This window comes from Phodopus roborovskii, unplaced genomic scaffold (genome assembly GCF_943737965.1).
Source record: "Phodopus roborovskii unplaced genomic scaffold, PHOROB, whole genome shotgun sequence".
NCBI lineage: Eukaryota > Metazoa > Chordata > Mammalia > Rodentia > Cricetidae > Phodopus > Phodopus roborovskii.
The window spans coordinates 22,097,228-22,235,185 of NW_026126459.1; the positions used below are offsets into that span (position 1 = coordinate 22,097,228).

A 137,958-nucleotide genomic window follows, 5' to 3' on the forward strand; every position below is an offset into this window, starting at 1 on the left:
GAGGGGGTCCCTCTCACTGCTTTAAGCAAGAGCTCTTTGGAGCCCTGAGAAGATGAAAGACTTTTTGGAGGCCAGGCGTCTCTTACCAGGGAATCTAGGGCTCCAGGGCCAGCCTCAAGATCCCCCAACCATCCAAGGGTGAGGCTGTTTGTACACGTCTTGGGAATTCCCCTGCAGATGGCAGCAGCTGCCTATTAACCCTGTAGTCCCCAAAGCACTACCCTACCCTGGACTGAGCCCCCTGGATCTTTACTCCTGGGGGAGGAAACTCCAGTTGAGCACGGGGAGAGACAGCAGAGCCTCCCAGACCTTTCCATCTAGACCAGGCCAGCAGTGACCTGTTCTCTGCCCCTCCAGCCATTCCTCACCTGTTCAGGTGAGGGACACCTGGGGCCCCCACAGCACAGAGGAGGGGGCTGCTCCCCAGCTTCAAAGCCACCAGGGTCTTTGTTCCCAGCTTTGGCTCCTGGGAACCCCAGCAATTAGGGGAGCAGGTTTAACCCTTAAACGGTTGGGGGCGTCACCCCACCCCCGCTGAGACTCTGGGGACACCAGCCTGGGCTTGTCTGGGTGGAGAGGGAGGGGAGAGAAAATAGGGGGTAGAGGGGGTGTTTGAAGCTTCTTGGGTTGGGGGCATCTCTTGTTCACAGGTGCATCCCAGATCGAGTTGGGTGGAGGCAGAAAAGGGAGGCCCTAGGGTAGGGGAGAAGGGACCCAGCTGCCTAGCCAGCGATGCAGGTGGAAGGCAGGCAGGCAGAGGCCCAGACGGGTGACCAGACCCAGCTGAGCGCCGCTCCTGGGGAAATTCCCGGCGAGGCCCCTCCCGCAGCCGCGAACCGGTCCCTTCCCGCCTCCGCGCGCGCCTCGGCCTGCCCCCAACCCCTGGGCAGCAGCACAGCAAGCCACCCGGTCATGCTCACCGCGCTTGAGGATGGCGCTGTGGTGCGGCAGCCTGCCCCCGCCCTCCAGGGCCGAGCAGTTCCAACGCTGGTCTCGCAGCTGGTGCTGACACTCGTGAACCGCGATGTGCAGCCCTTGGAGCGCGGACGCCGTCACGTCGGGGCTGCGTAGGCACAGGCCCAGCTGCCGCTTACTCAGGCCCGACAGGGTCAAGCACACGGTGTTGGCCGTCAGCGGAGGCTCCCCGGGAAGTTTCAGGCCCAGGATCTCATTGCTTAGAGCCCTGAGAACAAGGCAAGAGGCGTCTTGGGGGTCTGTGGTCTAGTCGCACGCCCTCCTGCTACCCTCTAGCCCAGGTTGGTGCCTTTTCCCCCAACTGGAAAAAATGCTCACCGAGTGAATAAAGCCAAGAACAGGAGACCCGCGAGGCCCAAGGGCGGAGGCCGAGACCCGGGCTCCTCCAGCATGTCGAAGCCCGGAGGCTCCGGTGGGCGAATCAGTCAGCGCCTGCAGGACAAGGGATTTGTGATGAAGAATAGAATGGCTCCCTGGAACCGAGGGATGTGCTATTCCGGTTCCCTAAGCCACCACTGTGGCCCCACTGACTTTTCTCACCCCTCCCCAGTGTCTGGGTTCTGGAACCCTTCAAAGAAAAGGATCCAAGCAGCTCAGGGCCCTCCGGAGCAGCCCTGGAGTCCAACCCAGACAGACACAGCTGGGACACTCACATGCGGACTTGAGACAGTTCCTCTCAGACCCTCGATCCCTCCTCACCAACTGTTCCCTCCTCGAGGGCCCCACGACTATTTTACCCGCCCTTACAGGGTGAGAGGGAGGGACCAGAAGGGGGTTCCCCACCACCTGGAGGGGTGTCGCCTCCTCACGCTGCCAACACCAAGCAAGCTAGGTTAGAAGGGTCTGAGACCAGGCGCTCTGACCCACACTGTGACCTCCACGCCCAACAGGGGAAAAGGTTCAGGTGCAGCAAAGGCGACTAGGGAAGCGAGGTACTCTCCCCAGGTACCCCGCAAACGCGGGGGGGGGCTCTAGTTAAGTCCACTTCTCTATCCACTCCCCTTACCCAACTACACATTCCCACTGCTGAGCACCACCCGTCTGGTCCCCACGGGTCCCACCCCAATCCTCACCCCTTTGCTGGTGCCCCTAGCCCTCTAAGTCCGAAGGCACCCCTTTATTCTGTCGGTACCTTTAGCGTTACCTCTTGCTTTCTTGGCGTGCCTGTGCTCTTGAGGATGGACGCCTGTCTGTCTGTCTATCTGCCCGCGTGCCTGTCTAGTCTCTTCCCACCCTGCTCTCTCCCGCCCCATTACCTCCAGCGGTTCAGGTGCAGAATCCACAACACTCCCGGGTGGGTCACTTGGGCTCGGCTCGCGCTGGCTTAAACTGTGGGGAGACTGGGTCGGGTTCGGCCCCCTCGGCAGAGCAGCATTCTTCCAGCACTGGGCCACTCCTCTTTGCCGCTTCTCCAGCGTCGCCGCGGCCGCCGGGAGGAAGGGAGGGTAGAAGGGAGGGAGTGATCGAGACAGCCAGCGAGCGAACCCGCGACAAAGCACCGGGGGCTTTGGCTCGGCTCGACCTAACTCACGGGTGGTTCTGCTGGAACTGACGGAGCTGCGGCCCCTCCCAGAGCCCGGGGCATCCCCACCCCACCCGCACCCCACCCCCTGCCTTGACCAGGGGAACGTAGTCGCTTCCCCCCCTCCAAAACGTGTATACACACACACACACACACACACACACACACACACACACACACACACACACCCTTTTCTCTGAAGCCCGAGATCACGATTAGCCCCACTTCAGGGGAAAGTGGCCGGAGCTCCTCTCACCTGCTCTGGGGTCGCCAACACTGTCTGGAGAGTGCAGTGACCCTGACTAAGGTGCCAGGACCTGGCCCCGGTGGCAATATCTTTCATCGTTTTTCTTTGCCTCAGTTTGCCCACCGAGAGTAGGTGACTAGAAAGCCCCTTTAACACTCTGAGGACAGAGCCGGACGACCTTCGGGTTTCTGACAGTCTCTCGTAGAGCCCACGAGCCTGTGCGCATCAGGGCACTGTGAGCCCGCAAGCGAGCAACCACTGTACCGCTTGGCTCCCGCCCACCTTAGAGCCACAGGCCTGCCCCTTGGGAGGGGTCAGCTTTGGCCTCAGACTTTGGCCTCCTTCAAAAGCTTGGGTAGCCCCGAAGATATCCAGTCTCCCTCTAAGCTTCCCTTCTCTTCTTGACATTCTCTCCAGGGGTCGCCTAACCGGAATTCCTGAATTAACGCTTGAGATGACCCAAATGCTCTCACATTTGCTTCATAAGGGTTGAGGGAGGTCTTGGGATCCCAAATGGAGCCCAACACCCGGGCAGCCAGAGAAGAACCTAGCCTGGACGTGCGCGGGCGGAGGCAGAAACGCCTTACCTCTGGCGGCAGCGAAGGGGTTAGGTGCCACCGCACTCCCGCCTGACTCACCCTCCTAGCTCTAACCACTGCGGACTATTTTTGCCAGAGAGGGGCCTCAGGCTTCCCAACCACCCCAAGCCCCTGCCAGACCGCAGCCCCAAGCACAGCATGGCTGGCCCTGTGCACCCAAAGCACATCGACTCCCCAGGAAACAGGAGCACAGGGCTGGTACCCACAGCCACAACCACCTCTTCATTGGTGGTGGCAAGCAGCAATGCTGGGCAGCCAGCCCCAGTCTGCATTCTTTTGAATCTTGCCTTGTGCTGGAGAGACACCACTGGCTAGGTGTCCAAACAGTACAGGGGAGGTTAGGTCTGCAGGGCTACTCACTGAGTGCTGGGGAGCAAAGGGTGCTAAGAGCCAGTATGCTATACAGCTTGGACCACCACAGTAGGGTACTCTTTCCGATTCCACCACCTCTGGAGTAGGGAAAAGTGACCCAAGACCTCCTTCTTATTTAGGGAAAGAAAGCCAAACCAAGTATGATTTTTGAGGTGGCTTCTGTCCTCACTCCAGAATCCAGGATCCTCACCAGTGTCCCATCCTTCTTCTACCTGTCAGCCCGAGACTCACCCAGGCCCCTGGAAGGGTATTTCCCAGGCCCTTTTCTCCAGCAGCATCTCGTGGACATTTGTGTTTCTCCACAGGCTGTGGGCCCATTCATACTTTGGATTTTATTTTGCCTTGTTCTTATTCATCCCCTTTCTGATGATATATGTCTGGTTCCAGCATTTAGTTAGATGTAACAAAGGAGAAATGGCAAACTGGGGAGTGGTGGCCACTCCTTTAATCCCAGCACGTGGGAGGCAGAGGCAGGTGGAGCTCTGTGAGTTCGAGGCCAGCTTGGGCTACAGAGTGAGGTCCAGGACAGCCAGGACTATGTAGAAATACTCCATCTTAAAAAAGAAAAAAAAAAAAAAGAAAAAAGAAAGAAAGAAAGAAAGAAAGAAAAGGAAAAAGAATGAAATTTTTAAAAATTAATAATAATGAAGGGGCCGAGGAAGATTAGCAGCCAGGCCCTCAAATCAGTGACCTGGGGGCTCCCCATATAGGACTGTCCCAAGCCTAAGAGCTCATCCTGTGGTGCTCTCTTCTTTCTCTTTGATAGTGGCTACAGGCAGGCAGTGGGTGGCCTGAGCTGGCCCACGGTGCCCTCCTGCCGACCGTCTGGCCTGAGCACTGACCCACAGGCAGCTAGAGGGCGGTGGGACAGGCGGGGCCTGGAGAGGGCTGTGGGTGCACACCCATTGCCTAATACCCCAAGCACGCAGCCAGCTCCAAGAAAGGGGAGGGGCAGGAACCAGAGAGACATTGACAAGGGTTGAGACCAAGACAAGAGGGGGAAGGAAAGGGGACTGCCATCACTGCAGGGAGGAAATGGGAGCGACCTGGTCCACCTTCCTTTTGATGAGAAAAGTAGAGGTCTGCTCTTCCCCTCATGAGGATGAAGAGTGTAGCAAAACCCTGTGGGAAGAACATCGAAGCCCTGAAGGGTGGAGGAGTGTCAAGTAGAAGAGTGGGGGCCTCTGGAGATGGGGGAATCAAGCAACTGAGGCGGTGGCTAAAGCCGGGCTACACTCGGGAATCTCCTCCTCCTCCCCCTCCCCTGATGTTTGCCTTGGCTGGGGTCTTGGGTGACTCATCTGTTGCTAAGCCGCTGATAGGGGCGGCCAGCTCAGGGAACCCAAATTATAGGCCCGGGAGGGATGGATGTGCCTGTGGCGGTGAGCTCAATCGTGTCGCCTCCCTCCACCTCACCATTGCAGTACCGAAGACCACCACCCAGAGGCGCCAGAGATGTTGCAGACAAATCTACTAGACTCCAAGGAAACCCCCACATTCAACAGTTAGCCCCAAAGAACCTTGTGGAGCACCCTAGGGAATTTTACTCCCTTGTCTATTTGAGGCCCATGGATGTGGATGGGCTGCCCATCCCCAGCCCAAAGGGCATTGCCTGCTGCCTGCTGCCTGCCTGCACTTCAAAGTCGTGCCCAAGAACTCTGAGCCCTGGTCCAGAGCGCTCCTTCTAGATCCCATGGCCTAGGTAAAGCTCCCTCCCCCAACCCCATCTCTCTCCTATACCTATTCCAATGGGATTTCTACTTCAATCCTTTGAAGTATAACATAGCCAAAAGTGTCAGAGAGCTCCAGGTCACATGCACCTGTAATAGGAAGCTGAGGCAGGGAGATCAAGGATTCGAGGCCATGGGGCTCAGAGATCAGCAGTGAGGAGCACTTGCTGCCCTTGCAGAAGCCCCAGGTTCAAATCCCAGCACCCACATAGTGGCTCACAAACATTCATAAACCTAGTTCCAAGTGATCCAACAGGCATGAGTGTGGTGGTTGGTGCATGTGAGTGCATGCAGCCAAAACATTCATACCATACAGAAAAATAAGTAGATCTAGGAAAATAAATTTTAACACGAGAGAGAATTCGAGGCCAGAGCTAGGAGTGGCACCCCATGGGCCTTGCCTTTAATTTGAACACAGGATAGGCAGAGGCAAATGGATCTCAGTGAGTTGGAGGCTATGAGGCAAGCCTGGTATACATGGTGAATTCCAGGCTGGCCAGGGGTACATAGTGAGAACCTACCTCAAAACAACAATAACAAAACTCCAAGATACCCAAGGAAGAACAATCCAAAGAACAGAAAGGTACACAGATCTTGAGAAAGGAACACACTTGGTATATTCAAAGGATCAGAAAGGTCAGTGTGGTGGAGTAATTCCCAGGGAAATTTGGTTGGATAATAAATTGAAGAATCAGGAAGGAACAGGGTCAGATCCAATGAGGCCTTGTAAGCCACTGTAACCATAAGGAATCATTGGAAAGATCTGACTAGGGAAATTAATTTTTATTTGTTTACTTTTTAAACTGTGGGTGTGTCCTTGGAGGCCAGAGGTGCTGGAATTACAAGGCAATTGAGAGCTGCCTGAAGTGGGTGCAGGGAATTGAACTCAGGTCCTTTGCAAGAATGATATATGCTCTTAATCACTGAGCCATCTCTCCAGCCCCAACTTCATTTTTAGGATGGATGGTCTTTTAGAATGGATGGTCTTTACTGTTAGGAAGCAGACTGTGTGGTGGGGGCGGGGTGGAAGGAAAAAGCTCTGAGATTACTTGGGAAGAGGTGACAGTGACTCCCACTACCACAGAACAGCAGGGGGAGGGGGAAGGGACCAGCTTCTCTGTAACCTCACAGACTGAGGACCAGGGTTTGCTGATAGCCTAACATGAAGTGTAAAACCCATGAGCCAAAAGGTTGATTCCAAAATTAAAATTAAAAGACATAGCCAGGTGGTGGTGACTATACCTTTAATCCCAGCACTCAGGAGGCAGAGGCAGAGGCAGGAAGATCTCTGAGTTTGAGGTCAGCCTGGTCTACAGAGTGAGTTCCAGGACAGCTCAGGCTACACAGAGAATCCCTGTCTCCCTCACCCCAAGAAAAATATATATTGTTACTTTATTCTATGTATGTGAATCCTTTACCTGTATGTCTGTGCACTGCATGTATGCCTGGTATCTGCACTGGCCTGCCCTTGGGGTTCTGATAGGATACACCCTTAGCTGCAGCCGCTAAGAGCACCACCTGTGCATATTCACTGTGTTCCCTTTTAAAAGGGCCCTGCTCACCTTCTGTCTTTCTCTCCTAGTTCTCTCTTTCTCTCTCTCTCCCTCCTTCTCTCCCTTTCTGTTCCTCTCCCACCACTCTTGTCCCCAGGAACCAGTCTCTGCCTCCTTCTCTCCCCCTTCTCTCTCCTCTTCCAATAAACCTCCTATGTGAGTCCTGTTGTATGGCAAGACTTTTCTTTGTGGTATTTTTAAAATTACAACACCAGGTGTCTACAGAGAGTAGCCTTGCTCAGTTCCAAGGTTTTTGCCCTGAAGATAAACGCCAGGGCCATCACCTATTGAGCTGGAAATGATGGAAGACAGAACAAATTAAGCAATGGAGGGATTAAGAGTTTATTGGTAGACATGTGAATTTCAAGGTGCTAACTTAACTGTTGGGTATACATCTAGAATTTATAGCCAAAGTTACAAATGGGGGCTGTCTGCTCTTCCAGAGCACTGGGATTTAACTCCTTCTCAGCACCCACATAGTGCTTATGACCATCTGTAACTCCACTCTGAGGCTATCAAATGACCTCTCTGGACTCCATGGGCACCAGGTTCACACACACACACCCATACACATTAAATAAATAAAATAGGAAAATAGGAAGCTTGGAGCCATATAGTTTGCCACTCATATGAGTGAAGAGACCAGGAAGACCAGCTCAAAATGGGAGTACTTCTGTTAGCATCCTTCTTCCTTCCTTCCTTTTTTTTTTTTTTTTTTTTTTTTTTTTTTTTTTTCTTTTTTGGTTAAGATACATGTAGCCCAGGCTAGCTTCAAACTCTTTATGTAGTTATATGACTTTGAATTCCTACCTCTACTTCTCAAGTGGTAGGATTACAGGTGTGTGGCAGCATACTTGGCTTTATCTTTTCTTTATTTTTACCATGCCTGTGGTCCACCTTTGGACTTCAAATAGGCTAGGTAATTCATGTGTGTGCCACACCCCTTTAATCCCAGCACTCTGGAGGCAAAGAAAGGCAGGCAGATCTCTGAGTTCAAGGCCAGCCTGGTCTACAGAGTGAGTTCCATAACTGCCAGGGCTACAGAGTGAAACCCTTTCTTCCCTGTCTTGAAAAACCAAAAGAAGAAAAAAAGGATGTATGTGATCCAGGCCCCAGTGGTGAGAAATTTCTTGGGGACAAAGTCAGGTTGTCCATGTACATTGTTCATTCCCTTGAGCCATTTTTGTGGGGCACTATTTGCAGAAGCTCCTGCAATTTCATAGAATGCTGGACCATTCCAAATTATCCCTCAGGAATGAATCTTTGGAGGAAGCAAGTATACTAGGCTAAGGTGGGGCCTGGGAAGGATATAAAACAAACACTCCATCAAGCTTCATTTGGGTTAATATAGATCTCATTTTAAAACATTCACACCCAATGAGATAACTGAGTAAGTAAAGAAACTTGCCATCAAGTTTAATGACCTAAATAACATCCCTGGGACCTATATAATGGAAGGAGAGAAGCAACTCTTACAAGTTGTTCTCTGATTATGCATGCTATGGCATTCTCTCTCTCTCTCTCTCTCTCACACACACACACACACACACACACACTAAATGTGATTTTAAAAATTTAAACAGTAACTAAATGTATCAGTCATTTCTTCCTTAGAGTGATCAGTGGGAAAGCCTGATCAATTCTGGGAGTCAAGCTCTTTGGGATCAGACCTGGGTGATCTAGACAGACAGCATACCAAAAACCAGAAGAGATGGAAACAAAAGGCCCCAAAAGGGTAGCAGACAAGATCTAAAAATTATTTTCTTTCTGTGTCAATTCTGAGAAGAAACCCCAGCCTGCTCTGCTGCAAAGTGGCAAACCACTGAGCCACTGATAGGTAGGAACAGCCTACGTGGTCTTTGAGTTCAAATATTCTGGGCTCTCAGGCTTGGTGCAGCCTCTAATCTCCACTCCAGAGGTGGAGGCATGGAGATCAGAAGTTCTGGACAGCATAGACTATTTTTTGAATTTGAGGCCAGCCTAGGCTACACGAAGACCTTATCTCTACAAATAAACAATAAAACAAAAGATGGCTCAGCATTTAAGAGCACTTGCAGAGGATAGGGGTTTGATTCCCAGCACCCACATAGTGGCTCACAACCATTTGTAATTCCAGTTCCAGGGAATCTGAAGCCCTTTTCTGGCCACTGAGGGTACTGCACACAGATGGTACATATACAACATGTAGGCAAAATATTCACACACATTCTCAAAAATATAACCAAAAAAGACCCTCCCCTTCCCCCAGAAAACCAAAAGAGAGGAAAAAAAAAAAACCAACAACAACCACTGGGTTTGCTCTGATTTTAAGATAGGATTTTACTATATGCCCCAGGCTGGCTGTGCAGGAACTCACTTTGTAGACCAGGCTGGCCTCAGACTCACAGAGATGACCCACTTGCCTCTAACTCCCAAGTGCAGGATTGAAGGCATGCACAACCATTCCTAGCCTCTCCAAGGCTTTTTAATCCTCCTACCTCAGCCTTCCAAGTTCTGGAATTGGTAGACATGTACCACCATGCAAAGTTGGTCTGAGGTTTATTTACTATATTTTTCATTAATTATTAATTTGTTGTCTTAAGTGGGATCTTGCTATCTATCTCAGGGTTGTCTCAAATTTGGAACCATCTTCTTATATCAGACTTCCAAGTGCTGGGATCATAGGCACACTCCACCATGTCTGGAGAGTCTGATTTTGTTAGTTTGTTCATTGAATTGTTTACATTTATTCATTTAGAGTGTGTGTGTGTGTACACATGTAGAGATGAAAAGTTCTTAAAGTCAGCTCTCCTTTCATCATGTGGGTCCCAGGTATTGAACTCGAGTTGTCTGACAGCAAGCACTTTCACCTGCTTTTTACTTATGTATATAATGTGTATGTGCTTGTACATGTATGCACATTCATATATGAATGTCCTTGAAGTCGGGAGAAGAGGAGGTTGGAGCTGGAGTAATAGGCAGTTATAAACTGCCTGACCTGGGTGCTAGGAAACAAACTGAGGTCTCTGGAGGAGCAGCAAATTCTCTCTCTCCGAGACAGGGCTTCTTTGTGAAGACCCAGCTATCCTAGAACCTGCTATATAGACCAGGCTGGCCTTGAACTCACAGCTCAGCTTGCTTCTCTCTCTGTCTCTGTCTCTGTCTCTGTCTCTGTCTCTCTCTCTCTCTCTCTCTCTCTCTCACTCAACTGCTGGGTTGTTTTGTGAATGTTTTTGTGTTTTAAGAATGTTTCCTGTATGCCAGGTGGAGAAGGATAACCTTGAACTTCTGATCCTCCTGTCTCCTGATTGCTGAGGTTGCAGCCACATGCCACCATTCCTGGTTTTTATAGTCCTGGGGATCTAACCCAGGGGTTTGTTCATGCTAGGCAAATACTCTATTCCAATCCCGGAGGATATAGCTTTAACATTAATCCATTTATTAGGTGGGACCACTGCCTCATCAATTGTTTTCTCTGTAAAGTGGAAGACAGGAAGACTATTAGGACCTCGGGGGTGGAGTGGGGGCTTCTCTGTGTGGTAACGGGGGGGGGGGGGGGGGCATGGTAATCAAGCTGGCAGCGCCCTCTGTGTCCCATGTAGGGAACAGCAGCCTGGAAATCCTAGGCTACTGTGTCCCTGAAGATAATTTTGGGAGAATTTCTGGAAAAGAAAAAATATGCCATGGAAGAGTTACAGGCACTGGGGTGAGAGTGGGGAACACTGGGGTTTGGCGAGACTGCAGAGATTTGGAAGAAAAATCCAATGAAAACACATGGGAAGCATAAACTTGTTACCCCCCTTTTTTGTTTTGTTTTTTGAGACAGGGTTTCTCTGTGTAGTTCTGGCTGTCCTGGAACTTGCTCTGCAGACTCAAGCTGGATCACAGAGATCCATCCTCCTCCCAAGTGCTGGGATCAAAGGAGTGCCTGTGCTACCACCACCTGGCTATTATTAAGCAAAAAAAAAAAAAAAAAAAGGATTTGTTTTATGTATGTGTGGGTGTTTTGCCTGTGTGTATGTATGTACCCCTGTGTATGGTTGGTGCCAGTGGGGTTCAGGCAGCACTTGACTCTGGAACTGGAGTTACATGTAGCTGTAAGCCACCACGTGGGCAGGTATGGTGGCACAGGCCTGTAATCCCAGCAGTCAGGTGACTATCGTGGGTTCTACATATTAAAATTCTATGTCAGGTAGAGTCACAAGACCAGCAGCAACAACAAAAACAAATCAAATGTGCAGTTGCAGGTTCCTTTCAGGGAGCATTCTTTCTTCCCAGTGCTCATCATTACCTGACAATTGTGCCTCTGTTCCATCCTTTCTGAGCCTAGTTGCCAGAGAAACGGGCCTGGCTCATCTTCATGACTCCCTCCGCTAATGACATGCACAGGTTGACACATGCATAGAGTGACACACCATAGTATGACACAAGGTACCCAGATGGACAGAATGACACATGCATGCACGTAGTTAATCTCCCACACACACTCACCCACCCACCTGCAAACACAATCCCAGACACTCCATTCTTGAGTCAGGCTTCTGGACCTCTTTTGTTACAGCTCCCACCTCCTTCTTGATAGCTGCTTCAAATGGTGACTGTAGAAAGTAACTTCATGATCTTCCTGTCCTGAGCCAAATTACAAAGTCATTTGGAAAGGGCTCGAAAGGTCCTTCTTTAGAAATTTCTGGCTACACCAATACACAGGAGTGTGCACCTTCAGAACAGGTGTATATATCCACTTGACCTGACGTTGTGACACACAGATGGGCACGCTCCTAGCCCACGTAATGCAAATTGCTGCATAGTTACGAGTTTCTCTCTACCATCAGCTCAGTTGGTCATCCTACCCCTACACCCCACGCCCGGGAATCCCTGACCACAGCTCCACCCCTGCTCTGTCTCTCTCCTTTCCTTCTCTGTCCTGCCACCCGCCCGTCGGGGGTTCCTGGGCGAGGAAGCATCTCCGCAGAGTCGCTGCCCAGAACCACAGATTCCATCCGCCATTCAGAACAAGGAAGAGAAGGGTGGGAGGGGGCGGGGGAGGACAGGGTGACATCGAGGGGACAGCCCCACCGCGCGTGGGGAGGCAATCCAGGCCACAGACAGGTTGTTCCTAAGCACTTTGTTTCCGCGCCCCCTGGCGGATGCTGGTCCCGGACGGGCTAGGGACGCGAAGAGTGAGGCCGGCCCGGCGCGCGTGGGAGGCCATCCCAAGGGGAGGGGTCGGCGGCCAGTGCAGACCTGGAGGCGGGGGCCACCAGGCAGGGGGCGGGGGTGAGCCCCGATGGCTAGCCTGTCAGCTCTTTGCTCAGACCGGCTAGAGCCACAGCCCTGCTCACTAGCTACTCATTGTCTGTGGCCCTGACCGGTGCGGTGCGTCCTGGTGCCATAGTGCGGCCCAGAGGGGCAGTCTCTTCTCGTCCTTGCAGTCAGAGCCGCTACTATAAGAGGCGGTGCCTCTCCCAGTGGCTGCTTCAGCCCAACAGCCAGGGCAGCAAACCATGCTGCCTGGGGCCCGCCTCCTGAGTTACTAGAGCCAGCCTGCGAACTCTCACCACTGCCCTCACCGCTGCGTCCAGTCCCACCGTCGCGGGCAGCAACCAAAGCCACCAGAAAGAACTGCAGCACAGAACCAACAAGGCCAGGCAGGCCATGGGGCTCTGGGTGCTGCTGCCCAGCTGGGTTTCTGCTACTTTGCTACTGGCACTGACCTCCCTGCCCTCAGCCCTGGCCGCCAACAGCAGTGGCCGATGGTGGTAAGTGAGCTAGTATGGGGTCGCCTCTTGTCTTGGGGCACAGAGCCAGGAACCGGCCCTACCCAGCGCCTACGCTGTGGGCATCGCCAACCCACAGACCCCTTCCCGCACTATGACTTCACCACATCCAGGGTGCTCTTACCTAAAACTAACCCAAAGACCAGCTCAGCTGAAGTGGGGCGAATCATTTGCAGACAGAAGCCCAGGTATACCAGGCTCAGAGCCCACTCCCATCTAATAGAACCCTTCCCCACTGAGCCTCACTGTGGTGGGTACTCAGGGGTCCCTAGGGTCTTGAGCCAAATAATCAGTTATTAGCTTGGAAAAGAGGTGAGAAAAAGACAGAATTCCTAACTTTTCAAGGTAGGCAAGGCTGCAGGCTGGGATCCCTCTCCGGGGCTGTCTTTAAGGAAGATGAAGAACTAAGAAAGCCATGCATGGACTCATAGTGTCTTCTCTACCCAACCACTAAACCTAGTGCTCCTGGGGCTCAGGTCTACCAAACTCAAGAGCTGGGGAGCTATTATTGACCCTCTGCTGATCTCTATAGGCACATAGGATGGGGTTGGTACAGCCTGCATAGTTAATGTGCAGGCCCTCTTCCCCAGACTGAGTCCTTATTCGTCCCACCAGGGGCATCGTGAACATAGCCTCCTCCACAAACCTGCTAACGGATTCCAAGAGTCTACAGCTGGTGCTCGAGCCCAGTCTGCAGCTACTGAGCCGCAAGCAGCGGCGACTGATCCGACAGAACCCGGGGATCTTGCACAGCGTGAGTGGAGGGCTGCAGAGCGCAGTGCGAGAGTGCAAGTGGCAATTCCGAAACCGCCGCTGGAACTGCCCTACCGCTCCCGGGCCCCACCTCTTCGGCAAGATCGTCAACCGAGGTGGGTGCCCAGGAAAGCGACGCTTCCGGGATTAGGGGAAAAGCAGGGTCAGCTCCAGGGCATGGGCGGGCAAATGCAGGGAAGATGTCTCACACGTCACAGGGTTCCGCGATCAACCCAGCGGATGGCCTGATGCCCTCCCTGCTTTAACGCTAACACAGGTCAGACTTTGGCTCCAGGTTCTTTCCAGCCATGTATTTTGAATGTGATCTTTAACTTTTCTGAGCCACTGACCCACAGTAAGGGAATTCTGGATCTTGGGCGCTGGAAAACAGTTGCCCTTCTCCAGCCTCCCTCAAAGGTGCTTTGGGAACCTGCTTTCAGAGGGCCGGGGTTGTGATCCTCACCCTGCAAAGTTTGCACTGCCAACACCCACCGACCATGAGTTTGGTCTGGTGGAGATCTCAGCTATTCAGAGTGGATCTACTTGGGATACCCTCTTTGGGGCTGTCCCACTCACGTTCTAGACTGGAGTCTCAGAAAAGCACGGTGAGGAATGCATTCATGGATTCACTCACGCGCACCTGAAGACCAGTTTTTTAGCACTTCAGCTTGTCGGGTTGTCAGGACTCCAAGGGTCGAGTCCGGGTGTTGAACTGTAAGCTACCAAGCCTTCTAAAGAGGGTGCTGCGTGTTCTCTCAACTGGTGCGGGGTCGCTTCACTCACAGGCTGCCGGGAAACAGCATTTATCTTCGCAATCACCTCTGCTGGGGTCACACATTCGGTGGCACGCTCCTGCTCCGAAGGTTCCATTGAGTCCTGCACCTGTGATTACCGGCGGCGCGGCCCCGGGGGGCCCGATTGGCACTGGGGAGGCTGTAGCGACAACATCGACTTTGGCCGCCTCTTCGGCAGAGAATTCGTAGATTCTGGGGAGAAGGGGCGGGACCTGCGCTTCCTCATGAACCTTCACAACAACGAAGCAGGGCGCACGGTATGTCGGTATGTCCGGCTGTGTGCTGGAGCCAATGGCAGGGGCGGGGATGAGGTGGGGTAACGGTCCAGGATAAGGCCAGAGGCACAGGGAGAGGGCTTCCTGAGGGAGTGGGAGTCTAGGAGGAAAGACAGGAGAGGGCAAAGGGATCCCTGATCTGATGCCAGACTAGATTAGGTTAATAGGCTATGCAACATAGACTGTATTGCTATGGTTGCAGGGCACACTTTTGAAAAGTAAAACTGACTCTGGTGTTGAACAGAGTCGGGTAGTGGCCATATCTCAGCAGGCACTTCGTTCTTCCCCTCACCTGGGCTTGGTTACACCTGGACCCTGGCTGAGGTTTCTACATGATGGGGGTGGGGTGGGAGTGGAGTGGGTGATGCTATGTGGGATGTTGGCTTTGACCCTGCAAACGCCCTTCCTCCCCCCACCCCAGACCGTGTTCTCTGAGATGCGCCAGGAGTGCAAATGCCACGGGATGTCCGGCTCCTGCACGGTGCGCACGTGTTGGATGCGGCTGCCCACGCTACGCGCTGTGGGCGACGTGCTGCGCGACCGCTTCGATGGCGCCTCCCGCGTCCTTTACGGCAACCGGGGCAACAACCGCGCCTCGCGGGCAGAGCTGCTGCGCCTAGAGCCAGAAGACCCCGCACACAAGCCGCCCTCCCCTCACGACCTTGTCTACTTCGAGAAATCACCCAACTTCTGCACATACAGCGGACGCCTGGGCACAGCCGGCACAGCGGGGCGTGCTTGCAACAGCTCTTCTCCTGCGTTGGACGGCTGCGAGCTGCTGTGCTGTGGCCGGGGCCACCGCACGCGCACGCAGCGCGTCACGGAGCGTTGCAATTGCACCTTTCACTGGTGCTGCCACGTCAGCTGCCGCAACTGCACGCACACACGCGTACTGCACGAGTGTCTGTGAGGCTCTGCACCTGTCCCCGAACTCCCTCATTTCCAGCTCTCCCCTGAAAAACTCGCTGACACTCAAGACCCACCCCATTCGCCCACCCTAGCACCTCCAGGCACATTCCTGAGGCTCATAGCGACCCCTCTCTTCCCACCTCCTACCTGGGTGCTCCTTAAACCACTTGCTGGAGACAGCACGAACCCTTTTGACATCCTGAGGGGCCTGCTCCAACCTACCTCCCTCCCTCTTAGTGGGAGACCTCTTGTTGCACCGCCCCCTACTTGGCCAGGGGATGAGAGGAGGGTTCCTCTTCTCCTGGGGGAGGAGGGGGTCAGCTATGAGGTGTTGTAGTCACTGTCGTATTGTGCCAGTGACTTCTCTATCTCATTCCTCCTTTCCTTCCATTCTGTCCGTGTCCCTAAAGGCCCCTTCCATTCTCATCAACACATCTGGGCATCAAAGCCTTTCCCCTCCCACCCTTAGCTGAAGTAAGAGGTTCCACGGTGAAAGGGCGGCTGTGATGATGTGGGAACTGAGGTTAGGAAACACCCGCAGAAAAACCTCCACTCTCCTAGTCCCTGATATGGACCCACTGAACAGCTGTGAACCATGCCTCCCTCAGCCACTTCCCACCCCTTCCTGTCCTGCCCCCTCATCAGTGTGTAAATAATTTGCACTGAAATGTGGATACAAAGCCACGACTTTGGTTATGTAAATAATACTATTTATTGTGCTGGGTTCCAGCCTGGCTTACAGAGACCACCCTCACCCCAACTCCTCTGTTCTACCCTCTGCCCTGTTGTTATCCATCTTTTTTCCTTCTACCCGGTTTCTTAAAGATGCTCTTGCCCACTGGATCAGTGTTTCCTTCCACTGTAGCTATTAGTGGCTCTTCGCCCCCACCAGTGTATCTTTCTCTGAAGAATAAAGTCGCTATTTTTATCAATGACTCTGCTCCTTGAATCCAGAGCACAGCATGGTTTATAGTGCCCTCTTCCCCTGCAGAATACTTACTTTTCTTAACCAAATAGAAGAGGTATATTGTTGAAGAACTCTTTTCCCAGCCCTGAAAGACAACCCTGAGATTCTGACCTTTGGATGACCCTAACTGGGGCCACTAGGGATCCAGGTCTCCTGAGACAGAGAGATACTTGCTCAGGAGTCCATGTAGGGCTCTCATCCTATTCTAGCAGTTGGTTTTGTGATGAGGACAAATATGTCGACTACATGGGAATTAAACAGACCAACAGTCTACTTCTACCTGAAAGAGTTGGGGAAATAGCTACAATGAAATGGTGGCTGTGATCATGCCCCCCCCCAAAAAAAAGAAAAAAAGAATGGCCCAAGCAGAAAAGATGTCTTTGTCCTTGAGGCAAATGTCCCCTTTTCTGGGGTCTGGGCTTAGGATACTGGCAAAGCACATCTCCCAAAAGCTGGTACAAGACTTATGAGCACCCCAACTCCAGCTTTGAGGTAAAGAAAGATCCAGGTAACAAGTCATGGACTCTAGACCTGGGCCAGAAAGCTTTCAGACACTAACAGGAAAGAAGAAGGGAGCAGAAGGCTTCAGCATCCAAACAGGAGTGAGCCTTGGTAGCACAACCAAAAAGAACCAAGAGTGAATGATTCATTCATTAGGCTAGCACCTCCCACAGAGAACCGCAATGAGGATTCCTTTATTAACAGTACCTGAAGGACACCTCTGCTCACACAGTAGGATATAAGACCTGCTCACACTACTCAACCTGACTGATCATGTCTTCCTGCCTTCCTTTTCAAACCATACCCTTAGCCCTGCCTAAGGGAACATTAACACTTCCTACACTCTATTGCCTGTTCTTCACTACAGCCCCTTCCCTATCAGAAAGACAGCAATAGAAACTACCAGAACACCCATCTTTGCAAGAGCAATAACTGATCTCAGCCAACTTGAGATTTTCTTTCTCTTCCCAGAGTCCTTTGCAGGCTACCACTACTCCCTAGAGGGTGTGAACTATGACCCCAAGTTGGTTGATTCTGAGCTCTGCCTGTGCCTGTGCATAGGAAAGTAGATTTAAGGCCTGCTCAACCCTGCAGTGACATTCCTTTCCCTTTCTTTCCATTGGCAAAGTCAGCACCATCTCAGTTCTGATGAGTGGATCCAACTTTGGATAGCAGGCATCTAAAAGGCCCTGGGTTTCCAGTGAAGGTCTTCAGGCAAACAGTCAAAGCCAAGGAGAGCTATTAGCTCCCTAAGAAAGAAGTTATTGGGCTGTCCCAGGGTGTGTGTGTGTGTGTGTGTGTGTGTGTGTGTGTGTGTGTGTTGCCCAATGTTAGGGAGAAGCCACAGGATGGGGGAGCCCAGGCCATCTCCAACTATAGCCATCTAATTCCTAACTCAGGAATTGGAGCTTGTGGACCTAGAAACTGGGGTGCTGAGCTGAGCTGACTTGCCAAGTTGGAAGAAAAACTTTCTTTCTTTCCCCTACGCCCTCTCTCTGTGTATTCCTAAATAGGTATTCAGCACCTTCTTTGCCTTCTCAGTCTCCATTGCCTTGACTATTAATTGGAAAGAGTCATCATTGTCCTTTTAAGCAGGTGATAAGGTTAAAGTGAGACACTATTTGTGATGGCTTGTGTTGTGAGGACAATTACTGATACCTTTTCTGTACCAGCCATACGTCAAATGCTGGCTGTATGGTGATGTACGTACGAGCCAGGGATACAGCCAGGGAATCAACTATATCAACAAACACTGTCAATATAGTATGTGTGTGCATGTATGAGTGTGTGTGTGTGTGTGTGTGTGTGTGTGTGTGTGTTACAGGGAAAGGCCCTCTGCATGCACAGGGAATCTGAGGACAGAGTCCAGTACCCCAGAGTCAGCACAGCAAAACCCTTCTCATACAGGGACTGGAATTTGGGAGAATGCTGCCCTAGTAAAATACAGAATAAGGCTGGGTCCTAACAGAATGCACAAATAAAATGAAAAACTTCAACTATAAGGGCTGGGAGTGACTTGACAGTAGAGCATTATGAGGACCTGGGTTTGATCCCCTTGGTAGAGGTGAGGTAAAGGGGCTGTGGGATCTACAAGTACAGCCCAGGAGCTGTTTCCTGTGTTATGTGCTGCTCCCACTCTGAACTGGGTTGGGGTCAGGTGATGGCTATATCTAGAAAGAGTCTCAGGGCCCAAGCCCCTGGGCGATGGTAATAAGATAACATCACTGGGACTGTGCCCCAGGAACCTTCCTGCAACTTCCACCCACTTCTGATCATCAGGCACCACATAAATACACAGCAGGAGGATCTGGGGCTGGCAAGGACCCTGGATAAAAGCTGACCCCAGTAAGCGCCGCAGGGACTAGTCCTGAAATATCCCCGAAGTAGTGGAAAAGCTGAGAAGACCTAAACAGCAGGCTGCACGGTCCCTGGGGGGTCAGCAAGCTGACTCCATGAACACCCTGCCACTTGCACCTTGGAAAAACCCTGTCAGTGGGGCTGAAATACCCTAGGGTCTACCCCCCCTTCCCTAAGGCCCCAGGCAGGCTCAGTCTTCTCCTCCAGGCCAGAGGGAGAAAAATAACAAAATGAGGAGAAAATAAGCTGTTTGGCTGTGGTGTGAGCAGGAATATCCATGCAGAGCTGCCCACCACTCACCCTCACTCACTTTTTCCACACCCAGCCAGGGCCCCGCGTGAGACAGACCATCCCCTTGCCCCCTCCCCCGTCTGGGCTAAAAGCAGACACATTGGGTTGGTGAGAGAGCAGCAAGTTATAAATATGCCCAGGGAACTGCCGCCAACTCGCTCCCCTGTCATCCCCTGAGAGGGGGTAGGGTAGGGTGGCACCTAGGGAGGAGCCAGGGCTGCCCTATTCCCTGAGGCCCGGGAGGAAATGGACATCTAATCAGCCACTGCAATATTTAGTAATTTATATCTTTCCCAGTGAATGGACCATGGCTACTACAGGTACATTTGCACATTTGTAAAATCTCACACAGGGGTTCCCCCACCTTCTCTGGTAGTATGGCCATAAGTTGAGCATGAAAGGGCTTAGCCAGGCACCCAGTGTCATGACTCAACCCTAGGGCAGCTTCTTTTCCTCACACCCTCATTCATTCATTCATTCATTCATTCACTCACTCACTCACTCAGCAGGCATTTCTCCAGGTGTGCACATTCAACTGCTGTCACAAGTGCACACACATTCTATTCAAGTGTGCTCACAACAGCTCCAGCCTCGCCTGCATCCGGGGTTCTCTGCCTTTAACTTGGTGGCCTCTTAGGGGAGGTGAGGTTGGCTATCTAGCATAAGCACTGTCTCAGAGTAGGTCATATGAGGGGCTGGAGAAAAGGGGCTGAGAATAAGAACCTTCAGTGTGTTGCCGCCTTTACTTTTCTTGGTAGATAAGATTTTTCTCTCCCCATTTATCCTCTCCATGACTGCAGTATGCCAGCAGGCTGTGGGCTGCTGAGGGAACTGACCCAGACACTTGCTTAGTAGGTGCCCATCTAGGTAAGAGGGCACCTCTTGCTCCTCTTCCAGGACTGAACCCCTCCCTTTTCCCTCCTCCCTATTAATCCTCGGAAGTGAAGGGGCCGTCCCTGGCGGCCCTTCAGCCCTATTGTGGCCCCTCGCCCTCCTCGCCCTCCTCGGCTGGCGTCTAATTAACTCCTCCTGCCCCTGGTTTTGTGTGCCCCCCTTACTCCACCTTGTCGGCCCCGCCCCTCCGCTCGGCCCGCTCCCCCCGACGGACATTCCTGTTAGGCCGGGCCAGTATGCCAGGGCAACCAGGGCCAGACCGAGGCCTAATCCCCCCTCCGCCTGGCCGGGCTCAGGGAGCCCCACTCACCTCCCGGCTCTCTGGGGGCTGCTCGGCTCTGCCGTGGCGGAGACACACAATCAGGACAAAGGCGCAGCCCCCAGGGGGCTAACTCAGCCTTCACGCCCAGGTTGTGCGGCATTTGGGGAGTTTAATGAATTGTCCATCATGCCTTTCAGGGCCCGCCCGTCAGCCTGGATTAATCTTCGGAGCCCTGGTGGGGTAGGAGACACTAAGCCTGTATTTATTACTCTCCCATTGTCACTAATTGAGGTAATTATCTGTGACTCTAGCCTGGCCAACAATGCCGCATTCACTCTTGGACCTCGATGGGCCTGGCTCCCACTCTGGGTACCAACCCTCCCTCCCTTCCTCTCCAAAACGCGCCAAGGGCTGAGATGGGCCCTGGAGCATGTTGGGAAAGTGGACAATGTTCCACAAAGTTCCACCTTCAAGCAGTGTCTCCCAAAGCCACCACCACTATGGAGTTGTGTTGAGGAGAAACCTGATTCCCCTGAAGTAGGTAAGAAAAGAAAGCAGACAGGTTTGTTAGGCAGAGCCCTCAAGCTACAGCCAGGCTAGCACTCTCATTTCAGGGTAGATGGCACCAAGGTGATGGTAGCCTACAGGACTCTGGAGTGTTAGGAAGCATGTTATCCCTTACTAAGTATACTCTGAAGAGGTCCTGGAAGCCACCAGAGCTGACAGAGTGGCTGTGGGTATGTTGGAGAAGGTTAGAAAGTACAGGAAGGCTGTGTCAGGGAGCAGAAAGGCAGGGTAAAGAGCCATCCTGGGAAGAAACAAACCAGAGCCAGAATATTCCCCACTGTGATTTGAATAGTGCTGTGCAGCAACCTCAAGAAAAAACCAATTTAGATATGTGAGTCGTCCCAAAGAGTAGATGGCCTATGAGGATGACTATCTGGGTCAAGGGGATTGATCCTGGGAAGCAGGGGTGTGCGTGCGTGCGTGCGTGCGTGCGTGCGTGCGTGTGTGTGTGTGTGTGTGTGTGTGTGTGTGTACATGCATGGGTGCACATGTGTGTTGTGTACACACACATATGTGCTTGTGTGATGGGTGTGTGTGTGTGCTTAAGAGATAATAAAAAGGAAAGACTTGGATGAGACTAGATTGTGAGATCCTTGAGGGCAAAATTATGTTTTGGTCATTTGTTTTTACAAAATCCTACTATTATACCTAGAATGATAGGCTAGGTGAGGCCAGTAGTTGCATAGAAGTTGAGGTCTGTCGAATCTTCTCTTAAACAGCTGTCCTCGCTCTCTTCATTCATCTAGTACTTGGTAAAAAGAGACGTCTAGATCATTCCTGGACAGTTCTGGATGGGCAACTGACCAGCTGACACCCTAACGATGCTGGTAGAGTTCATAGAGAAAGTTCAAGCTGCGCCCCCTTGTGATGGTTGTTGGGAGAGCTTCTGGAGGCAGGAGCTGAGAAGGCAAAGCAGCAGGCATGTCTGTCTGGGCAGCCACCCTCCTTTATGCCAAGTTGTCATGGCAATGTTGCTTTCATCATTTTTACTTTACATCACCTCTCCATTTTCTGGAAGTGGTGTATCATGCACCCTAGAGTGAGGCCTCAAGTTTCCCATGTACTGAGGATAACGGTGAGTGAATACCTGATCTTTTTGCCTGTACCTTCTGAGTACTAGGATTTTTGGGGCAGCCATGCCTAGTTTATAGAGTTCTGGAAACCAAATGCAAGGCTTTGTGCATGGGAGACAAGTGCTCTTATCAACAGTGTTACATCCCCAGGCTTCATTACCCCCTTCTTATGTGTTTCATGCCAAGGTTTAGGGGATGCTGTAGTGGGATAGTCAAATATGATCCTTAAGTACCTCATATAGCAGAGAAAGTCAAATAGTAATGAAATAAAAAGGTGAAATTGGAGAGACGGCTCAGCGGTTAAGAGTACCGACTGCTCTTCCAGAGGAGCCAGGTTCAATTCCTAGCACCCACATGGCTGTTCACACCTGTCTGTAACTCCAGTGCCAGGGAATCTGACACTCTCATACAGGCATACATGCAGTTAGAACATCAATACACATTAAATGAAAATAAATCAATTATTTTTTAATCAACGAAGGTGCCAGGCATGGTGGCAGAGGCTTTTACTCCCAGAAGTTTGGAGGCAAAGGCAGGTGGATTTCTGGGAATTCAAGGCCAGTTTGGTCTAAATAGAAAGTTCTAGGCAAGCCGGGCTACCTAGTGAGACCCTGTCTCAAATACAGTACCACCACCATCACAACAACAAAACTAAAACCATAAAGAGAAAACAGAGCAAAGGTCACAATCAAAAATCAGGAAAATGTTCAGCACTGAAATACAGTAAGGTATTCAAAACTATGTGCCATCTCTCTTTCAGACCCTGTCACAAAAGCTCCTGTGTTTCTTTGGTCAGAGGCAGGGTCTCCATGCTTTTGCTGTGTCGGCCTTCAATTCCTGGGCTCAAGGGATCCCCACTCTCGGTCTTCCCAAATAACTGGAGCTACAGGTGCCTGTTACTGCCCCTGGTGAAGGCCAAATGCTTTGCTCTTACCTACTCTAAGTTTTTGGCAGAAGCCACATATCTTCTCATATTCTGGATGTACCTCTTCCCTCATGTCAGTGAGAATGGCCTCAAACATCCACACCCCTGAGGAGACCCTTCCATTTTCCCTTGGCAGAGTGCCTTGACCTGTCTGAGCTCTTGAAATGCTTTGCTGGTGGGGCTTTCATGACACCCACAGGCCATCCTTGGTTGTGATAGAGCAGGCCTCTACCTGCCTGAGGACACAGGCTCCATGTCATGGTTGTCTTGCCATCCTTTCCAGCACTGAGGACAGGGCATGATATGCCCTCATTAAATGATGAATAGGTGAGTTCATGAATGAGGAAATAGATGCATGGATAGAGGGATATGGAAAGGAGCTCAGATGGATGATGGGTGAGTTGGTGCATAGATTGGTAGGTGAGTAGGTGGGATGCATGGATGCAGCATCCATCTACAAATGACTCACAAATCCTAGTTAATACAAAGCGATAAAAAAACGGGGGGGGGGAGCCTGCCCCATGCCATGTCATGCAGAGGCAGGGACAGCGCCTAGCTTAAAATTTCCTCACTAATACATACAACCTTGGAAACTTGTCTCCCAAAGACATTCATGCATATATTCTCATTCCCTATAAGTCCAAGTCAAGGACTAGTCCCTCATGCCTATCCTCCTCCCCCTCCTTTTCTAAACTCTGGGAGGATTCACCAATTTGAATGTCATCCTTGCACAGGCACCATGCTAATCTCCTCTCTAGTGCTCCGATTTTAGTGTATGAGTCCCCTGAAGATAGAAAGCATACGTGAGTCTCCTCTGTGTCCCTGGCACACATGGTTAATGGGCAAGTGCACAAATGAATAATTACTGACAGATGCTATCCTGTCCTCAATAGACACACTTTGTACACATTCCAAGTCCCTCCCTGTGTCCCACAGTTTCTCTTGTCCCCCTCTCCTCCCTGAGGAACACACCCTCACCATTGATCTCTGTGATATTGCAGAGTGCCTTGGTTTCCTTACCTATTTGTAGCAGACCTCGGGACACCTCAGAGTTCTTCCAAGTCTGAATAGGATAGAATTCCTGGCTCCCCTAATACCCTATCAAGTATGACAGAACTGTGGGACAGAAAATGCTTCCAGGAAGAACTTGGTTGGTTCTTGGGGAGTCATGGGATCCCCTGTTTGAGGTCCCCTGTTAACCTAAGATCTGTTGCCCCCAATCATGCAGTCCTCCTGCACCTGTGGTTTTTTTCTCCTGATCAGGAAGGCAGTTCAAGGGAAGGGAGTGTTGGTGGCCTCCTTCTTCAGGAGGCTGGGTGGCTCACAGACACAGCTAGATTTAGAAGTCATTTTCACAGCAGGGAGTCTCTAACCTGCCACCCACAGGGCCGGGTGGGGACAGCCTAAGATACTATTTACCAGGGTCTGGCCCTGAAACCTGCTCCATCTTCCTTCTCCTCTCTCTCCTTCTCTCCCAGCACTTTGGCAGCTGGCTCTTCCTTCGTCCTTGGCAAGCTCTGGAAGAAGGTGTGTGTTGCCCTGACAACTTAAATGCCCAAATGTCCCTTGTACGAAATGGGTGGTTTTTATCTAGCCTAGGATTTGTTTTTTTCAATGCTGGGGACCAAACTCAGGACTTTGTATGTTCTAGGCCAGCATACTACCTGTGAGCTGCCATGCAGACTTACTCTCCGAGGATGGATTGTGCTCCCTGGCCCCTTCTTTTTTGGAGACAGATCTTGCTGGGCTGTGTTGGGCTGGGCTGGGCTGAAATTCATTATGTAAAACCAGACTGGGCTCAAACTTGCCTCTGCCTCTGGTTTACAGGAGAGTGTTTTTCTGTTTCTTTTAAAAATATATGTTTATTTCTGCCTGGATGGCCTGGAACTCATTCTGTAGACCATGCTGGCCTCAAACACCCAGAGATCCACTTGCCTCTGCCATCTGAGTACTGGGATTAAAGGCTTGTGCCACTAACTGGGTTCCTTTCTAATTTTTATGTCCTCTATGGACTCTCCCTGGATCTCATAAAATTAGGGTCTCCCTTGGTTGACTTCCTTCAGAACTTAACAGGAGAGCCCAGTACTTGCTTGATATTTTGTCTTTATCACCTTGCCAGGCAGGCCTTGCCCTTTCTACCCTCGAGCTTAACCCAGGGATTCGTTCTTAGGGAATGCTCAGTAAATGCTAGGTTAGACTTGCCAACAGTTAGAACTGCAATAGAGAGTGGTAAGGCCTTTGGTACTTTTGATCTCTGCCCAAGGTGACCTGGACTCCTTGGCCTCCTCCACCAAGAGCAACAGGAAATGTGTAGGTTACAGACAGGGTGACAGGTGGATATTCCTGGGGAGCTCCGACCAGTGAACGCAGCCCCCGAACTTGGGAAGCCAGAATGGGAGAGACCCTCTTCCACTGAATCAAGGTGAGCAGCTGGCTGTGGACTGGGAGCCCTGTCACCCCTCACCCCCTCCAAGTCCTGTCTGTAAATCTCCCTGGGTGTGATGTCAAGCTAATTGGGGACTAAAAGCCTAAGTGGTTTGAGAGAGGTCTCAAGAGTTGCGGGAGTCAGGTTTGGCGGGAGTAAGGACAGAGGCGGGGCCAGGGGATGGGTTCGACCTGGAGACAGAGTCTGGTCGAAACCCCAGCTTCTGCCCAGCCGGAGGCTAAATTTACCTAGGCTGACTCAGCCCTTGCCCGGAATGGGGGGCGGCGGAGGGGGGGAGTGCATGGGGCAGAGGGAAGAGCGGCAGGGGTGTGGCGGGGGGGGGCAAGGAAGGGAGAGTCCCAGCCAGGGAGACAAGCTGGGCCAGAAGTTTCCACCAGAGAGGAGTCCTCCCCCCTCCCACCCCACAGCAGGCGAGCGGGAAGAATTCGAGAAAACCCAGGGAGAGCCAGGTGGGGCTAGGTCAGCGAGAAAGAGACTCCAAAGTTGCGTAAAGGGAAGAGTAGTTTTATTGGGCGCCTATTATGTGCCAGGCACTGTACAAGGCCCCTTATATACATTACCGCATTAAATCCTCACAACAACCCTGCGAGGTAGGTGTTTATAAACCCCCATTTGACAGATGAGGAATCTGAGGCTCAGGGAGGTGAAGTGATTTGGCCAAAGGTCACATGGCTAGTAAATGGCAGACACAGAGGAAGTGCCCAGGGTTGGAAAGAAAAAAAAAAAAAAAAAAAGACTTAAACGTCAGTCTTAAGTCTATTGGCGTGGGATCAATACAAAGAAGGGCTCGACGCGCCCCAGAGGTCTGGGAGGCCGGAGGCCTGCTCCCGGCCCCGCGCGCGCGGCTTGGAGGTGTCAAGGCGGGAAAGCGGCACCCGGTAACTGGGGATCCAGATAACTGGCAGTGCTGGTGTAGGGCACTCGAGCACCAGCAACCGGGGGAATCCGCGACCTGCGCGCGCCCCGTAGTGGCTCCAGCGAGTATCACACCCCACACCGACTGCTGAAGACCAGCCTTCCTTCTTGCCTGACTTTTCTAGAAGAGATGCAGAAATTGTCAGGGTCCTATCAGGTAGGTGGGCGATACCGCCTGCGTGGGAAATCCCGGCAACACTTCAGAGCATCACTGAGGACACGGAGATGGAGGAAAAGGGGAAGGCCTAAAAATGTCCCAAGCTGATTCATTGGCTACCTTCCCTCTCCAACTTGGCCCACCACAGGCCAGACGCAGTAGTAGGGCCATCATCCTGCTGTGCCTTGGGAAGCACCCACCTAAACTTGGGAGGTTGGGATAGAAGCCCTTTGTCCATTTAAATCTGAAAACCTTGACAGTCTTCCGGACTGAGGAAGAGTGAAGTTGATAAGTGCCCTCAAATCCTGTTCACTTATTCCCAAAATTCCAGGGAAGGAAGAATGGGTGGCAGAAATCGCTCATTCTACATTTGCAGGGATCCGGAATGCTCGGGTGCAAACGAAGCAGTTAGTCTAAGGTGTAGTTTAGTCTAAGGCCCACCAGCAAGTCAGCGGCACAGTAGGAACCGAAGCTTGAGCCCTCTTTCCAGTTTGCTGGTTGTGTATGCATCCGTTCCTTCTCTGCCAAAAGGCCCTGTCATCTGATCACTCAGTCACTAGGTTCAAGGCCTCTCCACTACTTTTTTCTCCTGCCAGGGACCCTGACCTGACTATGACTGTCTCTGCTTAGTTCTGCGATTGAATGTAGCAGGGGTTGAATCCTACCCTCATCTCCTCTGAAGCTAATCCTTGGATTGGCGCACGTGCTGCCTGGCCTTTTTCTCCTTCCCTTGCCTTCCCTTCCCTTCCCTTTCCTTCCCTTTCCTTTCCTTTCTTCCGTTTCAAGTGTAGGAACAGGTATGGGTGGGGAAAGAAGAAAAGGGAAGCCACGAAGCCTGCAGAGAGTAAAGGAGAAAGGTGAGCCCAAGGTTGGATGGGCTGAGCCACATTCGAGAACAAAAAGGGGCATCGCTCACTCTCTCTCTCTCTTCCCCTGTGGCGTTTTCCTGGTGTCCTCTCCGAAGAGGCCTTCCTCGGTTGGACTAATGACATCTAGAACCTCTCGGATACTGTCGCTCAGCTCCGCTGTCTTCCCGCCTTCCCTGGGCCGGGTATTTCCAATCGCAGGCAGGGTCCTCTCATTCCGCCAGGAGGCGCCTGGGATGTCTGTGTCGCTTCCATCAGAGGAACCACTATGGACGCTGAGATCCTCAGCTTCGTCTGAGTCCGAATCCGGGGCGGTGTGTCGGCGGATGCGGGACACGGCTTCCCGCAACGCCCCGGCGTAGGGTCCTGGAGTCCGCGCCCAGCCCCCGCCCGCGCGCCGCAGGACCCCAGCCGCTTCTGAGCCCTTCAAGCTGCTGCCCACGCATCCCGGAGCCGCTGGGCCTAAGGTCGGGTGCTCAGGGCTGCCTGGCTGCTTGGGGACGACGTCTCTTAGGGTCACTTCGCCGACAGGGAACCCTAAAACGCGGGAGGTGCGGTCCTCCAGTGAAGAACCCCCCTGCTCTCCACTCTCGGCTTCGCACTCGCGACCCCCGCCCACCTGGTTTGAGACACGATTGCTCAACGGCAGCTTTTGGCAAGCTGAGGAATTGGCAGTGGCCCCCTCACCCTCCTCGTGGCAGGGCTTCTGTTGCCTAGGGCTTTCGCTCACAATTCTTGGCTCCCCAGAGGGCAAGGGCTGCACCTGCTGGGTTCGAGGGGTCGGAACATACTGGGACTTTATCACCACGCACGTGGCATCAATGACAAAGATGCCTTCTCTACGAGAGGGGCCTCGGGAACTGCGGGGCAGGGTGTGGGCACGGCGGGTCGCCTTCCAAACTTCCAGGGTCTCATGTTCTGTCCCCTCTCTTTGACCAAGGGATTCTCTCCACCCAGTGCCTCCAGGAGCCCAGGGTCTGGGGAGAGTCTGACTATGCGTAACTGGAGGCTTCTTAGGGGAAGAAAGCCAACACTTAGGAAGCCAAATATGTTCACTTCCTTCTTTCCCTTCCCTGGAGCCCTTGAGATGCTGTCTAGACCTAGGAACAGGACATGGGGGGCTGCGGATCGTAGACCCAGCAGGAGCTGCCTCCGTGTCTGGACTGCCAGTCGCTTTGGCTTGGGGATGGCAGTCACCACCACTGTTTAGGTCAGAAGTAGCTAGGCCCGAGCTTTTCTCTATCGCTCCTTTGCAAGACTCTGGCCTGGCTCTGGCCGCTGCACAGCCAGGAGCTCCTCCTAAGAGTCCCCGTCCCTGTCTGAGACCCCAAGCCCCTAGAACATCCCGGTAGATTCGAGGATCCAGCCTCTTCTTCGTACGCCCTCCCTCTGTCCTGGCCGTGGCTGGAGCTGGGGCTGATGAGGTGGGCGCCCGGGAGAGCTCTGGGCCTCGCTTAGTCCCCAGGGTCCTGTGAGGGCCTTCATAAGAAGGTGGCGCCACATAGGGTGGCGGCCGGTCCCAGCGGTGTCTTGGGGCTGTGCCTGCAGCGCCTCTCAGCATCAGGTGAGTCTCGTAGCTAGGGGGCCCTGGTCTCCTACCTCCCCAAGGCCCCGCCCATGCCGCCCCTGGGTCACTCTGCGGGAGTGCGGGTGGACGGGGCGCTCGCCCCACCGGTCCGAAGCGCTCTGGTCTGGAGAAAACTGGGAACCCTGTTGGTTGGGCCGCCCGAAGGGCGTTCCGGGGCTCTGGGCGGGGCTGACCTAGGGGGCTCCGTCGGGCCCCGCCAGCCTTGCGCCTTTTTCTCTCGGTCTCCTTGGCCTCCCGCTCCTGCGACGCCGCCTTCCTTTTCTCTTGTTCCCGGGCTCGGACCTCGGCGAGGGGCCCCGCCCGCCAGTTGGTCGCCTCCTGCAGCACCCTGGTGGCCCAGGGTCGGCGGGGTGGCGGCTCAGGGGATCCCGGGCGCAGCCTACACCTGGGACAATGAGCAGGAACCCAGGTGAGCAGTTTACGGGGAAAGGGAGCCGAGGTCCGGGGAGCTGGGAGTACTGGAGACCACTTGGGGCAGCCATGTGGGAGGGTACGCGTGAGTGTGTGCGCGAGTGCACGTGCATAGATGTTGGGGCTGAAGTCGAAATGAGACTCCTCGCCATCTCTCCATGCACACTTTAACAGCGACTGCCCCATCTCCCCTCCTGACCTTTTTCACTACCTCTTCTGTCCCCCCAAACAGTCAGGCCCCAGTCCTCGACGAGTGAGGAAGGCGCGGGAAAGAGAAGGGGCCAGCAGTAACCGCTGGTGCCAGCAGGGAGGTCTGAACCCCACTTCCCGCCCCACCACTTACTGCCCCTCACCCCTTCCTTCACTCACGTGCGGCTCTGGGGCCCACGGGCCCAGTAGCTGGCCTGGATGTCCATAGAGTGTCGAGAAGGGGAGCGACGACTATAATGACAGGAAATAGTCTTCACTTCAATCACCAACAGCTTGGACTTCTGCACCCAGAGGCAGCTGCCCGACTCCTCATCCTGGAGCTCCCGGGGGCTGTCGGGCCCCTCGGAGAATAACGGGCCATCCAGCATCCTGCCCCACCCCACCCCGGCCCCCCACCCTCCCACCCGCCCCGTGAGCCCCCTCCCAACCCGGGGAGCCGGCGCCCACAGCAGAGCGGCAGGCCCAGGGACTGGCAACTATATATACCCGGGCACACGTGTGTGCCTGCCTGTATGTGTGTGTGTGTGTGCTCGCGCGCGGGCGCGCGCGCATGTGACACGCTGCCGTGGACGGCTCCGCGCTGCTACCTCCCCCATGTACACGGCCGCCCCCTGGGGCCTGGGATTGGACACCCCTTCCCACTGTTTAGGTCCCTCAAGCTTAATGGGACCCGCGTAATGGACCGGGAAAGACTTCTGATTCTGACCAAGCTTACTGTGCCCCCTCCTCCAGCCCCTACTTCTGCACCATTCCCGAAGTTTTAACCCTTTACTTTCCTGCTTGTCTTGTTGCCTGACCACCAGTGATTTATCTCTGCCTGCCTGCCTGCCTGCCTGCCTGCCTGCTAGGACTCCTTTCTCAGACAGGGAGTGGTGAGAATGAGAATAGAACTCTAGGTCTCTGCCTGCCGCTCTCTGCTGGTTTCCATGGGGTTGGGGTGCAGGAGAGGCTGGCCCACAGCTGGGGGGGGCGGGCTATTTTTAGCGGCTGTGGCGTTTGGGCGCAGATGAGATGAGTAACCAGTTCAAGCAGTGGAGAGAAGAGGAAGCTTTTGTGCGACTCTGGGGGACAGCTGCTCCTCCCCCAAAGTGGCTCTTGTACCCTTTACGCCTCATCTTTTTCTCTGCTGATGTGTAAGGCAGAATTCAGTCTGCCCTGGTCACCTAAGCAGCGGGACAACTCATACTTTAGATAAGGCATGCTGGCTCCCCTAACCCAGAAGCCAGGATTCTGGGATTACACAGTTCTGTGCCCACACAGCTCTATCAAGCCTTATGTGGGGTGCAGATAAAGTGCTTATATACACTTGTACCCTAACAGAGGGGGATGGAGGAAGAATGGTGTGCTCTTGTGGTACAGCTAAATCCCCTAGCAACAGAAAGGAAGAGTGGCCTCTCTTGCCTAGGATGGGGCTCCCACTCAAGACTGTCTAGTTCACTTAGCCATCCTCAAGTGGGGCAGCTCACCTTTTGGGCTCACTCTGTTCTGGGGGGGTTGTTGCTTGCATCCTCAGGATTCCTCCCCCTAAGCCTGTACCAGGTGTCCCCTGATTCACCATGGTAATGTTAGTGGCAGCACAGCCCACGCCAACCCTTCCATGCAGAGACTTAGCAACCATGCCTGGCAACCATGGCAGCAGCTCAGTGGAGGGGAGGCGTGCAGGGAGGGAAAGAGGGTGGCAATGGCTCCTGAGGAAGAAGGGACCAATTGCTTCTCCCGACTCTTAAGAACAGAAGCCTGGGAGCTTCGGAATTGTATCCCTTGTGTCTTGAGCACCATCCTCAAATGGAGACTTGGTGGGGGGTTGAGGGGGTAAATGGGAGAAACAAGAAATCCCAGTTTGTATCTCAAAAAATTACCTGGAGCATTTGGGTACAGAGACTTCTTTTTGAGGGGACAGGGACCAAACGGGTTGTTACAGGGCTGAGACAGGACTCACCCAGGAAGGCAACACCTGCTGTTGCCCTGCCCACACCCCCCCCCTTAGGATTCCTCGCACCTACCAGCTGCACTGAAGATGGCTTCCAGGTGCTGCTGCTTTCCACCAGGTCCCACCAGAGTTCTACAGCTTTTAAAGCCTTGCCTCCTCCCTAAACAAATCCTTCTCGATGAAGGAATGTGCCACAAGGAGACATTTGTCCTTCCCACCCCTAACCCCTCCACACACAAACAAGCTCTGATTCTGATAATTTGTTTGGAAGCCTCCCTCCCCCAAGTTTGGGAATGTGCTGAGAGCTCTGACAATCTGAATGCAGAAGCAGGGGCTGGGCTGGCGACTATCACTGAAAGCTGGCCTTTGACAAGTGTTGGTGCCTCCCTGTGTCCCATCTGGAAGCCTGCTTTGGAAGAACAAGAGCAGTATGGCAGAGGCTCCTCTGAAGGTATAGGCGGAGGAGGGAGAGCCAAGGAATTATTCAGGACCTACTCCTGGCTTGGATACAAATCATCCTACTAGCAAAGGAACCCAGTCTGGCAGGCCCCCTGGTGTTGGATGCTACCTTCAGTCTGTGTGGGTTCCACACAGGCAGTGGGTGTGGTGGACTGACCACAGCTCTCTCTTCCTCCATGATTTACTCTACCTTAGAAGAAAGGCAAGGATCTGCGTGTTCAGCCCAGGCAAATTGAAACAACTCAACTTTCCCTCAGAAACCCTGATAATGTTGACAGGTCTCTCTGCCCAAAGACCCTAGTTAGCACTCTGGTTTCTGGAAACCTGACATATGAGTGAGTTTCCCCTGGGCAGAGGTGAAAGTTAGGTAAGAGGAACTACAGGAAATGAGCTTGGAGCTGTCCTGAGAAGAGCATTAGAGAGGAAAATTAGTGTGAAGATAGGAAAGCATAAAACCTGGAACCAGATGGTTTTAAGTTTAAATATTAGCTTTTTTGCTCTTCTTTCTTTCTTTCTTACTTCCTTTCTTTCTTTCTTTCTTACTTCCTGTCTGTCTGCCTGCCTCACATGTGCTAGAACTAAAGACATATGCGTCCACACCTACCAGTGTCGCTTTAAAAACAATTATCCATGTATATGTACAATGTAATGTGTCAGTGCACATGCCATGTTGCCCATGTGGAGGTCAGAGGACAACCTTGTCTGTTAGCTTTGCTTTTTACCAGGTGCAGCTCAGGGTCAGCTTGTTTTCTTTTCTTTGTTTTTTTTTTTTTTTTTTTTTTTTTTTTTTTGACACAAGGTTTCTCTGTGTAGCTGTCCTGGCACTCACTCTGTAGACCAGGTTGGCCTTGAACTCAGAAATCCTCCTGCCTCTGCCTCCCTAGTGCTGGGATTATAGGTGTGTGCTGCCACACACACACCCCCCACACCAGTTCTGGGCTCCCTTTTAAGTATGTGCCTCAGTTTTAAATTTTCATAGAACTGTAAAAGGTTGCTGGCGGGTGGTGGTGCAGGCAGCAGTGGTGTACTATTTAATCATAGTACTTGGGAAGCAGAGGCAGGTGGATCTGCAGAGTGAGTTCCAGGACAGCCAGAGCTACACAGAGAACCCTGTTGTCCTAAAAAACCAAAGCAAACAAACCAGAAGTGGGAAAGGTGCTGGTGAGATGACTCAGTTGGTTAAACATTCACCTGGAAAGCTTGGGGAGTTGAGTTTAGATCCCCAGATTCCACATAAAAAAACATATATGGTGGCATGTGCTTTTAACCCCATGGATCCTTGGAGCCTTCTGGCCAGCCAACTTTACCTATGTGATAAAATCCCAAGCCAGTGAGAAACAATGTCTCAAAAACAAAAAGTGGAAGACCAAACTAAAACCCTGTGTCAAATAAGGTGGAAGGTGAGGACTGTCATCCAAGGCTGTCCTATAGCCTACACACAGGCATGCACAATGTTTTTTGTTGTTGTTGCTTTGGTTTTTCCAGACAGGGTTTCTCTGTGTAGCCCTGGCTGTCCTGGAACTCACTCTGTAGACCTGTCTGGCCTTGAACTCAGAAATCCTCCTGCCTCTGCCTCCCTAGTGCTGGGATTAAAGGCTTGTGTCACCATGCCCAGGTCACAGAGTTTTTTTAAAATTCTGACCCTGGGTGCATTAACATGTGCCTATAACCCCTGTACTTAGAAGACTGAGGCAGAAGGATTGCTGCAAATCTGAGGCCAGCCTGATCTACATAGGGTACATCCTATCTCAAAAAAAAAAAAAAAAAAAAAAAAAAAAAAAAAAAGAGTCAAATTCTCCCAAAACCAAACACTTACAGTCCTATACAACCTGTGTAGTTAAAGCACTGAAAATATATGCTTTTATGTGTAGTATTATTACTGTTGTTATTAATGAGCTGAAGCACTTTTATGAGGTAGGAAGGTTGTTGAAATAGTGTCTATCAAATATAGAAATCAAACACTGCAATACCATGATGAAAATCTTGTCATTTAATTAGGTTTGCCACAAAATGCATTAATCTTGGCTACCTACCCACTGCCCTCCTCCACAGCCATCTGCCTTCATATGCAAACAGCACAGGAACCCAGACACGAACCTCCCCACAAGATTCATGGGAAGGAAAGACATTAAATGGGCTCATCCTCCTCCACACAAATGAAGCAGGATGAATAAAAATATTTTTAAGAAGACTTTTGTGGTGCTATTATCTTCAGTAGAATAAGGGGTCTCTTAGAGATCAGAGTCTGCCTGAGGAGCACAAAGGCCACGGTTCACCCAGAAGAGGATATGTCTAAGGGCACAGGAGCTAGGATTGGCTGGCTAGGCTAAACGCTTTTTCTCAAATGTACACATGATGGTAAGGGAAGCTAAAAGTCCTTTCTCATCATTCCCCTGTCTCCTCTAGTTCCAGACAGTGGGTATGGAGCTCCTGAGGGAACAGATTCGGTTCTTCCAGGATTTCATCCGATTCCCAGAGCTCTAAGGAGGCAATGAAGGGGCCATCTTCCCTGGTGCTGGCTGTCCCTCCCCATGCTCAGGGCTTCTTCTCTCCACCTGTAAGCACCAGAGCCTGCAGGATGTCAGACAGTGACACAATGCCCTTGACCACGTCGTTCTCATCCACCACCACCAGACGGTGAACCTGGCACAGAGCACCGAGAAGTAATGTGAGTGCCTACTTCAGTTAGGGTGAGTGCCTCAGCCCCTATACTCTTAGGGCTACTCCCTGAAGCTGCCTGAGGGGGGCTGGCTTCCTACCTCTGCTTCCACCAGCCTATTAATGATGGTTTCCAGAGTCTCGTGTAGGTAGCACTTGAGAACACCCTCAAAGTAATGAGACCGGTGTTGTAGCGCTTTCGTCACAGACACATCCAGGTTGTTGTATGTCTTTTCTGCTGCCAAATTCTGGAGGTGGAGGGATGGGCTTGAAAGGGGACCAGTTCTCAAACCCTGGACCAACACAATCTCACTAGAGGGACTGAAGGCACTCCTTAGCTCTGACAGGAGCCACAACCAGCCCATTCAGCTACTGTCCAGATAGGGTTCAAATCATAGAAGCATCTGACACCGAAGAGCCCCCTTCTGCTCCCTCTCCACATTCAACATCCCTCCCCTCTCTTCCCTCCCAACCCCTCCACTGTCACTCACAATCACATCAAACTTGGAGTAGATGTCCACAACACGCCCTAGGGAGACAGAGGCAGCTCAGGAAAAAAAAAAAAAAAAAAAAACCCAAAAACAAAACCCTGGTAGCCAAAGGTCTTACTACACACAGGAACACCCTCCAGGCTGAGCTGAGGGGAAGCAGGTTTTCCCAGAGCTACCTGGCCCCAGAACCCTCCCTCTTCTTTCCCAATCTCTTACCTTTCTCATCCACCACAGGCAGGGCAGAGACTCGATGCTGCACAAAGATGCCTAGAGCCACATAGACAGGCGTGGTAGTACGGACCATAGCAATATTGGCATAGGTGCCAATCTGTAGCTCTTGCAGAGACTTAGACATGAATTCTGGCTTGGGGAACTCAGTGATCTGAGGGAAGAATCATTGGCTTTCAGGGAGTTCTGTGGTACAGCATGATGTGCTGGGTTCAATCCTCAGTACAAAACACTGACTTGGCTTGACTTTTAAGGCCCCCCCAAACTACTGAATACAATGCCTCCAATCCAGCATGTAAGGCATAAGAACTGGATTAAAGTACACTTACAAACAACTTGAGGAACTTGAGGATGCGCTTGTGAGTAAGGATGTACAAGGTATTGCCTGACTCTGGGTCAATAACTGGAAGCCTGTGGATCTTATTTTGAATTAATGAAGAGACAGCATCAAACAAGCTGTGAAAAGGTAAAAGGTCACAGTTAGGCTCCACAGTGCTACAGACAAACTGTACAGCTCCTTAGAGTGTGTTTATGGACAGAGAAAACCCATGGTCAGGTGAAGAGGCAGTGCCCAAACAGACTCAAAGTGCTGTGATGTGGCTGGAGGTGGTGATGTACTTGTAATGCCAGCATGAGGACAGGCAGAAGAAATCTACATTCAGGCCAGCCAGAGCTCTGTGGTAAGATCAAGGCCAGTCTTGGCTATTTGTGAGACTTTTTCTCCAAACAAAAAAAGCATGGCTGTGTGCACTGGAAGAAGTTTTCCTTCTTTCCTGTCCTCCCATGGGCCTTCAGGTGTTTGGGGTAAATACACAGCCAGAACTTAACTTACCTGGCATTTGGAGAAATGCAGACAAGGGGCTTAAAAGAATCCTGTAGGTACACCTCTGCAGGGAAAGGGGGTAGTTCTCAAAAACACTGCCACATAAAAGTGCTTCCCTCCTTATCCCTTCATCTGTCAAAACTTCCAATTCTTTACATACCTCTCCAAGTTTCTATCTTGTGTTCCTCCAGTTCATAGATCTGTACCTAGAAGCAGAAGCAGCAGATCTGAGACTTGCTCTATTCTCTTCATTAACTCTTTGCTTGGAGGGAAAACCAGGCAGGAGGGGCCCACAAGTGAGGAACAAAGGTAGGAATTTGGTTTGCTTTGGAGGCTCAGGTTCCTTACCAAGGCTGACTTATAGTATCGGTGAAGGATATTGATAAAGTCAGTGATGGTCAGCATGCCTAGAAGCCAAGACAAGAACCCTCAGCACAGTTCAAAGCTTCTTCCCCTGACCGGAAAAGATCACAATGGGAATGTTCCAGAAACTTCTGCTTACCCACAAAACTCTGCTTCTTACTATCCCACAGAGGAGCAGCTCGAACACCATTAGTCACCAGGGCAAAGAAGGCTTTCTTTACCTATAGCCAAAAGAGTAAGAGCCTAAGGCGGTGAGAAAGCAGGGGGTTGGCGTGTGGAAGTATGAAGTGTGATGACGGGCACTGAACCAGTGGCTCCAAGGAATGCAGTGGAGGAAAGGGGCTAGACTCACTTGCAGAGAAGTATCAAACACAACCAACTTGGAACTCGTGGGGATCAGATCATAGCAGCGGTGAGACTTCATGAAGGATGTATACACACCATTGTTCGACTCCTGAGTCTCTACACAGGGGGAAGAGTTGGAAAGTTGGTGTCTTTCTTTTATGCATGAACTCACAATCAGAAGAGACAAACCAAAAAAAAAGTTTTAGTTTCTCAAGTCTGAAGAGAGTTTTGTTTTGCTTTTATTGTTTCTCATTTTTTCATTAGAGCTTTTCTTCCTATTTAACGTATTTTCATTAGTCTTTTCTTAATGAAGATGAGATATCAAATAAGCTTCTTTATATTTATTGAAGACCTGTGGGTGGGAAACTCATGGTTCAGGTAAGGCCATTTCTAACAACATTAAGTGTTCAATGAGCTTGGCCAGAACACTGAGAACCACAGTTTGAGTCAGAAATCCCAAAGGGAGAGCCTAGCTCCATTTACCTCCATTCTCCTTATGTACACATTTCCTTTTTTTGTGTATGGCTGTTTCACTTGTATATTTGTGTACTATACGTGAGCCTGGTGCTTGTTGAGGTCAAGAGGGTGTTTGTTGGAGCCCCTGAAATTACTGTAAGCTGCCATGTGGGTGCTGGGAATTGAACTTGAGTCCTCTAGAAAGAAAGCCAGTTGTTCTTCAGCTAAACCAATTCCCCAGTCCCTTCATTTTCTTGAGATAGAATCTTGCTATGTAGCCCAGGCTTGCCTCAAGCTTGTAGTAATCTTCTGCCTTTGTTCTCCAAGTGTTGTAATTTTAGGCATGCAACACCATGACTGGCAGTCTGTGTTTTTGTTTTTTGGGTTTTTGTTGTTTTTCTAGACGTATGTGCGTGCGTGCGTGCGTGCGTGCGTGCGTGTGTAGTCCTAGCTGGCCTGGAACTAGCTCTGTAGACTAGGCTGGCCTCGAACTCAGAGAGATCTGCCTGCCTCTGACTCCTGAGTACTGGGACTAAAGGGATGCACCACCACTGCCCAGACCCCAGTCTGTGTTTTTTTAACTACTTGCTCTAAACTGGAAAGGCAATCCTCCAAAATAATACCCTAGATGTTCTATGTACTATAACATATACTTAAAAATACTACAACGTTTAATCTCCCACCCCCTTTTCTCAGTTGTTCAAGATAGGGTTTCTGCATAGCACTGGCTGTCCTGAACTCATTATGTAGATCAGGCTGGCCCCGAGTTCACAGAAATTCACTTGCTTCTGCCTCCTGAGTGCTGGGATTAAAGTCATGTGCTGTCACCACCACCCCAGCTCTCCGAATCCTTACTGGTCTATTAGGTATTACCTTTGTATTTAAGTGAGAAGACAGATGCAGACCAGTTCAATGAACTGTTCAAGGTCATACTGCTTGGTAAGTGACAGGAACTACTTTGAGCCCTGACTAATTCTGTCCTGTCCTCCCAGCAAGCACCCCAGCTGGTTTTTAAAACATGATTTCTAGTCAGGTGATAGTGGCACACGCCTTTAATCCCAGCACAGGAGGCAGAGGCAGGAGGATCTTTGAGTTGGAGATCAGCCTGGTCTACAGAGTTCCAGGACAACTAGCTAAACAGAGAAATGCTGTCTCTGGAAGAAAAAAAAAATTCTAATAATTTTTTATTCTCAGTGGTAGGGAGCAAACCTAGGTAATATTAGGCAAGCATTGCACCACTAAACTATATTCCCAGCCCTCAATATTCTGGGATAGGCTTTTGATCTGGCTAGTTCTGAATTCAATATGAATCCTGTTCCAGTCTCTCTAGTGATGGTATTATAGGCAAATACTACCACACATGGTTCCTATGGGCTGGCTTCCTTCCTTTCTTCCTTCCTTTCCTTTTTGAGGTAGAGTCTCGAGTAACCCAGAAAGACTCATACATAGCCAAGAATGACCTTGGGCTGATCTTTCTGCTTTTAGCTCCCACAAGGATCTACTAATACACCCACCCAACTAAGGAAATATTTCTTGAGGAGCCTTCACAGTGCCTTTCTTTTTTAAAATTTTTTACATTTTAATTTATGTATGTGAGTGTTTTGCCTGCATGTATATCTCAATACCACAAGCATGCCTGATGCCCTTAAAGGCCAGAAGAGAGAATCAGATCCTTGAGACTGGAGTTACAGACAGCTGTGAACTACCACATGGGTGCTGGGAATTGAACCCAGGTCCTCTGGAAGAGTAACTAGTGCTTTTAATCACCGAACAAATCTCTCCAGCCAGTGTTTTAGTGCTTTTTTTTTTTTTTTTCAAAGCCAGGTCTCATTATATAGACAGGCTAGTCTCATGCTCTTTTTGCCTCAGCCTCTGAGTATTGGGATCACAGGTGTGTACCACCACATCCGACTGTTTTATTCCTGGTCATCAGATGACACGTTTGCATTGCTGCTTTCTGACTTCACATCACTTCAATCACTGTCTTCCTAACAAAGACAAGATTTTTGAGCTTCCTTTCCAAACCAATACCCACAAGTACCTCCCATTTTGCAGCCCCTCATCCTTGCGGGAGTTACATCCTAATGCCGGTTATATCAGTAAACCATTTTGAGTAAATATTCCTATCAGAGCTAAGTTTTTCTTGGAGTTTAGCTCAGTGGGTAAGGCCACATATTGCTCTGCTTCCCAGTACCCACAATGGATGGCTCACAAGCACCTGTAACTCCAGCCCCAGGGGCATCAGTCACCTCTGGACTCTAGGCACCTGCACTCAGTTGTACACACACACACAAGTACACATAGTTGAAAACAATAAACATTAATTAAAAAAAGAAACATAGTCAGGCCTTGGTGGCATACACCTTTAATCCCACACTTGGGAGGCAAAGGCGGGTGAATCTGTGTGAGTTTGAGACCAGCCTGGTCTACCCAGCTAATTCTAGGACAGCCTCCAAAGCCACAGAGAAACCCTGTCTTGGAGGGGAAAAAAAAAAAAAAAAGAAGGAAGAAAGATCCCTAGAGTTAACAATGGTTTTATTCTTCTTTTGTTTACATTTTCTACACATAGTACTCACAACTGATTCAATCTCCAAGTCTACTAACTACTTGACTCTCGGGAAATTCAGAAGCATTATTCTATCAGCTTGGAATATTAAAGATGTCTCTTTGAGGTCTTCTGCCCTGCCACCTTAGTCTTTGCTTCACCACTATCCAAGAGGCCCTTTTCATACCTTCCTCTGTTAGACTCTTGTATCCCCTTGTTTTCATAGCATATCTTCCAGTAACTTTCTGAGGAAGGTACATGGATGGAAGTAAATCTGAGACCTAGTAGCCTGTGGATAAAGTTCTTCGATGCTTATCCTTCTGACTTATAATTTGGCTGGCTTGAGTGCTAGATTGGAATTAATTTCCTGCAGAATGTTGAAGGCACTGTGCCATTGACTGTTAAATATTAACACTGCTTTCTTAACATTTCTGACTCTTGCATGAATTGTTTTTTCCTCTCTGAAACTCATAGGCTCTTCTCTTTGAAATCTGCTTATCTCTGGGTGGACCAGACTCATTCACTGTGCTGAATATTCAGTGGGTTTTCTTTCAATAGGAAATGTAGTGATTTTTCAGTTCTGGGAATGTCTAGTGTTTATCTTGTCCTCTTGTGCCATTTTTTTTTCTTTTTTTTTTTTAATTTAAACGCTAGAGCTTTCTGGCCCAGCAGGTCCTGTGGCCCTTAAACCCCAAATAAATAAATGGATGCTATATTAGTTATAAAGCTGTTGGCCATTGGCTTGGATTTCTTATTTTGCTAGCTCTGTTTTAATTATTTACCCTTCTCTATTAATCTAAGTATTTCCACGTGGTCTTGGCTTCCAGAGAGTTCCAGACCAGCAACTCCTTTGCCTGCTACATGATGACAGCTCAGCATCTCCACAGAGAGCAATTTCCTGTTTGTCCCTGCTTATATCCTGATTCTGCCCAACTACATCACTTCCTGTCTGGCCAATCAGTGTTTTATTCATTAACCAATAAGAGAAACGTATACATAGAAGAACATTCCCCATCACACTAGGCTCTCTACACTGATCCTTTCAAGTCTGTTGGAATTCCTTTTTTTTCAGACAGGGTCTCTCCCTGGCTGTCCTGGAACTTGCTATGTAGACCAGACTGATCTCAAAGACTGATCTCAAACTCACAGAAATTCACCTGCCTCCTGAGTGCTGTGATTAAAGGTGTGCACCACTACACTGGGAAAATACATTCTTTTATTTGAATATATTACATTATTATCAGTTTTGTTCCTTGTACGTTGATTTTCCCTCCAGTTGACCTTTTCTGTTTCCTTGTGGGACAGGAAACTTTGATCACCTTTAAAAAACTTTCTTTCGATGTCTATTAATATTGGTTTAAAACAGAATTCAAGCTCAGTGATAAAGGGCTTACTCCAAGTGTTAGGGCCTGTGTGAAAGGTTGGTGAGCACAGAGGACGCCAGGGTATGAAGGGTGACTGACTGAAGAAAATACCTGGTATCAATTTCAAGCCTCCACGTGCAACTACAGCACACACGTCCCCTCCTGCCCCTGACACACACAGAGAAACAGGACTAGAATTCAATTTTTACACATTTTATCTAAATCGTTCTTAACTGGGAACACTCAAATGCCAATTGGAAGCTCCAACTGTATAAATGAGGCTTATTGACTGGAAGCCATTTAGAGAACATCTAATGCTGTGTTTGTAGGTTTTCCCCTGTCGAGGAAAGTCTACTAGGGTGGCTGTATGTGCATGTATACATACGTATGCATACCAAAGCATATGAGGACAACCTCGTGGAACTGGGTCTCTCCTCCCACCGTTTTGTGGGTTTTTGGTATCAAGCTCAGGTTGCCAAGCTTGCATGGCAAGCATCTTTATCTTCTGAGATATCTCACCAGCCTAGAAATGTTTATTTTCATTTTATGTTTATGGGTGTTTTGCCTGAATCTGTATCTGCCTAATTATGCAGATCCTGTGGTGACCAGAAGAGGGCATCAAATTCCCTGGAACTGGAACAGGCAAGACAGTGTGCGCTGCCAGGAGGGTGGTAGAAATGGAACCAGGTCCTCTACAAGAGCAACCAGTGCTCTTAATGGCTGAGCTATCTCTGAGCCTGGCTTGTTTTGTTTTTCAGAAAGAACTCAAGGTGGATGTAGGGACTCAATCCACCATGTTAACTGGAAGATTTCCATTGTTTTTTAAACATGAAAACCCAACTCACACATACCAAGACACAGCTTTAGATACCAGATGAAGATACACTTGCTACATAGAGTTAGATGCTATCATTTTAAGTAAGAAGCCCACACACATATTGAATTTGGATTTCCCAGTTTTAAAAATAATTTAACTCACTTTCCAAATTTAAAAACTCTACAAATTTACATAAAAGTCCCAATTCTCAGTTACTTTACAAAAATGAGATCTGGCAAAAAATTGGCCTTAATTGAGCAGAAATAGATAGTTGCTGTTTCCTTTTAAGTGGAACACAAGATTTATAAGTTGTTACTTGTCACCTGCTTGGTCCACAACTACCTAGATGTACTCAGAAGTATACAGTAGGCACTGTATACAGTATTCAATTCTGAAAAGTCATCTGGACAATGTAACAATACAGTAGCACTGATTTGGTTTTTTGTTTTTCAAGACAGGTTGTGGTGGTTTGTGTAAGACTGGCCCTCACTGAATCATATTTGAATGCTTAGGGAGTGCCATTAGGAGGCGTGGCCTTGTTAGAGGAAGTGTGGCCTTGTTGGAGGAAGTATATCACTGGGGGGTGGGTTTGGGGTTTTAAAACTGCAAGGCAGCCCTAGCAGCTCACTCTCTCTTCCTGCTACCTGCCAATCTAGATGTAGAACTCTCAGCTACCTCTCCAGCACCATCTGCCTAGGTGCTGCCATGCTGCCCACAATGATTACAATGCACTAAACCTTTGATCTGTAAGCCAATACCAATGAAATGTTTTACTTTATAAGAGTTGTTGTGGTCATAGTATCTCTTCACAGCAACAGAAACCATAACTACAACACAGGGTTACTTTGTGTAGCCCTGGCTGTCCTGGAACTCACAAGAGATCTTCCTGCCTCTGCCTCCTTCCTCCTGGGATTAAAGGCATGCACCACTACTGCCTGGCTGACTACTTTTTTAAACGTTTTGTGTTTCTATGCATCTGAGTGTATTATTTAAATCTTGTTTTCCCATGCGTGTATGTGTACAGGCATGTGCATGTGGAAATTCAGGCTTGAAGTTGAATGTATTCCTTCATCAATCACTTCCACTTCTTTTAATGAGCAGAGTCTCACGGTCTTTTCTAGTCTGGATAGCTTGCTCTGGGGATCCATATTTGACTCCTAAGTGCTGGGATTACAGGACATGCTGCTCAACATTTACCTGAGTTCTGGAAATTCAAACTCCAGTTCTCACACTTTCAAAGCAAGAGCTTTCCCACTGAATTTTGTTTTAAACCAAGGATTCACAAACATCTAAACAAAGTGTAGAGACTAGAGAAGGTGGCTCAGTGGTTAAGAGAAGTTCTTATTCTTACAGACACCTGAGCTCAGTTCTAGCACCCACATGGTGGCTCACAACCATCTGTAATCCCAGTTCTAGAGGCTCCAACACCCTCTTCTGACCTTCACAGGCACCAGCACATACCGGGTACACAGACATACAAGCTGGCAAAACACTCATACACGTAAAAAAAAAAAAATGTAGTATAAAAAAAGTGATCCAAATAGTCCTACATACAAATATAGTATAAGGAACCAAACAGAAATGGACAACTGCAGGGAAAGCACTGGGAACTTGTACATAGAACAAGAATCTTGGTAACAACATAATATACTCAAGTAAAAACACATTTCATCAGAAAACGGGTAAGAGACATTTTTTTTAAAAGCAGGATTTAGGGGCTGGAGAGATGGCTCTTCCAGAGGACCCAGCACCTACATGAAGTTCACAACTGCCTGTTAACTCTAGTCTCAGAGGATCCAACACTCTGCTGTGGCCCCTACAGGGACTAGGCAAACATGGGGTACACATACATGCAGACATACACATAAATAAGCAAAATGTTTTTTAACATTATAAAGGGAATTCCCAGGTTGGGGTGTATCTCAGTTGTTAGAATACTTGCCTAGTATGCACAAAGCCCTGAGTTTGAGTCTCAGCCCTGCATATAATGGGCATAGCTGTGCTTAGGGGGTGGAAGACAAGGTGATCAGAAGTTCAAAGTCATCTTCAGCTACTGTTTTAGGATTATTGTCACTGTTAATAAACACCATGACCAAAAGCAATGTGGGAAGGAACAGTCAGTCCACCAAGAAAAAAAACCAGGAACTCAAACCAGAAGAGACCCTTGAGCCAAGAGCTGATACAGACAGAAGCCATGCTGCTTACTGGCTTGCTAAAGTTGCATCACTTAGGACCCCAGGGATGGCACCACCCATGAGCTGGGCCCTCCCACATGAATCACTAATTCAATGCCCTACAGGTTTGCCTACAGCCAGATCTTTTATTTACTTACTTATTCATTCATTTACTTATTTATTTGGTTTTAGGGGGCAGGGTTTCTCTGTGAAACAGTCCTGGCTGTCCTGGAACTCACTCTGTAAACCAGTTTGGCCTCGAACTCAGAGAGATCCATCTGCCTCTGCCTCCCAAGCATTGGGATTAAAGGAGGTAGGGTCTCTCCTTAAAGCTGGAGGTCATATTTTCTCAGCTAAGCTACAGCCAGTAAGCCCTAGTGACCCTTCTGTCTCAAACCCCCTTGAGTCTGGGCTATAGGCCGTGTGGAACACCTGGATTGCTACAAGGTTATGGGACCTGAATCCCAGTCCTTAGGCCTGTACAGGAAGTGCTCTTAAAGCCCTGAACCATCATCTCACCAGCCCACTGTATGATCTCTTGAAATTTATACTCACTCTCTAATGTTTTGGGGAAATATGTGCCTAAAAATAAAGATAACATTCTTAGGAAAATAAGAGTACTCTGGGCAAAACCCTTTCCCAGAGAGGCGGCAAACTGATTCCTTCATCCATTTGTGGTAGTGGGGCTGGAACCTAAGGAAGGCCTCACACATGCGAGGCAAGAGTTCTACCACTGAATTACATCCCCAGAAACCCTGCCTCTTTCCCCAGGAGACTCTAAACTTAGCACTGAAGACAAGGCCAGGTTACAGCTTTCACAGCAGATTTGTGGCTTCAGTTGAATTCACCATAAACCTACCTTGAAAATGCTCATTCTCTGGAGCCGGGAAGCTCTCTGAAGTGACCTGGAAGACAAGAAAACCACAGTCACCTTAGCTGAGACTCTATCCTCTCTTAGCCTCACATTAGAGAAAAGGCTGCTTGGAAGGCTAAAGTGGGAATAGTATCATGAATTCGAAGCCAGGCCAGCTTTGAGATGAAGCAAAACTTCATCTCAAAAAGACAAAACACACTGGTATGGCAGGGATACAGATCAGTGGAAAACATGTGTGAGGCCCTAGGTTCAATTCCCAGTATTGCTTTGTTTTTTAAAGTACTTATAGAGGGCTGGAGAGATGGCTCAGAGGTTAAGAGCACTGGCTATTCTTCCAATGGTCCTGAGTTCAATTCCTAGTCTCCATATGGTGGCTCACAACCTTCCATAATGAGATCTGGTGCCCTCTTCTGGCATGCAGACAGCACTGCATGCATAATTAATAAATAAATCTTGAAAAACTAAAGTACTTATAAAGAGAGCTTGTGAACTAATGACTTCCTTTAAAAAGCACTGCAGGGCTTTTCATTTCAGTATGGTGGCACTCACCACTGGGGAGGCTGAGGCAGAGAGAACAGGAGCTTGACACAAGCCATGGCTATACAACAGATTTGAGGTTAGCCTGGGCTACATGAGACTGTCTCAATACCCTCTCAAAAGAAGAAATATTCTATCGCCTAGTTCCTCTAACAACCCTGAGGTAAACACTGTTATTAATAGTAGAAAACGGAGTTGAAACCATAAGGAACCTTCTGCCCACACTCATGTGGCTGCTAAAAAGTAAAGTAGAAACCCCAAAGCTCATGTCTTTTGTTTGTTTGATTTTGGTTTTTCAAGACAGGGTTTCTCTGTGTAGCCTTGGCTATCCTCTCTCTGTAGGCCAGTCTTGCCTGGAACACACAAAGATCCGCCTGCCTCTGCCTCCTTCGTGCTAGGGATTAAAGGAGTAGGGCCATCACACCCAGCAAAGCTCACATTCTTGCAGAACACATTTTAGAAATATTAGATCTTTTGTTGATTGGTTGGTTATTTAAGGTAATGTTTTAATATGCAGACTAACAAGGCTGAGATAAAACTTAAAATCCCCTACCTTAGCCTTCCTAGTGCCAGGAGTATGGGTGCATATTACAAGGCAAAACAAAAATGAAAAGTCTAAAAACAGCCATGGTAGAGCATCCTTGTAAAATCAGTGCTCATGAGGCAGAGACCAAGGGAGGGGAGGGGAACAGGGCATATGTGAGACCAGCCTGTTTTACATAATGAATCAGTGAATTCCAGGCTACCCAGGGCTACACAATAAGAATCTGTTCCAAAAATCCCAAAACAAAGCAAGAGTTAAGACTAAAAATTATGGGCTGGGCGCAGTGGCACAAGCCTTTAATCTTAGCCCTCGGAGGCAGAGTAAGACGGATCTGAGTTCAAGGCCAGCCTGTGTATAGAATGAGTTCCAGGACAATCAGAGCTACACAGAAACCCTGTCTCAAAAAACATGAGAAAGATCTTACACAGAAGATCATTCACATAACTCTTTAAGTAGATCATCTGGAAATTGTATTATTATCTAGGAACTTAGGAAGGATCATGAAAATGTTCCTCTATTGTCATCCATATTGTGGCTCCATCTGCTCTGGGTGATATCCCCTACACAAAAAATTATTTCATGGGCTGGAGAGATGGCCAGTCTTTCAGGGTCCTAAAATTAACCCCAGCATCCACACGATGGCTCACAAGCATCTGTAATGAGATCTGGTGCCCTCTTCTGGCTTGCAGGGATACATGCAGAGAGAACACTATATACATAATAAATAAATCTTTAAAAAACAACAACAAAACTTCCACTTTCATAGCTTATATAGTGATACGAAGTAAAAGGCTTTGGGATGAACCTAAAGATGGCTGGCCAAGAGGATAAAATGCGCAAGACAACCCTGAGTCTCCCTCTAGTACACTGAGGTAAACAAATAATTTTGTCTTCTCTCTGGGTTTGATAAAACCTTCAGCCTAGTCTGGCTTTTTTTTTTTTTTTGGGCAAGACTTATTGCCAAACAACAGCCTTACCCTTTAAACAAGACAGGGCTCTTCCATGGTAAAGATGTACATGCCAGTCTCATGGCCTACAAAGGGCAGAGAAGTAGCTACTTCTGAAAGTTATGGCATCTATCTCACAAACACATCGTACTGTGCTAGTTATTTTAGTGCATTATCCACAAAAACAGATTATAAATTCCCAGAAGCCTTCAACTATCTTTTCTTTTGTATCTGACTCCCCTAGCATAGGGAACTGTACATAATTTACAGTTTAAGGAAATTCATTGTTACCATTAGTTTTTCCTGCCAGCTTGGTCCCACAGCTGCATCAGCCCCAAATAATAAACAGAGATGCTGTATTAGATATAAACCTGTTGGCCTGTTATTAGCGTTTCTTATTAGTTAGCTCTGTGTTAAATATTAACCCATTTATATCAATCTAAGTGTTTCCAAGTGGTCTTACTGGGGAGAGTCAGGACTTCTTCTCTCCTGGCCCACACCTTGACTTCTCTCTACTACATCTCCCAGGATCCTCCTTGTCTCCTAGTCCAGCCTTTCTTGCCTTCCTATTTGCCAACAGTACTTTCATTAACCAATAAGTGAAACATATTTACAGAATGACATCTCCCATCATCTCTTTTCTGTCTAAATAAAAAGAAGGGTTTTAACATTAACATAGTAAAACATATAACAAGACAGTTATCAAATAAGTACTATAGTTAACAATACTTAGTTCATTAACATTTAACAAGATTTAAAGAAAATATTCTATCATCTACCCTATCTTTGTGAGTCTAAAGTCTTATATGTAACTTATCTTTAATCCTAACTAAGGAAAACTATAACCATAACTATATGTCTTCAATTCCCTCAAAGACCACAGAAGGATAATATATAAACTCTAGAAATGACAGAGACATCTTGCTACCTGGACAGTCATCCAAAGTTGTTCTATAAATTGGCATATCCATCTTCGGTCCATAGGCCATAGTGTGTCTGGCAGACTCCTCAGTAAAACAAGAAACTTTGAACTGTCCACCTGTATTGGCAGTTTGTCAGTCACTTTTCTCTGTGTCCTGCAGAATGTCTGGCAGACTCTTCCATGAAGCAGGAACCCTGTAGCAATGTCCATCTTGAATCAGCAGTCACTTTCCTGTGGGTCCCCCATGTCCAGTTTATACATCATAAAGTCAAAAAAGTCCAGACAAGAGCAGTACCTTGCCCAAATGGCTAGTCTTGCCATATTGAAAGCAAACTCCATAATGAGTTTCTTCGATGTCCATTGTCCTTTTTGACACAGGAGGTGTTGCCAGGAGCAGTTATGTCTCACTGTCAAGAAAAACCCTAAACCATTTTAAATGCCATATTCTGTAGGTCTTTGAAAGGTTTGAAGAATGTCTATCCATTTGAAATATATCTCTATATATCTATAAAAACCTTACAAACCTAACCATAAGTTTTGACTATTATAGGTAACTATCTATAATTTGTACTTAATTATACATTACATTTTTCAATGAGCTATAAAAACACAATACTTAAACAAGAGGAGAAATATACTTATCACAAAATTGACCTTAAATTTGTATCAATAAATGAAAATCATTTCAATACAAAGTATTCATTTCTATATCCTATTCCCCTTTTTACCTTTAAAAAGACATTGGTTGTGATCATTAACCATTTATAACCAACCCCATTTAAATGAAAATAAACATTTATAGACAATATTTGGGAATTTGGGAGTCGTTCTTTTCAAACTGCTTCCTGCTGGTTGGGGACAGTGTAATACCATGGGAATCCTAAGAAGACCCAAAACTCCTGGCTGTAGTCTGCAAGGCTGCCTTGTCCCAGCTGTTTTGAATGTTGGATCACCTGGGACACTTTGCTTGATCAAACCATGTTAGTCTGGAAGGAATCCACAGCTTTTCATTTTCTGTGGAAACAAAAATAGAACTTCTTTCCCCCAGTAACCTGTCCTTAGACTTAAAATTTGAAGTTAAAGCATTTTTAAAATCAGTAAATCGGATTAATTTAGCAGCATTAATAATCAAGTGTATTTTAGCAGTTGTCATTCCTTCCTTAGCAATTGAGCAATTAAAGACAACACAATAACATACAGACAGTATCCAGACTCTCTGTGTACTTTCCATCTTCACATGGCTTTTTTATTATTATTATTATTCTATTTCTCTTACTTCTATTTTTCACTTTTTGAGACAGGTTTTTTCTGTGTTTGTCTGTCCTGGAATTTACTCTGTATATCAGGCTGGCCTTGAAATCACAGAGATCAGCTTGTCCACAGTGTGGGGAGTATACACCATTTAGTTGTTAGCAGGGCCTCTTAAAAGAGCCCTGCAGGTTTTTTTTTTTTTTTTGCTTATGCCTTAAAGGAACCACAAGAGTCTCTGCTTGTCTCTAGCAAAACAGAGCCTGCCTGAGAAAAATGCTGATACCAACAAGCCCTTGCTTGTTTTGTTTTTAAAATCCTTTTTTAAGCTTTTGTTAAATTTAAGTGGAAGTTCTTAGTACCCACGTTGTTGGCGTCATTTTGTTACCAGCAGTTTTCTGCCAGCTTGGTCCTTGTGCCAAGTCAGTTCCAAAATAACACACAGAGATTCTATTAGTTATAAATACGTTGGCCAATGGCTAGAGCTTCTTATTGACTAGCTCTGTTTTAGCTATTAACTCATTTCTATCAATCTAAGTGTTTCCACGTGGTCTTGGGGTGGTGGGGAGGAGAGAGAGAGTCAAGACCTCTTATTCCTCTCGGCCTACATCTTGACTTCTCTCTACTACATCTCCCAGAATCCTCCTTGTCTCCTAGTCCAGCCTATCTTGCCTTCCTATTTGCCAAAAGTGCTTTATCTATTAACCAATAAGAGAAACATATTTACAGAATGACATCTCCCATCAATTCATAATGATGAAAACAGATGTACAGAAACCTAAGACCAAGAGATGAAGAAGATACACAGCTAGAGATATAGATATCAACAAAAGAATCAGAGATGCTCTCATTTCTTTTCCGTTGCTGTGGTGAAACAGCCTGCTAAAAAACAATTTGCAATTTAGGGGAGTACGGGCTTATTTTAGCTGACAGTTCCAGGCTACAGCCCATCACTGTGGGGAGGTCACAGCAGCAGGAACTTCAGACAGCAGACTGCATCAGATATCCACAGTCAAGAGCAGAGAGAAATGAATATGTGTACTCTCATTTGTTTGCTTGATGCGGTTTCATTTGTCCACTCTTACACAGTTTCTTCTACCTAGAGAATGGCATTACTCACAGAGGGAAGCTCCATCAATTAACTGAGAGTATCCTCCACAGACACGCCCACATGCCAACCCAGTGTGACAGATGACACCTCTCTGAGACTTTCTTCCAGGTGATTCTGGGCTGTATCAAGTTGACAAAGCCAGCCATCACAGACACAATTAAACATGATTTTATACTGCCTATTGCTCCACAACTAGGCATATTATGTCCACTCTCTCTTCCTTTAATAAAAGGGGGTGGTGCATGACTGTATCACCAGTGCTCAGGAGGTAGAGTTAGAAAGATTAGGAGTTCAAGACCAACCTTAGCTACAGAGTGAATACATTACAACATGACTCAAAACAGTAACAACAAAGCACCCAAAACTATATCACTCATATTTATACACAAGTGTTATTACTACAGAGAGGCTAGACCTGACACTAAAACAGAATTGCTCTCCAAATTCACCTACATTCCCATCTGTGTGCCAACCCGTGGTATAGACTATTCATAACATTTCCTTTAAGACAGAATATCTGTCCTTCAATCCAGTTCTTAGCCTGTGACTTTTTCTTTCTTTCTTTCTCTCTCTCTTTTCAGTGCAATTCTATCTTCCTAGTGTCTGGGACTGTAATTCTTCCTCTTTTCTTAACATGTAAGGGCTTTCGATGTGAAATTAGTTGTTAAAAATGTCTCGACTCTCTCTTGGGTCACTTTCACAAGCCTCCTTGGGCTTCCACTTCTGCACTATGTCTAAGTTTGTATAAGCCGTCACTGGATGGTGCTGGAGTAGGAACTCAGCCATGGGTAGGCACTTGGCCACACCTCCAGCTGCACGGCACTCTCAACACCAGTCTCCTTGCACACACCCACTGCAGACACTCAATTACTTTTGTGCTCTGACCAAGTACTCCAACCAAAGCAGCTCGTCTGCAGAGATTTTCATCTTTAGCCACATAAAGATACTTCCCAAGGCTTGCAAGATGGTTCAGGAGTAAAAGAGTTTACCAGACAAGCCGGATAAGCTGAGTTTGATCCCCACATCTGCCATCATGGTAGAAGAAAACCAACCCCAGAAAGTTGTCCTCTGCCTCCACATTCACACTGTACATCCCCGACCTTTCTTTCCTCTCTTACACACACTTCACAATTTAAAAACCTACTTTCTGAATGGCTCACTCTATTCACAGAAAACAGTTAAGAATATTCTCAGAAGCACATCAACTGCCTTGCTCATAAATCTCCCACAATGCTTGATTATAAAAGTCAGAGTTGAGCGTTATGCCTACACAGAGGCAGAAGATTTGAGCTACCTACTGGGTAGCTCAAAAAAAAAAAAAAAAAAAAAAAAAAAAAAAAAAAAAAAAAAAAAAAAAAAAAGTGTGTGTGTGTGCCTGTATGTAACTTAGCACAGCATTCAATAAATACTTCCAACTTGGTCTCAACAACATCAAGCATGGACCCATACACTCTTCGACAGTCTGTAATGTTCTAGGCCCAATGTAATTTTCCTTCCTTTATGCTCTCAGTTTTTTTGTATTCTGTTTTATTTTTCAAGACAGGATTTCTCCGTGTGTAGCCCTGGCTGTCCTGGAACTCAATCTGTAGAACAGGCTGGCTTCAAACTCACAGACATCAGCCTGCCTCTGCCTCCCCCAGTGCTGGGATTAAAGGTGTGAGCCACCACTGCTAGCAGCTTTTTGTATCTTGATGATAATACTTACTTCGATTGATCGATTGATCTACCTTAACTAACATCTCTCCTGCCTGTCTCGCTTTCTCTGCAATCCGCAGTATATGTAAAGCATAAGGGCTAAATTTAGAAATATACATAAAAACAGTTTTTAAACTATAGTTTATAGTTTAAAAAACATTGTGGTATAATAATACATTTACAAGTAAAAAAAAAATAACAGCACCGTGTTAAATTTAATGTAATTAAGACGACATTTGCTTAAAATGCTCTCCTTGCATGGATGACCAATTGCATACAACTTTGCTATTGTATCTGTTTTCTTCTTTGTAAGTTAAGGTACACTACTCCTTTGCAGACAAGGGTGTCACACAAAAGTTATAGTGGGCAAGTATCTAACTCAAAGAGGAGAAAAAAATAAGAGTGAACCTGCAGCTGCTACATGGTGGGTGATGACAAAACCCAAACTGTCCACAGGAGATATGAGGTTAAAAACTACGGAGCAGGAAGTCGATGAGAGGGCTTTCGGGGTGAGAGAGAAAAGGCTCCAGAGAATGGGGGAGGTCAAACAAGTAGCAAGTAACCTACAGCATCTCTAAGAGGTGATAGGGACTTGTCTCCATTGGTCAACGCTGCTCGCTAAGAACGAGCCATGTCAACACGCATGCATAGCGTCACTGATCAGGGCACGACCTAAACTTGTCCTAAGGGACACAGTAGCCTCTTGGATTCCTTCCTTCACGGAAACCTCGATTCTAGAACTTATTGAAGGAATGTAGCTTCAGGGCTGGTTGCAGTGTAGTCTTTCAGACGTCCCTGCCAAGAACTGCAGTAAACAGTTGCACAGACGGGGTCCTGAAGTTCCCTGCAAGCGGGGCTCACAACCCCGCTCTCATGCAAACTTCTGAAAGAGCTCGAGGCTCTCACAGGCAAGCAGGAGGCCAAGATGGTCGCGGCATTCGTGCGCTCCAAGCTCACAGACGGTTCCCCCATGGTACCTCTGACCCCAGGACGGCGCCAGGTGGCCCAGTGGGGGCACCCGCCGAAGCAGAGGAAAAAGGCTCCAGCACCAAGCCCGGCCCGGCCCTCCCCGGCTCCTAGCGGGAGGTGGGGGGGGGGGGTCTCCGGCTCCACAGCGCCCCCGGCCGCCCTCCTGCGCCACTCACCGACTCCATTGCAATCGCCCGCCAGTTCCTCAGCTTAGAAAGCGCCCTTGCAGCAGACCCCGCCCCACATCCGGTGCCTACACCACTTCCGCCTACGGCACGCCATCGCAGCCCCAGGGCGGAAGGCGGGGAATCCACCCTTCCGGCAGTGGCGGAGCCTGGCTTGGGTAACCCTCCCTCCCCCAGGTCCTCTAGGACCTTAAGGTCTGGCTACCGGCGAGGGTCATGGGACGGAAGCGCTTGTATTTAAAATGTTCTTTTTTTTATTTGTCGTTTAAAAACAAACTTTGAAGAAGCAAAATCCAAAACTTGCCCTTTGCCTCTCGCAACATAAATTATGTACAGTTCAGAATGATCGCTGATACAAAACATGCCAAGGACAGGGGCGCTGGGGGTGGAGGAAGAGAGAGCGCTTTAAAAAAGGGAACCATTTCATCTGTTGTTACGAAGGACCAACCTTGCTGTACAGGATACACACAACACAAAATAAAGTTCTTCACGGGATTCACACTTGTCAGCGATTTATTTTTTAAAAAGGGGGAGGGTCCTGGAGGTGAGGGTAGAAGGTAAAAGGGGGAAACTGAAAATTGAGTATGTGCAAGTGTAAACCAACCCAAAATACAAACACGGGGGTGGGTGGGGGTGGGACTCTGATGCAATTATACAGGCGGGGTACTTAAAAAAAAACAAAACAAAAAACCAACAACCAAAATTCCAACCTTGTAGCATGGGTCTGAGTTATAGTTTATATAAAAATTAAAAACTGTATAAGGTCTCTTCACTAAATTCTACAGGACTATCGGATACCTAGCATATGCTCACAAAGTCTGCCCCTTCTCCTTTCCCAGTTGGGCCCAAGCCCCAACCATTGCCTGACCCACAGGAGACAATCTCCCCCAACCCAGTGCCTAGAGAAGCCCAGTCTTCCCACTGTCTGATCTAAGTACAATGGGTTCTGTGGGAGTGGGGGGGAGGGGAGGGTTGTTACTTTCTTAAACATTTGCAGCTTGAAACAGTTTAGGAAGCAGCTTTCCAAAAAAAAAAAAAAAAAAAAAAAAAGGGGGGGGGGGGAAAGCCAGGAAAAAATAATCTCCCTACCCCCATCAATCCACAATCCCCCAAATTTAAAACAAAACTAAAACTTAGAATCACAACAGCAACCGTGCTACCCCCTCCAGCAGGCCTGCCCATTTGCCACCATCAAGCCGTCTCTACAATCCAGGTATCTGATTCTTGAAAATATTAATTACAAAATGCCCTTTTCCCACAGCCCCCAGGAGAGAACTGCATATAAGCTTCATCTTCACCCCCACAGCTCCCTACAGAGAAGGGTCTGAGGCCTCACATACCCTAACCCCACCACCACCCCAGGAAGAGGGTCAACTGCAGCACAAGCTTAGGCAGAAAGAGGAAGGGACAGGAAAACAAGGGCACCCATCACCCTCTGGCTCCCCCTGGGGCCAGCTCACTTTTGTGCGTTATAACATAGTCAACTATACAACTGGGGTGAGGATCACCCAGTTTCTCTCTATCCCCCACCTTACAGCAGTCACAGCCAGGGGGTGGGAAAGGGGGTGAGGAAAGGGCGGTAGGCTGGGTAGTGGAGGGGGCCCCCCCACAAGGGGAGCTCCATGTGTCCGCCCCACACCCCCCTACCATTTATAAACTGGTTTTGTAAAAAGAAAATAGATATATTTATATAGAATATATAAAGCACAAAAATTAGTAGTTTTACATTTGCTCTCCCCGGGGGTTGGGGGAGGGGAGGGTTCTCACCTCCAGCCGGCCCCCCCATGCCCCACAAGACTATGTACAACCCCATGTATAAATAGATAAATACCCCCCACCCTCCCCGCGCTGACACTAAGCTCCCCACCCCCACATCACCACCCATTCCCACCAGACCAGCAGCAGTTTGGTGACTGAGGGAAAGCGAGAGCTCTGGGCCACACCCTGCCTCATTGGGTATGGGCATGCCACACAGGGATAGCCCTCACCCTACCCCCCACACCCCATCCAGGGGCTGGAGGGCAAATGGGCTCAGGATGAGGCTGAGGAAACAGGAGAGAGAGATCCTGGTCCTAGGTTTAGCACACCCCTCCCGCCTCCATGTCCAGATGGAGAAGGAAGTTCTAGAGCAACTAGGGGCCAGTCATCCCCAATCTTCATCACCATTTGCCTCAACCACCATCCCATGCCCATAATTAAAAACAAAGATGGATTTTTGTTGTTGTTATTGTTGTTGTTCTCCTCCTCCTACCCCCCTTCCACCCACTAGAAGAGGGCAGTGAGGTGGGGGAGAGAGTCGGGGCAGTAGGGGGCTTGGAGAGGGTCTCACATTTCAAAACAGCAAAAAATCCAACACTTAAATGAGGTAGGTGTGGGTGCGGGGTCTCCTTGCCCGGCTTGCCCAGCTTGCCCTCCTGGGCATCTGGATGCCTCTTTCCCATCACGTTGCATTTGTCAGAGTGGAAAACAAGGAAACACAACCCATAGAGAGACAGAGACACAGAGGTAAAGAGGGAGACAGAGACAGATAGAGAGGAAGGAAGGGGATGGGGGTGAGGGTAGGGGCAGGACCCGGCAGGCAGGGCCAGGTGTGGGACCCGGCCTTTGGGATTGTCAAGCTTTAGTCAAGTCTCTTTGCAGCCTTGAGTTGGGCCAGAGAGGTCGGTGGAGGCAGCAGGGCTGCGAGGCCCGGCCACACATCCTCCTCCTCCCTCCCTGCTGCCTCCCAGACACTTCTGGGTAGTTCCCGGCCCATATCCCCCTCAAACCTGAGATGCCCAGTGGCTGCTTCTGTCTGTCCCCTCCTAGAGCTGGGGGCAGAGATGCCAGCCTAAGGGCCGGTGGCAGGGAAGAAGGTTGTCCCTGGTGCCCAGGGTGGGCTTGGCCTAGGGCCCTCTGCCCCAGCCTCCTGCTCCAGGGGCTCCGGTCAGCCGGCAGCCCCAGCCCTGGGTCCTAGCTCTGGCTGCTACCGCTCTTCCCCCTCATCCCTTTCAGGGAAGAGGTGGGGGGGTGGGGGGATTCCCCTGCCTGGTAGCCTCAAAGCTTCTTAGTTCATCCATTTCCGACAGTTCCAGGCTCCACAGTGACAGGGGATCTTGTGCTGATCGTCCTCAAAATCAAACTGATAGTCATAGGTCAGCTAGAAAGAAAAAACACAGAGCCATGGTGAAGAAGATGCTAGGGGTTGAGATGCTACCCAAGGGCAGTGGCCTCGGAATCCAACTCCTAGGCAATGGCAGGAGAGGAGGGTTTCTCTGTCACCTACTCAGGAAGCTTCCTCTCACCTCCTCTCCTTTGGGGATTCGCCGGCTGGAGATGATGATGATTTTGTCCTCCTTGTCAAATGTCACAACTTCTGCTACACAGTTCGGGGCACAGGAGTGGTTAATGTACCTGGATAGCAGGACAGAATCAGTGTCAGTGACACCAGGCAACACCCAGAAGTGCCCACTAGAGACACTTACACCTTCCTCGCTCACCTGGCAGGGCCTCCAGTCAATGTAGCATCAATCACGTGCTCATTGTTTATCCGGAACATGTAGATGCCTCGATTCTAGACAGGCCCAAGTTGTGAAAGGAACAAAAATCTTAGGAAGCAAACTCAGGCAATGGGCTTCTCTGACATGACCAAATCCTCCTGCCTTCTCCCTCCCTGCAATCTTTCAACCACCTCCTGGATTCAAACCTGCCCCGTGCTCCTTGACAAGAGGGTGGACTCCACCACACCATTCCTTAGCCATCCTCAAGTACCTGCTCCTCATAGATTTTCTCCCGACGATTGGCCACCTCGTTGCGAATGATGGTGCCAATGTACTCAATGACCATCGTGTGCTTTTCTAGGTCCTTGGCTGCATAGAGCCCTAGGCCCTGGATACGGGAGCGAGCCAGATAAACATTGTTCTTCCACTCAGTGCGCAGGCGCCGGTACTGAGATGACTTGGAGTGCACAAACTGCTTGCTGTACGGGGTGTTGGTCTCGCCTGTGAAGGTGCTCTGATATGCCTTAGACATGCTGGTGCTGTTCAAGGTATGGGGCCTGGGAGGTGATACAGTCCATGACAAGACAGACCAAGCACACATCGCCCCCTTCCTCCCTGGGGTATATACCATCAATCAGCAAGTACTCCAAGTGCTTGCTGCCCTGGGAAGGAGCGGAAGCACCTGGGTCTCAGCTTGGAAGAGGCAGTGAGTAGACCCTGAAACCCTTCTGGACACCCTGGGTAGCAGAGACCACCCAGAATAGGGAGTAGGTATAGAGAGGGAAGAGGCACCAATTCCCCTACACTGAGCCTGCTCTCCCATTTCATACTGCCTACCACCCCCCCTGCCAAACCATGCTCCAGGCCATACTCTTAGAGGTCTTCCCCAAGCAGCCCAGGCCCAGAATTTAAGCTGATGGTTTGTTCAGCCATCTGAGTCCTGCCTCCTGCATATGCTGTACACCCTGAAAATGGGGGGGCCACCTGAACTGCAGTGGCTATGAATTCACAACCTGATGGTATCCTTCTTTCCTTCATACCGTCCTGCTCTGCAGCATGGCACAGGGCTCTGTGCAGATGGCTCAGTGCAGGGGAATGGCTGCTGCCTGGTGGTAGTCTTTCACCACCCTCGGGCACCAGCCAGAGTCTTGCCCAGAGCAGTGGTTTTCAAACACCTGGGGTGATTTTTCTGTTTTATTTAGCAGAATTTCTTTTCTTCAGCAAAATGTTGATTGCAACTCCAATCCATAGATGAAATTGGAATTATTCTGACTAAATCCAATTTGAGGAAGGTGGTGAAGTTACACACAGAAGGGCAAGTCTGCCCACTCGATTCTGTGTTCTGGGGTTTTGGGAACATATGTACTTATAGTTTGAAAACCACTGCTGTAGAGCATCAAGGACTAGGGCTAACTAGGGGTAGAGTGTTCAACATTCTATGACAGCCTTCAAGCCACCAAAGGCCTTCATGGGAAGCCCTGCTACCATGGATTCTGCCTCCCTCTACCCAAAGTCCAAGGTTAGGCTAGTGCGGTACACAGAAAGACCAGCAATCCACAAGTTAAGAGCAGGCTCTAGTCCCAGCTGTGTGACCTTTATCTAGTCACGCAGTCTTTCTGGGCCTCAGTTTTCTCAGCTATAAAACAGGGATCATACCACCTGCCCTACCTACCTCATAAGGTTGTTGTGAGGATCAAATGAGATAATGGATGTGAAAACGCTTTGAAAAAAAAAGTATAAAGTGCTATACAAATGTAAGGTTGTATTATTTTCTATAATACTTTTTAAATTATTTATAAACCAACTCAGCTTTGGAAAGGGATGATGACCCTAGCACTCATGGGGTGTCTGAGGTTTGGGAGTATCACCGGCCCCTCTGGAAGCAAGACCAAAGAAGAAAGAAGTGACCAGCTCCCGTACATCTCTCATCACAAAGAACCTCCCCAGCAGCCGTTCCCAGGGCACCTAGGGCACTCTGTCCTGCATCCCTGGTCAACCCAGGACACCTGAGCTGATGAGGGAAGAGGAACAGGATACCCCAGTGACGATTGTGTACCTCTATCCAGGTCTATGGGTGACTCCCCAGGTTCTTGGAAAAGACTCTGATCTGCACCTCAAACTCCCACAATGAGGCCAGGTGGCCCTGCCCAAACCCACAGTCCACGGCCCCAGCCGCACAAGCTCACCGTTTGTAGTGTGTGAGGATTTTAGGTTCTGATCTGGCACAGCCGGTGGGGTTGATCATGAGTGGCAGTTCCATCAGAGGGTGGCGCCCATAGCGAAATAAATAGTTCTGACAGCTCTCCACCCCAGGGAGCTGTGGGCACAGGGAGCCTGCCTTAGTCCCTTTGAGGCAGAACCAGATTTCCCAGTGCCCACCTCGCCCCAGCTCCTGGACACTGGCTTACCGATTCAGCTATACGGAGCACAGCATGCACTGTCAGCCCAAAGAGCTCTTCGCCTTTCAGGTACTCAGGGAAGAGCCTCAGCATGTCAGCTTCTTTTCTCATGGCAGCCACAGGTTCAATGATGCGATTCCACACAGCTAAGGGGGGAGACAGACAGCATAACAACATCTGCTTACTTTCTACCATGACTGTCACTGCCCTGTGATTCTTCAGGACCTACTCCTGATCTCCTAGTCCCAGAAGCCTCCATGACAAACACAGGCCCCAAAGACCCAGCCAGAAGCCACAGTTGCTACTGATTGGGCATACATGCTTTGGAGTTGGGAAGACTATGTTCAAGTTTGAGCAATGGCTATGGGACTTAAGCCAAATACTCAAATCTCCTCACAACACTTGGTCACTGTTATGTCTAGATGGCATAATCACAACAGTGCTCATTTTCTAGGGTCGCAGGGACAAAACAACCTATATGGTCACCCTATTAATTAAACCGTGACTCGTAGTACATGCTCAATAAAACATACTTTCTGCTGCTTTATTTATCATCAACACAGAAACAAAGAAAAAGGAATGACCTCAGCAGTTAGGATCAATTGTTGCTTTTCCAAAGGAACCAGGTTCAGTTCCCAACACCCATAAACTTATTCACAACCCTTTTTATCTCTAGTCTCAGAGAATCCAACACACTCTCTTCTTGCCTCCATGGGCACTGAATGCATGACAAACACAGACATACATGCATGCAAAATACCCATACACACAAAAATTCAAATTTAAAAACAAAACAAAAACAAAAAAAGACTTTTTAAGGGTAGGGCTAAAGCTCAATGGTGTTAAGTTTGCCTAGCATGTCCAGAGTCCTGGGTTCCATCCCCAGTAACACAACAAACAAGACTCCAAAAAGGATTTTACATATGGAAAAAGGGAATTTAGAACTATGTATAATAGAGAACAGGATCTCAAAGCATCACCATTCAACTTAGTGGTAGTGGCACACGCCTTTAATCTCATCCCAGCACTTGGAAGGCAGAGACAGTCGGACCTCTGAGCGAGGCCAGCCTGGTCTACTGAGCAAGTTTCAAGATAGCCAGGCTATACAAAAAAACCCTATCTCCAAAACAAACAAAAAACCAAACTACAAACAAACCCTTCATCATTTAATCTACCAAGATTAAAGAAAAAAAGTTAAACATGGAAATTTTTTTTTTCTTTCTCTCAAGAAGAGGTTTCCTATGGCCCAGGTTGGCTTCCAGATCACTATAAGGATGTGACCCTGAACTCAGATCTTCCTGCCTTAATCTTCAAGTATTGTTATTACAGGGGTGAGGCACCATTGTTTGACTAAGAAAATATTTTCAACTGCAAAGGTATTTCAAGTGTCTGGGTTTTCAGGACACCGTGCCACTTGAGGTAAGGGCAGGACACTACAGCTTCATGGCTCTAGAAAATGACTCCTGAGAAAAACTTTCCCAATCCTAGGAGTGCTTACCTTGGGGAGAGGCATCAGTGAAGACCAGGTCCTCTAAACCCTGCTCAATGACTTTGATCACAAACTCAGGCCGCCCATTATTCTCACTGATGGAGCAGCGATAGCAGCAGCGGCGATTGTTGGTGCGAAGGCTCCAATAGATGCGCGTGGCCTCGTAGCCCACAGGATAGAGGGCAGTGGCACTGTGGAAGTCAGCCATCTGGTGTGGGAGCAGCTGTCCAATGGCATGGAACACAAGACCCCCTACTCGGAACATATGTAGCCGCTCCCCCCGCTGGATGATGCTGGCGATCTGCTTCACCTCGTCCCGTTCAATGTAGACCCTCCGGAAGACAGCAAAGGAGCTCAGTTCCTGCTCACAGGGCCCCTTGATCTTGTGCATTGGACACAGCATAGTCTTGTCCTTAAAGAACATGCACTTAGCACGGATGGCACAGGCAAAATGGTAGACATTGGGGCAACGCATGCGATTGCAGCTGCTAGTGGCACCAGTTCGCTGGCACAGGGAGCACTTGGTTAGCAATCCTCGGTGCAGGGCAACCTCCACATTCATCAATGCCCCACCCTGGGTTTCATACACCTCCGTGGACCACAGTGCACAGTTGAGGTGTACCCAGAGGTCCAAGTCAAGATTGAGTAGGCGGGCAGGCCCATCAGTGGCACCATCTCCCTCTTCGTGACAGAAGCAGCATCGTCGCATGTCTCGAGGCACCTTGTTTGGTCTCAAGGCTGTACCAAGCTGCTCCATAAACTCTGCCACCTCCCGCTCACCCTCTTGTCGTCCACTGCCCTTCTGGATAGTCAGCAGTAGTCGCAGCCGCTTCCAGCGTACCCCTTTCCACTTTTTGAGGCGTGGGGGACGGGAATCTTCACTCTCTTCCGGGGGCCGGGCTCGGGGTTTGGGCCGGGCAGATTCAGGGGATGAAGCCAGTGGTAGAGGTGAAGGGATTGGTGGTTCAGTTGGGGGTTCAGCCTGAAGTTCAACCAGGGGTTCAGCAGGGGGGCTGGCAGGAGAGGGTGCCAAGGGGGATGGAGGTGGGGAAGGTTCCTCAGGAGGTGGGGCGGAGAGCTGCCTCACATCCAAGTTGGAGACGTTGTAAGTGTAGCTGTGCTGGGAGGATGGTTCTGGGGCAGAACTCTCCTACAGGAAGACACCCTGGGTGTTAGTGCCAGTTCTTCAGCTGACCAGCCTCTCCTTCCTCTCGACCAGACTCCACTCCCTCAAAAGCCATTGTCTTCTCTGCCCTGGGAAAACCTTCTTCCTAAAACTGACCCTTCTTCCTCCAGACCTACCTGTTTCAGGAGGCTCAAGATGTCTAACTGGCTCTTGAGGGTGTAGCCAGGCAACACTGCATCAAACTGCCTTAGCCAATCAGGTCCAGTGTCCAGGCCCTTGCCACTCAAACCTTTTTCTTTCCCACCTATAGAAAGGAAAGTGTCAGTCTTCCACCAGAACTCTTCTCTGATCTGAAAGTGGTCTCCTGCTCTACTCACCAGGACCCTCAGCTTCCACCTTCTTGGGCTCAAGGCCTGCCCGGGCAGGGCTGTCTGGGAACAGCACCTCGTAGGAGTTGGGTATCTTCATGCTTAGTAACTCTGCCACTGCTACCATCACACCATTCAGATTCTGGTGGGGCAGAAGAAAGGATGGGAGAAAACAGCAGCATCCTCAGTGAGCCCTGCTAGGGGAAGGCAAGGACACAAACCCATGGCACAAGGGTGATCACACAACCTTTCCTAGACCATGACAGGTACACACAGGAGTTCCACAGAGGGAGTGACATTGCAGACGATTGCAAAGAATCTTATATTACTGTTTTAACTGTTTTCCAACTTTCTTTGACCATAGAACTCTGCAGCAGGGGTCCATCAAATGTAAATGGAGGAGAGAGTGGTCTTGTACCATTTGGCACTGGATAGTCTATTGGTTGATTGCCTTTATCCATGGATGATGAGCCTTATGAGACCCTACTTCCCTTGCTCAGCCCACAGACCATCCATAGACCAGTCTTTCAAACAAAGCAGGTACTCAGGACAAACAGTTGGACAGCTGATTTTTTTTTTTTTTCCCCCTTTCTAATCCAGACTAGAGCTGCTGAAGAGTGCTCTCTGATCCAAGTTCTCCTTGGCTTCCAGGTCCCCCTAAGACAAACCTTGGCGGCGGCAGCAGAGACCGTCAGCATGACTGACACCTCACTTCCTTTGCCTTTTTCCCAAGCTGCAGCAGGTAGCTTTCCAGGGACTTCCAGGTCAAGTGCCCCATAAGGTTTTGTATCTGGGAAAACTGGATTTTGAAAAAGAGAGGAACTCCTGTAGCTTCAGTCACTCTCCAGTACAGCCCTAGCCCCTCACATCTGACAACCCAGCCATACTGGGCCTGCCCATGCCATAGTTAGCACATACCAGGGATGCTGGCACGGGGGATGATGGGGATGACAGGGGAGAGGGCCCGAGTGTCCTGCTCCCACCGTCCAGAGACCAGCTGTGGGAAACGTGGGGCCTCTTCCCCAAGGATGCTCTCGGGGGATGAAGCCGGCACGATACTATCAGGAGAATCACTGTCCTCATCGCTCTCCATCCTGAAGGCAAATGCAAACAGGTGTTGGTACAGACCCATGGAGTCCCCCTCTCAAAGGCAGTCACCAGGAGGTGTAGCAGTAACTGAAACCTGCCCCCAGCTAAGGAAATACCAGGCCGTCTGTCCTGCACCCAATTCCCCACCTGACATCCTCAGTCTGATTATGAGGGGGTGTAGGCAGAGCAGCCAGCAGGTCTAAACTCTTCACCTCTGCAGCATCTGAGGGGTAAGGAGGGAGGAAAATCAAGGTGAAGCTCTGCCATAAGTCACCATAACACCCTATTTACATCTTGAAACAACAACTGTCACATGAATTTTACAGATCTAGTTTATACAGAGGAAATCAAGGCTCACACAAGTCAAGCTACTTGGTCAAGTAACACAGCTAAACACACTCATGTGCTGGAGTTCAAACACAGGTTAGGCTGTGGCTTTATATCCATGAATGCTGGACTGATTTTTCTCACAAAACTTCTCTCACACCCACCCTGTTACCTACTTCCCCAACTGCCTTTGCACCAGACTCTAGAAGCCCATCATTGTCCTGAACCAAACAACCACAAATGTGCCATTCCCACCAAATGCACAAGGCAGCATGCAACCCTTTCATTTCTGAAACTGAGTGGCAGGGTACCACTCATGCCTGGCACTCTTCCACCAAATCCCCATGGGAAAGGGAGGACAGCTTCTCACTTACCCCTCAATGTTCCCTCAGTGTCCTGGGCAGAGGCTGCGTCCTTGGGGTGCTCCCCCAGCTCGTCAGAGGGCGTAACACCATTCACCATCTTCTGCTGCACCGATGGGGGTGGGGTGGGGGGCAGCGACGAGGGTGGTGTCGGCGGGTTACTCAGGTTATTCTGGGGGGGTGGGGTGGGTGTTGTGTGCAAGGTGGCATAGGGAGACTGGTATAATCTCCTGGTCCCACATTACATCAGCATTTTCCTCCAGTCTTTCATCCCTACCTCCAACCCCAAGAACTTTATTATTCCCAAAAGGTATTGCCATTTTTCTGACCTTGGTGAGCAGCTGAGAATAGTAGTCAAGGCCGGCGTGTAGAGCCCCACTTCCAAAAGCCCCCCTGAGCTGGCTCTGCCCACTGACTAGGCAGCCACTGCCAAAGGGAGCAAAGAGGCTAAAATTGGCGGTGATGGTAGGCTCCGTCAGGGGCAGCTGGGACAGTTCCTAGGAGGGGCAAAATGACAAAGCTGGAAAGCTGCAGCATTCACAGCTAACTCTTCAGAGCTCAGGGGATGGACTTCCCATCCCCCATTCTGAGATGGGTCAATAGCACTGGCTCCTTGGGGATCACCTGTTTTAGCTGTTTGAGTAAGGCCTCATTGGCCCTGACCCCATCTTCTTTCCGCAGCTTCTTTCGGGAGCTCACCAATCTGTCGCTTGTCTTCTGTACCCGCTTAGGCTTCGCTGACAAAGGCTTTCTTGTGGCTGCATCCTAAACCAGAGAAGCCCTGTGAAGGGTGCTGCCCTCACCTAGTCTGACCTAGTCCTACTCATCTGACCTCTATAATTATAGGTTTCACTGTCACATCATGCCAGCCAAAGTACTCACCTCTTTGCTGCTGGAAGTACCCTGTAGTTTCTGCTCCAGCCCTGACAACTTGCTGTCAATGTGTCCATTGATCTCAGCTCGAGGTCCCTCAGGGCCCCGCCCAGCACCAAGCTGCACATTCTTTGCCCGCAGAAGCTTCTGCAAGAGCAGATGCCCAGCCTCTGAGCGGGAGCCTGCTAGCAGAAGGTGATTGCTGGTGCCTGGTGTACCTCCTGGCTCCCCATCAGCCTCTCTTTTTACTGCCTGTGCACCCAGGGCACACGACTCTTCCCGAGGCTCCTGTTTGATGCTGAGCTGGGATGGCTCTTGTACCACCTGTCCATTCACCTGCTCCAGATGCCCAGATACCAGGCTGCTCTGCTCTGGCTTCTGGGCTTCAGTTAGGTTGTCTGAGGGGTCCCAAGGTCCCAGCCCCTTGCCAAAGAACGTATCTGCAAGCTGGGCAGCAGCAGGTGAAACCCTCCCAGGAGGCAGCTCCAAGGTTGGCCCCTGGGGCTTTGGAGTCCCAGGGTGGGTGGGGGTTAGCTGGGCACTGGGGGAAGGTAATTGTGAAGGTCTCTTTGGCTCTTGGGGACTGGATGGTGGAGGTGTGGGATGGACAGGGCCAAGCACTGGTCCTGTAGATAAGGCTCCTTGTGGGACAGGGAGTCGGGGTGGGCCCTGCGGTCTAGGCCCTGCCCCTAGCTCCTGGAGAGGTCCAGTCTGAGATCCAGAAAAACCCCCAGATTGAGGTTGGCAGCTCAGGAGGCCCTGGAGGGGGGAGGGCTGGGTCCCAGCCTCCTGGATCGGCAGAGTCTGGCGCACTGCCTGACTCTGCTGCAGCTGTCGCTGCATGAGGAGTGCCTGTAGCTGCTGCTGTTGCTGAGGGCTCAAGTGCCGCAGCTGTGGGTTTTTGGCCAGGACTCCTTGGAGCTGTGCTCGAAGTTGACCAACTGTAGGCATCACTCCAACCCCAGGAAGACCCTGCCCAGACTGAGGAACAGGTCCTGATTTAGGAGGCTGTGGCCCTGTGTTATTTTGAATGGGCCGATCTAGCCCAATGGGCTGTTGGGAGCCCAGAAGGTTCTGGGCCATAGGCCCAGGCTGTTCCCCTAAGGAAACAGAGGGCTGGGTCAGCAGGTGGGGTACAGATGGGACCTCAGAAGAGGATCCACTCCCTAGTTGCTGCCCATGGTTTCCTCCACCTGTTGTGTGGAGCAAGTTCACTTGCTGTTGTTGGGGTTGTCCTGGGAGCCTTAGTGGTGGCTGCAGCTGCACTGGGGTGGGCTGAGACTGGGCCTGGGACTGGACAAGTAGCAGTTGTGAGTCTCCGGAAACGGAGGGCTTTACCTCCCCTGGCTCAACAGACATTGACTCAGGTGTAGTCCCCACTGCCAATGGCCCTCCTTGATGTGTTGAGGGTCCCTCCGTGACTTCTGAAGGAAGTGATGCCTCTGTAATGCTTTGTTCCTTGCCTGTCAGGAGCAGGGTTGGGCCCAGGGCTCCGGGGCTAGAAAAGTGTTGAAGAGGCTTGGCTGGCATGCCAGGGCCAAGTGTCACCTGCTGCTGCTGCTGCTGCTGCTGCTGCTGCTGAGGAGATAGTAAAGTTCGATTCTGATTCAAGAGGCCCATCTGCTGCTGTTGTTGTTGCTGCTGCTGCTGCTGCTGCTGAAGATGTTGCTGCTGCTGCTGAAGATGCTGCTGCTGAAGATGTTGCTGTTGTTGCTGGTGCAGCTGCTGCTGAAGGTGCAGCTGTTGCTGCTGCAGCTGTTGGTGCTGCTGTTGCTGCTGTAAGGAGCCCAATGCCTGAGCACTCATTTTGGGCTGCACACCATGTGACATCATTCCTTGCTGAAGATGGGAAAGCCCTGTCATAGACCCCTGTTGTTGGTGCTGCTGCTGTTGCTGCTGGGCTGTGAGAAGTCGGTGTCCCATAAGGCTGTGACCCTGCTGTGCCAGCTGAGGGGAACTCAGCACCCTGGACTGAGTCATAAGCACCTGTCTGTGAGGGCCCTGAGGACCCAAAGCTCCAGAGTGCTGCTGCTGTTGCTGTTGCTGCTGCTGTTGCAGCACAGTGACCTGGGCAGGACCCAGCATGCCCTGGGACCCCTGTGATTGCTGAGGGGACAACTGTTGAACCAGGAGGCCCTGGTGGTTGCTGGGAGGCATAAGGCCCTGAGGCTTGGGACCCAGAGCCTGGTTCTGTACTCCAGGACCCTGTTGCTGTTGGACTGCGACCTGCCCTAAGAGGTGTTGCTGTTGTTGCTGTTGTTGTTGCTGCTGCTGCTGCTGCTGCTGCTGCTGCTGCTGCTGTAATTTCTGGGCCAGCTGCATTCGTTGCTGCTGCAGCTGTAGTTGCCTTTCCTGTAAAAGCCTTGAGTCAGGTCCAAGGCTTCGGAGTGCAAGATTTCCAGGGAAGAAGTTCCCTGAAGGGCCAGTCAAGGATCCAGCCACACCAGGATGCTGCTGTTGCTGCTGCTGGGCCAAGGCAGTATTGAGGAATGGACCACCAGGCTGTCCGGGTAGTACCATACCTCCCGGAGGCAGACGAAGACCTCCAGCTTGCCCACCTGGAGGTGCCTGTGGTGGCTGTAATCCATGGCCAGGGAGCAACTGGCCAGGGAGCTTGGTAAGTACCCGAGAACTCTGAGAAGGGCTAAGAGCCAATACAGCTGAGTGCTGCTGCTGCTGCTGCTGCTGCTGCTGCTGCTGCTGCTGCTGTTGCTTGTTTCGATATTCTGCCATGAGATTTGTGTGCTCCTTCTGCTGTTTCCGGACCTAACATTGGAGTGTTGGGGAAGTCAGTCTGAGGCTGCCCACACCTGCCACCCCTTATCCCTGGTTTTTGGGTACTTGGCTGAACTTTGCTTTCCCCACCTGATCCAGCTGTTTCTGGATCTTGCTTTGCTGTTCTGTAACCAGCTTGAGCTTCTCAGCATCAGCTTCCGGAAACTCACGGCCAGCCTTTTTGGCAGTGCGCTGCTTGGCACACAGAGCCTTCCGGGACTTGCGGTGCACACCAATCTGCTCCTCTAGCACCTTCAGCTGCATCTGTAGGAGCTGCTGGGTATGGAACAGCCATTCTTCATACTGTCGCTGGTCAGCCTCATCTAGGTACAGAACTTGTATGTTAGGATCCGCAAAATGGCAACCCCCTTCCAGACTCCTAAACATTTCTTTGCACCCTCCTTCTCTGCCCATACTCACTGATCACTCCCTGGGCAAAAGTAGGTGGATTGGGACGTGGCTGGGAAGGGTCACTAGCATTCCGCTCCTGTGGTAAGAGAGATTTCTACAAGGTCACTGTTCCATGCCAGGCCCTAAGAAAGGTAGCCCAGTGAAATAATAGTACACAAATTTTCCTATTTCCCCCTTACCTGGCCACTCCCAGGCACCACATGGTTCTGCAGATCATTGCCAGAGCCCCCAGAGAGCCTCTGAGCCAACAGTGAGACTTGCTGCCTGCAGTCCATAAAGCACAGGGGATTATGATGTCAGGGAAGGCACAGTTGAAACACAAACCAATGAGACAAACTGGGAGGGAAACCAGGAAAACTGTGATAGGAAGTCAGCCCACACCAGCCTGAGTCTTACCTGTTCATACCAGGTGCCACTCCAATGCTGCCCTGAGCCATCACTTTCTTGATGCCTTTCAAAGCGACCATCTTGGCCTTTGCAATAGGATCAATGATATCTTCTGCAGCAAATTTGTCCAGATCTAAAAAGAGAAGAGATAAATAAGCTGGGTTTGGGGGTCAAGGCTCCAGGGCTCGATGGCTGTTTTGCCAACACTCTCTTCTCTACATGTACAACAGTGATGTGGCAAGTCCACTCAGTTAAGCAGGAGCCATGCAAACTGGTGCTACAGCACTAATGTTCGTGGAACACACAGTCCTCTTGTTTGCACATTGCTTAAGGGAGTCATTTACTGAGTCACTGTATCATTTTAAGCCTCAGTTTCCCTCTTTTGAAGAGAGACCATGATTGCGACTTTGCCTACCTCATGGAGCTATAGATCATGTGACAAGAATAGAAGCATGCAATGTTAGCCAGATAGTACTCTTCATAGTAGTATTCTACAACCAACATGGCTCAAGAAGCCAAGATACAGGCACCGTGGCAAAGCCCCTTGACAACAGAGCTGTTACATAAAAACATCACCCAATAACCCCCTGTCCTGCCAATCTAGGACTGAGATTAAAAAATAAAAAAATAAAAAATAAAAAATAACTAGTATGGCACAGTGGTGTACAACTGTAATCCCAGCACTCAAAAGGCAATGACACAAAGATTTTGGATTTAAGTCCAGCCTGGGCTATGTAGTGACTCTGCCTCAAAAACAAATAAAACAAACGAGAATAAAACAGGTATGGTTGCATGTGCTTGTAATTCCAGCACTTGACAGATGGAGACAGAAGAATCCTAAATTTAAAGCCATCTTTATCCTCAGTTAAACAGAGAGTTTGAGGTTAGCCTGCGATAGGTCATCTCCTATCTTATTCCTAGCTCCCCACTCAAAAACAAATAAAAAAAATAAACCATACAGAAATAACCACCAAACAATCTCAACCTTCCTAAAGTCCTTTTTTGTTTTTGGGGTGCTTGCTTTATTTTAATTAATTAATTTGTTTGTTTGAGAGAGGCTCTAAGTAGTCCTGGCCATCCTGGAACTCAGTTAGGTAGAGTAGGCTGGCCTTAAACTCTCAGAGATCCTGCCTCTGACTTTCGGCTACTAGGGAGTGTGAAAACTGATTCTCAACTTTGTAAAGGGCTTTCTAAAACTGTTAAGTACACATCTAGCTCTGCTTGTTGTATAATCTTAGACACGTTACTTAACTTTTGTAAGTTAAGTCATCTTTTGTAATCAAAGTACCCATTTAATGAATCTGTAATGGCAAATACAGTACTATTCAATAAGTGCAGTCAGTGTGAGGTGTTCCTCAGTATGGCCCTGCTACCTCCCTCTCCAAATTAACAGCAGAGCCCATGCTCCTCTGCTCTCCACAGGCTTCCCTGCCCTATAGCTTCATTTCATCTTTCACTTACCTGGTTTGCTTGTCCTTAGAGTTTTTTCTCTGAGGACTAAATTTAATCTTAACCAAGGACATAGAGCCTTTGCTCCAAGGGCTCACCACTTCTACATAGAGTACTTTGGGGTTTAGCTGAAGCCCCTGGTATCCCATTTCCCATGACTAAGGTGTTTCTTAGAGTACCAGACTTAGTGACCACTCAGTGATAACCAGAAATTACACTAACTATGCACACATACAGTTACCTGTATCTGGGAAGAAGCTGTTAGCCAGCTGTTGTTGCTGCATTGCCAGCTGCTGGGGCTTCATGCACATGGAAGGTGGCATGGCATTCATGGGTTTCTGTGCTAACACTGGCTGTGAGCTCTGTTGGGGCACCAAGCCTGTCTGCCCTGGTTGCTGCCCACTTAGCATATGACCTTGGTTAGACACCATAGCCACAGATGGGGCCAGGCGCTGTTGAAGGGCATGAGCTGGTGACTGGCTGGGCATCAGTGACTGGCCCAAACCTGGCTGTCGAGTACTTCCAAGACCCAGAGCAAGCTGCTGTGGGGGCCCAGCCTCATGTGGCAAAGGCAGGGTCTGTGCAGGGCCTGGTGTAGGAAGGAGGGAATGTTGCTGCTGCTGTTGCTGCTGCTGGGCAGGCTGCAGCTGTGCTGAAAGTTGCTGTTTCTTCTGCAGCTCCTTCTTCTCATGCTCTAACAGGTCTTCAATAAGCAGAGGCAACTCGCTGGCTACCAGGGAGCTCTCCATTTTGTCCAGCTCATCCCCAGATGCTGCATGTCCACTGGGCAAGGTTAGAGCCCCACTCTCTAGTTCAAATTTCTCCAGAAGGGAGGATCCACCCGGGCCACTCAGTGAGCTGGGGTTCAGCAAGTGAGCTGGTGTTCCTCCTGTGGCCCCAAATGGGCCCTTCTCAGTTGTGTGCCCACCGCTGGGGAATGATCCTGTACCTACTCGAGTGTCTCGGCTGCCCATCACAGTCTGACCTGGCTTCAGTCCTAGGCTGAGGGGAGTGGCAGGAGGTGCCGGCTCCACCTTGGGGGTATTAATGGTGAACTGGCAAGGAGAAGGATGGCGCCTTCCCTCCTCCACTTTGGGCTTCACCTCAGGGAGCACAGATGCTAGGCGAGGCTCAGAGTTGTCTGTGGCAGGGGGAGGGCGTTCCTCAGGGCCCAAGGATACTGGCTCCACCCCGTGCAGCAGAGCTTCTCGCTCAGCCTTCTCATTTGCTGACTCCACCAGCCTTAGGTGCTCATTAAAGATGTCCTTCTTGTCCCCAGTATCTAGCTCAGGGTCAGTATAAGCTAGTAGGTCAAATTCATCTCCATTAAGGAGGTCATCTAAGTGGGGGTCATTAGTCTCCAGGTTTTCTAGGGTACCCAGTTCATCATCACCCTTGGCCACATCCACACCCAGACCCAAGTGAGCAAGCTCTTCATCATCCTCTAGGGCCTTGTGGGCATCAAAGTCATCGTCCAACTCAGGATCCTCACAAGGCAACTTCCCAGCTTCCAAGGCCAGAGCGGGACGAACAAGTTCAGTGCTTGATGGTGGGCGGCTGACCAGCTCCAAGCCAGTTGGTAGGGCAGGACCCTTGGTATGGGGTGTCTGATGGAGGCTGTTGTTCAATTCAGGGGCTGGTGGGGCTGAGGGTTTTTGTGGGGTAAGGCCTGAAATAGCCATGCCCCGAAGACCTTCAGGAGCCAGTCGATGGGGTTCCTCGCTTACAGGGTAAAAACGGGGCCTCTGAGGGGGACCCTGACCAGGAAACGGAGACCCCCCAGGTCCAAGTCCTTTCTGTACATTGTGTCGCAGCTCAATGAACTGAGCAGGACCAGCTGGACCAGGCACTGGCTCAGCAGGTCCTGGAAGGCGGGTGGGGATTCCTGCTAAGGGGGAACCTAGTGCTTGGCGGCCAAGTTCAGGTCCAGGAGTTGATGGAAATCGAGCAGACATTGCAAGTCGCATGGAGGTCGCTACTGTTGCCTGCTGTTGCTGCTGCCAAAGTTGTTGTTGTTGCTGCTGCTGCTGCTGCTGCTGCTGCAGGGGTAGGGACCCAGGATAGGGTGTACGCTGATAGAAGGTCTGGGAGCCTCCAACAAGTTGCCTGGAAAAAAATTCAGTCGTCAGTGAGAAGCAATTAATACAGAGGACAGAAGAGAGACGTAGGATAGTGACAGAAGATGGAAGAAATCGTGAGGGAAAGAATGAGGAAGAGTAACAACAGAGAAGGGCTAATGTCAGGGAAAGACCAGAGGCAGAACAGTAATGACAAAATCTATCCCATATCCTGTCTCTCTGTCTCCATCCATCCATCCGTCCCTCTCTTTCTCCCTCCCTTTCTCTTACACATACATACAAACATACATACATACATACATACATACACACACACACACACACACACACACACACACACACACAAACACACCCTACCTCCTGGAATCTTACCTGCTGTTCACATCCATAGAAGAAGGTGTGGCTGGTGGAAGTGGCCTGGAGAGTCGGTCATCACTGGAGAAGGCTCCTGGTCCCAAGACGGGACCACCTAGCTTGCTTGAAGGTAACCCCACAATACTGCTCTTATCCTAGACAACAGAAGTAGATGAAGGTGTAGCCACCTTCAGTACTCTGGCCCCACCACCCCTGGCTAACCTACCTACCTGGGACCCAGTGAAAGGGGTCTGGCCTCTACTCAGCTGTTCAAAGGCAGGGCTGCTGGGCTCAGCGCCCCAGTTGCCTGGAGGCCCCACTGCACCTGCAGCTGCTGCAGCTGTTTCCTTCTCCTGCCTCAAGTTATTACGCTGAATCTGCTGCCGAATCAGCAGTTCCCGGAGTCTCTGGCGCTGTCCAGAAAACAGAAAAGTAAGCCCATTCCATTCTAATCATGCAGTTGGACTTTGGTGGTGCAGACCTCACTCAGGAGGCACAGGCAGATGGATCTCTGTGAGTTCCAGGCCAGCCTGGTCTACAGATCGAGTTCCAGGACAGGCTCCAAGGCAATACAGAGAAACCTTGTCTCGAAAAACCAAACAAAACAAAAGACATTCTAATTGTGGGGCTGGAGGAGAGGCATGGTGGAACCACTTACGGGACATCCACTCACCTGCCGCTGTTTCTCCAGCTCTGTCTGGCTGAGGCTAGACATGCCTGCATCCTGGGCACTTGAGAGTTCAGGTGTTGCCAAAGAGCTACTACTCATTGTAGCCCCTGCGTCTTCTCGCTTTTCCACTGGAGAGGTGATGCCTGCCCTTTGTGAGGCTCCATGGGACAAGTAGGGGAGGGGTCCCTCGGGTGTGGGAGGTGGCAGAACTGACGCGGGGCGTAGTGGGGACAGCCCATAGCCCTCCCCTGTGGGCCCACTGTTGGGCCCCAGGGGGCTGCCTGATGGGTGAAAGTTCCCCGTGGCTACTGCAAAGTTTGTGCTTTGAGGCTTGCCCAAGGTGGGGCCAGGCCCAAAATGGCTGTTGATCCCATGGGGTGGAGGGAGACCAGGCTGAGGGACAGGAGGCTTTAGGGAAGACTCCCCTACCCCCTGTGGGAAAGTGAACCGCATGGGAGAGGGGGTGCCCACAAATGTGCCTGTCCCAGGAGAACGGGCAAAATTGGGGGGTTGCCCACTTGGGACCTTGGCATGGAGCTCACCTGCTGGGCCAGAGGGCAGGGCTGCTGGGAAGCCCCCAGCTCCCAGGGGAGTGTGGGCTAGGGGCCCAGCCTTAAAGGCAACTTCAGGGGGCTGGGGTCGGGGTGGCTTATGCAGCGGGGCAAAGGGGTCACGGGACTGAGGGCGTGAGGGTGGACGAGAATAAGGGTCAGGGGATTGGAAGCGAGGGGTAACAGGGGATGGGCAGAAAGCCTCAGCAGACAGAGGACGTGGGGTCAATGGGGACTGGGAACTGGACTGAGATTGAGGACTAGCGGGCACTCTGGAGAAAGGATCAGAGGGCAGTGATCGAGGAGGCAGGGCACAGCAGCTCTCAGGGGGTGGGGGCTGGGGTCGAGGAGTCAACGGGGGCTGGGCATAGGGGTCAGGGTAGGAGGCAGAACGAAAGACATCAGGGTGGCTGGGAGGAGAAGGGGCCAAAGCCTGGGCTGGGGGTGGCTCCTGGGCCCGTAGGCCCAGGCCCGGGCTCTGGGGCTCTACCTGAGATGCCCGAGGGGTTAGGGGGGCTTTGAAGACATCAGGTGCCTTTAACTCCAGGCCACCCAGGTGGGGGCCTGAGGAGGGTGAGTCAACACAGCCCAGGTTTGGGGGACCATAGCCAGGAGAGGATGCCCCAAGCTCTTCCTTCTTCACCTCTAGGGTCTTCCGGGACTCCCCAAAAGGTGGGGGTGAGAGCAGAGGCTCAGAAGCCTTGCCTCCCGCGACCCCTGGGCTCTCAGGCACTGCCAGGTTGTCCAATGAGGGGCAGCGAGGTTTGAGGAAGGGGTCAGGTGTGGAAGGCTGGTGTCTTGGGGTACCCGGTGGGGTAGTGTGGAATTCCCCTGGCTGGCCAGTCCCAGGTCGAGTTGTGGTGCCCAATATTGGGGGCTGGGCAGGGGCTCCAGAGGGGCTTGGGTAAGGAGGATAGGTGGGTGGTGCTGCAGGGAAGCGTGGCTCCGGGGCATAGGCAGGGGCCAGTCCAAAGGGGTCCTGCGAAGGCACTTGGGCGGGCACCTGGGGCGGGAGCTTGAGGAAGAGCTCACCAGGTGAGTCAGGGCCGGGCACTGTGCCCGCTGGTGGCTTCAGGAACCCGTCCGCAGAGGTAGACAAGCCAGCAGGGGTGGTGGGACTGCCAATGAAAATAGTGGGGGCCGCAGCAGGGGGCGGACTTCCCAGTGCCCCTGGCTGGGAGGGAATACGGAGATGGAGGGCTGGTCGATCAGTCTTACGGGCTATGTCGCCCACCTTGGCCTGCTTGTTGATCTGGCTCTCAGCCTGCTACAGAGAGACCAAGCAAAACAGTCAGACTGTTTGCTGTAGGAGTGACTAATCCAGGGCCCCCAATTCTAGCAAAGCCATCCACTCACCTTTTGCACCTTGTTGATGCGGTGAGCAGCCCGGTTATCTTTGGCCTTTTGCTGAGGGACAAGCACAAAACATAGGGCTTCGTGCTTAGCCTCAAACCCAGCCCACAATCTTGCCACATTGCCTCCCCAGAAATCAGTCCTTCCCGACCCAGCTGCTTTGGGATGGCAAGAGACAGGAGAAGATGGATAAAAGGACAGAAAGGGACTGAGAAGAAACCCTAGAGATGCTTCTACGTCAGGTCTCAAGCTGGCCCACAGACTCTTACCAGGTAGGGGGCTTTATCAGCAGCTGGAACCTTTCTCCAAAGCTTCATGATTTGTTTACATCGGCTAGACCAGTCTGAAGAGCAAAAAGATTAATCAGAGGAGGCTTGGCAGATGACCCCTCCACCTGCCAGGCTGTACCCCTATCCCTCACCCAGAGGTACCTGGGTAATCTTGCTTGAGATTAGGAAAGTTAATGTTGGCATAGAGTACAGGTGAAATAGTGGAGAGCTGGCCCAGTTCCTCATCTTTTTCCCAACGCTGTAGACTCCGCTGGTTATAGGACAGCCCGTCGCCCTCGCCCTCGGTGGTAGGGGTGGTGGGAGTAGAGGGCGTGGTGCCCCCTGAGCCTGTCCAGGGGCTGTCTGGCTCACCCGGTTCTGGGCTAAAGAAGCCCCCGCGCTCCCTGGGGCGCAGGGGCAGAAAGTCACAGAGGGTAAGGATTTCAAGACCCACCCCAGACAAATCGCCCAGAGCCCCAAGCCACTGCTCTGTCTCTCTTGAGGAAGGCCTCTAAGAAGGGAGTAGAAAGAACAGACAGTTGTCTCTTCAGTGGCTCAGAGCCAAAAGCAGGCAAGGCAGCGACCACATAGAGGGCCGGGACAGTAGAGGACAACAAGGACCACCCATGATAGTTAAGCACAGATACCAACCTAGAATCCAAGAAGGGAGACTGGCAGAGGCCTGGGTAGGAGTCCATTGGGCTACTGGAGGGGAGGCTGCCCAAAGGGAGTCCACCTGCAAGAGCAACAGGGTCAGTGAAACCAGCAGCGGCTGGCCCACTGAGGTAACAAAGCACCTTCCTCAGAGTTGCAATCAGCTCCCTGCCATAAGCACCTTGGAGAAAGGGCCTCTGCAATGGTGTACGGCTGCCTTCTAGGCCAGGAGTTCCACAACCCAAATGCTGTTCTCTTTCTGAACCCAGGACATCCTTAAACAGCTGCTGCAGGTCCTTGGACTCCATCTTGGGCAGTTCTGTGTTGGGGGCGATGACAAAGCACACTGCTGAGGAGGAGGTTCACATGACACCACAGAATGACAAATGGTCATGGCCAAGGAAGGTATAACCAGGACTCTCCCGCCAGAGAAATCTCCATCGGTCCCACAGACAGGAACTTCTTTTCCCATGGAGGACCCTTATACAGAAGACCACCTTGTACAAGCCTTACCTTCTGTGGGAATCCTGTCTAAGTCGGAGCTAAGCATTCCTTCACCTGGAGTACCTGGCTTCTCAGGGTCACTGGGCACTGGTGATGCCTTTACACCCCCATCCTCAAGACCTGTAACTTCCAGAAGAAAACCACCAGTCACAGAGGTATGGAGGTACGACAAGAGGCCAATGTGACCCCCAGGAGGCAGGGAACTGTGTCCAGGCCCCAACTCTGGCAGTGTTCAGGGGCAGAGCCAACCGATAACAAGCAAAACTAAGCAAGACCCAGTTCCCCCAGCAGCCCTCACCTGGCATATCAGCCATGCCCTCGGGCCCACGGGACTCTTCATCTGCAACATCTGGACCATCCTCTCCTATGAGGAACAATTCCATTCCAATCAGAGGTGAGTGACACCTGATGCCCACAATTGGGGGTGGGGGTGGGGGTGGGGAGATCTTGGCCCACCCTTAGTTGGCCAGCCCTCCCCCTAGACACTTTTGCCAACTATGAGGCAGAAAGGTGGACTGGACACCCCAGAGCATGTCATTTCCATCAACTGACCTTTGTGCAAGGCAGTGAGCTCCTTCTTCTCTGAACCTCCATCCCCTCGGGGCTTTTGAGCTCCGGGTCCGAAGCTTGGCCGGCCCACCCCAACTGCAAAAAGGGCTTTCCGACTCAGGTCCAGCAGTTCCTTCCCAAAGAAGGCTTCCTGCAGGAAAGAGGAGTCAAGAGAGACGGTTTCTTGATGCTATGTGGTGCACGTGCAGACCCTGCCTTCACCCTAGGGAGTCTGAAAGCTACCTGCAAGTAAGCAGGGAACATGTCTTCCAGCTTGCTCTTTTTGCGCCCTCTTCGCTGTTGCTTCTTCTTTTCATCCCCCTCAGCAAGGCTTGGTTCCACAGAGCCCTCAGCAGGCAGATCAGCAGGCATCACTACAGACAAAGGAGAAGGGCTCAGACTTTCTGAGGACACTAGGCATGCCAGGGTCAACTCTGTGGGGAGACTCTCTCTACCTACTCCTTCCTCAACCAGTTGGACCCTCCACCCACTTTGGCTGCCCTGAAGTGAGCCCACACCTGCTCTCCCTGGCACTGCCCATGTGCTGTAATCCCCACCTTCTTCCCAGGCCCCACTGGAGCCCTCACCCGTCTCACCCTCGTCGGGCTGCCCATCCCCACTCAACACCTCGGCCTGTGCAGCAGGCCCCCTTTTCACACGTGGATGAGATTTCCGCTGTCGTACCATGAAACCACCAATGCCTGTGAGGAAGCACAATTAGGAACAAGAAGCCACTAGAGACCTGGTGAGGGGCCCCCTAGTGACCCACAACCCCACTCCAGGGCCTTACCGGGCCGATAGGGTTTGCGCTTGCGTTTTTTGCTTTCCTCTGTCTCTTCTTTGCCAGGTTCTACGTCAGGGCTGGCAGGGCCTTCTAGTTTGATTTCACACTCCATGTGCTCCACACCACCTGCGTGTGACACAAGAGATGGGGGCAGGTCAGAGGAATGGGTCCTTTTACCCTTGTCATCCTGCAAGAGGGAACCCAGGAACCTGCCACAGTGCCACCTGAACAAGACCAACAATGCTAGAGGATGACCAGTAGTGGCTATGTAGCCCCTACCCAACATCCCAACTCCAATGGGCTGTGCTTTTCCCACTGTCTGCCTTTCTCTGAGATTCCCCAGCCCAACCTTCACCCTTGAGCAGCTCGTCAGTCTCCAGGTCCCCATCCTTCTTGTCATCAGGGCCAAGGGCATCTGAGGGCTCAGAACCCTCCAGCCCTGCCTCGCCTGGGAGGCCTAGCCGTCCTCGCCGCTGGCGCCGCTTGTGCAGTGGTGACATGGTCAGGTTACGCAGCACCGCCATGCCAGTTTCTGTCAGCCACACACCCTCGAAGCGAAAGAACTGGGGCTCTGGACAACAGGGAAGAACATGTGACCCCTGGACGGAGGCCCAGGGAAACCAAAACTCCAAATTTCAACCCCTGGTCCCAGCTGAGACACAAACAGTGACAGACAAGTCCTGCCAGACTCTAAGGGCTGGAGATAAAAGTCACCGGAGGCTCTACTAGCAACTGAGGGACCCCGAGTTGAGTCTGTTACTGCAGAGTCCCAGGTGTATCCAGAACCTATTAACCACGGGTTCACTGAATGGATTCTCACGCTAACAAGGAACAGGAAGAACCCTACTTGCTGAATGATAGCACTCTGAGCCCTAGACTGCACTGTAGCAGAAAAGATGACCTTGTCCCCTTCTGTAAGAAGAAAGGTGTGCTCTCCTGAATGAAACTCTCCTAGTAGAGAAGCTGACTTGCCTAGTAAAGATAGGAAGGCTTTGGTTCTAACCATAACTTTGCCACTAACTTGGTAAGTGACCTTAGGTAGGCCATTTACCCTGAGGATGGAGCAGAAGAGATGGTCTTAGCTGGTTTGGGTATTCAGAATCTCCGTGACTTACCTGGCTCTTTCACCTTCACAGGTACCAATTCTGGTGGGGCAACAGGTGCTGTGGGAAGGAGGACAAACCACAAGGAGCTTAGGGCACTGTCCCCAAGGAAGACACACTGTGTCCTCTTTGCTTCTTCCAAGCTGACACTCACCCACAGGCTTCACCACATAGGGCTGACAGGAAACACAGTCAAAGCCTTCATCCGCAGCCTGCTCCACTTCATCCTCTGTGAAAAGGCTCTCACAACCAGCATGCATCCACCTGGGAGGAGGGAGATGGGGATGAGCACAGCAAAGCCAGCTGATACTAGCACATGAAGGGGTCACGAGGAGAAAGGGATGCTCTCACCGTTCACAGTGGCGACACTGGATTAGCAGGTCTTCCTCCACATAGGGAGCATGACAGACAGGACAGGTCACCAGGCTGGCACAGGGCCCGCAATGTGTGTAACTATTCTGCCATTCACAGTGGAAGCCAGGGGAGGCGGCCCCACACTGCATACAAGACACACACCTAGGAGAGACAGAAAGACCTTCAACACCTAACCTAGGTTCCCAGAGGCACCTCACTGAGAACCAAACCAGCAGGCTGGTTCCCTAAACAAAAGCATTCAACATTGTATCTATTCTAACTGTATCTCCTGTCTGACCCCTGAAAGACTCCAGGGTTCTTACCACTTGCATTTCCAGCCACCCTTGGGCACAGTGAGCAGTGGAGGGTCCAGGCAGTAAGTATGGTAGCTAATGTCACAGTCGTCACAGAGCAGCAGACGTGAAGGGTCAGAGGCCTGGCCGCACACCTCACAAACGATACACTCCACACAACGCCAGCCCTTTAGCAGCATCACCTTGGTGATCTGGTATAGAGAAAGAGATGCCTCAGGTGTGTGTACGGGCAGGGGGACACAGGGCTTATATGTCGGAAGGCCAGACCTCTGAAAGAAAAATTTATACAGAGCACTCTTTGCCCCCCAAAAGTACATCTCCAGAGGCTCCTGGGGTCTCTGATGAACAGAGAACCACATCACTAGCAATGTTCCAACCCTAAGAGTGAAATACACATCCTTCACTAAGCAGACCCCCAAACTGATGACCCATTAAGTTCATTTCCCCTCAACTCTTCCTCACCTTTTAGAACCTGTTACTAATACAAGCTAGTAATGTTAGCAATGGGTTAATTACTAAATTAATAGTTTTGGAAAAACCCCAAAAGACTGATTATGCCTTAGGTTAAAGGCACTGCTATTTGTGGATATGGAGTTAGTCTCTATTCTATGATCTACTTCCAGACTATACCGTAGTTTGGTTTTGTTGAAACAGGGTCTCAACTATGTAGCTCTGGCTATTCTGGAGCTCACTATATGGGCCAGGCTGATCTTAAACTCACAAAAGATCTGTCTCTGTGTGGCATTAAAGACATATGCCACCACTCCTAGCCATATACCATGTTTCCTACTAGTAAAATTGTCAACATTTACACAATGAACTAAATTACACCAGCAAGTTTTGCCTATACAAAGAAACTACAACGTCAACTGTGAATTCCCAAGCACAACTAGTCAGTGACTTCCAAGAGCCACAGCCACTTTAAGAAATCGTGTGTGGGGATAAGATGGCTCTAAAGACAAAGGCACTTGCCACAAGTCTGATGACCTGAGTTTGATCCCTGGGATCCACATGGTAGAAGGAAAGAAATGATCCCACAAGATGCTCTCTGACCTCCACAGTTACACCCTGATACATGTACTCCCCATTCCCCCACCATACACACCAGATAAAGGTAATAAAATAATAAAAACAGTGAGGCAAGAATGGGGGAATAGGGGAAAAGGGGAACAACTTTGCCTGTAGCCTGTACATCTTGGGCCCTGAAACTCACCTTGCTGTTGACACAGTAAGGGTGATAGCATTGGGAACACTGAGAACAGGCCAAGAGGTGGCCCTCGGCCCCCCGGCCAAAGCTGCCACACACCACACACATGTCCTGTGGAAACACAGAAACCCAAACATCCAAGCATGCCTCTGCCTCTGTCTTGTTGTCTTTCTGTGTGAGGGAGGGAGGAGTATGGGGTTGGGGTTATATGGAAGAAGTCAAGGGTTCTTCTATTACTTTCTAGTCTATTCTCTGAGACAGGGTCTCTCAACAGACCTAAAGCTCACAATCTCAACTAAGCTGACTGGCCAACAAGCTCCTGGGATCCACTGGTCTCCTCCCCATAATACTTGAGGTTACAGGTTACAGGCATGGACGGTCATACCCAGTTTTTACATAGGTACTGGGGATTTGAACTCAGGTCCTCTTGCTTGCAACCATTACTGCTAAGCCTTGCAAGTATGTCTCTTCGCTGTCCCAGGTCCCAGACAAAGACCAGGGAGGCAATCAGAAGCCCATTTCATAGGTGACACTAGGTCACCAGAAGGCCTTGTATCTCCCACCCAACTCACAAAAGCTGTACCTCCCTAGGATGCCCTCCTGGCCCTTTCAAGTAACCAGAAGTACAGTCCCGCATCAGTAAATATAAGAAATCACAGGAAGACTAGCCAGGGTGAAGATTTGTCTGGTAAGAGTTGTATGTGGCAAAATATACAGCCACTTCAAGATCATTTAGGCTCCTGAGACCACATTTCTGCCCTTTTTACCATTCGGCAATTGCCATCCACTTCCTCATTAGCAAAGTGGGTACCTGATTTTTCCCACCACCCCCCCCACACACAGAGCTCAGCATGCCTACTTTCACCACTAAAGCTGGGGTCATCCCAGTTCAGTACGATACCTGCATTAGAACAAATTTGTCTGTATTAGAGAAGAGAACCACAGTGTTCTGCATGGTGTCATCATCATCCTCCTCCTCCTCCTTGCTAGGAGAACTATCAATATCAGCCACCTTAATAAGGAGAAAGTTGTAAAATGTGAAGAGAAGCCTGCTCCAGCTAAGCTGTCCTCTCTCCCACACTCAGGAAAGAGGTGTGAATTCCTGGCTAAGATGAAGGACTCAGAGACAGAACACTCCAATTCCCCAGCTGGGGGGCACAATGATAGAGATTTCAAGAACCCTCGGAGCCAAGCAGTCAAGCCCTAGACTATCAGGGACAACTGACAGGATTTTAAGCTTGCTTAACTCTGAGAATCATGTGAAGCAAGCTTGGTGGGGTGGGGGATGTTTTGTAGAGCCCTTCCTTACTACCAGTGTCTCAATGGAAGAAGTGGTTGATTTCAGTCGAGCCCGTCCTCTCCCTCTTCCTCCATGTGCTCCTCCACGAGGCCGGCGTCTTCCTGGGAAACTACTGCTACGGCCCTAAGTAAGGAAAGAGGGCCATTCAGCACCAAGTGTGTTGGGTCCAGAGGCTTGGAGGAAGAAAGATGACACAGTGTAACAGGTTTAAAGAAAAAAAAAACAATAAAAGCAACAATAACAAAAAAGACCCAGTGTCCTACTCAAAGGACAGGAAAGCTAAGTTTCCAAACAGCAACAAGTAGTGACCAGGCCAGGCCAATCTTCTCTTTCAAGAATGGTGAACGTGGGATAAGGACAAAAAAAAAAAAAAAAAAAAAAAAAATGAGTTGAGAATACCAAGTTTGGTTCCCAATTCTATTTCTGAGTGACCGTGAACCTGGGTAAATCATTTCCCCCTCTATGCACAGTGGTCAGCTAGGCAGAGCTGGACTGAAGGGTGTCTGAAAGAACCCAGATAGATAGGAACAGAGGCAGCTAGGGCTGTGACAGGAATGTGAGCATACCTGGTACTGAAGAGCCTCTTACCTGTTTGATTCTGGACCGGGCTGGGGAGCTGCGCCGCCGCCCTTTGTCTCCCTCTGCTTTGCCTCCACTGATAGTTGTCCCAGTATCACACAACAGTGAGTCGTCAGTCTCTGGTAGTGAGTCAGTACAGAGGCGCAGGGAGCCCTCATCTCGGGCTGGACTAACATCTGTAGACACTCCCAGCTCCATGGACAAGGAGCCGCCCCCCTCAGGATCAGGAGAGCCCAGCAGGGGCTCTGAACCAGGAAAACTGGCACTGGCATCGCCCTGGCTCAGATTAGAGATCTCATTAACGATGTCTGATTTGATGAGAGTAGATGGTATGGGGGCCACTGGTGCACCAAGCTCCTCCTGCTCTTCACAGGGTGAGCCCTGCCCTGCATGCTTGCAATCTGGGCCGTAGACCTCCATAGGGGTCACAGGGGTTAGCTCCTCAGGGTCCAGGAGCACAGGAGAACCTTTAAGTTCACTAGCCAAACTGCCAGGGGTCTGACCGGTCCTTGACTGTGAAGCATTAATATTAGCCCCATCTAGAGGGGTGGTGTCTTCTCCCAAGCCAGAGAAGTCATCCAGGGCAGGGGCAGGGCTAGGGGCAGGGCAAGAAAGGTCCCCCATAGGAGATGGCAGAGGACTGGTGGCACTGGGCTCCAAGGCTGGGCACTCAGGTTCTGGACCTTTCTCAGTCTCCATTTCATGCAGCTCAGCCTCATCCAAGACATCCACTGCCTTATGCACAGGACTCAATGGGGAGGGAAGAGACAGTGGCAGAGCGGGAGGGGAACACTGGGAAGGAGGAGAGGGTGGCGGAGGCAAAGGATGCTGAAGGAGTGGGGAACAAGGTGGAGGAAGGGGTTCCATGAGGATAGGAGAAGCAGGCCCCATTGGGGAGCCTGGAGACGGGGGAAGGATCATTGGGGGTACAGGCTCAGGGTCAGTGCAGTTAGCTTCTGGTGGAGGGCTGATAGGTGTCTCTAGGATGGGGGCAGCCAATGGTGACTCAGGGTCACTGTCCCTTTTGGCACCAAAGGGGTACTCTAACTCCCCCAAAGGAGACAGGGCTGGAGGAGCCGCAGCTGGGATAATAGGTGAGAGCGGAGGAGGAAGAGGATCTGGGGAGAAGAGAAAAAGAGAGGCTGTTAGATTAGACGCCGCCGCAAGTATCAAGACTGCCCCACGGTAGGGGGACATTAACATCTCCTTACCTGGTGGCATCAGCTGAGGTGACAAGGCTGGCTCCCCTGATAGGGACAAGGGTAGTTCCTCAGGAAGTGGGGATAGAGGTGGTTCCCCAGGCTCAGACACGGCTGGCTCTCCAAGCATGGGGGATAAAGGTGGCTCCCCAGTTGGGAGAAACAAGGATAACGCCTTAGGTGCAGAGCACTGGCTTGGTTCCTCAGGAGGTTCTTCAGGTCGAGGAGATTGGTATAGTTCCTCAGGCTTGGGGGACAGGCATGGCTCCTCAAGCATAGGGGACAGGCAAGGCTCCTCAGACTGGGGAGACAGGTGTGGTTCCTTAGGCTGAGGGGACAGATGCGGTTCCTCAGGCTGAGGGGACAAATGTTCCTGAGGCACAGGAGACAAGTGTGGTTCCTCAGACTGAGAAGACAGACACGGCTCTGCAAGCACAGGGGACAGGCATGGCTCCTCAGACTGTGGAGACAGGGGTAGCTCCTCAGGCTGGGGACAGAGTCGGGGCTCCTCAGGCTGGGGAGACAGGTATGGTTCCTCAGGCTGAGGGCAGAGTCTCGGTCCCTCAGGCAGTGGTGACAGGGGTGACTCCTCTAGTGGCAGGGACATAAGTGAGTCCTCTGGTGGTGGTGACACTGGGGAGTCTTCAGGAGGAGGGGACAGTCGCAAAGCCTCAGGTGGAGGTGATGTGGGTGAGTCCTCAGGGGGTGGGGACAGGGGAGATTCCTCAGGGGGTGGGGATAGCCGTGACACCTCAGGCAGAGGAGATAAGTGTGACAGGACAGGCAGGGGAGAGAAGCGGGATACTTCAGGTGGGGGGGACATGGGCGAGTCCTCAGGTGGGGGGGACATGGGCGAGTCCTCAGGGGGTGGGGACAGGCGTGATGCTTCCGGGGGTGGGGACAGAGGAGACTCTTCAGGTGGAGGAGACAGAGGAGACTCTTCAAATGGCGGGAACAGACGAGATGCCTCAGGTGGAGGGGACATGGGTGACTCTTCTGGTGGAGGGGACATGGGTGACTCTTCAGGTGGTGGAGACAGGCGAGATGCTTCAGGTGGTGGGGAGGTGGGCAATTCCTCAGGTGGAGGGGAGAGAGGAGATTCCTCAAATGGTGGAGACAGGGGTGAGGCTTCAGGCGGTGGGGACAGGGGCGTCTCTAGTGCAGGAGATGGAGGGGACTCCTCCAGTGGAGAAAAAGGAGACTCCTCAGGTGGTGGAGAAAGGGGTGATTCCTCAGTCGGTGGGGACAGGCGTGAGGCCTCGGGGAGCATGGATTCAGGTGATTCATCAGGTGGTGGGTACAGGCGTGAGGCCTCAGGTGGTGGAGATGTAGGTGATTCTTCAGGTGGTGGAGACAGGGGTGACTCCTCAGGCGGGGGCAGCAGTGGCATCTCCTCATTTAGGGGAGCCTCCAACTGGGCTTCAAGTTGGGTCCCTGCTCTCCCTGTAGACATAACATATTCAATTCTTACCAAGCTCAGCTCTAACTCCACAAACAGTGCAGGGTCTGAGGCAAAGTGAAAACTGTCTCTTGCCACAGAACAAAAGATTAATTTCAGGGACCTTTAAGCCCTACTCACCTAGTGGTTTGGCTTCACATTGCAGGGGCCCCGGTTCCTTGGGTTGCATAGAGGTCACGTGCCCACCCTTTGGCTGCCCTTGGCATGCAACGTACAGAGCATCAGGCTCATCAGTGGGGACATCACCAGGCTCTGGGGGTGAAAATCTGCAGAGGGTACAGGGAAGCAGGCACTGTGGCTCTCACCATCTAACAGCTCCCAGAGAGCACACTGGGACAAGGCATAAATACTATGGATTGCACTGCTGAATGTACACTGGTTTTACATGGGCCCTGTCAGTCTCACCCCTTCGGATACCCCATCCCAATCTCAGTGTACACGGCTTACCTGCTACAGAGAGGTGGGTGCTGCTCAGCAACAGAAATGACAGGCTGATCTCCCTGGGCTTTATGACAACGGTGACAGAGCGAATAGTTCTCAAACCATTCAGAGTTCGGATTCAGTTCTGCTGAGCCTGCCCCACAGGCCCGACATACCCGGCATGTCTAGGGGAAGCGAGCATGCAAGACAGACACTAGTCAAACCACAGTTGAAGACAGGAGTACACAGGACAGTAAAAGCAAGGCAAATCTGGAGATGCTGAAGAAGGTGGCATCAGAAGATACTCACCATACATTTCCACGAGTGAGCAGGCAGTTCCTCTATGGGTGGTTTTAAGCAGAACGTATGATATCCTTTGTCACACGCCTCACAGACCAACATCTTAGAGTCATTCCCAGGTTTCCTGAAGGGCACAAGACACATTATGAGATCTTTCCCAGCCTTATTTTCTGTTCCCACTTTGCATATGGCTACACATCAGCCCTCATACCCTTCCTTACCTGCAGGCTTGGCACTCTTTGCATTCAGGGCACTGCCAACCAGCACGCTTACGGGCAGTCAGAGCAGTGTCCAGACAGGCTCCATGATAGTGATGCCCACAGCTGGTACAGAAGAAGAGGTCACACAGCTCCCCTGGCCCCTCACACACTGCACAGCGAGCCTCTTCTGCAATAGGAAGGGACAGTGCGGGTCAGCTACCAGTGCTCATATAACTGAGCACTGTAATATACAGCCATCAGGTATTCATGGGCACAGAATAAAAAAAGAGCTACCAAGTGTCTATTAAATACATGCTAGGTACTACTGTAGGTACTGCAGATACCAGAGTAAATAAATATAGGCAAAGTCCCTGTTCCAACAAAGTTTGCATCCATCTTCCTGGGACAGAATGACTTTATATCTTTGAAGAATGCTTTGTGGCCCACTTGGTCCTTCATTTGCTCTATTTCCAAAGAACAGGACTTCTCACCCAAATGTGCAGCCCCCTCACTGTGGTCTGGGCAGAGCAGCTGCAGTGTTTTCATGGATAAGAAGGAACCACTGGCAGCTGCACAGGGAAAGTGGTAAAGCCGTGGACATCCAGGCGAGCGGCAAGGAATGGAGGCACCAAACCGGGTGCAGTGGGAGCAGCGCTGCGAGGAGGAACGGAGAGCCTCAGAGCCAGCCAGCTGTCTCTAGACAACAGCTCAGCCTTTCTCAGCATGGCACTCTGCCCTGATTCACAGGAGCCCACCAGCCCTGCCTTCACCTCGGACCTACCTGTGAGATCCCTGAGAAGATGGCCTTGTCCACACCACATAGTTCTGGGCCCTCCTGCCCCCACACACCTGCTGACCACACAGCACACCAGTGATGTGCCCAGCAGTGCCCTTTAGAGTTGGGAAGAGGTAAGCAGAGAGGAACAAATGAACACAGTGACTAGTAACTCAAGACTGCCAGCTTCCACTCTGCTTCCAAATCCACCTCTCTCACTCACCTCCAGGTTCTCCTAGGTGGGCAGGTGTAAGGCCCTCAGGGAAACCAATTTGTGACAGGTCCTCACTGGGCAGCACTGCTTCACGGGGCCCCGGGTTTCCCCCAGAGGACACCTCTGGAGACCGGGGCCAGTCAAATGGCAATTCAAAGCACTGGAGCTCCCTCTGCCCATGCAGGCTGGGCTCCCCGCAGTTACAGAGAGCACATCGCCGTGCCGGACCCCCACTGTGGACACACAAACATCAGCACTATGCCAGGACCTGACAACCCCATGACTGGCATACTCATACATCCTACTCATTTCATTCTCTCACATCCGCTTCTGTAAAGCCCTAGACACCAATCAAACCTTTATGTGCCCAGAAAGTCCCATTTTCCACAAACAAGTTACCTGCAATCATGAGGAGGCTTCTGAAGCCTGGGACTCCCAGAACTGGGGACAGAGACCTCCCCAACGCACAGGTTAGGAAGGTCTGGCTCAGTGGCACCTGGCTCTTCAGAGGCTGCAGGTCCATCAGCTGAATAAACAGAAGAGCACATATCAGCCTGAGATTACTAAATTCACTCAACACATGCATGAAATTATCTAAACTCTCAGTGGCTCACAGAGATGCAATTGAAACTTGCATCTCAAAGAACAAAGTTCTTCAATTACCTGTCTATTACAGACTTAGTCAGGACCTGTGCCAGGACCAGAAATAAAGGGCTACCCATGAGGAGCCCAAAGCTGTCAGCGCACTCAGAATTTGTCCTACCAACCTGCCGGTTCTGAATCTTTATCTTCACCAGGCGGCTTCTGGCTGTCCATCCCTCTCTCCGACTGGGCAGGGCCCTCTCGGGGAGACCTGTTGGTGCCAAAAGATACTTGCATGTCCAGTAAGCTTCTCCAATGAGCCTTTTCCCATTATAAGAAGTCAGCTCATGGTAATCAACCTCTTAGACATCAGAGACAAACCTTGTCTACAAATCTCTACAGTAATGACAAGTAAAACCATTCTGTCTTATCCCACTACCCACTTCCTCTCAGGGTATCTATTCTGCTTTCCCAATTCCACCCTCCTCCATAACAGTTCCTAGGGCAATCACATCCAAGTAAAAATACATGGAGTTACATTTAGTACAATCAATTTTCTCATCTTAACTTCTGGGCCATATTCATTGGCCTTTATCTGTAGGTCTCGGATCATCTACCATTATTCTACAGTCCTGAAAGTAGCAACCTACCCCTACCATGCCAAAATCCCTCCCTCAAAAGGCAGATCCCTAGGGTCTTGCAAGAGATTCAACACAGTACTAAACTAAAGGCTAGCTATGAATGGATCTCCACTGCTTTCAACAAGGACATCCCAAACACAATAGAAGGAGCCCTCAATTGCCAGGCATGAAACTCAGTACCACCACTGGCCCCGGCACTAAATAAGCCCTGGGTCTCACCTAGCATGAAGGCCTCAGGTTGTTGCCCTTAGCAACGCCAACTGCCCTTCTTTCTTAGATGCTCCTAGTAGTTAACAGAAGTGGGCCTTAAGAGTGACTGAGCATGTGTAAGCAGGCCTGGGGCTAAGCATGCTGGGAATTGTAGTCTCAGGAAGCACATTGCTACTTGGAGGAGGGCTAAATGGGGCAGGACATAACAGAGCAGAATAGTTTCCTTCCTCTTAAGTCAAGCAGGGTTTCCAAATACTCGCAGAGTTAACGGTCCCTCTCTCCCTTCTCAGAGAGTCCAGCATATATCAAAACCCAATGAAATACACAAATCTACATCTGAAAAACTTAAGACCCAAAGAATATTGCGTGAATTTTCCTTGACCTCCAAAGCAGCAAACTAAAGACTGAGAGGAGGCAAGAGTAAGAATTACAGAGATGCTAGGCCTGGTGGCACATACAAAAATGCCATTTCCTGGGAGACAGAAGCAGAGGGATCAATGCAAGTTGGAGGCCAGCCTGATCTACATAAAGAGTTCCAAGCCAGGCAGAGCTACATAGTTACACTGTTGTAAACAGACAAAAATTACCAAGATTATAACTAGGAAAGAAACCCTACATCAGAAGGTTGTAAAGGATAAGTGCCTGCAACTGTTAAGTGAGTGGGGTGGACCCTTTTCTTAATCAGAGTCTAGTGCTTCTAAAGAAGGTGAGGTATGGAGAATCCCAGAAAAAGAACTGTAAATAGTAACAGTCTGAGAAATTCATCTCCCATCTTTTCTTCTCCCCTTGTTTAGCCAGTGATCACACCAACCTGAGTACAGATAACCCTAAACTCTAAAACAGGACAGCAAATAATCTGGTCCATCACTTGGGGCTGAATAACAAGACAAACACTCAAAGTGCCCAAGATCAGTAAACCAATTCTCCAGTGAGTGCAATATCAGTTTTCCTTCCCTAAGTTCACAATTTCATTTCCAAATGTTGGCAATACTCCCCTGAGCCATGTCAAAGTAAAGGGTGCTACTTTATTTTCCTCCTGACACTCAGACCCTACCAGGTGAGGGACACAAGGCTTCACCTGATGTCTATTACCTCCATTCCCAACTACCTCCTTCCCAAACCTCACACACAACAGTCCATTTACAACAAAGCAGGATTCCTCCGAAGCCACCTGTAGGAAGTGGGAACTGGAGGTCAAGGCTCAAGCCAGGCCCATCTTCCTACTCAATGGTCACACCAAAGGTCCAAGAGGACTTCAACATTTTCTAAATGTTTACATCTTACCATTTTTTTTTCTATGGATCCTCCACCAACTTTGTTCTCAGAGTTGAGGCCAAGGGAGCCACAAACAGCAACAAATAGAAAGCAACAGTGATAATACAGTGGGTAGGAGGAGGGCCGCCTCACACAAGGCCGAGGGACAAATTCCTCTGCCCTCCCCCAAGCACAGCTTTCTCAGGCTGGTAAAGCTAGCACTGCCCAAGAAGGTACAGAAACTACCTTCTTCATCTAGCCTTGAGGAACAGAGTAGCAATGCCCTCCAAAGTAAGAGTCCCACTCATGGAGCTTTGGAAGGTAAAAGACTGAACAGCAAAGAGCAAACTGTCCTTTTTCTGTACCATAGTCAGGAGCATCTCCAAGAAGCCTGAAACCTTAGCCCCTGACTACTCAAGCCTATAGTCCAGCATCTATACCAAAATACCAAGTGTCAGAGCAATCTGGAGGCATTTAAGCAAATAAAGGCAAAGGTTTCCCCTGTCCCATCATTCACAGCCAGTAAACAGAGACACACATATACATCCCAAGGGGGTTTTCCCTGGATCGAAACTAGGCTAGTACCTGGGCCAGGGTCCTTCTGTTCTAGTAGCTGACACTTCTTAGTCTTACATCTAAAAGGCCCAAAGCAGCAAGAAGAGGGCAGAGATTTACTCAGCCACTTTCCTTCCTGTGTTCACCCTAGACCAATAGATTTCACTCCATTTTCTCTGCAAGGGAGGAAATGGAGGCTTGGAGGGGTGAAAGGCTGGAGCAGGCCCTTGAGTGAACAGCTCTTCAGTGGGACTCAGGACTTCCTGGTTCCCAGCTAGAGAATCAAACTGCACCTCTCTCCACCCCCATTTTCAGGCAGCCCTCTAGGAAGGATCCAAATAGTAACACATTGTCCCTGGGACAGGTCAGCCTAGGGATAGCCAGAGCTAACAAGGTACAGTGCCACCTAAGAAAGTCATTGGAGAACAGACAACAGACTCAGAGACCACTGATGACAGCTCACCCTACTCTACCACCTCTCAAATCTCTCAAGGACAGAAGCCCTACTTGCCCCTTTCTGAGACAAGACTCAAAGCGATCTAGCAAATGTATTATGGAGGGGTGAAATGAGGGAGCAAAATGCACTAGCCAAATCCCTGCTGGTCAACATGACAGGTGTGAGAGAGAGGCTGTTCCAGCCCAGGGCCCAGAGGCTGAGACAGGAGGTTCATGCTTCACCCTTCCTGCTGTACATACACACCCCTTCTCCCCAGCACCTCCTACCAGGGGTGGAAACACTGGCTTCCAGCAGAAAAGAGCACAAATAAAGTCATTTCTCCAGCAAAGAGGTACAAACCTCACCATTCTGCAAGCTGGGACAGCATCAGAGAACTATTTGCCACTCGGTAACCAGAAAAGCATTGTAGAGGTCTGGTGGGGGCTTTCAGGGTTGGCCAGGGACTCATGGGCAGCTAACTCTCTACACTAGGCCCAGAGAAAGCAGGAGACAAAAGCCATTTTTTTGCAGCCCACATTCGTGGAGAACAAATCTCAACAGCCTCCTCTATAATCCCCTGGAGATTATGTCCATCCCGAGAGGAGGGGAGGCAAAGCAGGTTAAGACACCACTAGGCCTTGCTGGGGTCACTTTGCCAGGCAGGGGTAGTTTCAAGTTGAACAGCAAGGCCAGAATCTGCCCCAGCCACCCCCTTCATCGCAACAGTTTCCACCCACCCTCCCCCCTGGTGAAGGACCCAGGTCTCCATGGCCTTCTCTGACTGTTTTGGGTGCCAGGCTAGGTAGGAACAACACTAAAGTCCAATCTGGCAATAAGTCCGACCTAGCAGTGGCACCCCCGGCCAGGGTTGCTCTGTCCCAAGGAACCCTGGAGGGTGGGGGTGGGGGTGGGGGACAGAAGCCTGGATTGGTGCTGGCATCAGGGCCTGGGTCCTAGTTTGGTCGAACTCCCTCAATACGAAAATAAACAGGCAGAGAGGCTACCTGGACATGTTCCCAAACTCCTGTAGTTCCCTGAACCCCCGTATCTTTAAAGAGGCACACCCCAAGAAACCAGGCCTCAGTTCTGTCTTGGTGGCTGGCTCAGGTTCTCCTGACAGACCCCGCCAAAGGAACCCTCCCCAGCTCTGGCAACCCCTTCTCCAACCTAAAGGCCAACACCGGCCAAGATAGTCCATCTGGCTGTGCCCCCAGTCCAACCCTTTCTGGGCACAGGCCGGGCGGACTTCACTCACCTCTTCACAGGGCGATCCAGAAATCTTCATCCGAGAACATGGCCAGAGCCCGGGCCGCTCCCCGACCTCCAACCGCCAGAGCGATCACAGCCGCCCCCCACTCGGGGGGGCTTAAGGGGGCCAAGAACGGTAAATCCAGGTCGGAGTGGCCACCCTTCCCCCGAAAGAAAAAAAAAAAAAAAAAAGCAAGAAGCCAAGAAGGGTTCTCTGCCTCGGGTTCCAGCAGTTTAGGTTTCCATGGACAGCCCCAGGGCGGCGAATCCCGAGCGGACACAAAGAGAGCACCGGTGGCTTTGATCTTGGGCAAACAGGCTCCGTATCCGCGTCGCCGGGCGGCCTCGCAGTCCTAGGGCCCGGCCAGCGCCCCGGCCGCCCGCGCCCGGCTCGGGCGGAACGTCGAGGCTCTCCAGATGGAACGTCGAGGCGCCTCCCCAGCAGCCCGGAAGGAATGCCGCGCCGCGCCGCGCCGCGCCGCGCGCCGGGCCCGGATGGAACGTGAGCCCCTAGCAGTCGCGCCGAGCCCCTCTCCCCGCCCGGCCGGCGCCCCGGGGCCGCGCGAGCTACGGCGACGCGGAGCCGGCGGGGCCGAACCTGACACACACCCAGCGGCCGGGCTCCGCGACCCCGAGCGTCCCCCCTCGGCGGCTTCGAGCCCCCCACCTTCTGCTCCCCCCGGGGAAGGGAGGAGGGTTGGTGGGCGAGGAAGAGGAAGGGGCGGGCGGTGCGAGCCCTCTGCCCGCTCCCCTCCGGCCGCTCCAGGCCCAGCGCTCGCCTCCCTTCCCCTCTGGCTTCGGGAGCTGCCCCGCCCCCGGCCTGGTCGGCTGTGGTCCGCAGCACCCCCTAGACCCCCGGCAGGCTATGATCGCGGGGGGTCTAGAGGTGCATGGTCCAACCCCGGCTCCCGGCGCCGGGGGGTCAGGAAACTGAGCGGAAAGTGGGGAACGAGGCAGCCATTTGCAACCGGAGAGGAAAGTAGTGCAGCGCGGCGCCGCTCCGCCTCCCCCCCTCCGCCTCCTGCTCGGCCGGTAGGGTGGTTCCTGCGAAGAGGCTGTTTCCTCGCCAGAGATCTGGGCAGCGGTCGTGGAGACTCGAGGAGCGTCCGGCGCGAGGTCCGGGGGGGGGCCTTTGCCTGGGGAACCCCACTCCCGAAGGGGAGAAAGGAGAAGAGGAGGCCCTATTTTGTGTTGGAGCGGGGCGGCGGAGGGATACAACCCTCTTGGAGGAAAGGCTGTGACTCTGCAGTTCTACGCACACGCTCCGGAATCCCTCCGCCGCGGGTTAACCCCTACTGCGCCAGCCTGGCTGCCGGGCAGACACGTGGGAATAAAGCCCCCCTCTTCGCCGCCTCGGCCCAGGAAATGCCTCCTTTACCTTCTAGGTGGTGAAACGAGGATTCTGGCCACTTCTTAATTATGTTTCATAAAAATAGACTGATCCTTGGAACTCTTTGCTTTGGCTGGGGGACAATCATTGCCATGGGGGGGGGGGGTGTAATGGAAAAAGAGCCTGGAGATTGGCCGCTGCTCGGCATCCTGGGAACTGGAGTCCGCAAATGGAGAAAGTGAGGCAAGGCTCCTGGCGCTGCAAAGGGTGGGTTCTTGCCACGTTCGGGGGCCGGAAGAGAGCTGGACGAGTCTCAGGTCTTCTAACTCCAAGACCCTTTCGGGTGTAAAGACTATCTGTGTCCTCACGATCCCCAGACACCACTTCCCTACCAAAATATCTAGAGCGTCCCACCCTGTATTTAATTTTTCCCGAAAATCTTCTCATTTAAAAAAAAAAAAAACAAGCTAAATATCGTGCTTGTTGGCTGGAATGGAATACTGTTAATCTGGGTAAGACCTTGGCAAGTGCCTGCACCCCAAGTCTGATAGGAAAAATAGAATTACCTTTTCTGCATAGACTATACATGGAGTAAACGATTTGAGACAAACTAACTGTGTACTTGATACTTTATATCATCTAAGTTTTTCCTCACCAGCATGGGGGAATTATGTCCATATTACAGATGAAAAGATTGAGGCTAAACTAGAGGAAATCGCCAAGGAATCACCCTATCACCCTGAGAAGTTAACCCATAATTCAAACCATTTTCCCCCATAGATTTAAAAAAAAAAAAAAAAAAAAAAAAAAAAAAAAAATTTAAGGGCCAATGAGATGGCCTGGAGGTAAAAGGCACTTTACTGCCAACCAAGCCTGAAGACCTGTGTTTGATCCCTGTGGCCCACCTACTGGAAGGAAAGAACTCATTGCAAGCTATCCTCTGATCTTTACATACCCATTGTGCCCACAAATGATAAATAAGTGTAATTTTAAAAGTTAAGAAGGGAAAGTGGAAAGCTGGCAAATTAGATCTGAGGGTACCTTTACAGGGAAAGTACAACATGATTCACTCTGATGGAAATGTGCTGTATCCACACAAATATAGCCATTAGATACATGTAGCTATTGAGTACTTTGAAATGCTGGTAGATGGTGCAACTCAGTAACTTAATTATAACTATGTTAAACTTAGTCATGGGTGACCTTCCATATTGGACAGTACCAATCGATCAGCCCGTGGTCATAGGAAGATCAGTAGTAGACACATGCTACTATCCATGTCATATTTTCTAGTCTGATCATTGAAGCCTGGTTCAGCAAAATTTTTTAAAAAGAAACTTCAAATGACCTTACGACTATCTCAAGCTATAGTAGAACTAGTTTAACTGGGAATTGAAAAGTGGAAGGCTCCTCCTTGCTCCCTGTACCAAAAAAGAGAGAAAAGTAGACCCTCACAGATCAATCTGTGATTCACTACCCTGACCATTGTATATATTACCTCAATTCTCACTTTTTGTTTTCGGGGGTTTTGTTTTTTTTTAGACAAGGTCTTATGTAGCCACAACTACCCTGGAATCTGCCATCTAGACAAAGCTACCATCTAACTCAGATCCATGTCGCTTCTGCCTCCTGGGAGCTGAAATTAAAGACATGTACCATACCTGGCCCCCCATTCCCCACTTTAATCCTCTGAAACAGACTTAAAATTTTCATACATACATACATAGATATAATTTGTGTGTATGTTTGTGACCTTTTGTGTACTACATCTCAATGCAGGGACCTCAAGAGGACAGAAGAGGGCATCAGAGCCCCTACAACTAGAGTTACCAACTGCTGTGAGCTGTGTGGGGGCTGGGAACCAAACTTAGGTCCTCTGCAAAAGGTTTTTTTTATGTGTACATGTGTGTATGTCTGTATATGTGCATGTTCCTGAGTTTAGGGCCATGGAGTTACAAGCAGTTGTAAGCTGCCTGATGTAAGTGCTGGGTATTGAACTCAGGTCCTCTGTAAAAGCAATACATGTTCTTAACCACTGAGCCATCTCTCCAGCTCAAGGCTTCTTTTTCTAATACACGGTATTAGGCTGAGTTTGACACTACAATCCTATATAATCCAGTAATGTAAAAGCAGGAGGAAAATCAGGACTTCAAAGTCATCCTCTGGACTGGGATGGCTCAGGAGATAAAGAAGTTTGCTACCAAATGTCTTCAAGTCCAGGACAATGGATGGAGAGAATCAATTCCTGAAAGTTGTCCTCTGACCTCCACAGTTGTACCACAGTACACACACACACACACACACACACACACACACACACACACACACACACAATCCTATCAAAAGAACAACAAAAATTTAAAAATAAATACCAGGCTTGGTGGTACCAATCTACTGAGAGGTTTAAGCAACACCGGCAGAGCCAAGGCCTATCTAGGAGATTTACTTAGTGAGACCCTATTTTAGTGTACTCAGGGCCAGAGTGATTGTCAGCAGTAAAGAGCACTCACTGGTTGATCTTCCAGCTGACTTAAGTTTGGTTCCCAGAACTTTCTTGAATGCTCACAACCATCCTTAACTCCATTTCTAAGAAATCTGATATGTTCTTCTGGCCTCATAGGGCACAATACATGAGTAATACACAGATGTACATATAAGCAAAACATCCATACAGTAAAAATAAAACTTTTTTAATTGTTTGTTTGTTTTTTTTTTTTTTTTTTTTTTGAGACAGGTATTATTTTCTGTGAAGCCCTGGCTATCCTGGAAATTACTCTGTAGACTAGGCTGTCCTCAAACTCAGAGATGTACTTGCCTCTGCCTCCTAAGTGCTGAGATTAAAGGCATGTGCCACCACTGCCCAGCTAAAAATAAAATCTTTTTTTTTCCCCCGAGACAGGGTTTTTCTGTGGCTTTGGAGGCTGTCCTGGAACTAGCTCTTATAGACCAGGCTGGTCTTGAACTCACAAATGCACCTGCCTCTGTCTCCCAAGTGCTAGGTAGGATTAAAGGTATCCAACACCACCGCCTGGCCTAAAAATAAATCTTAAAAAAAAAAAAAAAATTCAAGGGGCTGGAGAGATGGCTCAGTGGTTAAGGCACTTTGCTCTTCCAGAGGTCCTGAGTTCAGTTCCCAGCACCCACATGGTGGCTCACAACCATCTGTAATGAGATTTGGTGCCCTCTTCTGACATACAGGCAGAATACTGTCCACACAATAAATAAACAAACCAATTTTTAAAATAAAATTCAAAAGGAACTCTCTAGAGAGCTGACTAGCTCAATGAGTAAAAGACACTGAAGATCTGAGTTCAACCCCCAGGACCCACATGTAGAAGAGAAATCAACTCTTGCAAGTTGCCTTCTAACCTCCATTTAAATGTTAAGGTATGCCCCCACACATTTTTAAAATACAATTTTTTAAAAATAAGGAATAGCTGGGCAGTAGTGATACACACCTTTAATCCCAGGCCTTGGGAAGCAGAGACAGATGACCTCTGAGTTTGAGGCCAGCCTGGTCTACAGAAAGAGTTCCAAGACAGCCAGAGCTACACAGAGAAACCCTGTCTCAACCAAAAAATAAAAAGGACTGGAACTATAGTTCAGTGGTAGAGTATCTGGCTATTATGTGACATCATAATATACAGGCTAAGATGGCCCTCTTCCTCCACCTTCAAAATGCTGACACTGCAGCGGTGTACCTGAAGCCAACGTACTTCACAAATGGGGAACAGGCTGACTGGGTACTTCAGCTTCCCACACTTGGAAGAGGTCTTTGTCCTCTATTATTCTATGGTGCCTCTTAGGTAACCCTTACAACTCCTTTTGGGGATGAATTTGTGGGGATGGGTGAGTAGTCAAGGGAAACAAAGATTGGGGCTGGAGAGACAGCTCAGCTTATACGGAGGACCCATGCAGATTCCAATACCCATGTCCAACAACTCACCATCCCGGGTAACTACAACTCCCAGGAATCGGATGCCTCTGCCTCCTCAGGTACCTGCACTCACATGTACACCCCACACACATAATTTTGAAAGTATAAAAAAGACCCACCCTTACTAACTGAAATACCCACCCTACTGAAACAGTGAATTATACATGGCAAAAACATGTCTTTGACACCTAAAAGATAGCACAGTTCCAAAGGTGTTCAAGGTACAAAAAGATAAGCAAATGAATAAAAAAGAAAACACCTCTATACAGAGACTAGAAACATGAGGGGTGCAGAATATCCACCAAGCACACTACTTTTTTACTTTTCTCAATTTTCTTGGATAATCACACACTTCTAGCCTCTACTTCCACTCTCTTTGATATCACCAGAAATGAAGGGCTTCCTCTGTCTTCAGGTGTAGCAAATGTCAAGGTCCCAGGACAACAGCTAGTCAGCATATGGCAGCTGGCCACTAGAGGGCAGTATGTCTGTAGTTAAGGGGGATCTTCAGAACCCACAAACTTAGATGGGTGGGGCAGCCAAAGAGAAATTGGTGAAGTATAGAAAAACAAAAATGGCTAAATAGATGAAGAAGGCAAGTAGTTAAATCTTAGGTTAGGGGTCCTGCGTAATCAGGGAGTAAGAAAAGATTCCATACTAAATATTGAAACCATTGCTCCTAAGCTCTCCCCAGACACAAAGAAGTCAACAAGATTTCTCAGTTTATTTGCAAATACACACTGTCACCCCAGGAGCCAGTTCTACTTCAGAACTGCCAAGCAACCAATGCTCTTACCTAACCAACACCCAAAAACTACCCAGGAGGGTGGGTCCTGGATAATGAGTGCTCAAGATTCATATCATATCCAACTGTACATATTATAAAAGTTAATTTTAAAAAACAAGGAGTTAGAAGCCAGTGTCCATGAGACGCCTTGCCCCTTTGTAAACATTAACATCCAGGTTATCAGAACTTGGGATGAGTGTGCAAAAATGAGGGCACCACACAGTATGCCCACAGGACCAGGAACATAGTTGGCAACCACACAAGTTAAGTCCTGAGGGTCTGCCCCTGACTGCAGGCTGGAAAACGCCTACAGCAGAAACAATCTACTCCATGCTGAGAGCTCACATAAGATAGCATCGGCGGTCTTGCCCATAAGAATTCTCCACACGGGCGATTTCCTCGATGACTTTGATGAAAATATCTTGAGTTAACTACAAGGAATAAGCAGATTCAGAGGTATGTCAATTGGTTCAGTGCTAATACTACCCAGCTCTAAGGCAAACACACCACTCCCTCACCATCCCCACCACCAAGCAATGTGTAAGGAAGACACTGTCACCAAGTCTAGACTTAAGGCTCAGCACCTGATTCTCTCTAGCAGATGATTCCATAAACGTAGCACCCCAGGACTCTGCTAGCTTCTTCCCTTGAATTGCCTGCACCTCTCTGAAAGCAAATTTGGAACATAAAGATGAAAGGCAGATAACAATACCTGTAGACTAGCACATGCCTTTAATTCCAGCACTGGACTGTGAGTTCCAGCCCACTCTAGTCTATAGAGAGAGTTCCAGGACAGGCTCTAAAACTACAGAGAAAAACCCTGCCTTGAAAAACAAAACAAAACAAAAAGACAAAAAACAACACACAATGTCTGAAGCTCTCTGAAAATTCTTTAAGATTTAGATTTCCTCTTGACCTTCACACCCCTCCCCCCAGGTTTAATGAGGGTGAGGTGAGAAAAAATACATGTAAACAAAAGCATGATGGGTAAATTAAGACTGAAGCTTGAAATGGGGGATTACGGACAGGGAGTTAAAAGGACAGTCTGAACTACATGGTGAAGATCCTGTCTCAAACACAGCCAGGAAGGACTACAGTTTGACTGATCCCTAGCACAACTTACTTTCCTTTGCCATGAGCAGCAGAGGTTTACACACCTGTCTGGAGAGAGATCTGCCTTGTTCCCCACAAGTACCACAGGCAGCCTGTGATGAAACAGCAGTTACTATTATATGATTATAAGAGCACTTTCCCTGGAATATAAAAAATAAATTAATAATTTTTTTAAAAAAGTCCTTCCCCCATTCTCTATGGACCCCAACTAGTCTAACTACAACAAGGCCAGATGATTCCCCAAACAGACCAGCTATGATCTATGCCCAGCCTCCTTGAAGAATCCACATGTTTGCTTTCTTTGAAACCCTCATGCCCATACTCTATTTCCTGGGACCACTTACCGAGTTTCACCATGGCCTTCATGTAGCTTTTGGTACAGACTCTTAATGATTTGGAAGCTTCAAAACATAAGAGACAGAGCTTTAACCTCAGTTCTAGGATTATTGTTGAGTCTTCCAAGCCCCACTCAAAATCTTAGTCACGTACCTATGCAGAGAGGTGACAGAATACACAAGCACGTAACCATGGACCCCGATAATGAATGAATAGGGCAGAATGCTGTACTCATCCTGACAAGAAACAGAAACATGACTATTAAGAGCCACACCATTCAAATCGTATAAGGGGGTGGGATAGCATACAGGTGACCCTCCCAGGGACATTCCTTGCTCCCATTCAATAAGTTCTTATGAAACAGGCTCCAGTGAGCCTTGCACACTGTTAACAGATAAAATGTTTTCCTTTTCACACTATGTCACACATGAACCACACAGACCACAAGACTGTAAGTAAGGCTGAACTGCAACATTTGGACACCCTACCCCAACTGGTACCTGCCCTGCTGTATCCACTAGATGTAGATGAAACTCATCTTTGCCAAGAGTCACTGTCTTGCTGTAAGCTGGAAAAACAAAGAGTAAAACTTCTTGACTGTGATGTGTGTTGCTTTATATCCCTGACCCTGGGAATGACAGAGACAGACTAGTTCCAGGGAACTCTCCAGGAAACTGGAGAGTTAGGCTAGGATTCTTGCTGTCCTCATCTTTAATATAGTAGATTCTATACTTAAAAATTCCACTGTCTAGACCATTGGTTCTTAACCTGTGGGCCACAACCTTTTGGAGGGTCAAATATATATCCTGTGTATTTGCATTACAACTCATAACAGTAGCAAAATTACAGTTATGAAGTAGACAGGAAATAATTTTATGGTGGGGGAACATGAGGAACTGCACTAAAGGGTCACAGCATTAGGAAGGCTGCGAACCACTGCCCTAGACACTTGCAGGATTCCCAGACTGATCTGATTAACATGTAAGCAATTCAGCCCCTTGGTAACAAAGAAATATCAAATTATGGAGTTGGAGAGGGCAACCAGTCTATCTAGATTCCATCTCCTTCACACTAAAGAACACTACTCACTATTCTCCACTGTAGGATCGTAGCCTTCCAGGAATTCGCCTTCCACAAATTGATGTGCCAAAGATGTCTTCCCTTTAAGGACCAGAGATTGTTGTAATACAATCATCCACCTATATAAACACCTTTTGTCCTTTCGGACTGTGGCCAGGACCAAAATGCATCCCAGGTCAGCTTCCCAGGCAGTTTAAGACTCTCAAGCAATGCGTCCCCTTGGACTATTACAACCAACATCCTTACGCCTTGACTCCACAGCATGGGATGCATCAGTAGCGCCACAGGAAGCCTTTCCCTGCCCAACCCCACTTCACCCTTAGGAAGATCCACGACTCCTCAGGATCTAGTGCACCAGATCCTAGCAAGTGCCTGCCCCACACAGACCTCCACCACGCCTTCAAATGCCGATCCCAACCCTACTCCCAGAGTAAAGCCGGGACCACTGATACAGCCCGGTCCACTTTAACCCTTGAGCGCTCCTCTTCCAACATCCCTCCACCCTTCTTCCATTGCCTGGCAGTAAATCCGACTTCCTCCCAGGCCACATTGGCTCCTCGTGTCACGTTCCCGCGACAGCGCGCCTCTTCTGGCCACAAAGCAACGGTGCCACTGCTGGTGCTCTCGGCAGGGTGAAGACTCACCTACGGAGCGGTACCCGAGGATGGCCACCTTCCTGTAGCGCACCAGCGGCATGACAAGGCGCCGCCCCGAGGGCCTCCCAGGAGCGCGGGCCGAGAGAGCCCGAACAACCAGCTGAGGTTTAGGAGCAGTGGAGCCCGGGAAGGACAGCAAGCTCACCAAAGCTACGCCCGGTGAGAGGAAGGAAAACCAAAACAAGCAGCGCGCCCCGGACAGCCCACGTGATCACAACACAGCCGCTGTACGCAAAGGAGCCGAGCGCCAAGGGCGGGCGAGGGACGGAACACCCGGCCCGGGCTCCCGGCTCCGCCCCAGGCTGCTACCCATTGGTCCATTAGAATGAGGGCGGGCGGAGTCGCCCACAAGGAGGGACCGGTGGGCCTCACGTGGAACGGGAGCGTTGGGAGCTGCGCATGCGTAGACCTGAACCCGTTCATTCATAAAGAAAGAGAAAGAAGATCGGGGTCCTAGAGGTACTTTCCCGTTTGCTACCTAGCCAAAGAGGCTAGATGGAAAAAACACCAGTTGTAAAAATACAAAACGAAGAGGAAGATACCTGCCGTGGTTGACCGTTACTGGGTTTTGGGTTTGTGCTTTTGAGACAGGGTCTCACCTTGTAACCCCGACTGGACCATGGTGGCTCCAAATTCACAGAGATCCACTTGCCCCTACTTCCCCAGTACTGAATTAAAGGGTTGCAGCACTACAGGTAGCTTTGAGCTGCAGGTTTTGTTGAAAAGATTCTAGGCCTCTGAAGCAATGGTGGCGCATGTTTTTAATTACAGCACTCAGGAGGCAGAGACCGGCAGATCTCTTGAGGTCTACAGAGTGAGTTCCAGAACATCCAGAACTAAATAAAGAAACCTTCTCTGGGGTGGGGGGGTGTTGAATAAAAAGAGGGGGGTTCTAGGCCTCTGTTTTCTTTTTTGTTTTTGTTTTTGTTTTTACAACCAGGGTTTCTCTGTGTAACAACCCTGGCTGACCTGGAACTCGATTTGTAGACCAGGCTGGCCTTAAATTCACCGAGATCTGCCTGCCTCTAGCTCCGGAGTGCTGGAATTAAAGGTATGGAGCCACCACCATATGGCTGAACAAATATTTTTTGATCTCAGACTCGAGAGTTAAAGCAGGAGGATGTTGTCAAATCAAGACCAGCCTGGGCTAAACAATAAATAATTTTATCAAGCCACCCAAAACTCATGTGTAAGGGGAAAAAAAGCCAAGCATAGTGGCCTAGGCCTATAATTGCAGGATTTAAGAGGTGAAGTCAGGAAGGTCAGGAGTTCAAACTCATTATGGCCTCAGCTACATAGTGATTTTGAGCCTGAGACCTTGTCTTAAAAAAAAAAAGAAAAAGAAAAGAAAAAAGTCTATTGAGTATGTTCTACAGGCCCTGGACCAAACACTGCCCCAGGTTTGCTGAAAGAGATAAGCATAACAGACAAGGTCTGTTTCCCTGGCATTTAAAAGTATTCATAGAGCTTGGAGTTATAACAATGGCATGCATGAGGCCTGCCTTTTGTTCAACACCCAGAACACATGCATGCATACACACATACAGAGACAAAGACAAAGCAGGGACTGAAGAGATGACTCAGCACTGGCTGTTCTAAAGGACAGGAGTTCAATTCCCAGCACCCGCATGGCAGCTCAACTCTCTGAAACTGCAGTTCCAGGGGACCCTACACACACAGACAAACATACAAGCAAATCACCAACTCACATAAAATAAAAATAATTTTAAAAAGTTTATGCCTTGCTGATGTATAATAAGCATCATTATCATAACTAACACTGGCTTCATGATACACACCTTTGTTTGTATTGAGTTTGGTGTTTTGTTTTGTTTTTTTGTTTTGAGATAGGTTTTCTCTGTTTAACTTTGGAGGCTGTCCTGGAACTTTCTCTGTAGACCAGGCTGTCCTCGAACTCACAGAGATCTACCTGCCTCTGCCTCCCTGTGCTGGGAATAAAGGCATGTGCCACCATGCCTAGCGAGACAGAGTTTCTCTGTGTAGCTTTGTAGGCAAGGCTGTCCTTGAACTCACAGAGATACACCTGCCTCTGCCTCCCGAGTACTGGGTATTTTTTTTTCTTGGTTTTTTGTTTGTTTGTTTTTGTTTTTGAGGCAATGTCTCACTATGTAGCCCAGGCTGCCCTAGAGCACTCTTTGTCATAGACCCTAGGCTTGAACTCCCAGAGATGCAGTTGCCTCTGCCTTTCAAGTGCAGGCCCAGAAAAACAATGTATTCTTTCTCAGGGACCTATGGGTTGAATTAGCTACTCTCTTGTTTGCTGTCTTGTTATTTGCTAATGGGGCTAAAGTCTCAATGGAAGTAGAAAGTCCAGAAGGATCTTGAGTATCTGGGCCTGGGTGCTAGCTATCAGCTGAGTCAGACTCTCTGTCTCTGCCCCCATCCCCCACCCCCTCATGTGTCTTTCATCAATGAATGATCCAGCTGGAACTGAACTTCCTAACATGGAGGCAAAAACACAGAAGAAGGCAAGAGTCTCTTGGGCTTTTCGACATGGAGTCCATCCAATAACATGACTTCCTCCATGAATTATTACTCTGAAAAAAGGCACAGATTCCACCCCCCACCCCCATTCAAGTGGAGAGATAGACTATTTGTTGACAAGAATGGAGGACTATTGTAGCAATTCATTCTTTCTCCTGCATGTATGTATGTGCACTGCATGAGACTAGGTTATCTGCCAGTGAGCCCAGGACTCTTCCTGTTGTCTCTCCATGGCTGAAATTACAAGAGCAGGACTCCACATGCAGCCTTTGGCCTGGCACTGGAGATCAGACTCAGGTGCTCATACTTTGGGGTCGAGCACGCTACTGAACCATCTCCCCAGCCGTATTGATTTTATTTTGATTGTACTTTAGATTGTTTATGTGTTTGTTTTTGAGACAAGTCTCTTGTTACCTATCCTGGTCTCAAATTTGCTGCAAAACTGAGAATTGGCTTTGAACTTAAGGCCCAAGTTGGCCTGACTCAACGAGTCTCCTGCTTCAGCTTCCTGAACAGCGCTACTAACTACTACTACACCTGGTTTTGTGTGACTAGCAGACAGCGGCCTGCCACCATGCTGGAACTCAAACAATTGTTTTTTATTTGTTTGTTTGTTTGTTTTTCAAGACAGGGTTTCTCTCTCTTGGAGCCTGGAACTTGCTCTGTGGACCAGGCTGGTCTCGAACTCAAACAATTCTTTTAAAGTTCAAGTCTGATCCTACCATTTTCACGAAAGCTAAAACTTCATTGCATTCATTTATCTACTCAAATAACTCCGTCTTTGAAGCCTTCTGTGTAGGCAGACACCTATAGTCTCAGCTATTGCCTTAGTTGAGACTAAGTTGAGGCAGGAGGATCTCAACGGTGCTCAAGACTAGCAAAGCAAGACAGCAAGAGTTCAATTTGCACATCAATCAGAAAGGGGAGTGGTATAAAATATCCTTAACACAGTATAAAGCCTACTGGTATTTGCAAAGCCTGATAGTCACAGCACCAGGAATCCCTGAATCCAACCTCTTCTTTTGTGTTAATTCACCTTGTTTAAATCTTACAGTACCCCCTGTTTTCCAGCCCTTGTCCAGCCCTTCCTCCTGGCCTCTTCCTTAAGAACATAGCTCAGGGGTTACAAACACTGGCAGCTCACAATGGTCTGTTATTTCCAAGGTACCTAACACTTCCACAGAGATATACATACAGGGAAACACCAATGCACAAAAAAAAAAAAAAAAAAAAAAAAAAAAAAAAAAGAAAGAAAGAAAGAAAAGAAAGAAAAAGAAAAGAAAAAAAGAACACAATTGATAAGAACCTAGAAGTACATATACGCTCTGTGGGTTTTTAGATTTAGAATCACTGTCCCATGAAAAGCAGTTTAAAAGTGATTACTGGGCCGGGTGTTGATGACACACACCTTTAACCCCAGCACTTGGAAGGCAGAGGCTGGCAGAGTTTGAGGCCAGCCTGGTCTAGAGATCAAGTTCCAGAACAGGCTCCAAAGCAATTCAGAGACACTCTGTCTGGAAAAAAAAAAAAAACCAAAAAATGCAAAACAAGGATCTGGAGAGATGGCTCAGAGGTTAAGAGCACTGACTGCTCTTCCAAAGATCCTGAGTTCAATTCCCAGCAACCACATGGTGGCTCACAACCATCTGTAAAGAGATCTGGTGTCCTCTTCTGGTCTGCAGGCACACACACAGACAGAACACTGTATACATAATAAAGAAATCTTTTTTTTTTTTTTTTAAAGAAGGGAAAGCAAAACAAAAAACTTCCATCCACATTAGTTTATAAAAGGAGAAAGAGGAGACTGTGTGTGAGATTCAGATTCACACTGTACTTCCTACAGCAGTACAAGGGGGTTGGAGCCACCAGTGGCGGGGAAAAGTAGGTAGGAGACTTTAAAATATATATATACACACTCACTCTCAAAGACCTTAGTGATTTTAAATCAGGCATGGTGGTACACACTTTTAGTCCCAGGAGAGGCAGGAGGTTATCCATGAGTTCAAGGCCAGGCTTGTCTATATAGCCAGTTCTAAGACAGACAGCCAGGGCTACATAGTGAGACCCTGACTTGACTTAAAAAAAAAAAAAAAAAAAGTCTATGGGAGCACATAGACTAGCCAAGGACTACAACATGGAAGGGACCTGTGTGTGTGTGTGGGGGGGGGTGGATTATTGTCAGCTGCTGCAGCTGCTAAGGGCTTAAGCAGCTGTTCTCTAGGCAGCTGCAGTGTTTAGCCCAGGACTGGCTGTTAGGGTGGTGGCCCTGTCTTAGCCTGTGGTAAGCCAAGGCTCTCATAGGACCACTTGAACACAACAGAGAACAACAAAGAAAGTTCTAAAGAGTTCTGTTTGGATGCTGTACTTAGGTCATGGGGCCCAACAGAGATAGGTTTAGAGAAACTTTGGACTTGGTTTCCAAAGAAGCAAAACCAAGACTAAAGGTGTTGTATCAGAATGTGTTCTGTTCCTATCCCACCCTGTTCACTTCCCTGCACTATCTCACCATCTGTTCTTAAAACACACTGCATGAGAGTGGGAACATCTCCTACACACGACGGCTGAAACTCTAGCAAGGAGACTCAGACATTCAGACTAGAGACTCCATGCAGACATAAAGACTACCCAAAAGACCTGTCCAGCGCCAGTTTCTCTTTTATTTTACTCACTTTATTGTGTATGGGTGTTGTGCCTATATGTTATGTCTGTGTGCCGCTTGCATGCCTGGTGGAAGTGGAGGCCAGAGGATGGCAGATCCCTTGGAACTGGACTTACAAGCAATTGTGAGATGCTTTGCTGGGTCCTCTACAAAAGCAACAAATTCTGTTAGACACTGGGTTATCTCTTCTACCCTCGATTTCTCTTTCACACCTTTAATCCCAGCACTCAGGAGGCTGAAGACAGGTGGATCTTGTGAGTTCCAGAACAGCCAGGGATAAATAGAGAGACCCAGTCTCAAAAAGTCAAGGGAATAAACAAAATCAGCTGGCATCAAAAGAAAAAAAATACAAGTTTAATTACAACCCTCAGCAAGACAATCCCGTGCTTCTAATTCTTCAATTACTTTTTATCTTTAGCTCAAAATTCTAAATATTTTTGTTTTGTTTTTGTTTTTCAAGACAGGGTTTCTCTGTGTAGCCTTGGCTGTTCTGGAACTCTGTAGACTAGGCTGGCCTCAAACTCAGATGTCCTCCTGCCTCTGCCTTCCAAGTTTTGGGATTAAGGGTATGTGCCACCATAGCTGGTTCATGCCCTTTTTTCAATAGACAGCTGCCTCAGTTTCCCCCCTGGAGAGGAAGGTTTTATTAGAAAATAAACCAGAGTCCACAAAAAACAGGGATCAGGGCAGTGGTGGCTCACGCCTTTCATCCCAGCACTGGGGAGGCAGAGGCAGGAGGATCTCTGTGAGTTCGAGGTCAGCCCGGTCTACAGATCCAGTTCCAGGACAGCTATGGCTGTTACAAAGAGAAACCCTGTCTCAAAAAATAAAACTCAAACAACAAAACCCATAGGGATCCATACAAGTTTCTTAATCAGAAATGTTCGAAATGTTTATTTTCTTTTTCCTGTTTTCATCCTTTTGTCCTTTTCGTGTTTTTGTTTTAAAGATTTATTTATTTATCATGTGTACAGTGTTCTGCCTGCATGTGTGCCTGCAGGCCAGAGGAGGGCACCAGATCTCATTACAGATGGTTATGAATCATCATGTGGTTGCTGGGAATTGAACTCCTTTGGAAGAGCAGGCAATGCTCTTAATTGCTGAGCCATCTCTCCAGCGCCCCCTTTTCTGGGTTTTTGTTATTTTGGAGGGCTGGAGGGATGGTTCGTGGTTAGCAACATTGGCTGATCTTTCAGAGGATCTAGGTTCAATTCCCAACACCCACATGGCAGCTCACACCTGCCTGTAACTCCATTTCCAGGGCTTCTGACACCCTTATACATGTATAGGCAGAATACCAATACATGAAGTAAAAGTAAATTATGTATGAAAAATAGATGATTTTCAAGAACCTTTTTGTTTTGTTTAAAGATTACATTTTTAGTTTTTAATTATGTGTATACACATGTTTGCACTGCCTGCAGAGGCCAGAAGAAGGCACTGGACCCCACCCCCACCCCTGGAGCTAGAGTTACAAGTAGTTGTCAGTGGCACAATTCCTGGATACTGAACTCTAGTAGGTGAGTACTCTTAATGGCTGAGTTGTCTCTCCAGATCCTTCTGTTGTTGGAGACAGAATCTCAGACTGCAGTAAAACTCACCATATAGCCAAAGCCAGACCTCTGATCTTCCTGCTTCCGATCCTGAGAATGGTTGCAGTGTGTATCACTACACCCAGCAAAGGAAAAGATTCTTTTCATTAAGTGAAGTCTTTCTTTAACACTGGTCTCTTCCTAAGACTGGAAGCCTGTATTTCTTCTTTAGCTATCATGATAAAACATCACAGACATTAGCTGGCCATCCTGGCTCACATTTGTATTCCTAACACTAGGGAAGACTGGGGCACAGTTGCCATGAGATTAAGGCCAGCCTGATTTAAAAAGTGAGCACCAGGCCAGCATAGGCTGCAGCATGAGACCCTCTCTTGTAAGAATAATAATAAATAAGCTGGGCATTGGTGGCACACACTATTAGTCCCAGCACTTGGGAGGCAGAGGCAGGAGGATCTCTGTGAGTTCGAGGCCAGCCTGGTCTATAGAGCTAGTTCCAGGACAGGCTCCAAAGCAATACAGAGAAACCCTGTCATGAAAAACCAAAACCAAAGAATAATAATAGGTAAACCCTACATTTGTTATTATATTGGAGGTTGGAAGTCCAACATCAATGTTCTTCCAAATTCAGTTTCAAGTAAAGGTTCAAAACAGAGTCTTCCCCTATGTTCTCACCTAAGGTTCTTCCTCAAGAGGTAGGGAGAGCTGGGGAGGTACCTCAGTGGCTAAGAGCATTTGCTACTTTTATAGAGGACACGGATTTGGTTCACAGTGCCCAAATAGCAGCTCTCTAACTGCTATAACTAACTTCAGTTTAAAGGGAATAATGCCTTCTTCTGGCATATAGCAGAACTACAAGAAATGGCATACTTGTATGCAGTCAAAACACACACATAAAATAAAAAAAAATTAATAAATTAAAAAGATGTGTGGGGGTATTTTGTTATTTCTTCTTACAAGTGCACTAGTCTTATAACATCAAGACACCATCCACAGTTAAAACTTCATTTAACCTTTTGATTTGATGTTTGTTTTTTCAGGCAGGGAATCATGGATGCCACATGGCCTCCAAGGAGGACCCTAATTAGATTCCTGCTTCTGCTGCCTCCCAAGTGCTGGGATTACAAGAATGAGCCACCACTACTGACTCCTGAACTTTCTTTCTTTCTTTTTTTTTTTTTTAAAGACAGGGTCTCATGTCTTACTGTGCTGCCCTGACTAGTCTTGAACTCACTATATAGACTAGGCTGGCCTTGAACTCACAGTGATCTGTGTGCCTCTGCTTCCAGCCACCTTTTGTTTGTTTGTTTGTTTGAAACAGGGTCTCTTTCTATCAGCCAGAATGGCCTGGCTGTATACTCAGACCACTCTTGAAGAGTAAGCAATCACTCACTCCTCAACTGCCTGAACACTGATCACAGACATGAGATACTACATTTGTCTCATTTAACCTTGATTACTTCTCTTGAAGTCCCATATATTCAGCACATTGCAGGACTAAACTTCCCTTTCTCTCTAATCTGAAAAGAACTGTCCTGATGGGAATCAACCCCAGAGCTTTGCACATGCTAAACAAGGGCTCTACCATTGATGTAGAACCTTGGACCCTCTTACCCTTTTCTTTACTGGTTTACTAGCCTGCCAGAAACCTGAACAATATGCATTTCCTTAACTGGATGGCTATATAGTCTTAATTAAGGAGGATAGCCATTTCATGTAGAAGAGCCAATGAAAGCAAGAAATAAGAATGAATAAGATGGTTCAGTGGATAAAGGTGCTTGCTGCCAAGCCTGACAGTCTTTTGAGTTCAATTCCTAGAACTGACTTCATCAAAGGAGAGACCCAACTCTAAAAGACTGTCCTCTGACATCTACATGTTCACCCTGGCATATGCACATACACCCATATCCACACACACTCACAAAAGAAATTAAACATGAAGGTTTCAAAAGAGAAAATGAGAAATGTCATTTCTCTTCTCATAACTACTGAGCCATCTCTCTGGGGAGCAATTGCTGTTGCTGCAAAGAATCTTTATTTGCTTTCCAGCCTCCACACATGGTGATTCATAACTATACCTCCAGTTCCAGGGTATCTGATGTCCTCTTCTGACCTCCATTAGCACTAGGCATGCATGTGGTCCATATACAAACAAATAGACAAACACTCATACACAGAAAATAAATAAATCATTAAATCTTTTGGGTTTGTTGTTGTTATTTTAGTTTTGGTTTTTTTAAGACAGAATTTCTTTGTGTAGCCTTGGCTGTCCTGGAACTCTCTTTGTAGATCAGGCTGGCCTCGAACTCATAGAGATCTGCCTGCCTTTGCCTCCAAGTGCTGGGATTAAAGCCCTGAGCCACCACTGCCCAGATAAATCTTTTTTTTTTTTTAAAGATGTGAGGGTTCCCTGAGTATCTTCACTCATGCTTACCACTATTCTCATGTCTCATGTAGTGGATTATATTATTTCTTTGCTTAAGATAGAATAACCCTGCTACTTTGAGGTGTGTGTGTGGGGCTATGGGGACTTTAGAGTGATGTCATGAGAGGAACAAGCAAAATGAACAGGAGTGTAAGACCACAGATCCCACCCACCCATCAGAACACTCCTCTTGTTCGTATATACCTTTCCTATTCTGTCATGTATTGGCTGTGGCACCCTTGACAGATAAGGACTTACAGCTCATTGCCTTGAACTGGATGTGGTGGCTCACACCTAGCACTCCAGAGCCTAAGACAGGAGGACTGCCTGGAGTTGGAGACTAGTCTGAGCAACACAGTGAACTCTAAGCCTAGGCTACAGAATAATATCATGTCTTAGAAGGGGAGAAAAGAGCCTGGTAGTGGTGGTGGTGGTGCACGCTTTTAATCCCAGCACTTGGGAGGCAGTGGCAAGCAGATCTCTAATTTTGTGCCAGCCTGGTCTACAGAGTGACTAGCTAGAGCTACACAGAGAAACACTATTTTAAAAAAACACACAAAAAGAGTATAATTACAAGTAATTTTGGCTGGGTACTGTGGCCTGTTAGTGCACACTTTTAATTCCCTCACTGAGATCTGGATCTCTGTGAACCTGAGGCTAGCCTAATCTATTGAGAGAGCTCCAGGCTAACCAGGGCTAAACAGATCTTGCATCAGAAACAATAACAATAACAAGCCTTTTTGGATAGAGGAATGGCTAAGAAGTAAAGAACAAATAAACAAACAAATCCAGTCCCAACATTCTGGAAGCTGAGGCAGGAATATTATGAGTTCAAGGGGAGACTAAGTCTCCTAATAAGTAAACAAGTCCAAATGTGTCATGTTGCATCTATTTTTAAAAATAATGTTTGTGGCAGGGTCTCACTAGGTAGTCCAGGCTGCCTTTGAACTTGAGACAATCCTCCTGCCTTGGCCCTCAATACTGGGATTATAGATACCAGCTACCATGCCCAGCTTGAAAAGCAAAACAAAACTCAACCCCTAAATGCTTGCATTGGCAATGCTTTTACTGGAGTATAGACAACTCAGCAACCAGAAAAGAATGCAAATAGACCATGTTTGCTCAATTCCTGTGTTGGAAAGAGTTGCTGTGGTTGGAAGGTACTATGTAGCAAGTTAGTGTGCTCCCCACCCCCTTCAAGCAGATGGTACATTTACCTGCTTGCAGACAGTGTGGGTTTTGGTTTTTTTTGGGGGGGTTGTTTCTTTAGATTTCTGGGAGGGGCCTCAAGGGGGCAGAATGAGGGGAAGGGCCTCAAGGGATGAAGTTAGAGAGAAGGTGACCCTCGAGTCTGGGAAGTAACCTACAGGATGTGATTTAATGAAAACCAATTTGTTCTCCTTGTCCCCAAATACATACATAGACATTTGAGTGGTACTTGGGATTGAACTTGGGGCTCTATGTACACTAGGCTAATGCTCTACTGCTGAGCTATATTTCTAGCCAGCCATTATGGTTTTCTGGTTAAAGGCTTTAGCTTCAGCGGTTTAGATTCATATAGTACTTAGGAAATTAATAAACACAGGTTGACCATGGACATAGGCAGACTAATAGCTTATCAGATTGCTCATCACCTGGGTGATAAGACAAAAGGTACCAGGATCCAAAAGAAACAGACAGGAAGGTAAAAAAAGAGATAGAAAAGGCTATTATTTGGGGTGTGTCTCTGAGTCCAGGAAAGGGGTACTTGGAGGATGTGCACTGAGGACATTAGTGAGTGGGTACACCTTTCTGAGGCACTATTTGGAGCTCCATTTGCTTTTACCTTTGAACCACAAGATTTGAGGATCACCAGAGTGAGGGACATGAGGAAATCTACATAGTTACCCATACCTCCTGCTTCCCAGAGGCACAGAGCTGAACTAGGCAGAAGGGCTGGAAAAACCACCAATGATTGAAAGGGAAGCAAGCAGGTCCCTGGCGGACTCCAGCAGGTCCCTCACAGGCTCCCAACACCGTGATACAGTGCCAAAAGCTTAACAAGCCCATGCATCAATTCTGTCTTCTGGGATATGGCTCTTGTGAGGAAGTTTGGTGCACCATTGGATACATTCCCCTTTGGTCCACAGTGTGTATGTGGTGGTGGATGGAATATTTGCCTGTATCTTTAGGCTAAGAATTCTCTCTAATGCCACCAGAGGGCAGCATATATATAGGATGGACTCAGATGCTCAGAGCAAAGTCAATTTTCCTGGTAACTTAGATGTAGCAGGCTTGGGCCCAGTCCCTGGAAGTACCTTGACTATCTCAGCCAGAAAGCTCACATTACATCCCTCAGATCCTACAGACCCCACTTCCAGAGCAGTCCTTCCTGTGCATTCCTAGCTCAGGGACATTAATCTACCTATATTCCAGGAGTCTGCCATGTTAGAACCTAAAGATCCCCCCAAACACCCAAGAAGAACAGCCAGTAATAAGAGAAGGGAAAGGAAGAGGGATGAGAACTCAATCTGCAGAGTAGCCACCAGGACTGATGGTCCTTCTGCTTTGTCCTTTCCCCATCTCCAGAGTGTTGGAATTATAGTCATGTGCCACCATTCCTGGTCACTCTAGGATTTTTGTTTTGGCCACTAAGGTATGCCCATGGTTCATGAGTTGGCTTAGCAAAATCCCAGAAAAAAAAAAAAAAAAAGCAGACTTCTTCATCAGCAGGCAGAATGGCGACTGGGCTGATTCATAGTCTATTGGGGATAAACCAGAACAGCTTATGGAAGACTCCAAATGTTTGAGCATCAATCTTCATGCTCCCTCAGTAAGCCCGGCCCACCCCCAGCTGGTATATATACTCATAAGCACAGTTCTGGTCCCAGCTGTGGATGGGACCAGCACCAAAAAGGCAGGGCATTTCTGGCCTATTGCTGATGGGTTGGGACACCCTCTGCAGCTAATGGATTTGAAAGGTCCTGCTGGGAAAGAAGGGAGAGTTGAACAATATAAGGTGTTGACTCTGGCTAGTCCCGATTCTCCTCTTTGACTGAAGGTGGTTTTCAATAAGCCTTCCTTTTATTAAGCTACCTGCAGGAAAATGTGAGAGTGTGAGATGTCAGATTGGCTGGCTGTGTCAAACAGTGTTAACGCCACACTCCAGGTCCTCACCTTGGTGGGCTGGGCAAGCAGATCATTATATTACAATTTATAAATAGAAATAAAATTATCGGGTGGGACTGAGGCACTGGGGAAGATGCAGTCCTCATTAAAGAGTGCCTACCAGCAAACCCAGTTATCAAGGTCCAGGGGACCACTCCTCTCAGCTAAAACATGCCCTCAAAACAAGAAGTTCTAGTATAGCCCTTCTTTGTTTCCCTCTTTTTTGCTACCCACTCTCCCAATCAGCATCACCTGCTGCCCACATCCCCAGATCTTAGCAGTCTCAGTGTCGGTTTTAGCCCAGCCTGGAGGATGTCTCAGCCCATTAACTCCTCTGCCAAGCGGTAAAGTAGTCGAGAGTACCAATGCATGCCAGTCGGCTGGACCGCACCCCCGGGGAGTAGTGCCCCGAGCGCATGCAGCAGGCGCAGAGGAGCAAAGGCGCGGTGGGCCCACTGGTGACTCTCTAGAACCGCGTAGCAGGAGGCGAGGACATCGTTAACCAGCAGTGTCCCGTGCGCAGTGAGCGGTGCGAACACGCCCACGGCTTCCTCTCGCGCCACCCGGGCTATGCGAGCCGGCCGGAGCGCGTCCCCGCCGGGAGCCAGCACCGAGTCCCCAGCACGTAACCGGCGAGCGAACACCGGTGCAAAGTCACCTGGAGCAGGCGCTGGCCCGCGAGCCGCGAACACCAGATGCCAGGGTGTGAGCAACAGTTTGCGCGGAGGCCGCTCAGTCTCCACAGCCACGAAGGATGCTCGGCGCTGCAAGTCCCGGTCCAGGAAGAGTAGCACCGGCGTGGGTACCACCCGGCCCGCTGCATCCGCGGCCAGCACCCAGTCACCACGATGGAGTTCCCTCAGCCCCTTCCTCTCGCCGCTCCGCAGGCGCACCGTGGCATTTCCCGGAAAGCAGCCGCCAGCTCGGACCGCCAGTGAGTTATCTGCAAGCCAGCAACCACAAAGAAATTAAGCGCAGATCAGCAAATACAGAATCCCGAAGATGTGGCTCAAGACCAACGCAGACCTCACCAGTCCCGGACAATTTAATTTCCCAGGGATCTAGCCCCACCTTGAGCGGAAGTGGAAGGTGGCTTAACAACACTAATGCCCATTTGGTCTGTTTGATCCCCTGAGGGTAGGAAGAAAGCTATAGTAGGCTCTTGATTTCCCCTAGAGAGCCCCTTTTGAATGAACCTGATCACCACCTTACCAGCTTTGACCGACACGTGGATGTGGTTTCGGGATTCATAGTAGACCCAATCGAAGCCGGCTTCCACTGCTAGACGAGCCAGCAAACCATACTTATTGCGGTCACGGTCAGACGTGGTGATGTCCAAGGCACGGCCTTCGTAGTGGAGTGAGTCCTGAGCGTGGTGGCCATCCTCATCCCAGCCTTCAGTCACGCGTAGGCGCACTCCCGGCCACATGTTCATCACCGCAATGGCTAGAGCATTCACACGCTCTTTGCAACGCTGGTTGGGGGGTGGAGTAGATAAAGGACTCAGTTTCCCCACTATCGCTACTATCTCCGGGCAGGCGATAGATGGGAAGGGTGAGGTGAAAGGGACCCTTAAGGCATCAATCAGTGCATCTTTTTTCTCTGGACCAACTTCATTGCCTCTAGGCTTTAGAGTGTCCTGGGGAAGGAGGATTTGAATAGGTGTAGTCACCAATGTGCACTTCATTGCGAGGGCATGCTTGCAGAACCGAACCATGGAGTTAATCCTTTGAGGTTGAGAGGGGGGTCCCCATACCTAGCTATTTCCCCCATTTTCAATGACTGCCTCTCACCCCTATTTGTTCCAGGACCTCAGTCCAATCAGAGAAAGAACCATAGTAGAGAGGGAGGGTGGAAGTTTGGTTAGGGAGGGCCTGGCTCCCCAATCGAGCCCTATTTAAGCCTGACCCCCGCCCCGGGCCCCAGCTGCCCTCCCTCTGTCTGATTCATCTTTTGTTTGGTTGCCTTCCCTGGCACTGGGCATCGCTTCCTTCCTTCCTTCCTTCCTCCTCCTCCTTTCAGCCTCTAGCATTAACCCATTGGTGGTCTGGGTGCGCCCCTACAGAGGTGCCCAAGAGGAGGCGCGTGGGATCAAGGCTGTTGGAAAAAGGGTTGGGTGGCGGGGGCCGCATGAAGTACAATGGCCATTCTCCGGGATGACTTAACTAAGCGAGAATCTCGGGCCGAGGCCGGGAACGCGTCGGGAGAAGCGAACTCAGCAGCTCCAGCTACAAAGGCGCTTTTCAGCCGCCCCAGCTCAGGGAGAGGAAAGGGCAGAACGCCGCGCCCCACATCCCTGCTCCCGCCCGCCAGGTCCCCTCCCCCAGCGTGGCCAGCTTGCCACTGTGTCAGTCCTGAGAGCCCCCATCTCTCCCATCTCTGTTCCAGAATCAGCCCTGAAAGGCGTGGGAGGAGCAGCACCTGAGAATGGCAGGAGCTATCCCACCTCCCCGCGCTGGGTGGGAGTGGAGGAAAAGGAGCCACAGGCCTGCACCCCCGGGGGAGGGAGGCCACAGTTATCTTGGCGGCTCCGGTCTGGGAGTTGGAGACCTTGGCACACACCAGAGATGCGACACCACGGAGCAGGAGCGCAAGAGGAGCGCCCACAGCAATTTTCTTTGTCCCTTCTCACCTCTCACCTCGAACTTGGATTCTACATGATTGCTGGAGGGGGATTCCCCCTACCCTCTCTTCTGGTCAACTGCACCTCTGAAGAGGCGCAGGACAAGTCTTTCCAACTTAGTGTCGTTTTTGTCCCCTAAGAAGGCCCTGACCTGCGGGGGCAGTAGCCCAGTACAGAGCCAACTCAATAGAGTCCTTTTGCAGCCAGGGTGTGGGAGATAAGCAAGACTGGGTGTGTGTGTGTGTGTGTGTGTGTGTGTGTGTGTGTGTGTTGGCGGGGGGGGGGGGGGAGGGGGTCCTGGGCCTTTTGAGGCCTCCTAAGTCTATTGCTTGTTGTATCCCTATCCCTCTGCTGCAGGCTTCCACCACAGGGAAGAACCACAATGTTCCATGACCAAGGTGGGAAAGGAATGCCCCTTCTGTTTCTGGAAAAAGAACAACTTTGTCACTGGAGCAAGAAGGAATTCTTGGCCCGGAAGTGATTAGTTCTCACCTTTGATCCCAACAAGCAGGAGGTAGAGACAGGAGGATTTCTGTGAGTTCTACATAGCAAGTTTCAGGCCTTTCAGGCCTGTCCTGAATTGGGGGGGGGAGCTACATAGTGTCTCAAAAAAAAAAAAAAAAAAAAAAAAAAAACTTACTTTCTTCCCTGTACAGGTTTTCCTAACAAAGTAACCTGGAAAGCTATGGCAGTTAGTTAGAGGAAATCCGTACCCCTCCCTCTCCCCCACCTCCCACTGCACACAATTAGGTGGTGTAATGGAAAGTATATAGGACTCAGAACCAGAGTCCTGAATTCTAGTCTCAGCAACACCACTATTTAGCTGTGCGGTGGCCCTGATTAAATTGTTTTTTCCTCCGGGGGCGGGCAGCTCTCAGATATAAAGTGAGGAGTGGGGTGAAGTTGGAGAAATATGTCTTCTTCTGAATTTCCTTTCAGCTGACACCCTAGAACACTGACAGAGGGGTCCTTCTTTTTCAGGTCCTAGCTCAGCTTATTCCAGGTAGGTTCAGTTCCCATCTGTAATAGGTGCTTGATAATGGTAGTTGAATTTAATTATTTATCCAAACCAAAGTTCTGGAGCTAAACTGTTTGGACGGCCCAGGAACCCTTGAATTCTCAGGTGTGTCCTTAGGACTGCTTTTTACCCACAGTCTGTTGTTTAGATTCTAATATAGGCCTGTCCTGGTTTAGGACACCTCTCTCATGCCAAGGACAATTCGTGACCACCCCATTCTCAGATAGATGGCCTGGTAACCTGACTCTTGCCCATCCCTTTTTCAGCCCCCTTCTTTTTGGCTCATAGAGCTTTTGGACATCAGGCCAAGAGCCAGGCTAAGTGTAAAGCCTTCTGTAGGCTACCTACCCTAGCTAGCTCCTGGCCCCCAGCTCACCCCAGCCCTTCCTGCCTGGCTCGGTGGCTGACCCCCGGTCCACGCCTCAGCCATTTCCCGTCTCGCCTGCCGCCATCCTCCTTTCCCCGCCCTCCCTCCAGCCTCTCCCAGATTCACTCTCACTAGCCAGTTCCTCCTCCCCCTCCCCATCCCAGCCTCTCCTCGTTTGGATACTTCCAAACCACTATCAGCCAGCAGGTTATTTGCTTTCTTGAAGGATGTAGTGAAGGAGGTCTTATTTTAGTTTATGAAGTGACAGTTCATTCTCCAGGACTGTGGTAGAAAAACTGAAGTGCTACGCACGGGAGCAGGTGGGGAGACGCGCTCCTTACCTCTGTCATCAGGCGGTCAGCCCCGCTGTTCTCTTCATCCTTGAAGATTATGTCGGGGTTGTAGTTGGGTACGAGGTCCCGGAAGCGCTCAGACCCCCTTGCTACCCTCCCCTCCGCTGGCCCACTCGCGCCAAGGGTCCTCTCGGGCACACTAGGCACAAACTGCTTGTACAGCAGAGGCACAAGCTGCTTGCGCACGTAACGCCGCCGGCCAACCGGTCCCCGGCCCGGCCCGCAGCTCTGGACAGACAGTACCAGGAATGCCAAGCAGCACAGGGGCAACAGACTGGCCGGCAGAGCCATGGGCTCAGTGGAGTGGTGTCGAAAGGGTCCTCACTAGCACTCCTGTCAGTTGGGCATCTCCGCAGATAGAAGCCCCCAGAGTACCTGGAGCGCTTGTGGCTCCGAACACCTGGCAGTCGCTAACTCTGCCTACATGCCCCGGGCAACCCGAAACCTACTACTGATAGGCTACCATTTCAGGGCAGGTGGGTCGATGGTGAGTGCCGGCCCAGCCAGCCTCTGCTGCCAGGCTTCGGTGCTCCCAGAACGGCCCTGACTCCGCCTTAAGTGGTCCCTGGCCACGCCCCCCGCCCTTCTTCCAGGACTGTCCCGCCCCCTCCCACCCGGGCGGGGGATCTAGCGGTCACCACTGTTCCCATACTCCACTGAAGTGTGTCCCATCCTGGAAACCATGCAGGCACCTGCTTAGGAAATCCGTGAAGCTTTACAGTCCTGGCTGTCTGGATAAGCATCCTTCTACCTCCGAGTCTAAATTAGGAACCAAACTATCTTCCTCTGCTCTCAAAGTCAACTCTGGCAGGCCATGCCCTCTGCTGTCATCCAGGAAGTCTGAGTTCCAATTTCTGCTCAAGGCCATCCAAGCCCTTTGGGCACACAATCAAAGCCTCCTCTCCTGTGGTCCTCAGTTCTCCCTGGTTCCACCCTCGCTACACTATCTATAACCAAGACTGGATCCCAGAGGGTCATTTTCCTCAGTGAGTTTGTATCTTCTGGGGAACAGAGGTTGATACTCACAATCCAGTTTAGCATTGTGTGTGTGTGTGTGTGTGTGTGTGTGTGTGTGTGTGTGTGTGTGTGTGTGTAGGCACATGCCACAGCACACCAAGTGGAAGCCAGAGTACTTTTGAAAATTCAGTTCTGTCTTTCACTGTGGCAAGTCCTTTGACCTGCTGGTCCAGCACTTTTCCAGTTTTGTGTCCCCCAATCTTTGCTAAGCACTCAAGGGTCACTTTTTATCCCTCCCCTCCTTCTTGACAGAATCTAATGTAGCTCAGACTTGGGCTCAAACTCACTTCATAGAAGGCTGACCTTGAACGTTTTCTCCTTCATTCTCCAGCTTCCCAATCCTGGCATTAGTCATGTACCACCATACCAGGTTTATGTGGTAGTGGGACCAAAACCAGGGTCTCCAGGGCTGGAGAGATGGCTCAGCAGTTGGGAGCACTGACAGATTTTCCAGAGGAACTGAGTTAGATTCCTAGCACCCACATGGAGGCTAATTACCCTCTGTAACTCCAGCTGGTGGGGGAGGGAAGTGTCAAAGCTGTCTTCTGGCCTCTTCAGACAACAGGCATGCAATCCGTACACAGATATACATGCAAATGAAGCATCCATACATATAAAACCTTTTAACCTTTAAAATAAAAGTAATTTAAAAACCCAGGACCTCACACATGCTAAGTACGCACACAACTGATCTTTATCAATTGAGATATATCTCTATTTCTCTTTTTCCATTGGGATAGTCACATGTAGCCAAGCAGGCTTCAAATTTGCTATTAAGATGGGTGGCCCAGCCTGGCAGTAGTGGCACATGCTTTTAATCCGAGCACTTGGGAGGCAGAGGCAGGTGGATCTCTGTGAGTTTGAGGACAGCTGGTCTATAGAGCTAGTTCCAAGACAGGCTCTAAAGCTGTTGTTTTCCCGTCTGGAAAAACAAAACAAAAAAGATGTATGGCCTAAAGTCTGGTGGTGGTGGTATATACCTTTAATCCCAGCCCTCTGTAGGTAGATGCATGTGGACCTCTGAGTTCAGGGCCAGCCTGGTTTACAAAACAAGTTCCTGGATAGCCAGGGTTACACACAAGAGAAAACCTGTCTCAAAAACAAAAAACAAAACAAAACAAAACAAAAAAAAACAAAACAAAAAAAAAAACACCTAATGAACAAAACAGGTGGTCCTGAAATCCTGAGTGCTAGGATTACAAGCACGGACTTCATCCTGCACAATGCATTTTGAATAGGTAATTTGTCATTTGGAAGCTGCTGAAAGGAGTGAACACCTAAAGTCCTAGTCTATAAGAGGATGGGGACCAGTTCTTTTCACCTTCTGTCCTCAGTCTCCTCCCTCTGGACTATGGGATCTATTCCAATCCCCCCCAGCCTCATCCTGAAACCCATACCCACCAATTCCTATCTTTAATCAGCTCCTCTGTGAGGAGAGCTGTAGAGAACAGGAGGTAGCAAATGCAGGAGGATCAGGAGTTCCTCATGCTCAGCCACATAGCTGTCCTAGAGTTTTCGCTGCTGTGACGAAGACCAGAAGCCACTTGGGGAGGAAGGATTTCAGCTTAAAGTTTCAATCACAGTCCATCACGAAGAAGTCAGGACAAGAACTTAAGGGGGCTGGAGGGATGGCTCAGCAGTTAGCACTTGCTGCTCTTCTTAGAGGACTTAGATCTGTTCCCAGCTCCCACATGGTGGCTCACAACCATCCATAACTCCAGCTTCAGGGAATCTGACACCTTCTTCTGACCTCCCAGGGGACTAGACACATGCATGGTAAACATGCATACATGTAGGCAAAACACTCATAGACATAAAATAAAAAATGAAAACAATAAAAATCAAGGCAGGAACCTGGAGGAAGGGCCTGAGAGGCCATGGAGGCCTGTTCTGCGTGTTTTCTCATGCAACCCAGGACTACCTGCCTAGGGGTGGCACTGCCCACATAGGCTGGGTCCTCCCACATCAATTAAAAAAAAGAAATTATGTATTTATTGTGTATAGTGTTCTGCCTACAAGCCAGAAGAGGGCACCAGATCTCATTACGGACGGTTGTGAGCCACCATGTGATTGCTGAGAATTGAACTCAGGACCGCTGGAAGTGCAGTCAGTGTTCTTAACTTCTGGGCCATGTCTCCAGCCCTCTACATCAATTATCAAAGAAAATGCTCTACAGATTTGCATACAGGCCAAATCTCAAGCTAGATTCTTTTCCCAAGTATGTCTAGATTTGTTTCAAACCAATCAATACAACTTCGCTTGCTACTGAGAGCCAATTAAGGGTGGAGCAATGGATCACTGGCTTCTCCAAAGGGTCAAGGCTTAACTCCCAGCACCCACTTGGCAGCTGGCCAGTGGTCCATATCTCCAAAACCAGGGTATTCAACACCTTCTTCTGGCCTCCTCAGGTACCGAACTCATGTGGTGCAGTCATATAATCAGGCAAAACACTCACAGACATAAAATAAAACAAAATCTAAACAAACTATTTTAAAGTCAGTTAAAAATTTAAACACGGGTAATTGGAGAGATGTTCCAGCATGTAAGAACACTTTCTTGCTGGGCATTGATGGTGCACGCCTGTAGTCCCAGCACTTGGGAGGCAGAGGCAGGCAGATCTCTGAGTCTATAGAGCTAGTTCCAGGACAGGCTCCAAAGACAGAGAAACCCTGTTTTAAAAAAATAAATAAAAAGAAAAGAAAAAGGAAAATACTTTCTGTTCTTACCAAAGACCCAAGTTTATATCCTAGCTCACTATTGTCTGTAACTCCAGCTCTAGGGCATCCAATACCCTGGCTTTCATGGACACACACACACACACACACACACACACACACACACACACGTGAATAAATAATAAAAGTGCTGGAAAGATAGCTAAGCAGTGAAGAGCACTTGCTGTTATTGTTGAAGACCTGTGTTTGGCCCTTAGCATCATCTTGTCAGCTGACAACTTCCTGCAATTCCAGTTCCAGAGACTATGATGCCCTCTTTTGGACCCTAGGAGACACCAGGCCTGCACAAAGTACATACACATATATATGCACAGACATTCATACAGAAAAGTTAAAAACAGTACTATTTTTATTTATTTAGTTAGTTTTTTTGAGGCAGGGTTTCTCACCACCCTTGCCAGGCTAAAAGCAAATCTTAAAATTGTTGAAGCTGTGTTGTGGTGGAAGCAGGGTGGTAGTGCATGCCTTTAATCCCAGCTCTTGGGAGGCAGAGGCAGGTGGATCTTTGTGAGTTCAAGACCAGCCTGAGCTATATAATGAGACTTTTTTTCTTTTACTTTTTACTTTTTTTGGAGACTGGGTTTCTCTGTGAAACAGTCCTGGCTGTCCTGGAACTCGATTTGCAGACCAAACTGGCTTGGAACTCAGAGATCTGGCTGCCTCTGCCTCTTGGGTGCTAGGTTAAAGGCATCATCACCACTGGCTCAGTATGTAAAAGCACTTGCCACCAAGCCTGACAACCTGATTCCGATCAAGACTCCCATGATAGGAGAGAACCACAAGTTGTCCTCTGACCTCTACACTTACACCATAATGTGCTCATGCACACATGTGCAAAATAAACATTACAAAATTAAAAACAAAAAACCTTCCCTACTGTCCTGACACTGTGACCTATGTCCCCTTGTAGGGCAGTGATTAACTGCTACAGCACAAGTATCAGAATTACTGGCATCCTTTTAGACAAAGCAATTCTTCAGCACAAACTTATCACGGATTTCCAAGGCTGTCTAGCTTAAAGCACTGTACTTGGCAAGTATTTGTGGAATCTACACTTTTTTGTATTCCCCATTCCCCCTCCCTTCACCCAGTTCCAAGGCTAGCACTCAATGACTTTCTATGATCTAGGAGAACAAGCACAGAGAAACTCCTTTCCAACATCTGACTTCTCTTTCTAGGGATATGATCCTGCAGTAGCAATGTAGCTTAAGTGCCTACCTAGCAAGCACGAGGTCCTGGGTTTGACACTGCCTGCCCTGGACTGGAAAGGTCAGTGGGGCTAACTCAGCAGACAGAGGCATTTATTGAGTCTGGTTCCCCCAGGATCCACACACTGGAAGGACTCAAGTTATCTTAGAAACTCCACATACACCATGATATTCCTGACCCCAAAAACTGAATTTTAAAAAATTAGAGGGCCAGATGTGGTGGTACACCCTTTAATCTCAGCACTAAGCAGGCAGTGGATCTTTGTGAGTTTGGGGCCAGCCTTATACTCACAGAGAGTTCCAGGCCAGCCAGGGGCAACATAGAACTTTGGTTCAAACAAAACAAACAAAAAACAGTAATTACAAATAACTATGAGGGAAATGGTCATTTTTTTGTTTTTGTTTTTTTGAGACAGGGTTTTTCTGTAAATTTTAGAGACTGTCCTGGAACTTTCTTTGAAGACCAGGTTGGCCTTGAACTCCAAGATCTGCCTGCCTCTGCCTCCCAAATGCTGGGATTAAAAGTGTGTATCACCATCACCCAGCTGGAAATAGTCACTATGTAATAGTAGTCTACACAAGGTTAGTTTCTGTGAACATCAAGGAATTTTTAGTCTTTTCAAAAATGAAGTCAGCTTTTCTGAGGTAGGAATAAAAAACTGCCAATCGCTTTTACTCTACAGCCAATTAAGGATGGTAGGTAGACAGAGGATGGGGTCTATATGCCCATGCCCTAGTATCCTAATTATAGAAATAATAACAATGCCCCCCCCCAAGTAGTAGGGAACATCCAGGATACTAGCCAACTTTTTTTTTTTTTTTTTTAAGAGCAAGGCCTCACCATGTAACCTTGGCTGGTCTGAACTTGCAATGTTTTTTGCTAGCCTCAAAAAAATCATAGAGATCCAGACTCCTTGGGTTAAATGTGTGGACTGACATGCCTGCCCAGCTGAGACCAGCCAACTTGAAGTAAAACTAAGGAACAACATCATCTCTCTGCCCTGGAAGCGCAGAAGGGAAGGAAGTCTTCTCCTTGGTAGACTCAGGACCAACTGTGGCCGGAACAGGTGTTATAGACACAGAGACAGGCTTTACAAAAACCAAGAGAACCCTGGGATTAACTTTATTGCTGATGGGTATGCTCCTCCTCTGGGCACCTTGGTCTTTCCAGTGGTCCAAAGCCCCTCCACAGGATAACACAGTGCTTAGGCTCTGCTGGGCCAGAGGCAAGGAGGACAGCCTGTCCCCAGACCCTACCTCCATGGTCCAGTCCCTCCCACTCCCACCCACCCTATTGCACATCAAATCATGTAAACATGGCTTCAGGCATGGCCTGGAACAGGATTGAGGCAGATTGATGTGTAAACGGATTTGGGACCAGGAACTAGAGCCATTCCCCCAGCTCTACCTCAGGCTGAGGCCAAGGCTACATCTGAAAAGGCAGGAGGCGGGTCCCAAACTCTGGCTCAGATTATGCAGCAGTGCAGATGGTTCGGCTCCCTCCTCCACCCACCCTTGCAGATTCCAGGTCCTGAGGTCCAACCACCCTAGTTTGCCTCCCCAGCCTAGGCAGTGTCCAGTTTTCTCCTTCTCAACTCCTAGCTGGAGGTCACTGGTGCTGTTTCTTCCTGGAAGCCCTGGGGAAACCAGAGACAGACAGTGGCAGTCTGTCCAGCCCTGGAAAAGAGAAGGCAGGCAATCAGAAGTGGATATGGGTCCAGCTCCTCAGAAGTGAGTCAACCAGGGCATGTAAGGGGCAAAGAGCCAGGTAACATACAGACAGGTGGGCTACCCTCAGTTCAGAACGCCCTTCCCCCAGCCCGTGTGTTGTCCGACTCCCTTACCAAAGGCTCGGATGAGCTCTGCCCTCACAGCTGCAGTGAAGGTCTTCACTAGACAGAGTGTGGTGAGGCCAGCAAAGGCTGCATTGTAGAGGAACACGATATAGAAATTGCCCAGCCAGTTGAAGCGTCCAAAGTCACCCAGCAGGTCGAAGCGAGTCAGCCCTTAAGTACAAAGTCCTTGATGAGAAGGGGAAATCCCCAAAACCCTCTCCTCAAAGGAGCCAAACGTTCTGCTGCCTCCTAGTGGCTATATTGGAACATCACATCGGCTAGCATGGCAGTGCATATATTACTACTCTCCAGCCCGTTCCCAGGCCTGTTGATGACTACTGGATGCGTCCTTAGCTAAGTTGGCATCTATTCCTCCTGCCTGAGGCTCGACCCATTTCCTCCAGCAGGGCTGCCTCTAGCTTCAGGTATCTCTAGGGGATAACAAGTGCTTCCTAGCTAAATATCTACAAGTTGGCTATTAAATTTTCAGTAGGGCACAGTTACGTAGCTAAGAAAGACAAAGCACAGAGTGCAAACTGTCATCATGCTGTTTTTATCCCAATTCCACTTCGAGATAGCTGGGAGATGTGAGTTCCTTAAATGCTCTGGGCCTCAGTTTCCTCAAATTTAAAACAGAGAAAACAATGGGGCTATACTAATTGAGGAAACTGCTGGAGAGATGGTTCAGTGGTTAAGATGGCTCAGTGGCTAAGCTGTTCTTCCAGAGGTCCCAGGTTCAATTCCCAGCACCTGCATGGCAGCTCACAGCTGTCTATAACTGTAGTTCCAGAGGATCTGACACCCTCACACAGGCATGACTGCAGACAAAACACCAATATATATATATATATAATTAAAAACAATTCTGGGACTGGAAAAACAGCTCAGTAGTCAAGAGCACTTGTTGCCCTTGCAGAGGACCTGTGTCAGTGCCCAGCAGCCACCAGCTGCTGCACACAACCATCCATGTCTCCAGGTCCAGCGCATTTGACCCTCTCTTCTGGGCACTTCCACAGGCACCATGCATGCAAGAGGCACACAAACACACGTACAGGCAAAACACTCATACACATAAAAAATCTTTTAGAAGGATAGTTCCTAACTGGGTATGGTATTATGTCACAGAACTCCAGCACTCTGGAGGATAATGAGTAAGACCTTGGTAGTTCTGCTCTGTTACAGGGTCTCCCTATTTAGCCAAGGCTTGCCTGGAACTCCCTACGAAACCCAGACTGGCCTTTAACCTCAATTTTTATAGCTATGAAAACTAAGTCAATTAATTCCCTTCCCTACTTTCAGTACTTACCAAGGGTCCGAGAGAAGACGGGAAGTGCTGAGCTTAGGACCAGGAGGCAGACACAGTTCCCAATTATCTGAGTGAGAGAAAAGAAGGAAGAAGCAGAAGTAGCAAGAGTTGTCAGCACTCGGGAGGCAGAGGCAGACAGGGTTCTGTGAGTTCAAAGCCAGCCTGGTCCACAAATATTGTTCCAGGACAGCCAGGGCCACACAGAGAAATGCTGTTGTTGTTGTTGGTGTGAGGGGAGGGGAGGGGGGGTGCTGCCAACACCCAGCACTCACACATCCGCAGGAGTCTTCTCCTCTTCCCTCCCAACTACCTGTGTCATAGCTGTGTCATGCCATCTAGGCCTCAAGCTTCGGAAGAGTGGAGAACTGTAGAAACCCACGACTGAGGACACCATCAGGTAACTGTCACCGCTGGGTTAGGGAAGAACTGGCCAGCCTCTAAGAAGTAATGGTTGCCTGTCTCAGAGAAAGGACCTGAGGTCTCTTTTCAAGATCAAGTATGCGGAGGTCACAGGTCAAGGCTGGGCGTCTTCTCCTATTAATTTACTATTGTGTGTGTGTGTGTGTGTGTGTGTGTGTGTGTGTGTATTCATGCTACAGAGTCAGGGGTCAGTCTCTCATGCCACTGTGAGTTTGCAGGGATAGAAGTCAGGTTGTCAGGCTTGCTTGGTAGGCACTTTTATCCACTGAGCCATCTTTTTAAAAACTTCTCAATTGTGTGTACTCGTGTGACGGTATGATCATATGAATGTGGACACCTGCAGAAGCCAGAAGAGGCTGTCAGATCTTGTGGAGCTGGAGTTACAGGTGGTTGTGAGCCACCTGACCTGGGTTCTGGAAACTGAATTTGGGTGCTCTTGCAAAAGCATCAACACCCCTAACCACTGTGTCCTCTCTCAGCCCTCACTGGATCATCTTGCCGGCCCACTACCTTAAAATATTTTTTGAGACAGGTTATTTTAAATCTAGAATTTACCAGTTTGGCTAGACTGGCTCTTGAATAAACCATCTGGATCTTCCTCTCTCGGCCTCCCAGCCCTGGACTATAGGCAGATGTACTTAACCAACTGCGTTAACTCCCTGGCCCTCAAGATCAAGTATTACCTTGTCTGAACCCAAGTTAGATGAAGATTTGTCCCCTCTTCCCTGTTACCCCTCCCCAGTATTCCCAAGGAGTCTATTGGAGTCCTGGGAGGCAGTTTGATGAGAGCAAGCCACAGGATTTCCAGAAGGATACAAGATCAACACGACCTGAATGATGGCACCAAAGGATCCCAGTTTAGAGAAGGAGACCTGGCCCAGGGAGGCATCCTGTGGGGGTAGGGGTGACATGATTGAGGAACATTCCCACCTTGAGTACCCCCAGCCCCACCCAGTCTTCTCTCTGTCCTCAGCTTCTGTCTCTCCAGCACCCACCCCAAGACAGGATTTTACGCTGTAGCATAGTACAGCCCTTTGGGTCCTGAAACTTGTGGCAATCCACCTGCTTTAGCTTCCTAAGTGCTAGGATAACAGGCATGAGACACTATATATAGCCTCCTCAGCCTTTCTTAATTAAGCCCTCTCCAAAAGAAATGGTGGGAAGAGCCCTGTACCTGAATGCCCCTTGGCATGGCAGCTTCATCGATGAGCAGCTCCAGGATATGGATGGCCACAATAAGCACGGACAGGCCCTGTGTGCAGCAAGATCACCAACTCCCATCACCCCTGCTCCAGCCCACAGCTGTGCTCTGAGCTCAATATGAAGAGCACTTTCTTCAGTTTGTAAGAGTAGCTCAGCTTCCAAGCAGCTTTAGGGATCTCCTTGAGCTGCTGCTATCAACACAGCACTTTAAAGACACTAATGGACAGACTGCAAATGGACAGACTGCAAAAGCCTAACTAGAAAGAGAACACCTATGGGGCTGGGGGGTGTAGCTCTGAAGAGCACTTAACCAGTACATGCAAAGGCCTGGGTCAATCCTCAGCACCACACCTTTATTCTCCTTCCATGGCAAATCTGTGTACTTTCTCAATGACTTTGTGTGGTTTGGGGCAAGACAGTTGTGTTTCTTCTTCCACAAAATGGGAATTAAAGTTCTTACCACAGGATGAGACCCAAGGTAGGCCCTCTGAGAGGCAACTACCACTACAGATGACAACCACATCAACGTACATCTTTGTCTTCCCTGAAGAAGCTAGGGTACCAAGGATCCACTTGCTCCCCACCCCACCAGGGCTAGTAAACCCACCGTCAGCAGCAGCAAGCACAGCATGGCCAGAGGGTAGCCCAGGTTCCGCTGCCAGGCTGAAGCCTTTCGTCGCTTTTCTGTGCAGGGACAGGAGAGTGTCAGCAAGTACTTGGAACAAGGAGCTACTCTCCCTGGGTAAAGCACCAGTCCACACACCTAAGAGGACCCTCTGTGTCTGCAGAGCCAGGACCTGTCTGTGCAGCAGCTCCATGTCCAAAGGCAGCCAGCAGGAGGTGGGGTCTGAGGGCAGACAACACACTTCCCTCAGTGCTTGTCAATGCCCATCTACCACCCAAGCAAGGGAGTATTTAAACTCACTGCAGATTCTTCGAGTCAGAGCTGCCTCCTCAAAGGCGGAACAGTTCAGCTGTTCTTCCAGATCTTCTAGCAGCTGAGGACAGGAGACAGGGAGGGGCTGGCAGAGGCTCTCTGACCCCTACAGCCCTCTACAGTCTCAGTCTTGACTCTCTCATTCACCACCCCATGCCCAGCAGCTCTGTCATATCCCTAATTTCTCATGCTCTGACCAGCTCCAGATGATGGAGCAAGGGACACAGAAGCCAACTGAGGTGTGGCCTTCTGCAAATTGTGCACAACATAACTATAGGTTCATTTCATGGTTTGGACTCATGCAGAAAATTTGTCCTGTACAAAAGGCAAGGAGTACTACATACCCGGGGCTTGACCAGCAACTTCCCAGTGACAGAGAACATGCGGGCCAGACCTAGTGGAGTGCACACTGTAGGGACAAGAGCTTGTCAGTCACCTCTCAGATCCTTCACTCCCTCCCAGCCCTTGCCCAACCCTTCTCCTTCCGTCCTGATTGCTGGAGCCCAAGGTGCTCTCTTTCCCTCCCAGACGCTGTACTCACCCAGAAGAAGGAGAACTCCAAGGAAGGAGATACAGGAATAGAGGTAGGGGAGGTAATACTCCCAGAAGTCTAAGGACAAAAAAAGGCATGTCAGCTTGTCTTCCTCCTCCAGGATACTAGGAGGTGACAGGCTCAGGGTCTACACAGGAACACAATACAAACACCTTCAGGCTCTAGGCAAGTAAAACCCCGGGAACACTAGGCCAGGCTAGAGGCCGAGTGCTGGGCAAACTAGAGATCCTTATTTATATAGAAGGCAGCACAGCTGCTGTCTGGCCAGGTGAGGTGAGCAGGGTTAAGTGTAGTCATATCCTCTGTCAAGCAAGGAAGATATTAAGATGAAACTTCTCGATTCTAAAATGGGAGGCCAGGTATGGTGGCACAGGCCTGTAATCCCAGAAGGCAGATTTCAAGGCCAGCCTGGGCTTTACAGTAAACAACTGGTTATCTATTATTTATTTTTAAACAAGGGCTCTCCGTAGCCATAGCCATAGCCGTGACTGACCTGGAACTAAGAGATCAACCTGCCTGAGCCTCCTGAGTGCTGGGATTAAAATAAATTGTGTGCTGCCACCACCCAGATGATTATCTATCTTTTAAATCACTGCATGGACCCAGGGAAATATTTCTACATGTTGGATGCGTTCAAAGTTCATCAGTTTGAAACTTCAGCCTACAGAATTAGTGCCAGTCTTTTCCTCTTTAAGAGGACTACAGTTAATCAAATGCACAAGGCCAACTGAGGAGCCAGTATTTTTTTCTTTCCTTTTTAAAACAGAATCTTAGCTGGATGGTAGTGGTGCACACCTTTAATCCCAGTACTTGGGAGACAGAGGCAAGCAGATCTCTGTGAGTTCGAGGACAGTCAAGGTTTCTTTGTGTAGCAAAGAAACACTTATCTTGAAAAAAACTAAACCAAACAAAAGAGAGAGGGAGTGAGCATCTTCCTCTGTAGCCCAAGATGGCCTCATACTCACTGTATGAACTCATGGCAATTACCCTGACTTAGTCCTGGGTGCTCAAATTACAAGCTCTAAAAAGAGGAGGTAGGAGGACAGGGCTGGAGATGTGACTAAGTTTATGTTGCAGAGGACCCAGGCTTGGTTCCCAGCACCCACATGGAAGCTCACTGTCTTCTATAAGTGTAGTTCTAGAGGATCTGATGCTCTCCTCTGGTCTCTGTCAGCACTGTACACATGTGGTACACAGACAAGCATACAGGGAAAACACCCACACACATAAACCTTTAAAAAGAGGAATAAGCCGGAGCTCTGTTATGGTTTGGATATAAAATGGTCTTTTAGAACCTAAGTGTTGAAGGCCTAGTCCCCATTACAATGAGCAGAGGTGGGCCCTTGCGAAGTGGCCGGGGCAGAGCTCTGGCCATCCACGGGTTCATAAGCTGTACTCCACCAGCACATGCTCCTTGCCCTGAGGGTCCACGTCACCACAGCCCAGAAACCAGACCTAATGATCACAGACTGAAACCTGAACCCACGAGCCACAACTGTTTAACTCTCACCATAGAGCGACTCCCTGCTGGCCTTGTCATTATCTACAATGGCTGACGCCACCCACACCATGCCCAGCACAAGCAGGGTGAGGAGTATCAACATCACCACTGTCTCGTAGACCCGGCCCAGGACACCCTACAGAAGGAAGAAACCGGGAAAGCAGAGAAGGGTGTCAACATTACATTACAGCAGTGTGGGGAAGGAAGGAGTCATTTGAGCTATGCCTGTTTTGGGGACCAAGGACGTCTGGATTCAGCAGACAGGAGAGGTGTTTCTTATAATTCTAAATCACTCTTCCCTCTTACTCCCCACTCTGGGTTTATTCTATATCCTGGGGATTCCCTTGTAAACCCCATCCTCCAACCATTCAGTCTCCTTGTCTGTTTCGAGGAGATGAACCATCTCATCACATGAGCTCTCTGCTCTCTGACTTCTGGTTCAGCCTTCCCAATGCAAGGGTCAGCAGGGAAGGTGAAGGCAGTGGAACAAGTCTGCCATTTCCTACGCTTTCTCTCACCTTTGGCATAACGGGTTCCAGCAGCAGCTACAGCAATAAGACAATAACTGGTCTGCTAAATAAACACATGTCTCAATTTTAACTACCAATGATTCTAGAAATGCCCCTTAGGCTTGGGGTGGCAATGGATTCTCATATTGCTACAGCCTCAGACTGCTTGTTCCATTCCTTAACTCTGACTGAAGTCTGTAAATTATGTCCTGTATCAGTTCCCTAGAGTAGAGTTCTGCTTCTGGCCTGAGTTGCCTAATATTTCCTGCACTTACCTTTCTGGAGCCAGCGAAGCCCTCAGACTCTGTGAAGAAATATGCAAAGGGCATAAGGAAGATGAGGGACAGGTTGGAGAAGAGAAAAACGAGGTTCCAAAGACCTAGAACCAAAAAACAAAAAATAGAGTTGGTCACTAAGGGCCAATGGAGGCGGGCGACATGACTGATTATCCTAAGACTGCCTGATTCCACCGAGTTACCTGCCCTATTCCCTACCCCACCTAAGCTCCAGTCCAGATCCACATACCATGGATGAGGGAGCCGTTGAGCCACTGGATATAGTAGTTCCGTGGCAATGAGAGCAATACCTCATTGCTGATGATGGAAAAAGGCAAGAGTAAGACGGCACCCAGAGCAACCGCCAAGGTAAAGGTGCACAGCTCCAGCCTAAGGGAAGAGGACAGATGGGTCAGCCTGGTACTCACTGTCCTGCTGCCCTAGAAGCCCTGTTCCTTCCCAAGGGCACCTATGGCTTCTAGGACAGTTGTAGGGATGGGAAGGAGCTGTCCAGCTGGGCTCTTTTGTCATCCCATCCTAGTCCTTACCTACAGGGTAGCCTTGGCACCTGGGATGGATGCCATCTCAGGCATTCATAGGCACCTGATCACCGGCCATGTCACTTGTTTAGGCTATCCCAGGAATGTGATCTTCCCATACATGTCTATAGGGCACGTCAGGAATGATAACAAAGCAAGGGGTGTGGCTCCTCCTCTCTGCTTAGGGATATAGATTTCTGAGCTGGCCTCTTTCTGTATGGATAAAAGCTCAGTCGCTCCATATGGCTATACCCTTTAAGAAGGCATTAGTGTAGAGGATAAACACAAGCTAAAACCCAACTTCATAAGCAAGGCCTGTGCCATGGGCTGCATCAGCTGGAAACAAATTGACAAAGGGACAGCTGCCTTCTAGTCTGTGGATCCAGAGAAGGCATCTCATATTTCCTCTGTGTGCTGCTAATAAGAACTGTCCATGGGGGGCTGGAGAGATGGCTCAGCAGTTAATAGCACTGACTGCTCTTCCAGAGGACCTGGGTTTAATTCCCAGCATCCACACACAGCTCAGAGCTGTCTGTGACTCCAGTTCCAGGGGACTCAATGCCCATGGCAAACACCAATTACACATAAATAAAAATAAATGAGGTTTAAAAAAAAACTGTCCATAATAAGGGCCTTCCTCTAAGAACCAAGCACTTTTTGCCCTCAGGGTTTTGTGTATGTGTGTGTTTGGGGAGAGGGGTTCAAGACGGGGTTTCTCTGACCCCTCAGGGGTTTTTAATCTTCACTAAACCCTGTCCTGTTTCCATTAGCCTGTCTCCCCTGTCCCTTCCCCACCCAAATTGACTGTTGCGAGGTGAAGCCAAGCTGAAGCCATTTCCTGGTGACTCAGGCCCCAGCCAGTATCCTGATCATGAAGCTCCTGGCCCAACCAGGGAGACAGGAACAGCAGCTTTTCTGAGCATCCCCAGCATGAAGCAAAGCCAGGGAGCCAGAAATAGGGTGGAAGCAGAACTCTTTCTCTCTTGGATGGATGACAGCTCCTGATCCCGCTGCTCTAGAGGACTTTCTAGATCCCAGCTCCTAGAAGTCACTGGATTCAGGTATTGAGGGTAGTGATACTCACGCAATCTTGTTAACTGTGGCATCTTCATCATCCACTGCAAAAGACAGACAGGAAGGGGACTCAGCAGGACATCAGTGGGCAGCTCTGGGAGCCAAAAGTATTATAATGTGTCCCCATCCCCATCACTGTAGACTGCTGAAAAGGAGGCTCTGGAAGACCTATACAACATCTTACATTATAACTTCAACCTGTTCTCCAACTGAGAGGGTAACCCAATGACCAGTGGCCCTACGCACACAGAATACAAGCTCCAAATCCCTACTCTTCTCCCTCTTCCATCACTGTCATCACGAGTTCCTCTCTATAGAGGTTCAGATTGTACTCTGAGCTTGTTCACATCAGTGCTGGGGAAGGGAAAAGACATGCATGGGGTGGAGGATGCACAAAGAAAAGTCTCCATGGGACAGCACTAATGTTGACAGCTTGTTGGGTGTGTTTCTCTATCCCACCACTGATACCCCCAATGGGACCCAAAGCCACACTCCAAGAAAGCTTAAGTCTCTCTACAAATTGGGAGGTGCCAGGTCCTAGTGGGAAAACACTAGGAAAGGAGATGGCACAAAACATATGCCCATGGCACTCAACCCGCAATTCCCATGTCAGGTCAAATGGCTCTTTGGTCCCCCCTGTGACAAAGTACCAGGTGGACTTAATTATGCTCATTTTGTAGGGAAAATCTGAGGATTAGAAAAGATACATAGATGCAGGTGGTGGCGGAGCATGTCTTTAATCCTAGTACTTGGGAAGTAGGAACAGGAGGATCTCTTTGAGTTCAAGGCCAGCCTGGTCTACAGAGTGAGTGCCAGGAAAGCCAGGGCTACAGAGAAACCCTGCCTCAAAAATTTGAAAACAATAAACAAACAAAGAAAAGCTACATGGGATGTGGTAGCACACACCAATATACCATGAAGGCTAGCAATTGGGAGGTAGAGACAGGAGTTCAAGGTCACCCTTAGCTACATAAAGAGTTTGAAGTCAGACAGGACTATATGAGATATTATCTACAAAACAAAAATAAAACAAGCCAGACACTGGTGGTACACGCCTTTAGTTCCAGAGGTAGAAGCAGGTGGATCTCTGTGAGTTCAAGTCCAGCCTGGTCTACAGAGCGAGTTCCAGGATAGGCTAAGCAATACAGAGAAACCCTGTCTCCAAAAACCAAAAACCAAAAACCAAAACCAACCAACCAACCAAACAAACAAACAAAACCAAGAAAAAACCACATTATTTTATATTCTAACTTAAAATATATACAAATAAAGCAATTAAGTAACAAGAAAGAAATAAAAGCTATTCCCATCTAGACCTCCTACCCTCCACCTTAGCTCTCCTGTGGAAGAACAGGTGCTGAGCAGCAGAAGTTTCAGAACAGCCCAGCACAGCCACTTTTCCTTTTCCCACAGGCCACCACCCACTCCTCTGAGGCTGGCTCCATGGCAACTGGCACTCTAGCTGCAGGTAGTGAAGTCCACAGTACCTGTGGTAAACTCAGCAGGCTTCTTGAAGCGGGTCAGGAAGATGTGGCAGAGGATGTAGAGTGTTGCAAACAAAAGTATTGAGATCTAAGGTATAAAAAAAAAAAAAAAAAAAACACAACCTATAATGAGAAGTTCTATAGCTTCTAGCACATTCCATAGCCCCAATAGCCTCAATATAAAGTTCCATATGCCAGGTGGTGCTTTGAGTCCCAGCACTTGGGAGGCAGAGGCAGGCAGACATCTGAGTTTGAGGCCAGCTTGGTCTACAGAGCTAGTTCCAAGGCAGCTAGGGCTACACAGAAAAACCCTGTCTCGAAATATAAAAAACAAAACAAAAAGCTCCATGCATCCTGGGAATCTACATTTCTCACTGATGTCTTCCTTCTAGTTAAGGCGTTGGGGGCTCTAAGCAGGACCAAACAGAGACTGCCCCAAGTCCCTGGGGAAAGAGCGTGAACCCAGTCCTGGTACTTTGTTGTAGGCACAAGCTTTATCCATATCTTCTAGAGATGAACAGAGAAATTCCTAGAACTACACATGCACACACATACCCCATACCCTAAATCAGGCCACAGAATGAGACTGACTGACTACACTTTGAGAACATTCTGGAAGAGTAGCAGGCTTGAGGAAAAGATGCCTGCAATGTCTTCATAGGTCCTTTCACCCAACTCCATCTGCTGCAATGAGAAAGTACACACCATGAACTACTATGTAAGAATCATGTCTACGGACCAAATCAGAGCTTATACTCCATTTATCCAGAGCCTGAAACATCAGGTCTGCTCAGTGGCCAACTGGAGCCCATTTAATTATCATTTAGCCTAAGAGGAGGCTTTAGTCAGGTCCTACAATTCTGGAGATGGTTATCTCTCACTTTAAAAGTAGTCAATCCTCTGGTCCTACCACAACTTCAGGGCAGGGTCTCTTAGGACCTACCCATGGCTCTGAGTGGTTAGACCTCCAACTGACAGGACAGAATTTGGACAGATTAATTAGTACTTGGGTTATTTCTCTACACTAGCCCAAAGTCAGAGAATACCAAAAAGAGGTGTCACTGTAGTTGAGGTAGGCAAAGACAAGATCAGTCAATCTCATGTGTCTTCTAGTCTCCAAGAGGAACTGATCATACAGGAGATCTGTACCTTGACAAGGAGAGAAGACACCAAGGTGCCCTGAATCTAGAAAAGAGCTGTAACTTTTGACTTAGGAAATCCCCATAAAGGCTCCACTAAGATTGTAGCTGCATTTTTACGGCCAAGTGTTCTGCCTCTTTTGGCCCTGAACTTGCGTAATATCCAAGAAGGTAGAAAAGCTCAAAAGGTCAGGGTTGGAGTTTGTTCCACCCACTTCCAGGAGAAGCTAGAGTGCTCTCTCTCCCTTTCTCCCTCTGAGACCGGGTTACTCTGTCTAGCCCTGGCTGTCCTGGAACTCACTCTGTAGACCAGGCTGGCCTTGAATGGAGATCCGCCTGCCCTCTGCCTTCTAAGTACTAGGATTAAAGATGTACATCACACCACCACCTGGCCTAGATTGTTCTCTAACTTACAAAGTTCTCTAACTTAGAAACCTTCAGCTGCCCTTGGCTGGTAGTGATGTCCTAAGCTAATGTCTTAGAAGGCAGAAACATATTAGTATAAGGTTGCCAGCCCTTATACAGTGTCCCAAGGCCTATATTTGCCTCTGTGATATGCCCCAATGAGTACCTCTCCACCAAGGAGCACACGAGGATGCTACTTGAGTCTTACACCTGGGGCTGTACCCTTGTACTTTCCAGCCCTCATTGACAAAGACAGACCTAGGTGTATCCTGTTTCCCTTTCCATTTTCTTCAATCTAAGCATGCCTAGGGGTAGCCTAAAGCTAGGCCTGAGAAAAATGAAGGATGACTCCTCCATGTCCTCTCCTGAATTTATTAAGACTTTTTTCCATTCCTCCAAACCCTTCCCTTTTCATTTAGTATGTGCAGAGTTCTGAGGGAAAAACAACACATAGAGATGATAACTCAAAGCAGGCCCAATGAAAACATGCTTCCCTAATCAAGTTCCACTGGGGTGCTCCTATCCTAGAGCAGTACCCTACTTACTGTGTGCAAAGTTCAGCTGCAATTCTTGGCTACCCTGAAGGAGTGAGGAACACTAACTGTGCTCAGGACTACTGCGGAACACTCCCTTACAGAAGAACTCCCCTAATGGCTAGAAAGCTGGAAACCCAGTCTTCCAGAGTGTCAAACAAATGATCAGGAAGTGTTGAGGGGTGTGCGTCACTGTGTTGGCTTGTGTTAGGCATGCCGCATGCCAGAGGCCCAGAATTCAATCACAACACGAATGAAAACAAACAACCATTACTGAAAGGGTGAGGAAAATAGAAGCTAAAACGTCTGCCTCCATCTCCACATCTTCCTACCCACCTCGGACAGGATCACTTTCTTTTTTCGTGGGAGGACCCACTACATCCCCTACACTTCTCTTGTGCCTCGCGCCACCACTGCACGTCCCTAGTTAACTGCTTACTATGGCCAGGTCTCTCTCCTTTCCAACATCAGCTACCGCTGCCCTCCCATCTACTTTTAAGTGGAGCGAACATCCACTTGTCCCAGGGGAGATCCACCCTTTTCTGGAGGACCAGACTCTCCGCACCACAGGACCCACCACCAGAAACAAACGCCCACTGCGGTGGAGTAGAAGGGGGCGGGGGGAGGGGCGAGCAGCGGAGGAACGGAAACCCCATGGCTTTGTTTACCGCTCAGGGACCCAGCTTACCCGACTCCAGAGTTCGCCATCGTTGTCCCGGGCGTCTCAAGGACCAAGATGCTGGCAGCCCAGGCAACAAAACTTCCTGTCCCCACAGCTGCCCGTGCCCCTCCCACCTCGGCCCGGCCCCTTCCCGCCCAGGTCCCGCACTCACGATGCACTCGCGGACCCTGTCGTGGAACAGCTGCTCTCGCACGGATAGCACTTCGTAATCAGCTGCTTCCATACTCTGCTCAGCATGACTGGGGCGGGGGTGTCTCCGGGCCCGGGGAGGACGAGCGGGGATGAGGCCGCCGCCCGCCAAACACCCGGACCCAGCCTCGGAGCCACCAGCTCCTCGCTGCCCGTGACGGAAACTCAAGGTAATCTGGGGCTCAGATTCAGCCGTCGGATGCCCCGCCTTTAAAGGGGCAGTCCCCAGAATGCCTTGTCTTAAAGGGCTCGGGTCCCCCGCTGCGCCCTCCCCTTTAAGGTGGGGTCGCTTACAGTCCTGTTTCAACGCAAGTACCGGCCGCCCAGCTACGCGGAAGCTCTCAGCCTGGTGCTGTTCTTTTAAGAAGCCCAGTGACGACACAAGGCATGGGCGGGGTTCTTGCAAAGAGAGGAACATAATTGGCTCATCCTCAGCTGCCGCTCATCGTCAGGGGTGTGCTGATAGGGTATTCTGGGAAAGGAGGCGGGATATTTTTGGCCTGTCCAAGCGGTTCTGAAATTTAAGAATCCGCTGATCGGCTGTGGAGATGTGATGGTTTCAGGATACCAGTTTCAGCCACGATTTTAGTTTAAATGAACGGTTTGGACCAGAACCGGTCTATATATAAGAGCACCACGGGGCGTTCTGAATGAACCGCTGCCCTGTAACACAAGGGCCTTTATAGCATTTTCTCAAACTGTATTTGTATTGGAGTTCCCCCAGTCACACCTGAATGCTTTCACTCAATCTTTTTGTTTTGTTTTTCGAGACAGGTTT

At 49.4% G+C, this 137,958-nt stretch overlaps 8 protein-coding genes and 1 non-coding gene across 25 annotated transcripts in view; 1 reads left to right on the top strand and 8 right to left on the bottom strand.

The window, feature by feature from the left end:
- Wnt10b (Wnt family member 10B) overlaps positions 1–2,526 on the bottom strand; it is a 5,408-nt gene extending 2,882 nt beyond the window's left edge. The window contains exons 1-3 of one of the 2 annotated variants that reach the window (XM_051189819.1): positions 2,232–2,526; positions 1,294–1,407; positions 921–1,183 (exon numbers count right to left, since the gene is read on the bottom strand). In XM_051189819.1, the coding sequence (XP_051045776.1) occupies positions 921–1,183; positions 1,294–1,367 (337 nt within the window). In that variant the 5' untranslated portion in view covers positions 1,368–1,407; positions 2,232–2,526. Of the gene's footprint in view, positions 1–920; positions 1,184–1,293; positions 1,408–1,628; positions 1,774–2,231 lie in introns of those variants that run through there. The other variant, XM_051189820.1, reaches the window with a different exon arrangement.
- Positions 2,527–12,598: 10,072 nt separating this feature from the next.
- Positions 12,599–15,588, top strand: Wnt1 (Wnt family member 1). The gene is made up of 4 exons (XM_051189083.1): positions 12,599–12,736; positions 13,370–13,623; positions 14,293–14,558; positions 14,998–15,588. The coding sequence occupies exons 1-4, from the start codon at positions 12,633–12,635 to the stop codon at positions 15,484–15,486; spliced, it is 1,113 nt and encodes a 370-aa protein (XP_051045040.1). The 5' UTR covers positions 12,599–12,632; the 3' UTR covers positions 15,487–15,588.
- A 7,923-nt stretch (positions 15,589–23,511) lies between these two features.
- On the bottom strand, positions 23,512–23,616 carry LOC127226248 (U6 spliceosomal RNA). The gene has a single exon (XR_007834861.1). It is a non-coding gene; the product is annotated as a U6 spliceosomal RNA (small nuclear RNA).
- Positions 23,617–27,131: 3,515 nt separating this feature from the next.
- On the bottom strand, positions 27,132–29,799 carry Ddn (dendrin). The gene is made up of 2 exons (XM_051189821.1): positions 29,575–29,799; positions 27,132–29,179 (listed from the first exon to the last, which is right to left on the bottom strand). Exons 1-2 carry the CDS (start codon positions 29,781–29,783, stop codon positions 27,253–27,255), a joined length of 2,136 nt encoding a protein of 711 aa, XP_051045778.1. The 5' UTR covers positions 29,784–29,799; the 3' UTR covers positions 27,132–27,252.
- A 3,972-nt stretch (positions 29,800–33,771) lies between these two features.
- Positions 33,772–53,223, bottom strand: Prkag1 (protein kinase AMP-activated non-catalytic subunit gamma 1). The gene is made up of 12 exons (XM_051189835.1): positions 53,092–53,223; positions 44,928–44,973; positions 36,720–36,829; positions 36,507–36,588; positions 36,353–36,411; positions 36,165–36,210; positions 36,014–36,068; positions 35,511–35,637; positions 35,170–35,335; positions 34,954–34,991; positions 34,564–34,710; positions 33,772–34,447 (listed from the first exon to the last, which is right to left on the bottom strand). The coding sequence occupies exons 1-12, from the start codon at positions 53,098–53,100 to the stop codon at positions 34,340–34,342; spliced, it is 993 nt and encodes a 330-aa protein (XP_051045792.1). The 5' UTR covers positions 53,101–53,223; the 3' UTR covers positions 33,772–34,339.
- Positions 53,224–55,308: 2,085 nt separating this feature from the next.
- Kmt2d (lysine methyltransferase 2D) lies at positions 55,309–91,905 on the bottom strand. Of its 13 annotated transcripts, none has more exons than XM_051189823.1 (56): positions 91,758–91,905; positions 87,592–87,677; positions 87,224–87,350; positions 86,834–87,057; positions 86,617–86,726; positions 86,327–86,489; positions 85,857–86,022; positions 85,645–85,759; positions 85,363–85,520; positions 85,036–85,181; positions 83,469–84,899; positions 82,267–83,375; positions 81,691–81,801; positions 81,280–81,390; positions 80,385–80,489; positions 79,181–79,362; positions 78,855–79,019; positions 78,658–78,767; positions 78,516–78,563; positions 77,750–77,971; positions 77,407–77,526; positions 77,204–77,317; positions 76,860–76,990; positions 76,620–76,767; positions 76,366–76,431; positions 76,077–76,193; positions 75,745–75,882; positions 75,561–75,645; positions 75,072–75,313; positions 74,910–74,983; positions 74,644–74,694; positions 72,740–74,554; positions 72,297–72,479; positions 72,085–72,221; positions 69,876–71,740; positions 68,195–68,318; positions 67,978–68,062; positions 67,808–67,874; positions 67,478–67,710; positions 64,622–67,378; positions 64,364–64,504; positions 64,069–64,236; positions 63,752–63,911; positions 63,198–63,273; positions 62,880–63,055; positions 62,630–62,760; positions 61,971–62,103; positions 61,770–61,897; positions 60,477–61,617; positions 58,988–59,124; positions 58,766–58,896; positions 58,252–58,299; positions 56,851–57,136; positions 56,580–56,653; positions 56,385–56,493; positions 55,309–56,239 (listed from the first exon to the last, which is right to left on the bottom strand). In XM_051189823.1, exons 2-56 carry the CDS (start codon positions 87,638–87,640, stop codon positions 56,147–56,149), a joined length of 16,536 nt encoding a protein of 5,511 aa, XP_051045780.1. In that variant the 5' UTR covers positions 87,641–87,677; positions 91,758–91,905; the 3' UTR covers positions 55,309–56,146. The 13 variants fall into 13 exon arrangements, with proteins under 13 accessions (XP_051045780.1, XP_051045783.1, XP_051045784.1 ...); XM_051189826.1 differs by having other exon boundaries at positions 77,756–77,971; positions 81,688–81,801; XM_051189827.1 differs by having other exon boundaries at positions 77,213–77,317; positions 81,688–81,801.
- Positions 91,906–97,727: 5,822 nt separating this feature from the next.
- Rhebl1 (RHEB like 1) lies at positions 97,728–101,101 on the bottom strand. Of its 3 annotated transcripts, XM_051189836.1 has the most exons (8): positions 100,978–101,101; positions 100,343–100,414; positions 99,754–99,821; positions 99,407–99,489; positions 99,262–99,318; positions 98,962–99,009; positions 98,389–98,470; positions 97,728–98,235 (listed from the first exon to the last, which is right to left on the bottom strand). In XM_051189836.1, exons 1-8 carry the CDS (start codon positions 101,027–101,029, stop codon positions 98,146–98,148), a joined length of 552 nt encoding a protein of 183 aa, XP_051045793.1. In that variant the 5' UTR covers positions 101,030–101,101; the 3' UTR covers positions 97,728–98,145. The 3 variants fall into 3 exon arrangements, 1 of the variants encoding a protein (XP_051045793.1); XR_007834849.1 differs by lacking the exons at positions 99,754–99,821; positions 100,343–100,414; positions 100,978–101,101 and having other exon boundaries at positions 98,194–98,235; positions 98,928–99,009; positions 99,262–99,530; XR_007834848.1 differs by lacking the exons at positions 98,389–98,470; positions 99,754–99,821; positions 100,343–100,414; positions 100,978–101,101 and having other exon boundaries at positions 98,152–98,235; positions 98,517–99,009; positions 99,262–99,530.
- Positions 101,102–113,470: 12,369 nt separating this feature from the next.
- Positions 113,471–118,153, bottom strand: Dhh (desert hedgehog signaling molecule). The gene is made up of 3 exons (XM_051189837.1): positions 117,625–118,153; positions 114,488–114,749; positions 113,471–114,218 (listed from the first exon to the last, which is right to left on the bottom strand). The coding sequence occupies exons 1-3, from the start codon at positions 117,925–117,927 to the stop codon at positions 113,593–113,595; spliced, it is 1,191 nt and encodes a 396-aa protein (XP_051045794.1). The 5' UTR covers positions 117,928–118,153; the 3' UTR covers positions 113,471–113,592.
- Positions 118,154–123,686: 5,533 nt separating this feature from the next.
- Lmbr1l (limb development membrane protein 1 like) lies at positions 123,687–137,490 on the bottom strand. Of its 2 annotated transcripts, none has more exons than XM_051189838.1 (17): positions 137,143–137,490; positions 134,236–134,320; positions 132,759–132,792; positions 131,386–131,525; positions 131,136–131,239; positions 130,361–130,487; positions 128,839–128,907; positions 128,642–128,706; positions 128,286–128,358; positions 128,124–128,225; positions 127,968–128,044; positions 127,332–127,409; positions 126,974–127,047; positions 126,048–126,138; positions 125,738–125,804; positions 124,441–124,602; positions 123,687–124,273 (listed from the first exon to the last, which is right to left on the bottom strand). In XM_051189838.1, the coding sequence occupies exons 1-17, from the start codon at positions 137,212–137,214 to the stop codon at positions 124,206–124,208; spliced, it is 1,488 nt and encodes a 495-aa protein (XP_051045795.1). In that variant the 5' UTR covers positions 137,215–137,490; the 3' UTR covers positions 123,687–124,205. The 2 variants fall into 2 exon arrangements, with proteins under 2 accessions (XP_051045795.1, XP_051045796.1); XM_051189839.1 differs by having other exon boundaries at positions 128,124–128,207; positions 137,143–137,488.
- Positions 137,491–137,958: the final 468 nt, after the last annotated feature.

What these genes read in the sequence shown, in the direction of transcription:
- Wnt1 (XM_051189083.1), top strand. Translation starts at nt 12,633, where the DNA reads ATGGGGCTCTGGGTGCTGCTGCCCAGCTGGGTTTCTGCTACTTTGCTA. An exon ending in CGGCAAGATCGTCAACCGAG is followed by an intron (nt 13,624 to 14,292) that starts GTGGGTGCCCAG and finishes CTTCACTCACAG; the next exon opens with GCTGCCGGGAAACAGCATTT. An exon ending in ACAACGAAGCAGGGCGCACG is followed by an intron (nt 14,559 to 14,997) that starts GTATGTCGGTAT and finishes CCCCCACCCCAG; the next exon opens with ACCGTGTTCTCTGAGATGCG.
- Ddn (XM_051189821.1), bottom strand. Translation starts at nt 29,783, where the DNA reads ATGCTGGATGGCCCGTTATTCTCCGAGGGGCCCGACAGCCCCCGGGAG. An exon ending in CGTGGGCCCCAGAGCCGCAC is followed by an intron (nt 29,180 to 29,574) that starts GTGAGTGAAGGA and finishes TCATTGTCCCAG; the next exon opens with GTGTAGGCTGCGCCCGGGAT.
- Prkag1 (XM_051189835.1), bottom strand. An exon ending in CAAGATAGAAACTTGGAGAG is followed by an intron (nt 36,069 to 36,164) that starts GTATGTAAAGAA and finishes CTTTCCCTGCAG; the next exon opens with AGGTGTACCTACAGGATTCT. An exon ending in ATAGGCTGGTGGAAGCAGAG is followed by an intron (nt 34,448 to 34,563) that starts GTAGGAAGCCAG and finishes GCTCTGTGCCAG; the next exon opens with GTTCACCGTCTGGTGGTGGT.
- Kmt2d (XM_051189822.1), bottom strand. Translation starts at nt 87,640, where the DNA reads ATGGACAGCCAGAAGCCGCCTGGTGAAGATAAAGATTCAGAACCGGCA. An exon ending in ATGTGAAGCCAAACCACTAG is followed by an intron (nt 84,900 to 85,035) that starts GTGAGTAGGGCT and finishes TTATGTCTACAG; the next exon opens with GGAGAGCAGGGACCCAACTT. An exon ending in TTGACTGGAGGCCCTGCCAG is followed by an intron (nt 56,494 to 56,579) that starts GTGAGCGAGGAA and finishes CCTGCTATCCAG; the next exon opens with GTACATTAACCACTCCTGTG.
- Rhebl1 (XM_051189836.1), bottom strand. Translation starts at nt 101,029, where the DNA reads ATGCCGCTGGTGCGCTACAGGAAGGTGGCCATCCTCGGGTACCGCTCC. An exon ending in CCTCGGGTACCGCTCCGTAG is followed by an intron (nt 100,415 to 100,977) that starts GTGAGTCTTCAC and finishes TGGTCCTTAAAG; the next exon opens with GGAAGACATCTTTGGCACAT. An exon ending in TCTGTCACCTCTCTGCATAG is followed by an intron (nt 99,319 to 99,406) that starts GTACGTGACTAA and finishes TATGTTTTGAAG; the next exon opens with CTTCCAAATCATTAAGAGTC.
- Dhh (XM_051189837.1), bottom strand. Translation starts at nt 117,927, where the DNA reads ATGGCTCTGCCGGCCAGTCTGTTGCCCCTGTGCTGCTTGGCATTCCTG. An exon ending in CTGACCGCCTGATGACAGAG is followed by an intron (nt 114,750 to 117,624) that starts GTAAGGAGCGCG and finishes CCCCCCAACCAG; the next exon opens with CGTTGCAAAGAGCGTGTGAA. An exon ending in CCACGTGTCGGTCAAAGCTG is followed by an intron (nt 114,219 to 114,487) that starts GTAAGGTGGTGA and finishes GCTGGCTTGCAG; the next exon opens with ATAACTCACTGGCGGTCCGA.
- Lmbr1l (XM_051189838.1), bottom strand. Translation starts at nt 137,214, where the DNA reads ATGGAAGCAGCTGATTACGAAGTGCTATCCGTGCGAGAGCAGCTGTTC. An exon ending in CAGCAGGGAGTCGCTCTATG is followed by an intron (nt 128,908 to 130,360) that starts GTGAGAGTTAAA and finishes TTTTGTCCTTAG; the next exon opens with ACTTCTGGGAGTATTACCTC. An exon ending in GACACAGAGGGTCCTCTTAG is followed by an intron (nt 128,045 to 128,123) that starts GTGTGTGGACTG and finishes GTCCCTGCACAG; the next exon opens with AAAAGCGACGAAAGGCTTCA.